The sequence below is a fragment of the Bos mutus genome, chromosome X, assembly GCF_027580195.1.
Source record: "Bos mutus isolate GX-2022 chromosome X, NWIPB_WYAK_1.1, whole genome shotgun sequence".
Taxonomy (NCBI): domain Eukaryota; kingdom Metazoa; phylum Chordata; class Mammalia; order Artiodactyla; family Bovidae; genus Bos; species Bos mutus.
This window is the reverse complement of record NC_091646.1, coordinates 37,676,800-37,820,978: the sequence shown is the minus strand read 5'-3', so window position 1 is coordinate 37,820,978 and position 144,179 is coordinate 37,676,800. Positions and strand designations below refer to the sequence as shown.

Sequence of the window (144,179 nt, the reverse complement as noted above, 5' to 3'; positions counted from 1 at the left end):
ATACATGACAACTGGAAAAACCATAGCCTTGACTAGATGGACATTAGTTGACAAAGTAATGTCTTTACTTCCTTTAGGATTGACTGGTTTGATCTCCTTACAGTCCAAAGGACTCACAAAAATCCTCTCCAGTACCACAGTTCAAAATCATCAATTCTTCAGTGCTCAACCTTCTTTATGGTTCAGTGCTCACATCTGCATACTTAGTCACTCAGTCATGTCCAACTCTTTGTGACCCCATGCACTGTAGCACACCAGGCTCCTCTGTCCATGGGGATTCTCCAGGCAACAATACTGGAGTAGATTGCCATGCCCTCCTCCAAGGGATCACCCCAACCTGGGACTGAACACAGGTCTTCCACATTTCAGACGGATTCTTCACTGTCTGAGGCACAAGGGAAGCCCATGAATACCGCAGTGGGTAACATAGCCCTTCTCCAGGAGATCTTTCCAACACAGGAATTGAACCAGGGTCCTACATTGCATGCAGATTCTTTACCAGCTGAACTGCCGGGGAAGCCCAAAAATGTGTTAGTCACTCAGTCATGTCCAAGTCTTTGCAACCCCATGGACTGTAGTCTGTCAGGCTCCTCTGTTCATGGAATTCTCCAGGCAAGAATACTGGAGTGGGATGCCATTTCCTTCTCCAGGGGATTTTCCTGACCCAGGGACTGAACACTGGTCTCCTTCATTGGAGGAAATTCTTTACCATCTGAGCCATCAGGGAAGCCCAAGGAGTCTGTACATGACTCCTGGAAAAATGTTAGCTTTAACTAAACAGACCTTTGATGCTCACACAATTATTATTTTACATAATCACTTAAATTATTTTAAACCAATTTAAAAAATTCCAGCCCCAAACATTTGCCTTCTAAATGAAACTGCATTAAATTAATAAATTAATTTTGTCAGAATAATTTCATAGTATTTCTTTCTTTTCTAAAAAACATGACACTTTTTGACTTTTTCTGATATGATTTTATGTTCTTCAATTTAATGTTTTGGTAATAGTTTTATCAAGATATGATTCACATATAACACAACTTACCCATTCAAGTGTATGATTTAATGACTTTTAGTATATTCACAGAGGTGTGCAACAATCATCACAATCAATTTTAGAATATTTTCATTATCCCTCAAAGAACATTATAAACTTGAACTATCTTCCTGCAATCGTCCCCACTTACCCTAGCCTAAGGGAACCATTAATACTCTCTGTCTCTATGGATTTGCCGATTGTGGATTCAGTATAAATGGAATAATGTGCAGACTTTTGTGGCTGACTTCATCCCCTTAATATAATGTTTTTAAGTAAGGTTCATATGAGTTGTAGCATGTAGAAGTATTTTATTGATTTTTATTGTTGAATATTTCATTTATGGACATCAGTTCACTTCAGTCTCTGAGTCATGTCCGATTTTTTGCAACCCTATGGACTTCAGCACACCAGGCTTCCCTGTCCATCACCAACTCCCAGAGCTTGCTCATACTCATGTCCATCATGTCGGTGATGCCATCCAATCATCTCATCCTCTGTCATCCTCTTCTCATCCTGCCTTTAATCTTTCCCAGCATCAGGATCTATTCGAATGAGTCAGTTCTTAACATCAGGTGGTGAAAATATTGGAGCTTCAGCTTCAGCATCAATCCTTCCAATGAATATTCAGGACTGATTTCCTTTAGGATTGACTGGTTTGATCTCCTTGCAGTCCAAGGAACTATCAAGAGTCTTCTCCAACACCACAGTTCAAAAGCATCAATTCTTCAGTGCTCAGCCTTCTTTATAGTCCAAATCTCACATCCATACATGACTACTGGGAAAACGATAGTTTTGACTAGATGGACCTTTGTTGGCAAAGTAATGTTTCTGCTTTTTAATGTGCTGTCTAGGTTTGTCATAGCTTTTCTTCCAAGGAGCAAGTGTCTTTTAATTTCATGACTGAAATCAGCATCTGCAGTGATTTTGGAGCCCAAGAAAATAAAGTCTGTCACTCTTTCCATTGTTTCCCCATCTATTTGCCATGAAGTGATGGGACCAGATGCCATGATTTTTGTTTTTTTGAATGGTGAGTTTTAAGCCAGCTTTTTCACTCTCCTCTTTGACTTTCTAGGGGTTACCTAATAGCTCAGTTGGTAAAGAATCCACCTGCAATGAGGGAGATCCTGGTTCAATTGCTGGGTCAGGAAGATTCCTTGGAGAAGGCTACCCACTCCAGTATCCTTGGGCTTCCCTTATGGCTCAGACAAAGAATCTGCCTGTAATGCTGGAGACCTGGGATCGAGTCCTGGGTTGGGAAGATTCCCTGGAGAAGAGAAAGGCTACCCATTCCAGTATTCTGGTCTGGAGAATTACATTGACTGTTTAGTTCATGGGGTCTCAAAGATTCAAACACAACTGAGCGATTTTCACTCCTTTGTAAATGAAATGCTCACTCCTTTTACTTTCATTAAGAGGTTCTTTAGTTCCTATTCACTTTCTACCATAAGGGTGGTGCCATCTGCATATCTGAGGTTATTGATATTTCTCCCTGCAATCTTGATTCCAGCTTGTGCTTCACCCAGTCCAGCATTTCACATGATGTGTTCTGCATAAAATTTAAATAATTAGAGTGACAATATACAGCCTTGACGTACTTCTTTCCCAGTTTGGAACATTTGATTATCCATTCATTAGTTGATAGATTTTGGGGTTGTTTTCATTTTTTGGCTATTATTAATATCATGAACAAAGATCATGACATCCAGTCCCATCACTTCATGGGAAATAGATGGGGAAACAGTGGAAACACGTCAGACTTTATTTTTCTGAGCTCCAGAATCACTGCAGATGGTGACTGCAGCCATGAAATTAAAAGACGCTTACTCCTTGGAAGGAAAGTTATGACCAACCTAGACAGCATATTCAAAAGGAGAGACATTACTTTGCCAACAAAGGTCTGTCTAGTCAAGGCTATGGTTTTTTCCTGTGGCCATGTATGGATGTGAGAGAGTTGGACTGTGAAGAAGGCTGAGTGCTGAAGAATTGATGCTTTTGAACTGTGGTGTTGGAGAAGACTCTTGAGAGTCCCTTGGACTGCAAGGAGATCCAACCAGTCCATTCTGAAGGAGATCAGCCCTGGGATTTCTTTGGAGGGAATGATGCTGAAACTCCAGTACTTTGGCCAACTCGTGTGAAGAGCTGACTCATTGGAAAAGACTCTGATGCTGGGAGGGATTGGGGGCAGGAGGAGAAGGGGACAACATAGGATAAGATGGCTGGATGGCATCACCAACTGGATGGACGTGAGTTTGAGTGAACTCCGGGAGTTGGTGATGGATAGGGAGGCCTGGCGTGCTACGATTCATGGGGTCACAAAGAGTCGGACACGACTGAGTGACGGAACTGAACTGAACTGAAGTGGCTCAGTGGTAAAGAATTCACCTGCCAAGCAGGAGATACGAGTTAGATCCCTGAGGTGGGAAGATCCCCTGGAGAAGGAAAGAGCAACCCACTCCCATATTCTTGCCTGGGAAATCCATGAACAGAGGATTCCGGCAGGCTGCAGTCCATGTGGTCGCAAAGAGTTAGATACAATTTGGCAAATAAACAGCAACAACAACATGGTTGTTATAGATTTCCCATAACTACGGTAACTTCATTTAACAAAATGACCCAGTAAGAACATCTGATCACTGCATCATTGAACTTTATACACCATTGTTCTGCATATTTATCTGTAATAATCATCTCATTGTAGCTTATTCAGGAGAGGGGCATATGGAAAAGCTTTAGTGAACGGATTTCTAATCCCATTTCTCTTAAGGGAGTTTCTTCATTATTGGTTGCTGACTATTCTTACTCTCATTGTTATTATCCTTTTTAATAAACAAATTATCCTAGTTTTAGCTAACGTGGGACCCTTCAAATTGACTTTTGTGGGTTTTTTTTTTATCATGATCTTAATAGTTTTTTTTTTTTTTTACAGCTTACTAGCTTTCAGACATGACAAGATATTCTAAACTTATTCTGTACATTTCTTAATTTATATTGGAATTGGCTATTTCTCTAAGAATTCCTTCTTTTAGTATAACATGGTATTTATAGACCACTCTGGATCCTAGAAATGCTCTTTGAAACTGGGTTGGCTGTTAGTCTTATTTTATTATCTAACACCTTTATACAGAATAAAATAAAAGCTCTAGAAAATGATGAACTTTATCTTGTCTCTAACTTTAATGACAATGTTTCTAAAATTGTAGCATTAAGGATAAAGGCTTCTGCATATTTATAATAGGTTACTTTAATCAGATTAATGAAGTTTTCTTATTTACATACATTGGTAGATAACCTTTCACAGGTTAGGTGAAGTCACTATGTTCTAAAAAAAGTTTCTTGAACAAAAATGTTTATTGAAATTTAATTGAATGTTTACATCTATTATAATCATATAGGTTCTTCTGAAATCACTGTATATGATATACTGGATTAACATATTTTCTGGACTAAAAAGTCTTTGCTTTTTGGAAATAAACTTTAGCTGGTCATGATAAATGTGCATTTTAATGTGATGGAAATTCTTTTGTATTTTTGTGGATTTTTCTTTTTCCCTCTCTGGTAATCCCACCGTTTGGGTTGCTATCTCACATTAGTTCCCTCAGATTGTCTTAAGGGCATTCAGGCCGTGTCGTTACACTAAGGACTGATGATGCAGGCCCCACTCACTGGTGGCAAATGCAAGCATCTGGGCTACTTCTCCGATGGCATTTGCAGTTTGGCGTGTATTCTGTGTGTGTGTGTGTGTTTCCCTCCCAGTTATATTGCCCTCTGAGATTTCAAAACTCCCTACAGACCCTCCTGTGAGAGGGTTTCCTACTATTTGAAAACTTCTCCTTCATGACTCCCTTCCCAGAACGGGTCTCCATCCCTAACTCTTTTGTCTCTTTTTTCTTGTCTTTTATATTTTGTCCTACCTCCTACATCCTTTTGAAGAGAATGGGCTGCCTTTCTTGGTGCATGGTCATCTCCACCAGTGTTCAGAAGTTATTTTGTGGAAGTTGCACAGCATTCAAATGATCTTCTGATGAATTTGTGGGGGACAAAGTGGTCTCCCTGTCCTATTCCTTTGCCATCTTAGGACTGACCCTTTTTTGGGATTTTTATATTTACATTCATAATTGATATTGGTCTCTAGTTGTCCTTCTTGTATTGTTATATTTCCTCCTGAATAAATTAGGGATATGTTTTTCTACCCTATGAAAAAGTTTACATTACTTTTTGGGTTAATTATTGGGATTTTTTTTTTTTTTTGTCTGATAAAAAATAATCTGGAATTTTTTGTGTGCTCTTTCAATTACTGATTAAATTTCACTGATTTTCTGTTTAATTTTTGGCAAATTTTACTAATTCATAATTTGAGGTATTTATCTCATCTAGTTTCAAATATGGAGAAGGCAATGGCACCCCACTCCAGTACTCTTGCCTGGAAAATCCCATGGACGGAGGAGCCTGGAAGGATGCAGTCCATGAAGTCACTAAGAGTCAGACACGACTGAGCAACTTCACTTTCACTTTTCACTTTCATGCATTGGAGAAGGAAATGGCAACCCACTCCAGTGTTCTTGCCTGGAGAATCCCAGGGATGCGGGAGCCTGGTGGGCTGCCATCTATGGGGTCGCACAGAGTCGGACACGACTGGAGCAACTTAGCAGCAGCAGCAGCAGTTTCAAATATACCCACTCCACTGTTCTTGCCTGGAGAATCCCAAGGACGGCGGAGCCTGGTGGGCTGCCATCTATGGGGTCGTACAGAGTCAGACACGACTGAAGAAACTTAGCAGCAGCAGCACTTTCAAATATTGGATAAATTTGTTCATAGTACTCTTTCATGAAATTTTAATATCTGTATTATCTCGCTAATTACATTCCTATTTTGTCCTCTATTTATATATGCATATTTTTTAGTATTTATATTTATGTCTCTTCAAAGAATAAAGTTTTGCTTTCTTTATTTTTAATTATTTGCTTTTGTATTTATAATTTTACATTTCTTTTATATTTAGGATTATTTTCCATCTTTATGACTCTAAGTTAAGTGTTTTAGTGATGCATTTTCAAAAATTCCTGAAGAAATTAATTTGTCTATAAACTGAATTGTAAATAACAATTTAGCTACATCCCATAGATGTTTTATAATGCTCATTAGCATTCAGATCTAAATATTGTGTAATTTCTAGTTTTAATATAATTTCCTCTTTAAATCATGATTTATTGAGGACATTTTAAAGTTTCTGAATATTTTCATTTTTTAATTATTTTTTAAATTTTATTTTATTTTTAAACTTTACATAATTGTATTAGTTTTGCCAAATATCAAAATGAATCCATCACAGTTATATATGTGCTCCCATCCTGAACCCTCCTCCCTCCTCCCCTCCCCATACCATCCCTCTGGGTCGTCCCAGTGCACTAGCCCCAAGCATCCAGTATTGTGCATTGAACCTGGACTGGCATCTCGTTTCATACATGATATTTTACATGTTTCAATGCCATTCTCCCAAATCTTCCCACCCTCTCCCTCTCCCACAGAGTCCATAAGACTGTTCCATACATCAGTGTCTCTTGTGCTGTCTCATACACAGGGTTATTGTTATCATCTTTCTAAATTCCATATATATGCATTAGTATACTGTATTGGTGCTTTTCCTTCTGGCTTACTTCACTCTGTATAATAGGCTCCAGTTTCATCCACCTCATTAGAACTGATTCAAATGAATTCTTTTTAATGGCTGAGTAATACTCCATTGTGTATATGTACCACAGCTTTCTTATCCATTCATCTGCTGATGGACATCTAGGTTGCTTCCATGTCCTGGCTATTATAAACAGTGCTGCGATGAACATTGGGGTACACGTGTCTCTTTCCCTTCTGGTTTCCTCAGTGTGTATGCCCAGCAGTGGGATTGCTGGATCATAAGGCAGTTCTATTTCCAGTTTTTTAAGGAATCTCCACACTATTCTCCATAGTGGTGAATATTTTCAGTTATATTTGTATTGTGATATTTTATTTATTTGTATTTTGCTCTAAGGATGTTATTTGTATTATGTAAGTTTTGTGACTTTTGTACTTCCTTTTGATCATTATGTGTTTATTTTTTATTCATATTCCCTGCATACTGTTCTTGCAGTATTTATATATTCTGTATTTGGAATTCAAGTTTTATTCTCTCTCTCTCTATATATATATATATGTATAGGTATATATACATATATATATATATATACACTCTTCAAGCTAAGCTTCAGAAGTACATGAAATAAGAACTTCCAGATATACAATTTGAATTTAGAAAAAGCAGAGGAATCAGAGATCAAATTAATTGCCAAATTCGTTGGACCATAGAGAAAGCAAAGGAATTCCAGAAAAATATCTACTTATTCTTCATTGAATCCCATGGATGGAGGAGCCTGGTGGGCTGCAGTCCATGGGGTCGCTAAGAGTCAGACACGACTGAGCGACTTCACTTTCACTTTTCACTTTCATGCACTGGAGAAGGAAATGGCAACCCACTCTGGTGTTCTTGCCTGGAGAATTCCAGGGACGGGGGAGCCTGGTGGGCTGCCGTCTATGGGGTCGCAGAGTTGGACACTACTGAAGTGACTTAGCACTTAGCACATTCTTCATTGACTATACTAAAGCCTTTAACTGTGTGGATCACAACAAACTTCAAAAAATTCCTAAAGAGATGAGAATACCAGACCACATTACCTGTCTCCTGAGAAACCCATATGTGAATCAAGAAGCAGCAGTTAGAACTGGACATGGAACAATGAACTGGTTCCAAATTGGGAAAGGAGTATGACAAGGCTGTATATTATCACCCTGCTTATTTAACTTCTGTTCAGAATACATCATGGTAAAGGCTGAACTGGATGAATCACAAGATGGAATCAAGACTGCTGGGAGAAATATCAACAACCTCAGATGTGCAGATGATACCACTCTAATGGCAGAAAGTGAAGAAGAGCTAAAGAGCCACTTGATGAAGGTGAAAGAGCTGCTTTAAAAATCAACATTCAAAAAAAATCATAACATACAATCACATCACTTCATGGCAAACAGATGGGGGAAAAGTGAAAATAGTGCCACATTTTGTTTTCTTGGGTTCCAAAATCACTGTGGACGGTGGCTACAGACATGAAAATAAAAGATACTTTCTCCTTGGAAGAAAAGCTGTGACAAACCCAGAAAGCATATGAAAAAGCAGAGACATCACTTTTCCAACAAAGGTCCACATTGTTAAAGGTATGGATTTTCTGGTAGTCATATACAGATGTGAGAGATAGGCCATAAAGAAGGCTGAGAACTAAAGAACTGAGACTTTTGGATTCTGGTGCTATAGAAAATTTTTGAGAGTCCCTTGGCCAGTAAGGAGATCAAACCAGTCAATCCTAAAGGAAATCAACCCTGAATACTCATTGTAAGGACTAATGCTGAAGTCGGAGCTTCAATACTTTGGCCACCTGATGCAAAGAGCCAAATCCTTGGAAAAAACCTTGAGGCTGAAAAAGACTGAAGGCAAAAGGAGAAATGTAATGGACATGAATCTGAACAAAGTCCGAGAGAGAGTGAAAGACAGGAGAGCCTGGTGTGCTGAAGTCCATGGGGTCGCAAAGAGTTGAACACTACTTAGAGACTGAACAACAAAATACACATGCACATATATATGTATATAAAAATGTATGTACATATATATTCATATATGTGTGTATGATGTGCATGAGGCTTCCTCGGTGACCCAGTGGTATACATTCCGCCTTCAATGCAGGAGACACAGGAGACTTGGGGTCGATCCCTGGGTTAAGAATATCCCCTGGAGGAGGGCATGGCAATCCACTCCAGTATTCTTGCTAGAAAAACCCCATGGCCAGAGGATACTGGCAGGCTATGGTCCATGGGATTGCAAAGTTTGACATAAATGAAAGGACTGAGCATGCAGAGAAACATGATGTGTATGTATATGTATGTTTTAGATCAAGCTTAAGTTTTTTGTTCCAATGTTTCATATCTGTACTAATTTTGAAAGTTTTTGTTTCAACTATCATATTAAAAAATTTCCAGGTAGGAATAATATTTCTGTACCTAAAGAAAATAATACTAAAGGAGATTTACTTACTTAAGAAAAGTTCTTCAAAGATCAGGAAAGAAATAGGTAATTGGTGAATATGATATACACTTAAATTTTTTTTTGTCTAAAGCTTATACTAAGAATAATTGCAGTATCAATCATTATTCTTATAACTGTTATCATAATCATTGACATGATTACCATCATGATTATTGATATATTTTATTGAGTTTTATTATGGTAGACATTGTACTGGAAACTTTATATACACTATTGATTCCACATGAAAGCCGTCTGAAAAAGCTACTAAGACAGCTGCCATTTGTAGATCAGGAAACTACACGTAATGGGCTGTATGCCATGCCATGCTAAGTTACTTCAGTTACGTCCAGCTCTTTGTGACCCTATGGACTGTAGCCCAGCAGGCTCCTCTGTCCATGGGATTCCCTAGGCAAGAATACTGGAGTGGGTTGCTGTGCCTTCCTCCATGGTATCTTCTCAACCCAGGGACTGAACCCACATCTCTTACATCTCCTACATTGGCAGGCAGGGTCTTTACCACTAGCGCCACCTGGGAAGCTCCAATGGGCTAGGTAACATATTCTAAATCAAATAACTTAATGTACCAGAGCTGGTATTGTGAGCAACTCTGTCTGATTTTAAAGTCTTTGCTATTTGCTTCTATTCTCTACTAAGTGAAGTGAAGTCCCTCAGTCATGTCTGACTCTTTGCGACCCCATAGACTGTAGCCTACCAGGTTCCTCCATCCATGGGATTTTCCAGGCAAGAATACTGGAGTGAGTTGCCCTTTCCTTTTCCAGGAGATATTCCCAACCCAGGGATTGAACCTGGGTCTCCCGTATGGTAGGCAGACACTTTATCATCTTAGCTACTGGAGAAGTCCTCTATTCTCTATAATGTAATGCATAACAAACTTGGGTTTCCACATTTCCCCACAAAGATCATCTATCCATTTATAGCTATAGTGCTTTGTCTGTATTTATTACTGTCTTTTCCAGCCACAGATACCTTTCCTTTCTTCTATCCCAATACCTGAGTCTGATTCACACAAACCAGGGTAAACTGTTCAAGTTATGCTTTCCTTGTATGACTGGACACAGAGGTAAAACTGCAGAGACTGCAGTTTTTCAAGTTCCATCACTCTGCCTATCTAGAAGTTTCCTTCAGGCCACAGGCACCTCATTGTTGTTGTTCAGTCCCTCAGTAATGTTCAACCCTTTGCAATCCCATAGACTGCAGCATGCCAGATTTCCCTGTCATTCATTATCTCCAGAGATTGCTCAAACTCATGTCCATTGACTCAGTGATGTCATGCAACCATCTCATCCTCTGTTGTCCCCTTCTCCTCCTTCCCTCAGTCTTTCTTAGCATCAGGGTCTTTTCCAATGAGTCAACTCTTTGCATCAGGGGGGCAAAGTGTTGGAATTTCAGCTTCAGTATCAGTCCTTCCAATGAATATTCAGGGTTGATTTCCTTTAGGACTGATTGATTTTATCTCCTTGCTGTCCAAGGGACTCTCCAGAGTGTTCCCCACCACCATGGTTTGAAAGCATCAATTCTTTGGCATTCAACCTTATTTATTGTCCAAGTCTCATATTCATACATGACTACTGGAAAAAAAAAAATCTTTGACTATATGGACCTTTGTTGGCAAGTCATATCTCTGCTTTTTAATATTCTGTCTGGATTTTTCATAGTTTTTCTTCCAAGGAGCAAGCATCTTTTAATTTCATGTCTGCAGTCACTGTACAGAGTGATCTTGGAACCCAAGAAAATAAAGTCTTTCACTGTTTCCATTGTTTCCCCATCTACTGGGTTCATATGAAACTGAGGATGATGGCCGAAAGTTACAACATAAGCAGAAAACAAAGTTACAAGTAAAGAGTTTGTTTCAAAGTGTTTATCTGTACTTCTGTAAGTAATCCCAAATAAGAAATTACTTTTCCCCCTTGGGGTAGAAAAATAATTCTTCCACAATCTAGGCAAAAAATAAGATCCCAAAATATATCACTGTGGATAACCCTAAACTTAGAATGGGCCTCATCAAAGCAGGGAGTAAAAAATCTTACCACAAAATATCTGGATCATTAAAGCTCCATACAGTCATCAAAAGAAGACCAAAAGCTGACTGTTTCTCAGATCATGAACTCATTGCAAAATTCAGACATAAATTGAAGAGTGTAGGGAAAACCACTAGGCCGATCACGTATGACCTAAATCAAATCCCTCATGATTATACCTTGGAAGTGACAAATAGATTCAAGAGATTAGATCTTGTATACAAAGTGCCTGAAAACCTATGGATGGATGTTTATAACATTGTACAGGAGGCAGTAATTAAAACTATCCCTAAGGAAAAAAAAATGCAAAAAGGCAAAATGGTTGTCTGAAGATGCCTTACAAACAGCTGAGAAAGGAAGAGAAGTGAATGGAAATGGAGAAAAGAAAAGATATACCCATCGAACTCAGAGTTCCAAAGAAAAGCAAGGAGAGGTAAGAAAGCCTTCCTAAGTGAACATCACAAAGAAATAGAGGAAAAGTATAGAATGGGAAAGAATAGAGATCTCCTCAAGAAAACCAGAGATACCAAGTGAACATTTCATGCAAAGATGGGCACAATAAAGGACAGAAACAGTATGGACCTAACAGAAGCACAATATATTAAGAAGAGATGTCAAGCATACACAGAAGAACTATACAAAAAAGACTTAATGAACCAGATAACCACAATGGTGTGATCAGTGACCTAGAGCCAGACATCCTGGAGTGTGAAGTCAAATGAGCCATAGGAAGCATCACTGAGAACAAAACTAGTGGAGGTGATGGAATTCCAGCTGACCTATTTCAAATCTTAAAAGATGATGCTGTTAAAGTTCTGTACTCAAAGTGCCAGCAAATTTGGAAAGCTCAGAAGTGGCCACAGGACTGGAAAAGTTCAATTTTCATTCCAATGTCAAAGAAGGTCAATGCCAAAGAATGTTCAAACTACATTAAAATTGCATTCATTTCACATACTAGCAAGATAATGCTCAAAGTCCTTCAAGCAAAACTTCAACAGTATGTGAGTCAAGAAATTCCAGATGTACAAGCTGGATTTAGCAAAGGCAGAGGAACCAGAGATCAAATTACCAATACCCATTTCCTCATAGAGAAAGCAAGAAAATTCCAGAAAAATATCTTCTGCTACATTGAATACACTAATGAGTTTGACTGTGTGGATCACAACAAACTGTTGAAAACTTTTCAAGATATGGGAGTGCCAGACCTCCTTAACTGTCTCCTGTGAAACTTTCAGAATCAGACATGGAACGACGGACTGGTTTCACATTGGGAAAGGACTACTTCAAGGCTGTATATTGTCACCCTGCTTATTTAACATATAAGCAGAGTACATCATGTGAAATTCCAGGCTGGATGAAGCACAAGCTGGAATAAAGATTACCAGAAGAAATATCAATAACCTCAGATATGCAGATGATAGCACCCTTGTGGCAGAAAGACAAGAGGAACTAAAGAGTCTCTTGACGAAGGTAAAAGAAGAGTGAAATAGCTGGCTTAAAACTCAACATTGAAAAAACTAAGATCATGGTATCCTGTCCCATCACTTCACAGCAAATAGACGGGGAAACAACGGGAACACTGACAGACTTTATTCTCTTGGGCTCAAAAATCATTGTGGACTGTGAGTGAAGCCATGAAATTAAAGGAAGCTTCTTCCTTGGAAGAAAAGCTATGACAAACCTAGACAGCATATTAAAAAGCAGAGACGTTACTTTGCTGACAAAAGTCCATCTAGTCAAAGCTATGGTTTTTCTAGTAGTCATGTATGGATGTGAGAGTTGGACCATAAAGAAGGCTGAGTGCCAAAGAATCGATGCTTTCAAACCATGGTGTTAGAGACGACTCTTGAGAGAGTCTCCTCACTCTTGGACTGTGAGGCGATCTAACCAATCAGTCCTAAAGGAAATCAGTCCTGAATATTCATTGGAAGGACTGAAGCTGAAGCTCCAGTACTTTGGCTACCTGATGCAAAGAACTGACTCATTAGAAAAGACCCAAATACTGGGAAAGATTGAAGGCCAGAGGAGAAGGGGACGACAGAATATGAGATGGCTGGATGGCATTACTGAATCAATGGGCATGCATTTGAGCAAACTTGGGGAGATTGTGAAGGACAGGGAAACCTTGTGTGCTGCAGTACATGGGGTTGCAAAGAGTTGGACATGACTAAGCAACTGAATGATGACAACAAATAAGCTTTGTGTGAGGATTTTTCACACTGGATTTGACTTGTATGTGATTTCTTGAGTTTAAGAACCTACTTACCCATTAACATTGTATGTGTTTTACCCATCACTATTATTCTTAAACAAATAAGACCTCTGACCTTTGACAATATGTTTTAGATTACTAAACTTTTTGACATGTTACCAATTAAAGAAAATTTGTATGGCAATAAAAATCAAAGCCCAATATTTAGAGGAAAAATATGGAATTTCAAGCATTAGCCTCCCTATAATTATTGATCTTTTTCTTGACCTTTGAATTATATCATTCAAAGGCATCACTTACAAAGTTTCCTGGAAAGACCATCCCCTCAAAATAGACCATAGCATCTTAGGTTGCCTTTAAATTTGGATGGTAATGGTAACCCTGTATGCAAGACAGCAAAAGAGACACAGATGTATAAAACAGTCTTTTTGACTCCTTGGGAGATGTATAGCACAGTCTTTTGGACTCCGTGGGAGAGGGCAAGGGTGGGATGATTTGGGAGAATGGCATTGAAACATGTATAATATCATATGTGAAATGAATAGCTAGTCCAGGTTCGATGCATGATACAGGATGCTCAGGGCTGGTGCACTGGGATGACCCAGAGGGATGGTATGGGGAGGGTGGTGGGAGGGGGGTTCAGGATGGGGAACACGTGTACACCTGTGGCAGATTCATGTCAATGTCAGGCAAAACCAATACAATATTGTAAAGTAATTAGCCTCCAATTAAAATAAATAAATATATTAAAAATAAATACATAAAATTTTTCTTTCTGTACTTTGCTTATGGGCTCCCCAGGTGGCTCAGAAAATTAAGAATCTGCCTGCAGTGTAGAATCCACAGGAGGCATGGATTTGATCCCTCCGTCAGGAAGACCCTCTAGGGAAGGGAATGGTTACCCACTCCAGTATTCTGGCCTAGAGAATCCCATGGACAGAGGAGGCTGGTTCATCACGTCACACAGAGTCAGATACGACTATAGTGACTAACACCACACCAAGGACCTTGTGTATAGTGCTTCATATTTGATCACATTTGATTTGCCTTCCACTATCAGATCCACACACAATCTCTCTCTTCTAGGAACTGTAACAAAGTAATAAACAGAAACATCAATTATATCGAATCAGGAGCTGAAAAGGGGGAGGATAGTAGAGCCCAACAGGAAGAAGAAAGACTCCTCTTCTTTCCTGACAACTCAACCAGTGAAGAACCATGGACATCTGTCTACTATAACTCTCTCTCAACTTCCTTTACCCTTTATAAGTTCTTTTTTTTTTTTTAAGCAAAATTCGTCGGAGTATAGTTGATTTATAAATTTGTGTTAGTTTCAGATGTACAACAAAGTGTATCAGTTATAGGTATATGTATGTATCTATTCTTTTTGAGATTCTTATCCCATATAGGTTATTACTGAATACTGAGTAAAGTTCTCTCTGTGCTATACAGTGGGCCCTTGTTGATTATCTATTTTATATATCATAGTGTGTATATATTTATCTCAATGTCCTAATTTATTACTTCCCCACATGTTTACCCTTTGATAACCTTACATTTGACTTCAAGATCTATGAGTCTTTATTTTTTTTACTAGATTTCACATATAAATGATATTATATGATATTTGTCTTTATCTGACTTACTTCACTTAGTATGATAATCTCTAGATCCATCGATGTTTCTGAAAATGGCATTATTTCATTCTTTTTTATGGTTGAGTAGTAATATTCCATTGCCTACATCTTCTGTACCTATTTCTTTGTCAATGGACCTTTAGGTTGATAACCATTTATAGTTCTCCTCCCCTGGCTGTATGGGGACATGCACATGGCTCACCATGCTTACAGACGCTGAAATGCAATTCTTAGCTAATCCCAAATAAACTTATTTTTGTTGGGGAAATATATGGCAGTCTATTAGTTTTAGGTCAGCGGAACAGAATAGCTCTGTTTCAGGATTAATGGGTGAATATGTATTATAGGTATTCACTATTGATGAGCCTATATTATTACTGTTTGCTCATTAAGGTGCAGAAAACTGTTGAGGAGACTGGGAATTTTAGATACAGTCTAAATTAGTGGGTACAGTCTTGGGTATTGAAATTAGATCCAGATTAAAAGTGCAAGCATATCTCAGAGATATTGTATGTTCAGTTCCAAACTACTACTATAAAAGAAATATTGCAATAACATGAGTCCTACTTTTTTTTTTTTAACTTTTCAGTACACACAAGATAAATGTTTACATTATACTGTAATCTAACTGTGCAGTAATATTATGTCTAAAAAAACAATGTACGGACAATAACTAAAAAATAATTTGTAGCTAAAATATGTTAATAATCACCGAGCCTTTAGCAAACCATAATCTTTTTGCCTGTGAAGCATCTTGTCTCAGTGTTGATGGTTGTTGACTGAATAGGGAGGTGATTGCTGAGGTTGGGGTGGCTGTGGCAATTTCTTAAATTAAAACAACATTGACGTTTTCTGCCCTGATCAACAATTTCCTTTTGCAAATGATTTATCCATTTGTGAAATGCAATGCTGTTTGGTAAAATTTTACATATAGTAGAACTTCTTTCAAAATCAGAGTCAATCCTCTCCAACCCTGCCACTACTTTCAACTAGGCTTATGTGATATTCTAAATCCTTTGTTGTCATTTCAACAATCTTCATGACAACTTCAGTAGTAGATCCCATTTCCAGAAACAACTTTTTTTGCTCCATAAGAAGTAATTCCTCATCCATTAAAGTTTAATATATACAAGAAATAAGAAAGTTTGAAATATTGTGAACATTACCAAAATATGGCACATATCATGAAATGAGAAAATACTGTTGAAAAAAATGATGCCAATAGATTTGCTAGATGGAGGGTTGCTATCAACCTTCAATTTGTAAACAAACAAACAAACAAACAAAAACAACAACAACAACAAAAAACAGCATCTTTGAAGTGCAATAAAGGAAGGTACAAGAAAATGATGTATGTCTGTATATCACTTGTCCTTAGAGGTATGATGCTTAACAAATCTTTTAACACACAATTTCATAGGAGGGTTAAATAAAATAATGTATATAAAGTGCTGGGTGAATAGTTGCTGCTGCTGCTAAGTCGCTTCATTCGTATCTGACTCTGTGCGACCCCATAGACGGCAGCCCACCAGGCTCCCCTGTCCCTGGGATTCTCCAGGCAAGAACACTGGAGTGGATTGCCATTGCCTTCTCCGGGGTGAATAATTAGGACTCAGTAAATGTTAATCAAACTAAAACAAAACAACCCCAATGGAAACTTGAGAATGTACCTAAATTTCATAGTCCTGTTGGGTCATTAATCATTTGAACTTTACTTTCCATAGCTAAAAGTGTATTCATGAACTATTGAAACTTTATAAAACGAAGACTTTGACTACCACAACTCAGACCCTAAAGCAAAATTCCCTTAATTTTATGTATTTGAATTTTTCATATAAATTGACTGTGTCAGAATTCTGCTAATGTTTAAGCCACATGCTAGCCTTCTTGGTTCAGGTTTAGATTCTTGATCATTCATTTGATAACAATTTATCTAATATATACTCTGCATCATGACTGCATCATTTGTGGCTAACATAAAATATTGTTAATGCTCTCAAGATAGGCACAGGTTTAGTAGAGGAAGATATGTAAACAGCTAATGATGGGAACACATCATGGGGATGGGGAACACATGTATACCTGTGGTGGATTCATTTTGATATTTGGCAAAACTAATACAATTATGTAAAGTTTAAAAATAAAATAAAAATAATTTAAAAAAAAAAGACATAAGGAGAAGAGTACCAACTTGACCTCTTACCTGCAGTGAGACATAGCAGGGCCATAAAGTGTTTTGTCACTATAAACTGTGTGATTATGAGCCTTACTTTTCTATTCTGTAAATTGGGGAAATAAAACTTTCATTTCAATATTTATTTTGAGGACTTGTTCTTTCACCCAACAAGTATTTATTAAATCTTTTTTCTGCCAGGCAGTGTGGTAGGTGGTAGGCAATATAAATAATGTACCTGATACATGGCAGACTGTGATTAAACACAACGATACAAGTGATAATAGTCAGCTAACAATAATAAGTGATAATTCATTGAATATATTCTATGTGATACGTATTATATATTTTTTCCTTTTTAATTAATTCATTTATTTAAATTGGAGGCTAATTACCTTACAATATTGTAGTTGTTTCTGCCATAAATTGACATGAATCAGCCACAGATGTACATGTGCTCTCCATCCTGAACCCCACTCCCATCTCCCTCCCCACGCCATCCCTCTGGGTTGTCCCAGAGCACTAGCTCTGCGTGACCTACTTCATGCACTGAACTTGCACTGGTCATCTATTTTACATATGGTAGCATACATGTTTCAATGTTATTCTCTCAAATTGTCCCACCCTCGCCTTGTCCCACATAGTCTAAAAGTCTGTTCTTTACATCTGTGTCTCTTTTGCTGTCTTGCATGTAGGGTCATTGTTACCATCTTTATAAATTCCATATATATGTGTTAGTATGTTGTATTGGTGTTTCTCTTTCTGGCTTATTTCACTCTTTATAATAGGCTCCAGTTTCATCCACCTCATTAGAACTGACTCAAATGTAGTCTTTTTTTATAGCTGAGTAATATCCCATGTGTATATGTACCTCAACTTCCTTATCCATTCATCTGCTGATGGACATATAGGTTGCTTCCATGTCCTAGCTGTTGTACACAGTGCTGCAATGAACATTGGGGTACATGCATGTCTTCAGGTGCAGTCCTTACCCTAAGGACCAGTGATGCAGTCCACGCCTCCCTGCCCAGCCCCCACTCACTGGTAGTGGATGTGAGACTCTGGGCCACTTCTCTGTAGTTGCGGTTAGTGGTGTCTTTTTTTTCTTTTTTTCCCCTCTCCAGATTTTGTTGCCCTCTGAGACTCTAAAATTCCCCACAGATATACCTGTGAGAGTTTCCTACTGTGTGGAGACTTCTCCTCCTTCATGACTCCCTCCCCAGGATGGGTCTCCTGCTCTAAATCTTTTGTCTCAGTTTTTGTCTTTTATATTTTGTCCTACCTCTTTTTGAAGAGACCAGGCTGCTTGGCAGCCTGGTGTTCTCCACCAGCGTTCAGATGTTATGTGGAAGTTGCTCAACATTCAAATGATCTTTTGATGAATTGTGAGGGAGAAAGTATTCCTCTGCCATCTTGGGACTGCCCTCCCATTTTTTAATAATGAAAATGATCAATGGAGAAATCTAAATATATTTATACTGCTACTGTAGCACTTACTTTATTATTTGGAAATGTTTCCCACAACACCCAATATCAATAGCAATGTTATTTCTCATTTTTTGAAGATTCTTATATAAGTGACAGCATATGATAATTGTTTTTCTCTGACTTTCTTCACTTAATGTTATAATCTCCAGTTCCCGCCATGTTGCTCCAAATGGCATTATTTCATTTTGTAAATTGCTGAGTATTTCAAGTGTACAACAAAGTAATTCAGTTATATAAGTACATTTCTTTCCTTTATAGATTATTACATGACATTGAGTTTAGTTCCCTATGCTATGCAGTAGGATTTTGCTGCTTATCATTTTATATATAGTAGTTGTATCTTGGAGTAGGAAATGGCAACCCACTCCAGTATTCTTGCCTGGAGAATCTCATGGACAGAGAAGCCTGGCAGGCTATAGCCCATGATTGCAAAGTCAGACATGACTGAGATAACTTATCACAGAACAGCACAGCTTGTATCTGCTGCTGCTGCTGCTGCTGCTAACTTGCATCAGTCATGTCTGACTCTGTGCAACCCCATAGATGGCAGCCCACCAGGCTCCACTGTCCCTGGGATTCTCCAGGACACTGAAGTGGGTTGCCATTTCCTTCTCCAATGCATGAAAGTGAAAATTGAAAGTGAAGTCAATTAGTCTTGTCCAACTCTTAGCAACCCCATGGACTGCAACCTACCAGGCTCCTCCATCCATCGGATTTTCCAGGCAAGAGTACTGGAGTGGATTGCCATTGCCTTCTCCACACCTTGTACCTACTAATCCCAAATTCCTAATTTATCCCTTCCCCCAATCTTTCCCCCTCTGATAACCATAAGTTTGTTTTCTATGTCTGTGAGTCTGTTTCTGTTTTTAAGTAAGTTCATTTATAATATATTTTTTATTTTACATATAAGTGATAAGTCTGTCTCTGTCTGACTTACTTCCCTTAGTATGATAATTTATAGGTCTAATACTTTGCTTCAGATGACATTATTTCTTTCTTTTTCAATGGCTGAGTAATATTCCATTGTATATACACATCACATTTTATTTATCTATTCATCTGTCACAGACATTTAGATTGTTTCCATGTCTTGGCTATTGTAAATATTGTTGCTATGAGTATTGGGGTGCACATATTTTTTCAACTTATAGTTTTCTCCACGAATATGCCCAGAGTGGGATTGCTGTATCATATGGCAACACTATTTTTATTTTTTTAAGGAACCTCCATACTGTTCTCCACAGTGGCTATTCTCAAAATATTCAGCTCATTCCCTTTCTCCACACAAAATATTTTTACGACAGTCTCAGGAAGGGCAATAATAACAAAAAACCTTATCTAGTGACTCTAAATCCAAGATCTCTGAATTGAGCACACAGTATCTGTATTAGGTATAGATGTGACTCTTCCTTATGCGAAGAAAATTAAAATATAGAGAAAAAGTATCTGCTTCCCATGCTTACTCAATTTATGGTGATTGAAAAGATAATACCAATAAACATTTTCATTAGGAGAAGGGATGGATGGGAAACATACACACGATGATTGTTAAAGCTTCCACCTAGAAGTGGATATATATATAACAACAACTTTGAGAAAATGCCATTTTAAGGAGACCCTGAAAGTAAGGGAGTCTGAAATAGGTAACATATAACTTTAATGATTTCTATATACCATGTACAAGAATATCTGAGACCACATCAAAATAAAGAAAAAAAAGTCTCCATGACTGATTTTTTACCTATTCCCTGAAATGCACACCTCACTTGTCAGACCTCTAGTACATCGAAACTTATAATCAGACCACAAGGAAAGATGACAAGTTAACTTCATAAGGCCAATTGCAGGTGACTTTTGCACAACATTTTTATATCTTATATTAGAGTTAGTATACACAAAAGACAAGGAGTTGTGATAATTAGAACAAAATGAATGTCAAGCTTAGAGCATATCATAAATTTATTTTTCATGTTTAGAAGATATTCATATTTTTCTCTTTTGATTTAATATATTTTATTTAGATTTCAGAATTTTCAAACTTTATAAAACATAACACTGTGCATAAAATGACCTCAGATCCTTGTTATGTATGCAGCTATTGGGTCTTACTCCTTATTAGTGCTGTGGTGGGTCGTAGGGATATACACTTTTAATAACCATTCCTGATTATTCTGAAATGAGTGTTCTATGCAAATCCCATTTATAAATGAATGAAATAGAGTAACTAGCTTCAAAGTCATCCAAGAAATTTTGAATTATTTTGTAGGGAAAATCTATATTAATAATAAAACTTATATTCAATACACAAAATAACTTATAGAACATGGCATGGCTAAATCAGTTATTAGTAAAGTTAATTCCTTACTAAAAAATACATCATGTTTTAAATCTGATATATTAGCTGCTGAATTAAATATATCACCTTCTGTATCAGATATACCATGTATTAAAGTATATATTCTGCTAAATTATATATTCTGCTTGAATCTGATAAATCACCCCTTGAAACATAAATTAACCTTCAAAGTTAGATACATATGGATGATGTGAGGAAGGAGGTGGGAGGGGTGTTCAGGATGGGGAACACGTGTACACCCGTGGAGGATTCGTGTTGATGTATGGCAAAGCCAATACAATATTGTAAAGTAAAATAAACAAATAAATACGTAAAAATCATTCTTAAAAAAAATTAGATACGTAACTTGCTGAGTCTAATATATAGTGCACTAAATCAAAGTTACCACCCATTAATTAATGAGTATTGATATACATCTATTCTCAAGTTACATACATATTTAAAGGACTAGTGCATACCCTACATCATTCTTATCTCAGATTTTCTTGAGGAAATTCCTAGAGATTTTATTTTGTTTTAATGCTTTAAGAGTTTGAACAGTTTTCTTCTACTTAGTATATTTAAGGCCACCAGTTATGTAAAGAAAGAGGAGGTATATCTCTACATGAATTATGGAAATATATATTTTTAGCTAAGAAATCTAAACAAATACAATATTTAGGAAGTTATATTTACTGTTGCTACTTCTGTGTTATGAAATGACCATATCTAAAGTGTAGAAAGTGAGCAGAAATGGTACCTATCAAATGACGCCTATTTAAACTAGTGATATTTTAGTAGTTTATAAAGATCATCTAGGGAGGGTTGTTAATGGTTTGAAACAGATAGAATAAGAATTACTATTTGATCAATATATTTGAATATGTGGGTATTTTTGTTGTGTTGAAAATCATATAAGAAATTAACCCTGAATACTCATTGGAAGGACGGATGCTGAAACTGAAGCTCCAATACTTTGGCCACCTGATGTGAACAGCTGACTGATTGGAAAAGACCCTGATACTGGGAAAGATTGAAGGCAGAAGGAGAAGAGGGTGACAGAGGATGACATGGTTGGATGGCATCACTGATTCAATGGACATGAACTTGGGCAAACTCCAGGAGATGGTGAGGGACAGAGAAGCCTGGCATGCTGCAGTCCATGGCATCACAAATCAGATATGGCTTGGCGACTGAGCAACAATGATTGTAAATTCAGATTTACTCCATTTGACTAGAATATAATCTATACACTATATCTACTGGCATCTGTATATCATGCTTAATAGTCTTCCAACTATATAGACTACCTAGGCCTAGCATAAATCTCAGTAGAATCCTATATTCTTGTGTGATTTTTGGTAGTGTATAAGAATGAGTTAGTATATTTAAATAAAATGATTATATCAAATATTTTCTGAAACATGTCACCTGCTGATAATTATTACATTATCATCAATATTTAATTATTTGCTTTTTGAACTATTTTAAAACATTTTTTATGTCAAAAATCTAGGGTTATCTTATTTTTTGAAATTTAGAGTTGACTTTGAAACATTTTTTTAAACAGGAAACATGAAAAAATGTATGATGAAAAGGATTTTTAAAGTGAGTAAATGATTTCACCATAGTATATTCCCTTTTCATTTGTACCATAAATTATTTTTCTAGAAATATTAAAAATACAAATAAATCACTTTAGTATTAAATCATAAAAAATCTCATGACTCAAAGATTACCATTGTCATTACTCAAATATCTCCTATTAAAATACATACACTGAAAATGTTCCTGAAGCCATTTTAGCAAGCATCACAATCTGAGGTTAATTTGAAGCATTAAAGCTTTGCATGTTTATACTTAGTAGCTTAGCTGCTTCTCATGGATTTTTGTGAGTTAAGATAGGAGAGTCTGGTGTTATCTCTTCCATTTTGTAGAAGAAAAAAAGATAGAGATGCATTTTCATGTATTAAATTGGAAATATCTTCAGTAAGTTTGATCTGTTAAAAAATCCTCATATATGATTTGCATTTAAAAAGTTAAAAATAAATCATTCCTATTTTTTAAAGACAAACACTTTTATTACTTTATCATGTTTTATGCCCTTTAAAAGATATTCCACTTAGTTTATTTCTCTATAAGTGTGCCAATAATGAATTTGCCTTCATTATCTCATGAATTAATTTCATAGTTCAACTGTAATTTTACCATAACTTAATCTCATTTTCTAGAAATTTTCTTCAAACTTATGGATTCATTGAAATCCTTATATTCCTTGAGAAATGTAGTATGGTATCCATATCATGAATTTGTTGTTGTTCAGTTACTAAATTGTGTCTGACTCTTTGTGACCCCATGAACTGCAGCATGCCAGGCTTTCCTGTCCTTTACTATCTCTGGCAGTTTGCTCAAATTCATGTCCATTGAGTCAATGATTCTACCTAACCATCTCATCCTCTACCGCCCTCTTCTCCTCCTGCCTTCAACCTTTCCCAGCATCAAGGTCTTTTCCAATGAATCAGCTTTTTGCATAAGGTAGGCAAAGTGTTGGAGATTAAGCTTTAGCATCAGTCATTCCAATGAATATTCAGGGTTGATTTCCTTTAGTATTGACTGGTTCGCTCTCCTTGCAGTCCAAGAGACACTCAAGAGTCTTCTCCAACACCACAGTTCAAAAGCACCAATTTTCTGGTGTTCAGTATTCTTTATGGTCCAACTCTCATATCTGTACATGACTACTGGAAAAAACATAGCTTTAACTATTCGCAACTCTGTCAGCAAAGTGATGTCTCTGATTTATAACGTGGTGCCTAAGTTTGTCATAGCTTTTCGTTCAAGGAGCAAGTATCTTTTAATTTTATGGTTGCAGTCATCATCTACAGTGATTTGGAGCCCAAGAAAATAAAATGTCACTTTTACACTTCTTTTCCTTCTATTTGTCATGAAGTGATGGAACCAGATGCCATGATCTTAAATTTTTGAATGTAGAGTTTTAAACAAGCTTTTTCACTCTCATCTTTCACCCTTATCAAGCGGCTCTTTAGTTCCTCTTCACTTTCTACCATTAGAATGGTATCATTTGCATATCTGAGGTTGTTGATATTTCTCCTGACAGTCTTGATTCAGAGCTTGTGATTCATCGAGCCTGGCATTTTGCATAATGCACTCTGCATACAAATTAAATAGGCAGAGTGACAATGTGAAAAATTGTTTTACTCATTTCCCAGTTTTGAAGTAGTCCATTTTTCCTCGTTCAGAATCTAACTGCTGCTTCTTAACCTGTATACAGGTGAAAAGACAGCCTTCAGAATGGGAGAAAATAATAGTAAATGAAACAACTGACAAACAACTGATCTCAATAATATACAAGCAACTCCTACAGCTCAATTCCAGAAAAATAAATGACCCAATCAAAAAATGGGTCAAAGAACTAAATAGATATTTCTCCAAAGAAGACATACAGGTGGCTACCAAACACATGAAAAGATGCTCAACATCATTCATTATCAGAGAAATGCAAATCAAAACCACTATGAGGTACCATTTCATGCCAGTCAGAATGGCTGCAATCCAAAAGTCTACAAGCAATAAATGCTGGAGCGGGTGTGGAGAAAAGGCAACCCTCTTACACTGTTGGTGGGAATGCAAACTAGTACAGCCACTATGGGGAACAGTGTGGAGATTCCTTAAAAAACTGGAAATAGAACTGCCTTATGACCCAGCAATCCCAAAGCTGGGCATACGCACTGAAGAAACCAGAATTGAAAGAGACACGTGTACCCCAATGTTCATTGCAGCACTGTTTATAGTAGCCAGGACATGGAAGCAACCTAGATGTCCATCAGTAGATGAATGGATAAGAAAGCAGTGGTACAAATACAGAATGGAGTATTACTCAGCCATTAAAAAGAATACATTTGAATCAGTTCTAATGAGGTGGATGAAACTGGAGCCTATTATACAGAGTGAAGTAAGCCAGAAAGAAAATTACCAATGCAGTCAGATCAAATCAGATCAGTCACTAAGTCGTGTCCGACTCTTTGTGACCCCATGAATCGTAGCACGCCAGGCTTCCCTGTCCATCATTAACTCCCAGAGTTCACTCAGATTCACATCCATCGAGACAGTGATGCCTTCCAGCCATCTCATCCTCTGTCGTTCCCTTCTCCTCCTGCTCCCAATCCCTCCCAGCATCAGAGTCTTTTCCAATGAGTCAACTCTTCGCATGAGGTGGCCAAAGTACTGGAGTTTCAGCTTTAGCATCATTCCTTCCAAAGAAATCCCAGGGATGATCTCCTTCAGAATGGACTGGTTGGATCTCCTTGCAGTCCAAGGGACTCTCAAGAGTCTTCTCCAACACCACAGTTCAAAAGCATCAATTCTTCTGCGCTCAGCCTTCTTCACAGTCCAACTCTCACATCCCTACATGACCACAGGAAAAACCATAGCCTTGACTAGACGAACCTTTGCTGGCAAAGTGACGTCTCTGCTTTTCAATATGCTATCTAGGTTGGTCATAACCTTCGTTCCAAGGAGTAATAGTCTTTTAATTTCATGGCTGCAGTCACCATCTGTAGTGATTTTGGAGCCCAGAAAAATGAAGTCTGACACTGTTTCCATTGTTTTCCTATCTATTTGCCATGAAGTGATGGGACCGGATGCCATGATCTTCATTTTCTGAATGTTGAACTTTAAGCCAACTTTTGCACTCTCCACTTTCACTTTCATCAAGAGGCTTTTGAGTTCCTCTTCACTTTCTGCCATAAGGGTGGTGTCATATGCATATCTGAGGTTATTGATATTTCTCCTGGCAATCTTGATTCCAGCTTGTGTTTCCTCCAGTCAAGGGTTTCTCATGATGTACTCTGCATATAAGTTAAATAAACAGGGTGACAATATACAGCCTTGACGAACTCCTTTTCCTATTTGGAAACAGTCTGTTGTTCCATGTCCAGTTCTAACTGTTGCTTCCTGACCTGCATACAAATTTCTCAAGAGGCAGATCAAGTGGTCTGGTATTCCCGTCTCTCTCATAATTTTCCACAGTTTATTGTGATCCACACAGTCAAAGGCTTTGGCATAGTCAATAAAGCAGAAATAGATGTTTTTCTGAAACTCTCTTGCCTTTTCTATGATCCACTGGATGTTGGCAATTTGATCTCTGGTTCCTCTGTCTTTTCTAAAACCACCTTGAACATCAGGAAGTTTATGGTTCACATATTGCTGGAGCCTGGCTTGGAGAATTTTGAGCATTACTTTACTAGCATGTGAGATGAGTGCAATTGTGTGGTAGTTTGAGCATTCTTTGGCATTGCCTTTCTTTGAGATTGGAATGAAAACTGACCTTTTCCAGTCCTGTGGCCACTGCTGAGTTTTCCAAATTTGCTGGCATATTGAGTGCAGCACTTTCACAGCATCATCTTTCAGGATTTGGAATAGCTGAACTGGAATTCCATCACCTCCACTAGCTTTGTTCATAGTGATGCTTTCTAAGGCCACTTGACTTCACATTCCAGGATGTCTGGCTCTAGGTCAGTGATCACACCATTGTGATTATCTGGGTCGTGAAGATCTTTTTTGTACAGTTCTTCTGTGTATTCTTTCCATCTCTTCTTAATATCTTCTGCTTCTGTTAGGTCCATACCATTTCTGTCCTTTATCAAGCTCATCTTTGCATGAAATGTTCCTTTGGTATCTCTGATTTTCTTGAAGATATCCCTAGTTTTTCCCATTCTGTTGTTTTCCTCTATTTCTTTGCATTGATCGCTGAAGAAGGCTTCCTTATCTCTTCTTGCTATTCTTTGGATCTCTGCATTCAGATGTTTATATCTTTCCTTTTCTCCTTTGCTTTTCGCTTCTCTTCTTTTCACAGCTATTTGTAAGGCCTCCCCAGACAGCCATTTTGCTTTTTTGCATTTCTTTTCTATGGGAATGATCTTGATCCCTGTCTCCTGTACAATGTCACGAACCTCATTCCATAGTTCATCACACACTCTATCCATCAGATCTAGGCCCTTAAATCTATTTCTCACTTCCACTGTATAATCATAAGGGATTTGATTTAGGTCATACCTGAATGGTCTAGTGGTTTTCTCTACTTTCTTCAATTTAAGTCTGAATTTGGCAATAAGGAGTTCATGGTCTGAGCCACAGTCAGCTCCTAGTCTTGTGTTTGCTGACTGTATACAGCTTCTCCATCTTTGGCTTCAACGAATATAATCAATCTGATTTTAGTATTGACCATCTGGTGATGTCCATGTATAGAGTCTTCACTTGTGTTGTTGGAAGAGGGTGTTTGTTATGACCAGTGCATTTTCTTGGCAAAACTCTATTAGTCTTTGCCCTGCTTCATTCCGTATTCCAAGGCCAAATTTGCCTGTTACTCCAGATGTTTCTTGACTTCCTAGTTTTGCATTCCAGTCCCCTATAATGAAAAGGACATCTTTTTTGGGTGTTAGTTCTAAAAGGTCTTGTAGGTCTGCATTCAACAGTTCAACTTCAGCTTCTTCAGCGTTACTGGTTGTGGCATAGACTTGGATTACTGTGATATTGAATGGTTTGCCTTGGAAATGAACAGAGAGCATTCTGTCGTTTTTGAGATTGCATCCAAGTACTGCATTTCGGACTCTTTTGTTGACCATGATGGCCACTCCATTTCTTCTGAGGGATTCCTGCCCACAGTAGTAGATATAATGGTCATCTGAGTTAAATTCACCCATTCCAGTCCATTTCAGTTCGCTGATTCCTAGAATGTCGACATTCACTCTTGCCATCTCTTGTTTGACCACTTCCAATTTGCCTTGATTCATGGACCTGACATTCCAGGTTCCTATGCAATATTGCTCTTTACAGCATCGGACCTTGCTTCTATCACCAGTCACATCCACAGCTGGATATTGTTTTTGCTTTGGCTCCATCCCTTCATTCTTTCTGGAGTTCTTTCTCCACTGATCTCCAGTAGCATATTGGGCACCTACTGACCTGGGGAGTTTCTCTTTCAGTATCCTATCATTTCGCCTTTTCATACTGTTCATGGGGTTCTCAAGGCAAGAATGCTGAAGTGGTTTGCCATTCCCTTCTCCAGTGGGCCACATTCTGTCAAATCTCTCCACCATGACCCGCCCGTCTTGGGTTGCCCCACGGGCATAGCGCATATATATGGAATTTAGAAAGATGGCAACAATAACCCTTTATATGAGACAGCAAAAGAGACATTGACATATAGAACAGTCTTTTGGACTCTTTGGGAGAAGGGGAGGGGGTGATTTGGGAGAATGGCATTGAAACATGTATAATATCGTATATGAAATGAGTCGCCAGTCCAGGTTTGATGCATGATACTGGATGCTTGGGGCTGGTGCACTGGCATGACCCAGAGGGATGGTATGGGGAGGGAGGAGGGAGGAGGGTTCAGGATGGAGAACACGTATATACCTGTGGCGGATTCATGTTGATATATGGCAAAACCAATACAATATTGTAAAGTTAAAAAAAAAAAAAAAAAAAAAAGAAAAAAAAAAAACTTACCTGTGTGAGTTGATAACTAAAAAAAGTAACTGTAGAAAATATTATAAGTTGGTCTAAACAGTATTGTTTGTTGCTCTAGCATTCCTATGAGCCTCAAGTTTAGAATTTATACAAAAATTCAATATTTTATCAACTTTCATAGCCTTTTCAGAAATAACTCAAAGAATTCTTTCAGCCATTTGTTGAAATGCCGTGGGTCCATATCAAAGTTTTTTCTAATACCAATTTCTTGTTTTCCTCTTTTATCATTTTGACTTTAATTAGATTGTCATTTTTAATTATCTTCTCTAAACCAAACACCAAAATATACATATTTTCTTTGGTTGTAATTATGCATATTTTGATGCCTTCCCATGCTTGTCCGAAATTTGTTCTAAGAACCCATGCTTATCTTTTAAAACATATTCAGCGAAAATTGTGTGTGGAATTTACCTCTCTAAATAACCTTTGGTTTTAGAAGTTTTAACTTTCTTATTAAAAAAATGTAAGGCCTAGGTCTTAATGTTTTGGTTAACATTTTATCACCAGTTCCTACCACTCTCATGTAAAAATTACTACTGGATTCAGTGAGTCTGTCATTTGGGTTTCTTAGCTAATGAACACAAGTACTTTCAATTAAAATAGAAGTGTTTATTACTTGTAATGAGTATGGAGACAGGGAGGTAGCTCTCAAAGTACTGTTTCCCTGAACAGCAAGATCAGGGAAGTTTTAAGCTAAAGATGTGTGCATCTTCCAGGTAAAGGTGGAGATCTAGATGTGCTTACTCCATGTGACAGTATGCTCAAATATACATTGTATGTTCAAAAATAGCAGCAATCCTCACCCTGAGGGCAAAGATTTAACCTTAAATGAGGCAAAGATTACTCTAGGTTAACAAAATCCAGGCACCTAGTTGAATGAAGTAACAGGGTCAGCAAAGGTCAGCATCACCATTTCTTGGGCTCCATTTAAAAGTAAGATGATTGAGTGCTCAAGGGAGTTTATATCCTGCAAAACAGTTCAAGAAGTACTTCAAGTGCTTCAGGGTAATTTTTACTTTTTTTTTTTTTCCAATGGTTTGGATTTTATTTTTAAATAATTCTGGAATATAAAACATCCTTCAGAAAGCTGTTTGTCCGACATGATCTTACCTTCTTTTTAATTTTTTGTAATAAATTTATTTATTTTAATTGGAGGCTAATTACTTTACAGTATTGTATTGGTTTTGCCATACATCAACGTGAATCCACCACGGGTGCACATGTGTTCCCCATCCTGAAACCTCCTCCCACTTCCCTCCTTGTATCATCCCTCTGAGTTATCCCAGTGCACCAGCCCCAAGTATCCTGTATCATGCATTGAACCTGGATTGGCAATTCATTTCATATATGACATTATACATGTTTAAATGCCCTTCTCCCAAATCATCCCACCCTCTCCGTCTCCCACCAAGTCCAAAAGACTGTTCTGTACATCTGTGTCTCTTTTGCTTTGTCACATACAGGGTTACTGTTACTATCTTTCTAAATTCCATATATATGTGTTAGTATACTGTATTGGTGTTTTTCTTTCTGGCTTAATTCACTGTGTATAATAGGCTCCAGTTTCATCCACCTCATTAGAATGGATTAAAATGTATTCTTTTTAATGGCTGAGTAATACTGCATTCTGTATATGTATCATGGCTTTCTTATACATTCATCTGCTGATGGACATCTAGGTTGCTTCCATGTCCTGGCTACTATAAACAGTGCTACAATGAACATTGGGCTACACATGTCTCTTTCAATTCTGGTTTCCTCGGTGTGTATGCCCAGCATTGGGATTGCTGGGTCATAAGGCAGTTCTATTTCCAGTTTTTTAAGGAATCTCCACACTGTTCCCCATAGTGGCTGTACTAGTTTGCATTCCCACCAACAGTGTAAGAGGGTTCCCTTTTCTCCACACCCTCTCCAGCATTTATTGCTTGTAGACTTTTGGATCACAGCCATTCTGACTAGCGTGAAATGGTACCTCACTGTGGTTTTGATTTGCATTTTTCCGATAATGAGTGATGTTGAGCATCTTTTCATGTGTTTGCTAGCCATTTGCATGTCTTTTTTGGAGAAATGCCTGTTTAGTTCTTTGGCCCATTTTTTGATTGGGTCATTTATTTTTCTGGAGTTGAGCTGTAGGAGTTGCTTGTATATTATTGAGATCAGTTGTTTGTCAGTTGCTTCATTTGCTATTATTTTCTCCCATTCTGAAGGCTGTCTTTTCACCTTGCTTGTAGTTTCCTTTGTTGTGCAGAAGCTTTTAATTTTAATTAGGTCCTATTTTCTTATTTTTGCCTTTATTTCCAGTATTCTGGGAGGTGGGTCATAGAGGGTCCTGCTGTGATTTATGTCAGAGACTGTTTTGCCTATGTTCTCCTTTAGGAGTTTTATATTTTCTGGTCTTGTGTTTAGATCTTTAAACCATTTTGAGTTTATTTTTGCATATGGTGTTAGAAAGTGTTCTAGTTTCATTCTTTTACAAGTGGTTGACCAGTTTTCCCAGCACCACTTGTTAAAGAGATTGTCTTTTCTCCATTGTATAGTCTTGCCTCCTTTGTCAAAGACAAGGTGTCAGTAGGTGCGAGGATTTATCTCTTGCCTTTCTATTTTGTGCCATTGATCTATATTTCTGTCTTTGTGCCAGTACCATACTGTTTTGATGACGGTGTCTTTGTAGTAGAGCCTGAAGTCAGGCAGGTTGATTCCTCCAGTTCCGTTCTTCTTTCTCAAGATTGCTTTGGTTGTTCAAGGTTTTTTGTATTTCCATACAAATTGTGAAATTATTTGTTCTAGCTCTGTGAAAAATACTGTTGGTAGCTTGATAAGAATTGCATTGAATCTATAGATTGCTTTGGGTAGTATTCTCATTTTCACTATATTGCTTCTACCAATCCATGAACATGGTATATTTCTCCATCTATTAGTGTCCACTTTGATTTCTTTCAGCAGTGTAGTTGTCTATATGTAGGTCTTTAGTTTCTTTAGGTATATATATTCCTAAGTATTTTATTCTTTCCGTTGCAATGGTGAATGGAATTGTTTCCTTAATTTCTCTTTCTATTTTCTCATCATTAGTGTATGGGAATGCAAGGGATTTCTGTGTGTTGATTTTATATTCTGCAACTTTACTATATTCATTGATTAGTTCTAGCAATTTTCTGGTGGAGTCTTTAGGGTTTTCTATGTAGAAGATCATGTCATCTGCAAACAGTGAGAGTTTTCATTCTTCTTTTCCAATTTGGATTCCTTTTATTTGTTTTTCTTCTCTGATTCTGTGTCCAAAACTTCCAAAACTATGTTGAATAGTAATGGTGAAAGTGGGCACCTAAAAGAAAGCAGGAGTAGCAATACTCATATCCGATAAAATAAACTTTAAAACAAATGCTGTGAAAAGAGACAAAGATGGACACTACATAATGATTAAAGGATAAATACAAGAAGAATATATAACAATTATAAATATATATGCACCCAACATAGGAACACTGCAATATGTAAGGGAAATGGTAACAAGTATGAAAGGGGAAATTAACAATAACACAATAATAATGGGAGACTTTTATACCCTACTCACACCTATGGATAGATCAACTAAGCAAATAATTAACAAGGAAACACAAACTGTAAATGATACAATAGACCAGTTAGACCTAATTGATATCTATAAGACATTTCACCACAAAACAATCAATTTCACCTTTTTCTCAAGTGCACACGGAACTTTCTCCAGGATAGATCACATCCTGGGCCATAAATCTAGCCTTGGTAAATTCAAAAAAAATTGAAATCATCCCACGCATCTTTTCTGACCACAATGTATTAAATTAGATGTCAATTACAGGAGAAAAACTATTAAAAATTCCAACATATGAAGGCTGAAAAACATGCTGCTGAATAACCAATAAATCACAGAAGAAATCAAAAAAGAAATCAAAATATGCATAGAAATGAATGAAAATGAAAACACAACAACCCAAAACCTGTGGGACACTGTAAAAGCAGTGCTAAGGGGAAGGCTCATAGCAATACAGGCATACCTCAAGAAACAAGAGAAAAGTCAAGTTAATAACCAAACTCTACACCTAAAGCAACTAGAAAAGGAAGAAATGAAGAACCCCAGGGTTAGTAGAAGGAAAGAAATCGTAAAAATTAGGGCACAAATAAATGCAAAAGAAACAAAAGAGACCATAGCAAAAATCAACAAACCAAAAGCTGGTTCTTTGAAAGGTTAAATAAAATTGACAAACCATTAGCCAGACTCATCAAGAAACAAAGGGAGAAAAATCAATTCAATAAAATTAGAAATTAAAATGGAGAGATCACAACAGACAACACAGAAATACAAAGGATCATAAGAGACTACTATCAGCAGTTATATGCCAATAAAATGGACAACTTGGAAGAAATGGACAAATTCTTAGAAAAGTACAACTTTCAAAAACTGAGCCAGGAAGAAATAGAAAATCTTAACAGACCCATCACAAGCACAGAAATCAAAACTGTAATCAGATATCTTCCAACTAATAAAAGCCCAGGACAAGATAGCTTCACAGCTGAATTCTACCAAAAATTTAGAGAAGAGCTAACACCTATCCTACTCAAACTCTTCCAGAAAATTGCAGAGGAAGGTAAACTTCCAAACTCATTCTATGAGGCCACCATCACCCTAATACCAAAACCCGACAAAGATGCCACAATAAAAAAGGAAACTACAGGCCAATATCAGTGATGAACATAGATGCAAAAATCCTTAACAAAATTCTAGCAATCAGAATCCAACAACACATTAAAAAGATCATACACCATGACCAAGTGGGCTTTATTCCAGGGATGCAAGTGTTCTTCAATATCCACAAATCAATCAATGTAATATATCACATCAACAAATTGAAAAATAAAAGCCATATGATTATCTCAATAGATGCAGAGAAAGCCTTTGACAAAATTCAACATCCATTTATGATAAAAACTCTCCAGAAAGCAGGAATAGAAGAACATACCTCAATATATTAAAAGCTATAAGGCAATGGCACCCCACTCCCGTACTCTTGCCTGGAAAATCCTATGGATGGAGGAGTCTGGCTGGCTAAAGTCCATGGGGTCGCTAAGAGTCGCGCATGACTGAGCGACTTCACTTTCACTTTTCACTTTCATGCATTGGAGAAGGAAATGGCAACCCACTCCAGTGTTCTTGCCTGGAGAATCCCATGGACGGCAGAGCCTGGTGGGCTGCTATCTATGGGGTCGCACAGAGTTGGACACGACTGAAGCGACTTAGCAGCAGCAGCAGCAGCAGCATATATGACAAACCCACAGCAAACATTATCCTCAATGGTGAAAAATTGAAAGCATTTCCCCTAAAGTCAGGAACAAGTCAAGGGTGCCCACTTTCACCACTACTATTCAACATAGTTTAGATTTTTACCTTTGAAACAGAACTGGGAGACTTCATGATGAATCATTGTCTTTGCTATGGCTACTCCTCGTGCCTGATGACAATTGTTAGTTCCTGTATTCTTTGTTCTTTTTAAAATAATTAACCACTGAAACTTGTTCTATATGAAGACGTAGGAGGCCATAGTTCACCTATCCTTCAATTATCAGTAAAGAAAGCACAAAGGGGTTCTGAAATTCATGCTCCAATTCTCAACTAATGTTTGTCTCATGTGTGTTACAGTTTTTCTTATTGCCTGGTATTCTACTTCTAAAGATATGACATACTCTGGATTAACCTCACTCCTTCATTATTACTGTCTCACTAACAATCTTATATTCTAGGCATTCACAGTTATTTGCAGTTTTTGCTCTCACAAAAGCTCTTTTATACTCTTCCACTGTTGAAAGTATTGTTTTCTACTTTCCTTCCCTCCTCATGAAATTCCTAGTCATCCCCCAAACCTGTATTCTAACTTTGCATCCTCCATAAAGCTCCCTTTGACCAGGCCCCAGCTACCGAGTCAAAGTTGGAGTGTATCTTATTGTGATGTTCTCATATTTCATAGCACTAATCAATTCACATACTTGGGGCTGGTGCACTGGGATGACCCAGAGAAATGGTACTGAGAGAAATGGGAGGGAGGTGGGAGGGGGGTTCAAGATGGGGAACACGTGTACACCCATGGCAGATTCATGTTGATGTATGGCAAAACCAATACAATATTGTAAAGTAATTAGCCTCCAATTAAAATAAATAAATTTATATTAAAAAATAAAATAAATAAATATTAATGATGTCTAAGACTTACTGCTAATGCACCAGGCACTACTCTAAAAAACTTATACATACTAATTCATTGATCTTCCTAAATCCACAGTGAACTAGATACTTTCTTTTTGCTTAATTCTTTTTTACATAAAGAAGCTGTAGCATAGACAGTTTAAGTAACTTTTCCAGGATAAGAGAACTGGTTAGTGCCAGAACTCCAATTGGACCCAAAGAGCCTGCAGTCAGAGTCTATGTTTTTGATAACTTTCCTACACTGCTATACTTGTCTATCTTCCCTTCTAAAATATAAGGGTAAGAGTTTTGTCATTTTTATCACCAACACATTATTGATATTAGTACATAGCAGACCACCAACAATGTTTTATAAATTAATCAATAACTAGATGAATATTTGTGAGGTTAAGACCATATCTGTCTTGAATATTATGATATTATTATAAGAAGAAATTCATGTATGCTGAAAATAAGATAAAAGTTGATGTTTTCTATGAGAGTCATAGACAGGTCTCTGTTGCTTCTGATATGAACATTATAAAATTTTTTACAGACAATGTTTTTAATCTTATGAGAGCAGAACTTAAAATTATAATGTTTCTTAATATATCACCAATAAACATTAAAGCCAATATATCAGCAGAAAAACCTCAAGAACTTTGTAAAAATACTTAGATTCCTAAGTCATAACATTGAATTTGGCAATGATTTATTGGCTATGACACCAAGAGCTTAGGCAACAAAAGTAAAAATAGATAAACTGATGTCCAGCAAAATAAAAAAAAAAAGTTTTTCCACATTCTTTTATCAACAGAATGGAAAGACAACCCACAAAATGGGGAAAATATATGCAAATCATATTTTGATAAGATGTTTATATCCAGAGTATATAAGGAACAAGATGGAAGAGGAGTAGGTGGAGCACATCTTTCTCCGTGGATACATCAAGAATACACCTTCAGACATAGAAGTGCTTGCAGAACACCAGCTGGGAGCAGGCAGGAGAATCAGACAATCTTTGCCACAATCATACGTACCCAGGACAGGAACGCAGGTTCCCTAGAAGGTGCAGTGACTGGGAGCTGGAGTATAGGGATTGTGGAGCAATCCCAGGGTTAGGGCTGCCATTGACTGCTGGGAGAGAGACCAAGGGGATGTGAGGGAGGAGACTGTGGTGGGAAATGCCTGTGAAGGAAAGCCACGCAGCCATGGACGTAAAATGATACTGCTGAGTGCTGAGTCATGCATAGGGAGTGGAGCCATCACTGTTGCCTCTCTCCAGACATGCCAGCATCAGCAGCTGAACAACAGAGAGGCTGGCCCATCAAATGCCTGATGTATGGAACAACAAAGTAGAATCCCATCCGGGGTGACCCTTTAAATGCCTGAACAGCAGAGAAGGACCCGAGACAAGGGAGCCCTCTAAGTGTCAGAATGCGCAGAGCTACAGAAAAAGACTAGTCAAAGAGGCCTTCTGATTACCAGCTGCCAGAGGCTTAAAAAAAAACACTCTGATAGGGCCATAACTCCTGCGGCTGGGACAGTCCATGTCCCTGCACACTTGGTGCCACCAGGATCCCTGAGACCCAAGCAACTGCACCACCTTCATGCTCAACACTCACTGGATCAGAGCTGCCACAGGCAAAAAAAAAAAGTCTTGCATCTATGCACGCAGGGTCACTTCAGTCATGTCCAACTCTTTGTTGTCCTATGAACTGTGGCCTGCCAAGCTTTTCTGTGAGGGATGTGGGGGGGGACGTTCTCTAGGCAAGAATACTGGAATGTGTTGCCATACCCTTCTAGAGCACTGTATTTCCTACTGCCCTAGCTGCAAACTCCCATTGAGTACCTGGTGCTGCCAGAGCCCCTCCAAACCAAGCAGCTTTACCACCTTCACACTTGGGACTCACTGGGGCAGACTCAAGTTCTCCAGGGCAGCCTCAGAAGAAAACTCCAGTGGACAACCCACATCCAGAAGTGGAGATAAAACCACAATAGAAACCCAGGGGCAGTGTGCCTAAGGAAGGGGATGTAAAACCTTCCCAGAGCTGTACAAGCTGCAGATGAAAACCACATGATCAGCTAGGCAGACTGTGTCTATGGAATATATAAAAGAACATTGAGAGCTCCCACAAAAGAAAACGCACTCTGACAGCTATGGACAATGTAGGTAAGAACACACAGGATTAGGACCAGATTAGTCACAGCAGGTACAGATACCAGCGTAGTGTTGGAGGTCATCCTAGGGAGGGGAAGGGGACTGTGACTCCCAGTGAGAGAAAGGATGCTGACAGCAGACTCAAGAGAAACAGTTATTATTTACATATTTTCACTCTTCTGTAGTTTCTTTTGGACTTTTTTGTTTGTTTTGTTTCTTCTCCCCCGCCCCCACCATTGAAGTTGTCAATTTTATTAGCACTATGAAATGTACTTAAGCTTTTGAGATGTTTTTTCAATCACACTTTTTATTTCTGTTATAAACTTCTGCCTCTACCTTGGCCTTTTGCAGTTCTGTGGAGCTTTCATTTATTTTTTCTTTTTTAATTTTAATTTTTAAGCTTATTATTATTTTCTACATTTAATCCTTTGGTTGTTTTTTCTACTGGTCTTTTCCCCTTGCAGTTTATCTTTAATATATATAAATCTTCTTTATCTACTTCGATTTAACTTTGCATTTCTATTATTTCTTTCTTTTCTTTTTCTCACCATATTTGTTAGTTTCGTTTTTGTTGCTTGATTTCCCAATTGATGCCTTGCTTTAGCTTTGTTTTCCAGTTTGTGCATTAGTTAGTATTGTTCTTAACTGGTGGATAACATTTCTGTTTTTTTTTTTTTTTTTTTTCTTTCTGGGTCAATCTATTGTACTTTATTTTTGTTGGATTTTGCTTTTGTTTATGGGTGTGTATGTATGTGTGTATATTCCATGATTATAATTACAATTTGCCTAATTTTGTAATTGCCATTTTTTAATCCAATTTAATGCCATAAATCCATTTAATCCCATTTAATGTCTTCTCTGGGCACCAGAGAAGGCAATGGCATCCCACTCCAGTACTCTTGCCTGGAAAATCCCATGGATGGAAGAGCCTGGTAGGCTGCAGTCCATGGGGTTGCTAAGAGTCGGACGTGACTGAGCAACTTCACTTTCACTTTAATGCCATAAAAACACCTGTGGAATCTCCGTTTAGGGCCAAAGATCAAACCCTGAGCCTTTGGAATGGGAGAACTGACTCCAAGACCATAAGACTACCAAGCAACTCATAACTCTAGGGAGTATCAATAGTGAGAACTCCCACAAAGGCAACCACTTGTATACAAAACACAGCATCACCCAACTACTAGTAGCAACCTGTGCGGGACGCCTCATCCAAACAAAAAATGAGACAAAACTACAAACCCAGTCATCAGCAGACAGGATTACCACCTCACTCAGCTCTGCCCATCAAAGGGAAAAAAAAAAAATTGCACCTCCTCCTACCAGAATGCAAGCACAAGTCACACCTTACATGAAGCTAACACAAACCACTTGACCAAACGTCAATTAGTTCAATTCAGTCACTCGGTTGTATCCCACTCTTTGTGATCCCATGGATTGCAGCATGCCAGGCTTTCCTGTCCATCACCAACTCCTGGAGCTTGCTCAAAGTAATGTCCATCTGACCATCTCATCCTCTGTCATCCACTTCTCATCCTGCCTTCAATCTTTCCAAGCATCAAGTCTTTTCCAATGTGTCAGTCCTTTGCATCAGGTGGTCAAAATACTGGAGCTTCAGCATCGGTCCTTCAAATTAATATTCAGGACTGATTTCATTTAAGGTTGACTGGTTTGATCTCCTTGCAGTCCAAGGGACTCTACAGAGTCTTCTCTAACACCACAGTTCAAAAGCATTAATTCTTCTGTGCTCAGCTTTCTTTATAGTCCACCACTCACATCCATACATGACTACCTGAAAAAACCATAGCTTTGGCTAGACAGACCTTTATCAGCAAAATAATGTCCATTTTTAATATGCTGTCTAGGTTGGTCATAGCTTTTATTTCAAGGAACAAGCATCTTTTAATTTCATGACTGCAGTCATTAAATGCAGTTATTTTGGAGCCCAAGAAAGCAAAGTCTCTCAATGTTTCTCGATCTATTTGCCATTAAGTGGTGGGACAGAATACCATGATCTTAGTAATTTGAATGTTGAGTTTTAAGGTATCTTTTTCACTGTCCTCTTTCACTTTCATCAAGAGGCTCTTCTTCTTAGCTTTCTGCCATAAGGGTCTTGTCATCTGCATATCTTAGGTTGTTGATATTTCTCCTGGCAATCTTTATTTCAGCTTGTGCTTCATGCAGCCTGGCATTTCGCATGATGTACTCTGCATATAACTTAAATAAGCAGGGTGACAATATACAGCCTTGATATACTCCTTTCCCAATTTAGAAACAGTCTGTAGTTCTACGTCCAGTTCTAACTATTGGTTCTTGACCTGCATACAGATTTTTCAGAGGGCAGGTAAGGTGTTCTGGTATTCCCATCCCTTAAGTAATTTTTGCGGTTTGTTGTGATCCACATAGTCAAAGGCTTTAGAGTAGTCAGTGAAGCAGAAGAATATGCTTCTTCTGGAATTCTATTACTTTTTCTGAGATCCAACGGATGTTGGAAATTTGATCTCTAGTTCCTCCTCCTTTTCTAAATCCAGCCTGAACATTTTAGGAAGTCTGGCTTGGAGAATTTTGAGCATCACTTTGCTAGTGTGTGAGATGAGTTTAATTGTACAGTAGTTTAAACATTCTTTGGCATTGCCCTTCCTTGGGATTTCAATGAAAACTGACCTTTTTAAGTCCCGTGACTACCGCTGAGTTTTCCAGATTTGCTGGCATACTGTGTGCAGAACTTTAACAGCACCATCTTTTAGGATTTGAAATAACTTAGCTGGAATTCTATCACCTCCACTAGCTTTTTTTTTTTTTTTTTTTAAAGTGATGCTTCCTAAGTCTCACTTGACTTCACATTCCAGGATGTCTGACTCCAGGTAAGTGATCACACCATCGTGGTTATCTGGGTCATGAAGATCTAGTTTGTATAGTTTTTCTGTGTATTCTTGTCACCTCGTCTTAATATCTTCTGCTTCTGCTAGGCCCATACAATTTCTGTCCTTTATTAAGCCCATCTTTGCATGAAATGTTCCCTTGGTATCTCTAATTTTCTTGAAGAGATCTCTAGTCTTTCCCATTCTACTATTTTCCTCTATTTCTTTGCATTGATAACTGAGGAAAGCTTTCTTATCTCTCCTTGCTATTCTTTGGAACTCTGCATTCAAATGGCTATATCTTTCCCCTTCTCCTTTGCCTTTAGTTTTTATTCTTCTCTCAGCTATTTGAAAGGCCTTCTCAGACAACCATTTTTCCTTTTTGCATTTCTTTTTCTTGGGGATAGTCTTGACCACTGCCTCCTGTACAATGTCATGAACCTCTGTCCATAGTTCTTCAGGCACTCTGTCTATCAGATATAATCCCTTGAATCTATTTGTCACATCCACTGTATAATCTTAAGGCATGTGATTTAGATTATAGCTGAATGGTCTAGTGCTTTTACCTACATTCTTCAATTTAAGTCAGAATTTGACAATAACATTCCAACCTTACAATCCACCCTTACAAGGGCAGAAACCAAGAGAAAGAAAAATTCAACTTTAAAGTCGAGGAAAAGGAGGCCTCAAACACAATGTTTTAAAAAAAATAATTAAAAGACTGAGAAATACTACATAAATTAATAAATAATCTAGAAACACAAAAGTGCAAATAAATAAAGAGGAAATAGGCAAACTACCTGAAAAATAATTCAGAATAGTGATAGTAAAGTTGACCACAAACCTTAAGAATATAATGGAGAAAATGCAAGAATCGATTAACAAAGACCTAGAAGAATTGAAAAATAAACATAAAAAGACAAGAAACACAATTACTGAAATTAAGAATATTCTAGAACCAATCCATAGCAGAATATCTGAAGCTGAAAAACGAATCAGTGAGCTGGAAGATAAAATGGTGGAAATAACTGCTGAAGAGCAGAATAAAGTAAAAAGAATGAAAAGAACTGAAGATTGTCTCAGAGACCTCTGGGAGAATATTCAACACAACAACATTAGAATTCTAAGGGTCCAAAAAGAAGAAAAGAAAAATAAAGGTATGATAAAATTTTTGAAGAGATTATAGTTGAAAATTTCTACAACATGGAAACGGAAATGGTCAATCAAGTCCAAGAGGTGCAAAGAATCCCATACAGGATAAACCCAGGGATAAAAATGCCAAGTAGCATACTAGTCAAACTAACAAAGATTAAACACAAAGAAAGAATATTAAAAGGAGCAAGGGAAAGCAACAAATAACATAAAAGGGAAACCTCATACATTTAACAGCTGATCTTTCAGAAGAAACTCTGCAGGCCAGAAGAGAATGGCAGAATATATTTAAAGTACTGAAAGGGAAAAATCTACAATAAAAATTACTTTACCTGGCATGGATCTCATTCAAAATTTATGGCCAAATCAAAACCTTTACAGACAAGCAAAGTTAAGAGAATTTAGTATCACCAAATCATCTTTATAATAAATGTCAAAGGGACTTATATAGTCAGGAAATGCAAGAGAAGGAAAGATCTACAAAAACAAACCACAAACAATTATGAAAATAGCAATAGGAACATATATATGAATAATTACTTTAAATGTAGATGGATTAACTGCTCCAATCAAATAACACAGACTGGCTAAATTGATTAAAAAAAACTATATATATGCTGTCTACAAGAAACCCACTTCAGACTTAAAGACACATATAGACTGAAAGTGAGAGGATGGATAAATGGATTCCATGCAAATTGAAATAAAAAGAAACCTGGAGTAGCAATTCTCATATTAGACAAAATAGACCTTAAAGAATATTACAATAAATAAGGAAGAACACTACATCATGATCAAGGGGTCAATCCAAGAGGAAAACATAACAATTGTAAATATCTATGCATCCACCATAGAAGCAACTCAATACATAAGACAAACAGTAACAGACATAAAAGGAGAAATTGACAGTAATACCATAATATCAGGAGATTTTAACACCCACTTACACCAATGGACAGATTATCAAAACAGAAAGTTAATAAGGAAACCCATCTTAAATGATACATTAGACGAGATGGATACAATTCATATCTTCAGGACATTCCATCCAAATGCAGATGGATACACCTTCTTCTCAAGTTCACATGGAAGTTATTAAAGGATAAACCACATCTAGGGTCACAAATTTAAGAAAATTTAAGAAATTTTTAAAAATGAAATCATACCAAGCATCATTTCTGACCACAACTCTATGAACTAGATATCAATTACAAGAAAAAAATAAAAATAAAAATCACAAACACATAGAGATTAAACAATACCTTTCTAAATAATGAATGGGTCACTGAGGAAATCAAAAGGGAAATAAAAAAAATTCCTAAAAACAAATGACAATGAAAACACAACAACTTAAAACCTATGGGATGCAGCAAAAACAGTTTTAAGAGGGAAGTTTATAGCAATATAATTCTACCTCAAGAAACAAGAAAAAACATCGACTAGACAACCTAACTTTACACCTAAATCGACTAGAAAAAAAAAGAACCAGAAAACTAAAAATTAGCAGAAGGAAAGAAATCATAAATATCAGAGCAGAAATAAATGAAAAAGAAATGAAAGAAACAATAGTAAAGATTAAGAAAACTAAAAGCTAGTACTTTGAGAGCATAAACAAAATTGACAAAACTTTAGCCAGACTCATCAAGAAAAAAAGAGAGAAGAATCAAATGAACAGAATTAGGAATGAAAAAGGAGAGGTTACAACAGACAGTGAAGAAATGCAAAGGATTATAAGAGACTTTTATGAGAAACTATATGTTAATAAAATGGATAAAACAGAAGAAAAGGAGAGGTTCTAAGAAAAGTTCAATCTTCCAAGAGTAAGCCAGGAAGAAATCAAAATTAAGAACAACCCAATTACAAGCACTAAAATTGAAATTGTGATTAAAAAAAAAAAAGTCTCCCATAAAACAAAAGCCCAGGACCAGATGGCTTCACAGGTGAATTCTATCAACCATTTACAGAAGAGCTAGTACTTATCCTACAAGTCTTTCAAAAAATTGCAGAGGAAGGAACACTCCTAAACTTATTCTATTAGGCTACCATCACCCTGATACCAAAATCAGACCAAAACAACACACAAAAAGAAACCCTCAGTCCAATATCACTGATGAACATAGATGCAAAAATCCTTAACAGATTTCTAGCAAACAGAATTCAACAACACATTAAAGAGCTTATGCACCATTTTCAACTTTGTTTTATTCCAGGGATGCAAGGATTCTTCAATATACACAAATCAATCAATGTGATACACCATATTAACAAATTGAAAGATAAAAATCATATGATAATCTCAACAGATGCAGAAAAAGCCCTTGACAAAATTCAGCACCCATTTATGATTAAAACTCTTAAAAAATACGTGTAGAAGAAATTTTCAAAAAAATGAAAGCAAGCATGAGAATAGATATCTGTGCAACAATATTCATGACATTAGTATTCACAATAGTCAAAATGTAGAAACAGCCTAAGTGACCATTAACAAATGAATAGATGAACTAAATCTGGTATATACATGCAAAGGAATATTTTTTGACCTCAAAAATGAATGGAATTATGATATATGCTACAACATGGATGAAGATTGAAGCTTATGTTATGCTAAGTGACATAAATAAAATGCAAAGGTTAAATATTGTTTGATTCAAATTATATGGGATATTTAGAATATTCAAATACATAGAAACAGGAAATAGAATGGTGGTTACCAAGAGCCAGGTAGAGGTGAAAAGGTGAGGATTTTTATGGGTACAGAGTATAAATTTGTGAGTGATGAAAATTTCTGGAGATAGAAGATGGTCGTGACTGTAGAACAATGTAAATGGTCTTATTGCCACTGAACTGAATACCTAAAAATGATTAAAGTGGTAAATTTTATGTTATTAAAGAAATATAGTGATAACATAAATGTGTAGATATACCCTTTTGTCCAGTCGAAATGGTCCAGTGATAAAATTTGAGAACTATTAAAACTGTCTGCTGGATAGATGGAACTTAGTAACTATTCATCCACTTATTTAATATTTCTTGATTAACTTGGTACCAAAGAAGATGCAAAAAGTAACATTGAACATGCTATACTTAAACTCATGGCCATTGTTTTATGTCAGGTCATAAACTTGAAGCTTATTATGATCCAAGATCTAATTAAATTCTACAGGATAACATTTTTTTTACATGTCAGCAGAAAAGATACATTTTATTGGATAATCCTGAGAGTGGCTTACAAATTCACTGATAGAACTGTTCTGAATATCCAGACTTCATATTAAGTTGAAGTATAAGTGTTTTAATTGAAAGTAAAAACAAATACAGATTTGTGTAGACAGAACTACTTTCTTCTTTGGGGGCAAATTTGTAATAACCATCTTTTTTCAGTTCAGTTCTGTTTAGTTCAGTTCAGTCACTCAGTCGTGTCTGACCCTTTGCGACCCCATGAATCACAGCACGCCAGGCCTTCCTGCCCATCACCAACTCCAGGAGTTTACCCAAACTCATGTCTATCGAGTCAGTGATGCCATCCAGCCATCTCATTCTCTGTGGTCCCCTTCTCCTCCTGCCTCCAATCCCTCCCAGCATCAGGGTCTTTTCCAATGAGTCAACTCTTTGCATGAGGTGGCCAAAGTATTGGAGTTTCAGCTTCAGCATCAGTCCTTCCAATGAACACTCAGGACTGATCTCCTTTAGAATGGACTGGTTGGATATCCTTGCAGTCCAAGGGACTCTCAAGAGTCTTCTCCAACACCACAGTTCAAAAGCATCAATTCTTCGGCGCTCAGCCTTCTTCACAGTCCAACTCTCACATCCATACATGAGCACTGGAAAAACTCGACTAGACGGACCTTTGTTGGCAAAATAATGTCTCTGCTTTTGAATATGCTATCTAGGTTGGTCATAACTTTCCTTCCAAGGAGTGTCTTTTGATTTCATGGCTGCAATCACCATCTGCAGTGGTTTTGGAGCCCTCAAAAATAAAGTCAGCCACTGTGTCCACTGTTACCCCATCTATTTCCCATGAAGTGATGGGACCAGATGCCATGATCTCAGTTTTCTGAATGTTGAGCTTTAAGCCAACTTTTTTCACTCTCCTCTTTCACTTTCATCAAGAGGCTTTTTAGTTCCTCTTCACTTTCTGCCATAAGGGTGGTGTCATCTGCATATCTGAGGTTATTGATATTTCTCCCAGCAATCATGATTCCAGCTTGTGCTTCATCCAGTCCAGCATTTCTCATGATGTAGGCTGCATATAAGTTAAATAAGCAAGGTGACAATATACAGCCTTGATGTACTCCTTTTCCTATTTGGAACCAGTCTTTTGTTCCATGTCCAGTTCTAACTGTTGCTTCCTGACCTGCATATAGGTTTCTCAAGAGGCAGGTCAAGTGGTCTGGTATTCTCATCTCTTTCAGAATTTTCCACAGTTTATTGTGATCCACATAGTCAAAGACTTCTTCAGATATTATGTAGAAGAAATGGTAATATCTTTGAGCTTTCCTCTTACCTCTCACCTCCATGTGGCCAATAATCTTGGAAATGTTAAAGTCCTAAGCCACAATAATAATAATGATCAGAGTTTATTTTTCTTCATCATCACACACATAAAAAATAACTGAAAATTTTATATTTTTATTGCAATTTATGAAGATATGAATTAGTGATTTGTTTAGTCTGTAATTAAATATGGAACTTGAAGTCCTAGGTTATTTTGTTGAATTGATGTAGCTCTCATGAAATCTTTCTGATAATGTGCAGAGACATTTCGTCCTTCATTTCTCCCTCCTGGGGCATATATTTCTATCCCCAAATATTTTCTCTCTTTTTTTATCTTTATCTTTTGCTCTATCTCATTCTGAGGGAATTTTATTTTTTTTTTTAAGTCTGAAGTCACCTACCAGCATTCAGAAGGTGTTCTGTAGGAGATGTTCCACATGCAGATGTATTTTTGATGTATATATAGGGAGGCTCTCCCCATCTTACTCCTCAGCTATCTTGAAAGTCCCCTGCATAAATTAGATTTATTGGTTTGATTTTCATCCTTTGTTTGCAACTCTGAGACTTAGGACTCAGAGTTGGCTCCAGCTTTATGATTCACCAACCCTTCCTGTGGAAGAATTCTTTCCCAGAAGTGTCCTGGGACCCATAAGCTGAGGTTTGATGGGGAAGTGTACCAATTTTTATTTACTTCTGATTTCTGAATGATAGCATTAGGTCTTTTCTTCAAAAATTATTATGTACAGTATGCTTAAAACTGAAGCATATTTATACCAAGATACATTATCTAATTACATTGGAAATGTCAAGTAAATGTAAAAAATTAACTTTCCCACTTGTCCAAATCAGTTATATGCAAACAGATTTGAGTAATACAATTTATCCAGCACGTCTAGAGTATAGTATATTTCTTTTTCGTCTCAGAGTCTCAATATCTAGCAAGTTCAGAACTAAAATACCTGCTTCATCCTTACCAATGGCATGAGAAAAATGTTTAAGGATCTATATGTCCTACAGTTATCAGATTTGTAAGTTAGTTCATTTTTTTTTTAATCCATGTTACTAGATGGGTTTCATAGATGTTTCAGTGGTTCACATTGGAGCCCTAAGCAGATGTTTTCCTATACTTTATTACCTTAAAATGTGCAAATATAAAAATCATCCTAGATAAGTACTAAAAGCTACTATGAATAAAGCTTCCAATGACATTCAAATATGTGTGGTAGTATTTTTATTGTAACTTAGACAAAAATTGAAATGAGTTTTCCATCCATCTATATTTGTCTGCTTGACAAAAACAATAAAGCAATTTTTGAAGCAATTTTTCAAGCTGGAAATATTAAACATAAAACTATATACTTAAAATTTTATAAAGTGTTTATATTGACCCATTTGGGGGGAAAAAAAAGAAATAAAGCCAAATGTATCATTCAGTTCAGTTCAGTTCAGTCACTCAGTCGTGTCCAACTCTTTGCAACCCCATAAATTGCAGCATGCCAAGCCTCTCTGTCCATCACCAGCTCCCGGAGTTCACTCAGACTCACGTCCATCAAGTCAGTGATGCCATCCAGCCATCTCATCCTCTGTCATCCCCTTCTCCTCCTGCCCCCAATCCCTCCCAGCATCAAAGTCTTTTCCAATGAGTCAACTCTTCACATGAGGTGGCCAAAGTACTGGAGTTTCAGCTTTAGCACCATTCCTTCCAAAGAAATCCCAGGGCTGATCTCCTTCAGAATGGACTGGTTGGACCTCCTTGCAGTCCAGGGGACTCTCAAGAGTCTTCTCCAACACCACAGTTCAAAAGCTTCAATTATTTGGCACTCAGCCTTCTTCACAGTCAAACTCTCACATCCATACATGACCACAGGAAAAACCATAGCCTTGACTAGACGAACATTTGTTGGCAAAGTAATGTCTCTGCTTTTGAATATGCTATCTAGGTTGGTCATAACTTTCCTTCCAAGGAGTAAGCGTCTTTTAATTTCATGGCTGCAGTTTGTAAAGCTGAAAGTAAGACCATGGAAATGAAAGATTATTGACATGAACAGAATTAGCAAATTTTATTCTTTTAGATTATTTATAAGTAAATATAGATAATCTGTAAAAATATTCTGAGCGATTTTGCATGCAGGTTATTGCCAATGCAGGTGGGAATTTTGCTGAGTTCTACATACTTTACATATTTGATGATTTCCCAAGTTTGTTAGCAAAATAAATGGACTGATTATATTAACACGATGAAGCATTTCAATTGTAAATTTTATAACATCTTGCTCTAACTAGCAAATTGACAGAAATAAAGAAGACATTGATATTGGAAAGGGATGCATCCTATGACATTTACTCATCTTCCTGTGAGTACCATTATCATTTATAATATCCTTTTAAAGAGATTTCTTAAATTTTTCTTCATGGCTAACTGCCCTTAACTAATGGGGCCGAGTTTTGTTATGAGAAATACAGGAGTGGATGTTATACCTGTGAGAGCATGGTAATATAGACACACAATAAAAATTATAACAAGTTCCACAATAGTCTTGTAGATTAATTTTATGAATATGAATTGAAAATCTTCCGAATGCTAAAAACCCATTGATCCAAATTAAATTGTTGCTTCATAGAAATGCATACATCACACACACTATTCTTGCTCCTCTAGGTGCATCATACTTTGGATAAGTAGTGGTTTGGCTAGAAGATGGAGTTTTTCTGAAATCCAGTATGATTATGGACTCTGAAGTAATTATTTTCCCTGATATTTCTCAATTTTTGCTACCTTTTTTCATAATTTTGTGTAATACTTGCCTTTGCTATGACTGAAAATATCCTAGTGTTCCTATCACTGAATGTATTCCTCTTCATCTCTCCTGCCCACATTGTCATTGTGATTGCATGACACATGCAGTCTTGTCTCACTATTGATTTAATGATAGTTCATCACCATTTCTCCTATACCTTTTTCACTACTACCACAGAGATTATTCAAGTTGGAATTGTCCCTCAGAGATTAGCATTTTTAATGTTCTCTCAAAAGTGAACACATCTTTTTAGCTTTACAAACGTAAGAGGACTTTAAGACTTTAACAAGACAGCTTGGAATGGGACTTTAGCTAGTGATTCTGAAACTGATTCTGATTCAACTAGACTGTAGGCCACACTTTGAGGAACATTTGAATAAACTGTCTTTGAAGAGTAATATATCATTTAGCATAAGTTCCTTCTTTACTGTTTTCTCAGTGACTCAGGGTTGGTTACAAAACTCCTGGCTCTTTTCTACATCCTGGGGGATTTCCTTCCTACTAAAATTATCCACTTTATAATTTGACAATACTATATGTCTCCTGTATTTATGTAAAATAGTTTTATAAGTATCCAATTCAGTCCTACAAACTCTTTACCTTTTAAGGACTGGAAGATATGCTGTATTGGCCTTGTGGAAACCAGTACTGTAAACTCTGGTTCCTGTTCAAAGTTCTTTATGCTGAGTAACAGATTCATTTTTAACATTAACACAGTGTGAAGCTTATGAACTTAAAGGACAAAACTACATCCACATAAACTGTAAAACTCAGTAGTCAAAAAAAAAAAAAAAAAAAACAACCTAGGCAGAGGGAATAGAGATAAAAAGCAATAGGCCCTTAAAAATGTTTACCTCTGATCAGCATTTCCATTCACATTACAGGTTATTATAAAAGTATCTTTATTTTATATATGACCGCTCTACAAAATTACTACTTCTTTTTGTTTATTTCAGTGAACTGTTATTTACGTGGACCAATAATATTTACTTTTTGGTGTCGTCAACATTACCTTTCATCTTCCTTCTGAATCTAACTTCCCTATTCCTGATGTATATCTGTCAGTAAGTCATTAACTAAAGGTCTATGAGCAGCAAACTTTCAGTTATTGTTTAGGTAGTCTTAGAATTCTAACTTAAACTTATTTTTCTTGTTCAGTTAAGTTGAGTTCAGCTGCTCAGTCATGTCCGACTCTTTCTGACCCCATGGACTGCAGCACGTAGGCTTGCCTGTCCATCGACAATGCCCAAAGCTTATTCAAACTCATGTAGATCAAGTCAGTGATGCCATCCAACCATCTCATCCTCTGTCATCCCTTTCTCCTCCTGCCTTCAATCTTTCCCAGCATCAGGGTCTTTTCAAATCAGTTAGTTCTTCACATCAGGTGGCCGAAGTATTGGAGCTTTAGCATCAGTCCTCCCAATGAATATTCAGGACTGATTTCATTTCGGATTGACTGGTTTGATCTCCTTGCAGTTTGATCTCCTTGCAAGGGACTCTCAAGAGTCTTCAACACCACAGTTCAACAGAATCAGTCCTTCAGTGCTCAGTTTTCTCAATAGTCCAACTCTAACATCCATACACAACTACTGGAAAACCCAGAGCTTTTACTGGATGGACTTTTGTTGGCAAAGTAATGTTTCTGCTTTTTAATATGCTGTCTAGGTCGATCATGGCTTTTCTTCCAAGGAGCAAGCATCTTAATTTCATGGTCGCAGTCACTGTCTGCAGTGATCTTGGAGCCCAAGAAAATAAAGTCTGTCACTGTTTCCATTGTTTCCCAATCTATTTTCCAAGAAGTGATGGATCAAATGCCATGAACTTAGTTTTTTGAATATTGAGTTTTAAGCCAACATTTTCACTCTCCTCTTTCACTTTCATTAAGATGATCTTTAGCTCTTCTTTGCTTTCTGCCATAAGGCTAGTGCCATCTGTGTATCTGAAGTTACTGATATTTCTCCCGGCAATCTTGATTCCAGCTTGTGCTTCATCCAGCCCGACATTTTGCATGTTGTACTCTGCATATAAGCTAAATAAGTAGGGTGACCATATACAGCCTTGATGTAGTCCTTTCCCAAATTGTAACCAGTCTGTTGTTCCATGTCCGGTTCTAACTGTTGCTTTTGACCTGCACACAGATTTCTCAGGAGGCAGGTCAGGTGGTCTGATATTCCCATCTCTTGAAGAATTTTCCAGCTTGTTGTGATCTACACAGTCAAAAGCTTTGGTGTAGCCAATAAAGCAGAAGTAGATGTTTTTCTGGAACTCTCTTGCTTTTTCTATGATCCAATGGGTGTTGGCAATTTGATCTCTAGTTCCTCTACCTTTGCTAAATCCAGCTTGAACATCTGGAAGTTCACAGTTCACATACTATTGAAGCCTGGCTTGGAGAATTTTGAGCATCACTTTGCTAGCATGTGAGATGAGTTCAACTGTGTGGTAGTCTGAACTTTCTTAAGCATTGCCTTTCTTTGGAATTGCAATGAACACTGACCTTTCCCAGTCCTGTGGCCACCTCTGAGTTTTCTAAATTTCCTGGTATATTGAGTGCAACACTTTAAGAGCATCATCTTTTAGGGTTTGAAATAGATCAACTGGAATTTCTTCACCTCCTCCAGCTTTGTCCATAGTGATTTTTCTTCGTGATATAATTTTATTTTTGTGTAGACTCTAGTGCTGCAGCTGAAAAGTTTCTTCTCACTTAGTTTTTCCTGTGTGGACAATCTGTCTTTTTTTTTTTTTTAATTTTATTTTACTTTTAAACTTTACATAATTGTATTAGTTTTGCCAAATATCTAAGGTTTAATGACATAACAGCTGAGAACTTTTAAAGATTTGATGATGGACATAAAACTTGTGAACACAATGGTGTAAAATTTCTTAGCAGGAGAAAAAAAATAAAAATCATATCATGTGATGCATCTATGATTTCCTTTAATCTCTGATGTTCTATAGTTTCACTGTTGCATCACATGATATGGTTTTTATTTTTTTCTCCTGCTAAGAAAATTTACACCTTTGTGTTCACAAGTTTTATGTCCATCATCAAATCTTTAAAAGTTCTCAGCTGTTATGTCTTTAAACCTTAGTCATTCTCTCTTTCTTAAGCTATTATACAAGTATCAGACCTACTTATTATACTGTCTTTTATTAACTGGTCTTTTAATTTCTCTGTCTTACATTATGGATATTTTTTTTTCAAAGTTGCCTTTCTTTTTGTGAATTTATCTTTAGCTGTGGCTAATATGTTAACTAAATTGCCATTATTTTTTTTTCCATTTCACAACTTTATTTTTTAAGTAATGTATGACTTTAATCCCCATTTTTGTTTTATTTATATTTTATTTACATATAGTAAAATTCATTTTTAGGTCTATAGTTATATGCTTTTAAAAATCCTTAGAGTCATGTAATCAGTACCACAATCAAAGTATGCAGCAGTTCCTTCCCTTGAAACAAGTTTCTTTTGCTGTTACTTTGTAATCAAACACTGCCTTCTCCCACCCCTAGCCCATGGTAACCTCTAACTTGTTCTCTCTCTAGTGTTGCCTTACCCTGAATACATACAAATGAAACCAAACCATAGGTAGCTATGACTTTCTGTTTTGCTTTGCTTTTTATTCAAGTATAGTTACTTTACATTGTTATGTTAATATCTGCTGTACCTTTATAGATAGCTTTTTGAGACTAGTTTTCTTCTTTTTGCCAAGGCTTTTGAGATTTATCTATATTGTTCTGTGAATCAATAATTCACAATTGTCGTACATCGAGTTGCATCTAATTTCTGATAGCTATGTGATAAAGCTGATACCAAGGGAATATATCATGCAAAGATGGGCACAATACAGGACAGAAATGGCAAGGACCTAACAGAAGCATTGGAGATTAATTGGAAGTGGCAAGAATACACAGAAGAACTATACAAAAAATGATGTTAATGACTCACGACCCGGATAAACACAATGGTGTGATCACTCACCCAGAGCCAGACATCCTGGAATGTGAAATCAAGAGGGCCTCAGGAAGCATCACTACAAACAAAGCTAGTGGAGGTGACGAAATTTCAGTTGAGCTATTTCAAATTCTGAAAGCCGATGCTGTGCAAGTGCTGTACTGAATATGCCAGCAAATCTAGAAAACTCAGCAGTGGCCACAGGACTGGAAAAGGTCAGTTCTCATTCCAATCCCCAAAAAAGGAGATGCCAAAAAAATGCTCAAACTACCGCACAAGTGCACTCATTTCATATGCTAGTAAAGTAATGCTTAAAATTCTCCAAGCCGGGCTTCAGCCATACATGAACTGTGAACTTCCAGATGTTCAAGCTGGTTTTAGAAAAGGCAGAGGAACCAGACATCAAATTGCCAACATCCATTGGATCAGCAAAAAAGCAAGAGAGTTCCAGAAAAACATCTGTTTCTGCTTTATTGACTATGCCAAAGCCTTTGACTGTGTGGATCACAATAAACTGTGGAAAATTCTGAAAGAGATGGGAATACAAGACCATCTGACCTGCCTCTTGGGAAATGTGTATGCAGGTCAGGAAGCAAAAGTTAGAACTGGACATGGAACAACAGACTGGCTTCAAATAGGAAAAGTAGTACATCAAGGCTGTATATTGACACCTTACTTATTTAACTTATACGCAGAGTACATGATGAGAAACGTTGGGCTGGAAGAAAACACAAGCTGGAATCAAGATTGGCAGGAGAAATATCAATAACCTCAGATATGCAAATGACACCCCACCCTTATGGTAGAAAGCTAAGAACTAAAGAGCCTCTTGATGAAAGTGAAAGTGGAGAGTGAAAAAGTTGGCTTAAAGCTCAACATTCAGAAAATTAAGAGCATGGCATCCAGTCCCATCACTTCATGGGAAATAGATGGGAAAACAGTGGAAGCAGTGGCTGACTTTATTTTTCTGGGCTCCAAAATCACTGCAGATGGTGACTGCAGCCATGAAATTAAAAGACGCTTACTCCTTGGAAGGAAAGTTATGACCAACCTAGACAGCATATTCAAAAGGAGAGACATTACTTTGCCAACAAAGGTCTGTCTAGTCAAGGCTATGGTTTTTCCAGTGGTCATGTATGGATGTGAAAGTTGGACTATAAAGAAAGCTGAGCGTCAAAAGAATTGATGCTTGTGAACTGTGGTGTTGGAGAAGCCTCTTGAGAGTCCCTTGGACTGTAAGGAGATCCAGTCAGTCCATCCTAATGGAGATCAATCTTGGGTGTTCATTGGTAGGACTGATGTTGAAGCTGAAACTCCAATACTTTGGCCACCTGATGTGAAGAGCTGACTCATTTGAAAGACCCTGTTGCTGCTAAAGATTGAGGGCAGGAGAAGAAGGGAACGACAGAGGATGAGATGGTTGGATGGCATCGCCGACTCAATGGACATGGGTTTGGGTAGACTCTGGCAGTTGGTGATGGACAGGGAGGCCTGGCATCCTGCACTTCATGGGGTCGCAAAGAGCGACTGAACTGAACTGACTAAAGGAATCAGATAACCATGATGGCATGGTCAGTCACCTAGAATTAGACATCCTGACCTATGAAATCAAGTGGATCTTAGGAAGCATTATTGTGAACAAAGCTAATGGATGTAATGGAATTCCAGCTGAGCTATTTCAAATCCTAAAATGTAATGCTATTAAAATGTTTCACTCAATATGCCAGCAAACTTAGAAAACTCAATGGCTACCACAGAACTAGAAAAGGTTAGTTTTTGTTCTAATCTCAAAGAAAAGGGATCTCAGAGAATGCTCAAACTACTGAACTATTGCATTTATCTCACAGGCTAGCAAGGTAATACTCAAAATCCTTAAAGCTAGGCTTCAGAAGTATGAGAAATGAAAACTTCCAGATGTTCAATCTAGATTTAGAAAGGGAAGAGGAAACAGAGATCAAATTACCAACATTCCTTGGATCACGGAAAAAGCAAGAAAATTCCAGAAAAACATATACCTCTGCTACATTGACTACACTAAAGCCTCTGACTGTGTGGATCACAATAAACTGTGAAAAATCCTTCAAGAGATGGTGATACCAGGTCACTTTACCTGCCTCCTAAGAAATCTGTATGCAGGTCAAGAAGCAACAGTTAGAACCAGGTATGGAACAATGGATTTGTTCAAAAATGAAAAATAAGTATGTCAAAGCTATAGGCTGCATATTGTCACCCTGCTTATTTAACTTATATGCAGAGTACATCATGTGAAATGCCAGGATCAATGAATCAGAAGCTGGAATTGAGATTGTGGGGAGAAATGTCAGTAACCTCAGATATGAAGATGACAACACCCTAATGGCAGAAATCAAAGAGGAAGTAAAGAGCCTCTTGATGAAACTGAATGAAGAGAGTGAAAAAGCTGGCTTGAAACTCAGCATTCAAAACTATGATCATGGCATCTGGTCTCATCACTTCTTATCAAATAGATGGGGATAAAATGGAAACACTGGTAAATTTTGTCTTCTTAGGCTCCAGAATTTCTGTGGACAGTTTCTTCAACCAGGAAATTAAAAGATACTTGCTCCTTGGAAGAAAAGCTATGACAAAACTAGACAGCATATTAAAAAGCAGAGACATCACCTTGCCAACAAAGTTCTGTATAGTCAAAGCTATAGTTTTCCAGTAGTCATGTACCCATGTGAGAGAGCTGGACTGTAAAGAAGGCTGAGGACCAAATAATTAATGGTTTCAAACTAGTGCTGTAGAAGACTTTTGACAGTCCCATGCAAAGCAAGGAGACCAAACCAGTCAATCCTAAAGGAAATGAACTCTGAATATACATTGGAAAGACTGATGCTGAAGCCGAAGCTCTGATACTTTGGCCATCTAATGCAAAAAGCCTACACATTGGAAAAGACTCTGATGCTGGGAAAAACTGAGGGCAGGAGGAAAGGGGGTGATAGAGAATCAGATTGTTGGATGGCATCATCGACTCAATGGACATGAGTTTGAGCAAACTCCAGGAAATGGTGAAGGACAGGGAAGCCTGGTGTGCTGCAGTCCATGGGGTTGCAGAGTCAGACACAACTTAGCAACTGAACAACAACAAGCATGCTAGAAAAGCCATTGCATCACTTTCTTGTGTGAATATATTTTTACTTCCCTTGTGTAAATTCCCAAAGAGTCAGATTCTGGGGGCATAATGTCTATCTTTATCAAAAACGGCCAAACTATTTTCTGGAATGGCTGTTACTTTGCTTTCCAACCAGAAATATATGAGAGTTACAATTTCTTTCTGTCTTTGTGGCATTGTCAGCAGTAGGTGCTGCCAGATCTTTTTTTTTTTTTTTCATTCCATTAGCTGTGCAGTTGTACCTCATTTGGTTTTAATTTGACTTTCCTTAGTGAGCTACTTTTAAGGACCTGTTTCTTATTGTAATACCTGATATATACAAACAAACAAGCTTAACAAGGGTATTTTATAAAATACTCAATTAGGGGTAGAAAACATTCTCAGTATCAATGTACCTTCCTGTGATTTTTTGTTTATCTGTGTTTTCCTTTTTTACAAATAAATTTGCTCTCCTAAATTTGGTGCATATCAATGCCTTCATTTTGTAGAACTTTTTAAGTAATTGATCACTGTCTTTAAAAAAATATTTAACATAATTCAATGTATTATTTGCTTGTGCTTTTTTGTATTACTGTTTTTATTTTTAATTTTGGTAAAACATATAACATTAAAATTACCATCTAAATCATTATTTAAATGCACAACTCAATACTTCTGAATACTTTTACATTGTTGTGCAACCATCACCACTATCCATCTCCAGAACTCTAATCATCTTGCAAAACTGAAACTCTGTACACATTAAACACTATTTTGCACAGTCTCCACTCCCTATGTCCTGGTGACAACTTTTATACTTTGTGTCTATAAATATGACTACTTTATGTACCTAATATAAATATAATCCCCTTCATGGACCACAACCTTGTCATGATGAAGGGAAGTGTGTAACTCAATGAAGTTATGAGCCATGCTGTGCAGGACCACTCAAGACAGACAGGTCAGAGTGAAGAGTTCTGACAAAATGTGGTACACTGGAGGAGAAAATGGCAACACATTTCAGTATTCTTGCCTGGAGAACTCCATGAAGTGGCTGGGCCAAAGAGGAAACGACATTAAGTTGTGGATGCGTCTGGTGTAAAAATGAAGTCTGATGCTGTATAGAACAGTATTGCACAGGAACTTGTAACGTTAAGTCCAAGAATCAAGGTGAATTGGATGTGGTCAAGCAGGAGACAGCAATATTGAACTGAGATATCTTAGAAATCAGTGAACTAAAATGGATGGGACCACACAAATTTAATTCAGATGACCATTGTATCTAGTACTATGGGCAAGAATCCCTTAGAACAAGTGGAGTAGACTGCATAGTCAGCAAAAATTCAAAATGTAGTACTTGTGTGCAACCTCAAAAATAACAAAATGAACTTGCTTTGTTTCCAAGGCAAACTATTCAGTATTACAGCTGTCCAAGTCTATGCCCCAAGCACTACTCATGAAGAAACTGAAGTTGACTGGTTCTATAAAGACCTACAAAACCTTCTAGAACTAACACCAAAATAGAAAGAAAAAAAAAAAGTCCTTTTCATCATAGGGGATTGGAATGCAAATGTAGGAAGTCAAGAGATACCTGGAGCAACAGGCAAGTTTGGCCTTGGAGTACAAAGACTCACAGAGTTTTGTCAAGAGAACACCCTTGTCATACCAAACACCTTTTTCCAGCAACCAAAGAGAGGGTTAAATTGAAGAAGGTCAGGAAAACCACTAGGCCATTCAGATATGACCTAAATCAAATGCTTTATGATTATACAGTGGATGTGACAAATAGATTCAAAGGATTATATCTGGTAGACAGAGAGCCTGAAGAACTATGGACAAAGGTCTGTAACATTGTATAGGAGGAAGTGAACAAAATCATCCCAAAGAATAAGAAATGCAAGAAGGCAAAATGATTGTCTGAGGAGCCTTTACAAATAGCTGAAGAAAGAAGGGAAGTGAAAAACAAGGGAGAAAAGAAAAGACATAACCAACAGAATGTAGAGCTCCAGAGAATAGCAAGGAGAGATAAAAAGGCCTTCTTATATGAACAGCACAAAGAAATAGATAAGAAGGCCTTCTCATATGAACAGTGCAAAGAAATAGAGGAAAACAATAGAATGGGAAAGACGAGAGATCTCTTAAAGAAAACTGGAGATATCAAGGGAATGTTTCATGCAAGGATGTGCATAATAAAGGACCTAAATGGTTAGGATGCAGAAGAGATTAAGAAGAGGTAGAAAGAATACACAGACACACACACAAACACAGAAGTCGCTCAGTCGTGTCCGACTCTTTGGGACCCCATGTACTGTAGCCCACCAGGCTCCTCGGTCCATGGGATTTTCCAGGCATGAATACTGGAGTGGGTTGCCATTTCCTTCTCCACAGAATACACAGAAGAAGTATATATATTAAAAAAAACTATTAAAAAAAGGTGTTAAATAAACATGATGATGTTAATAACTAGAGACAGATGTCTTGATGATGTGGTCACTAAGAACAATGAGACAGATGTCTTCCAGCTGAGCTATTTAAAATCCTAAAAGTTGGGCACTATTCAGCAAATTTGGAAAAACATTGGCCACAGGACAAGAGTTTACAATGCAAAGATGGGCAATGCCAAAGAATGTTCCAAATTCCAGCTGCTAGGCATGAAACTGAGAGTCTTAGCTGTACAATTTAAAAATCGAGCTACAACATCCTAGATCATGGAAAAGGAAAAGTTGTACAACCTGATCACAAAATTTAGAAAAGGCTTAAAGAGATGAGAAGACCAGTGTTCCACTTTTATGCACTAGATCATGTCAGCAAATTTGGAAAACTCAGCATTGTGGCCATCAGGACAAGAAAAGTTTGCTTTCATTTCAATAACAAAGATGGGCAATGCCAAAGAATGTTCCAACTACAGGAAAGCCTGGTTTGCTGCAAGACTCTACCCCTTCCCCATTATCCTCTATGCATAACTTAAGGTATAAAAACTACTTTGAAAAAATAATGCATGGGCCTTGTTCACCAAACTTGGTCTCACCATGTCGTTCTTTCTTCTTACCTTCTGGCTGAATTCTTCAGCCTCTTTTCTCCACTGAATTTCTCACTGAGCTATCCTCAGTCAACTCTTCGCATGAGGTGGCCAAAGTACTGGAGTTTCAGCTTCAGCATCATTCCTTCCAAGGAAATCCCAGGGTTGATCTCCTTCAGAATGGACTGGTTGGATCTCCCTTGCAAAGACAGGCAATTGTTTGTTTGTTTTTGTTTCCTGATCTCAGGGGGAAAAAAAAAAAAATGTCTTTCACTGTTCAGTACGGTATTAAATGTGAATTTTTCATATACATTCTTTTATTGTGTTGTTGAGGTAAGTCCTTCTATTTACAGCCACTGAGTGCTTTATAGTGACAAAGTGTTGAAATTTGTCAAAGGCTATTTCTTACATCAAATGAGATGATTACGTTTTTTTCTTTTCCTTTCATTTTGTTAATCTGGTTTATTCCATTGTTTATTTTCTATGTTGAATCATCCTTGCATAACCAGAATAAATCCTACTTGGTAATAATGTACAATCATTTTGATGTACTGTTGATTTTTTTTTCTAGTACTTTTAAAATTTGTATCAATATTCAAGAGAAATGATGGTCAATGGTTTCTTTCCTTGAGATGTCTTTATTTGATTTTATTATCATTAAGGTAATATTGGTCTCATAGAATGAGGTTGAAAAGGTTCCCTTCTCATCAATTTTTGGAAGAGTTTTGAAGAAATTTTATTAATTCCTTTAATATTTGGTAGAATTCACCAGTAAGCCATCTGGCCCTGTGTTTTACTTTTCTTGGAGGTCTGTTTTTGTTTGTTTGTTTGTTTTTTGTTTGTTTGTTTTTTGTTTTTTACTTCTATATCCTTGATAGTTATAGATCTATACAGAAGAAATTTGTTCGTGATTCAGTCTTGGTCCGTTGTGCATTTCTAGAAATTTGTGCATTTCACCTAGCTTATCCATTTTGTCATTGTAAAGTTGTTCATATTGTTGTCTTAGAATTCTTTTTATTTCTATAAAAGCAGTTGAAATATCCTTTCATTTCTGATTTTAGTAATTTAAGACTTTTCTCTCTCTAAGTTAATAGAGCTAACATTTGTTAATTTTGTTGACTTTTGGAAGAATCAACTCTTGGCTTTGGGTTTTGTTTCATTTTTCTATTCTAATTTTCATTAATCTCTGCTCAAATCTTTATTATTTCCTTCTGTTAAATTTAGGTTTACTCTTTCTTCTTTTTTTCACTCTGTTAAGGTTTAAAATTACTTGAGATATTTCTTCTTTTTTTGATATAAGTATTTACCTGTGGTGTTCTTTTGCTGAATCTCTTAAGCTTTAATCCATTGTGTTTTCATTCATTTGTCTCAAGATATTTTCTAACGTTCTGGTGATATTTTTCTTAGGCCTTTTTGGCTTCCCTGGTGGCTCAGATGGTAAACAATTCACCTGCAATTAAGGAGACTCTGGGTCGGGAAGATCCCGTGAAGTAGGAAATGGCTACCCACTCCAGTATTCTTGCTTGGAGAATTTTGTGGACAGAAGAACCTGGAGGAGTATAGTCCATGGTGTCACAAACAGTCAGACGTGACTGGGCAACTAAGCACATTAGCTCAATGATTATTTATGAGTGTGGTGCTTGACTTCCACATATTTGTGGATTTTCCCATTTTCCTTCAACTATTGATTTCTAATTTCATTCCTTCATGATCAGAAAAATATCTTCTATGATTTCAGTGTTTTAAAATTTGTTGAGACTTATTTTGTCCACTAACATGCTGTCTATTTTGAAGAATGTTCCATGAGCTCTTGAGAAAAATACGCATTTTGCTTATGTTACTAAATATATCCAATTGGTGTCAATCAGTTCAGTCGCTCAGTAGTATCTGATTCTTGGTGACCCCATGAACTGCAGCATGCTAGGCTTTGCTGTCCATCACCAACACCTGGAGCTTGCTCAAACTCATGCCCATTGAGGCGATGATGCCATCCAATCATATCATCCTCTGTCATCCCCTTCTCTTCCTGCCTTTGATCTTTCCCAACATCAGGGTCTTTTCAAACGAGTCAGTTCTTCACATCAGGTAGTCATAGTATTGGACCTTCAGCTTCAGTATCAGTCCTTCCAATGAATACTCAGGGCTGATTTTCTTTAGGATAGACTGGTTTGATCTTCTTGAGTTCCAAGGGACTCTCAAGACTCTTATCCAACACCACAGTTCAAAAATATCAATTTTCTGTGCTCACCTTTCTTTATAGTCCTACTCTCACATGCATACATGACTACTGGAAAAACCACAGCTTTGACTACATAGACCTTTGTCAGCAAAGTAATGTCTCTGCTTTTTAATATGCTGTCTAGGTTAGTCATAGCTTTTCTTCCAAGGAGCAAGCATCTTTTAATTTCATGACTTCAGTCACCATCTGCAGTGATTTAGGAGCTCAGAAAAATAAACTCTTTCACTGTTTCCATTGTTTCCCCATCTATTTACCATGAAGTGCTGGGACTGGATGCCATGATCTTTGTTTTTTGAAAGCTGAGTTTTAAGCCAGCTTTTTCACTCTCCTCTTCCACTTTCATCAAGAGGCTTTTTAGTTCCTCTTTGCATTTTGCCATAAGGGTGATATCATCTTCATATCTGACATTGTTATTTCTCCAAGCAATCTTGATTGCAGCTTGTGCTTCATCCAGCCTGGCATTTCTCATGATGTACTCTGCATATAAGTTAAATAAGTAGGGTGAACATATACAGTCTTGATGTACGCCTTTCCCAATTTGGAAGTGGTCTGCTGTTCCATGTCTGGTTTTAACTGTTGCTTCTTGACCTGCACACAGATTTCTCAGGAGGCAGATAAGGTGGTCTGGTGTTCCCATAACTTTAAGAATTTTTCACAGTTTGTTGTGATCCACAGAGTCAAAGCCTTTAGTGTAGTCAATGAAAAGGAAGTACATGTGTTTTTTTTTTTTTTTTTCTGAAATTCTCTTACTTGTTCTATAATCCAACGGATATTGGCAGTTTAATCTCTGGTTTCTCTGTCTTTTCTAAACCCAGCTTGAACATCTTGGACTTCTCAGTTCATGTACTGTTTAAGTCTCGCATGGAAAATTTTGAACATTGCTTTGCTAGTGGGTGAGATGAGCGCAATTGTGTGGTAGTTTGAGCATTCTTTGGCAATGCCTTGCTTTTGTATTGGAATGAAAACTGATGCCATTTGATGTAGGATTGTTCAAATCCCCTATTTCTTTATTCATATGATGTCTGGTATATTCATATATCCTAACTGAATGTAGAATATTGAAGTCTTCTAGTATTATTGCAGTGCTATTTATTTCTCTCTTCAAAACCATCAATATTTGGCTTCATGTATTCCGGTGCTCTGTTGTTTGGTTCATACACACTTTAATCTACATATCTTCTTAGTGAATTGACCCTTTAATTTTTATATAATGTCCTTCATAAAGTTTACTTTATGTTATATAACAATAATCACTCCTCTTCTCTTTTGTTTACTCTTGACATGGAATATCTTCCTTTACTTCCATTGTCAACAAAAGTGTTGCATTGTATATATTTTTAATTATAAAACAATTACTGATAGAGAAAGATTTACTTTGTTAATTGTTTTCTATATTTCTTATAGAGGTTTTTTTTTTTTTTTAAAATTTATTTATTTATTTTAATTGGAGGCTAATTACTTTACAATATTGTAGTGGTTTTGCAATACATTGCTATGATTCAGCCATGGGTATACATGTGTTTCCTATCCTGAATCCCTTCCCATCTCCCTCCCTATGCCATCCCTCAGGGTCATCCCAGTGCACCAGCCCTGAGCACCCTGTCTCACTCATCGAACCTGGACTGGTGATCTGTTTCACATTTGATAATATACATGTTTCAATGCTATTCTCTCAAATCATCCCACCCTCGCCTTCTCCCACAGAGTCCAAAAGTCTGTTCTTTACATCTGTGTCTCTTTTGCTGCCTAGCATATACAGTGTTTTGCCTACGTTTTTCTCTAGGACCTTTACAGTTTCTGGTCTTACATTTAGATCTTTAATCCATTTTGAATTTATTTTTGTGTATTGTTTTAGAAAGTGTTCTAGTTTAATTCTTTTACAAATGGTTGACCACTTGTTAAAGAGATTGTCTTTTCTCCACTGTATATTCTTGTTTTCTTTGTCAAAGATAAGGTGTCCATAGGTGTGTGGATTTATCTCTGGGTTTTATATATTGTTCCATTGATCTATATTTCTGTCTTTGTGCCAGTACTATACTCTCTTAATGACTGTAGTTTTGTAGCATAGTCTGAAGTCAGGCAGGTTGATTCTTCGAGTTGCATTCTTCTTTCTCAACATTGCTTTGGTTATTTGAGGTTTTTTGTATTTCCATACAAATTGTGAAATTATTTGTTCTAGTTCTCAGAAAAATACCATTGGTAGCTTGATAGGGATTGCATTGAATCTATAGATTGCTTTGGGTAGTATACTCATTTTCACTATATTGATTCTTCCAATCCATAAATATGGTACATTTCTCCATCTATTTGTGTCATCTTTGATTTCTGTCATCAGTGTTTTGTAGTTTTATATATATAGCTCTTTTGTTTCTTTAGGTAGATTTATTCCTAAGTGTTATATTCTTTTCATTGCAATGGTGATTGGAATTGTTTCCTTAATACCTCTTTCCATTTTCTCATTGTTAGTGTATAGGAATGCAAGGGATTTCTGTATGTTAATTTCATATTCTGAAACTTTACTATATTCATTGATTAGTTCTAGTAATTTTCTGGTGGTGTCTTTAAGGTTTTCTATGTAGAGTATCATGTCATCTGCAAACAGTGACAGTTTTCTTTCTTTCTTTTTTTTCTATTCTGGATTCCCTTTATTTCTTTTCCTTCTCTGACTGCTGTGGCTAAAACTTCCAAAACTATGTTGAATAGTAGTGGTAGTAGTGGTGAGAGTGAGCACCCTTGTGTTGTTCCTGACTTTAGGGGAAATGCTTTCAATTTTTCACCATTGAGGATAATGTTTGCTGTGGGTTTGTCATATATAGCTTTTATTATGTTGAGGTACATTCCCTCTATGTCTTCTTTCTGGAGGGTTTTTATCATAAATGAATGTTGAACTTTGTCAGAGGCTTTCTCTGCATCTATTGAGATAATCATATGATTTTTATCTTTCAATTTGTTAATGTGGTGTATCACATTGATTGATGTACAAATATTGAAGAATCTTTGCATCCCTGGGATAAAGCCCACTTGGTCATGATGTATGATCTTTTTAATATGTTGGATTCTGCTTGTTAGAATTTTGTTAAGGATTTTTAAATCTATGTTTATCAGTGATATTGGCCTGTAGTTTTATTTTTTGTGGCATCTTTGTCTGCTTTTGGTATTAGAGTCATGTTAGCCTCATAGAATGAGTTTGGCAGTTTACCTTCCTCGTCAATTTTTTGAAAGAGTTTGAGTAGGATAGGTGTTAGCTCTTCTCTCAATTTTTAGAAGACTTCTGATGAGAGTTATGATTTCTGTGCTTGTGATGGGTCTATTAAAAGTTTCTATTTCTTCCTGGTTTAGTTTTGGAAGGTTATACATTTCTAAGAATTTGTCCATTTCTTCCAAGTTGTCCATTTTATTGGCATATAGTTGCTGATAGTAGTCTCTTATGATCCTTTGTATTTCTTTTTTTTTTTTTTAATTTTTATTATTTTTTCTAATTTTATTTTATTTTTAAACTTTACATAATTGTATTAGTTTTGCCAAATATCAAAATGAATCCGCCACAGGATCCTTTGTATTTCTGTGTTGTCTGTTGTGATTTCTCCATTTTCATTTCTAATTTTGTTGATTTGATTCTTCTCCCTTTTTTGTTGATAAGTCTGGGTTATTCTTTGTCTACTTTATTTATCTTCTCTTAGAACCAGCTTTTAGCTTTATTGATTTTTGCTATGGTCTACTTTGTTCCTTTTTCATTTCTTTCTGCCCTACGTTTTATGTTATCTTGTCTTCTACTAACCCTGGGATTCTTCATTTCTTTATTTTTTTTCCCCTAGCTTCTTTAGGTGTAGAGTTAGGTTATTTATTTGATTTTTCCCTTGTTTCCTGAGGTAAGTGTGTATTCCTATGAACCTTTCCCTTAGCATTGCTTTTACTGAATCCCATAGGGTTTGGGTTGTTGTGTTTTCATTTTCATTCATTTCTATGCATATTTTGATTTCTTCTGTGATTTGTTGGTTATTCAGAAGTGTGTTATTTAGCCTCCATGTGTTTGTATTTTTAATAGCTCTTTTCCTCTAGTTGACATCTAATCCTACTGCATTGTGATCAGAAAAGAGACTTGAAATGTTTTCAATGTTTTTGAATTTACCAAGGCTAGATTTATGGCCCAGGATGTGATCTATCCTGGAGAAGGTTCTGTGTGCACTTGAGAAAAAAGGTGAATTTCATTGTTTTGGGGTGAAATGTCCTATAGATATCAATTAGGTCTAACCAGTCCATTATATCATTTAAAGTTTGTGTTTCCTTGCTAATTTTCTGCTTAGTTGATCTAGCCATAGATGTGAGTGGAGTATTAAAGTCTCCCACTATTATTGTGTTGTTAATTTCCCCTTTCACACTTGTTAGCATTTGCCTTACATATTGTGGTGCTCCTATGTTGGGTGCATATATACTTATAATTGTTATATCTTCTTCTTGCATTGATCCTTTGATCATTATGTAGTGCCCTTTGTCTCTTTTCAGGGCCTTTATTTCAAAGTCTATTTTGTTTGATATGAGTAATGCTACTCCTGCTTTCTTTTAGTCTCCATTTGCATGAAATATCTTTTTTCAGCCCTTGACTTTCAGTCTGTACATGTCCCTAGTATTGAGGTGGGTCTGTTTTAGATAGTATATGCAGGGGTCTTGTTTTTGTATCCATTCATCCAGTCTTCGTCTTTTGCTTAGGGCGTTTAACCGATTTACATTTAGGGTAATTATTGATATGTATGATCACGTTGCCATTTACTTTGTTGTTTTGGGTTCGAGTTTATGCAATCTTTCTGTGTTTCCTGTCTAGAGAAGATCCTTTAGCATTTGTTGAAGAGCTGGTTTGGCAGTGCTGAATTCTTTCAACATGTGCTTTTCTGTTAAGCTTTTGATTTCTCCTTCATATATGAATAAGATCCTTGCTGGGTACAGCAATCTGGGTTATAGGCTTTTCTCTTGAATCACTTTAAGCATGTCCTGGCATTCCCTCCTGGCCTGAAGAGCTTCTATTGAAAGATCAGCTGTTATCCTTATGGTTATCCCCTTATGTGTTATTTGTTGTTCATCCCTTGCTGTTTTTAATATTTGTTCTTTGTGTTTGATATTTGTTAATTTGATTAATATGTGTCTTGGGGTGTTTTGCCTTGGCTTTATCCTGTTTAGCACTGTCTGGGTTTCTTAGACTTGGGTGACTATTTCCTTCCCCATTTTAGGGAAGTTTTCAATTATTATCTCCTCAAGTATTTTTTCATGGTCTTTCTTTTTGTCTTCTTCTTCTGGGACTCTTATGATTAGAATATTGGGGCATTTAACACTGTCCCAGTGATCTCTCAGTTTGTCCTCATTTCTTTTATTTTTTTCTTTTTTCCTCTCTGCTTAATTTATTTCCACCATTATATCTTCCACCTCATTTATCCTATCTTCTGCATCAGTTATTCTACTGTTGCTTCCCTCCAGACTGCTTTTTATTTCAGTATTGTATTATTCTTTATTGATTGACTCCTTTTTATTTCTTATAGGTCCTTGTTAAAATTTCTTGCTTCTTCTCAATCCTTGTCTCCAGACTATTTATCTGTAACTCCATTTTGTTTTAAAGGTTTTGGATCATTTTTACTATCACTATCCTGAATTCTTTTTCAAGTAGGCTCCCTATCTCTTCCTCTTTTGTTTGGTTTGGTGGGCATTTATCATATTCCTTTACCTTCTGAATATTTCTCTGCCTTCTCATCTTGTTTAGATTGCTGTGTTTGTGTTGGCCTTTCTGTAGGCTGGAAGTTTGTGTTCCTGTTTATTGTGGAGGTTCCTCCCAGTGGGTGTGGTTGGACCAGTGACTTGTCGAGGTTTCCTGGTTAGGGAAGCCTGCCTCGGTGTGCTGGTGGGTGGGGCTTCAGCTCTTCTCTCTGGAGTGCAATGAAATGTCCAGTAGTGTGTTTTGAGGTGTCTATGTGTTTTGTTTTTCTTTTTGCTGCCTTGATTTTAATGTATTGTTGGATAATTAGCTTGGTATGTCTTGCTCTGAAACTTGCTGGCTTTTGGGTGGAATTTAGTTTCACTGTAGGTATGGAGGCTTTTGGATGAGATCTTGTCGATTAATATTCCTTGGAGTCAAGAGTTTTCTGGTGTTCTAAAGTTTTGTAGTTAAGCCTACTGCCTCTGGCTTTCAGTGTTATTCTTATAGTAGCCTCAAGACTTCTCCATCTATACAACACTGATGATAAAACACCTAGGTTAATGGTGAAAAGATTCTGAACAGTGAGGGAAACACAGAGAGGTTCACAGAGTTACATGGAGAAGAGAAGAGGGAGGAGGGAAACAGAGGTGACCAGGAGGAGAAGAGGGGGAACCAAAAGGGGAGAGAGCAATCTAGCCAGTAATCAATTCTCTATGTGCTCTTGACAGCCTGGAACACTCAGAGAGGTTCACAGAGTTACATAGAGAAGAGAAAGGGAGGAAGGAGATAGAGGTGACCAGGAGGAGTTCAGTTCAATTCAGTTCAGTTCAGTTGCTCAGTCGTGTCTGACTCTTTGTGACCCCCATGAACCGCAATACGCCAGGCCTCCCTGTCCATCACCAACTCCTGGAGTTCACTCAAACTCAAGTCCATTGAGTCGGTGATGCCATCCAGCCATCTCAAACTCTGTCATCCCCTTCTCCTCCTGCCCCCAATCCCTCCCACCATCAGCGTCTTTTCCAATGAGTCAACTCTTTGCATGAGGTGGCCCAAGTACTGGAGTTTCAGCTTTAGTATCATTCCTTCCAAAGAACACCCAGGGCTGATCTCCTTTAGAATGGATTGGTTGGATCTCCTTGCAGTCCAAGGGACTCTGAAGACTGTTCTCCAACACCACAGTTCAACAACATCAATTCTTCGGTGCTTAGCTTTCTTCACAGTGCAACTCTCACATCAATATATGACTACTGGAAAACCAATAGCCTTGACAAAATGGACCATTGTTGGCAAAGTAATGTCTCTGCTTTTGAATATGTTATCTAGGTTGGTCATAACTTTCCTTCCAAGGAGTAAGCGTCTTTTAATTTCATGGCTGCAATCACCATCTGCAGTGATTTTGGAGCCCGAAAAAATAGTCTGACACTGTTTCCCCATCTATTTCCCATGAAGTCATGGGACCAAATGCCATGATCTTAGTTTTCTGAATGTTGAGCTTTAAGCCAACATTTTCACTTTCCTCTTTCACTTTCATCAAGAGGCTTTTGAGTTCCTCTTCACTTTCTGCCATAAAGGTGGTGTCATCTGCATATCTGAGGTTATTGATATTTCTCCTGGCAATCTTGATTCCAGCTTGTGCTTCTTCCAGCCCAGCGTTTCTCATTATGTATTCTGCATATAAGTTAAATAAGCAAGCTGACAATATACATTCTTGACATACTCCTTTTCCTATTTGGAACCAGTCTGTTGTTCCATGTCCAGTTCTAACTGTTGCTTCCTGACCTGCATATAGGTTTCTCAAGAGGCAGGTCAAGTGGTCTGGTATTCCCATCTCTTTCAGAATTTTCCTCAGTTTATTGTGATCCACACAGTCAAAGGCTTTGGCAGAGGTGGCGTCAAAAGGAGAAAGACAGTTCTAGCCAGAAATCAATTCCCAAAGTGCTCTCCACACCCCAGAACACCCAAAGAGATTCACAGATTTGGATAGAGAAGATAAGGGGGAGGGAGGATATAGACGTGACCTGAGGTAATAAATCGAGAGTCAAAAGGGGAGAGAGCAATCAAGCCAATAATCATACTCCTAAGTAAAAATAAGTAATGAAGATTGGATTATTAAAGGTACAGAATTGATAACAAATACCAAAAGCAGAAATTACAAATCTAGAGTAGAATGTAGACTCTCAAAAATTAAAAAAAACAAATATTAATATTAAAAAGCAAAACAAAATCACAAAAATTATAAAAAATGTATATATATGAAATTTGCTTTAAAAATAAGTTTTTTTTTTTTTTTTGCAAAGTAATAGTAGGTTACAAAATGAAATTGAAAGCAGTAATACATAACTTAAAAATTAAAAAATGATAATAGTAAAATATATTTAGGAATTTCTCTGGAGCTGTTGAGGGCATTGTAGGGTCAGTTTCAGATAGTTCCTTGCTACAGCTTATACTTCGTCTCAAGGTCTATAGGCCCCTTCCAATGTAGTCAGTCTAACTCAGGGGTTTTAATCTGTGGCACCTGTCACTTCCAAAGTGGTTTCTTCTTGTTTATTTTGGTTTCCTCTTTTTGAAAGTCTCTTCAGTGTCTAAATTTCTGCCTCATACAAGAGGGTGAAGTTGGTCACTTATTTAGTTTCACATGCTCAGTTGTGCTGGGGGAAGGGAGGAAAAATGCAAACAAATATCACTGGCGTGTGTGGGGAGTGCTTGCAGTGTCTGGGACACACTGGGTTTGCCCCTGTTCATGCGTGTGTGCTTTCCCACTCTACACTGGTCAGACTCCAGGCTGCTCTGCAGGGAAACTGTCTAAAGTAGGCCCTGGGTTTTGTGCACTTCCCAGGTCTAAGCCACTCAGGTTCAGAATCTCGGGTACTCCACAGAGGAACAGACTCAGTTTGGTCTCTGTTTTGTGCCCTTCCCAGGTCCGAGCAGCTTAGACAACTAGGTGCCTGGCACGCGCACTCTCCCAGGTGGGTGGTGTGTCTTATCACCTCCCCGATCCCAGCCCCTAAGTTTCCTGGGTGCACAGCATGTGTCTCCTCTGGAAAGCTGATCTCTGACTGACCCTCATGGATGTCAACCGTCCAGGAACCCTGGAAGACTTGGTATGCAAATGGGAGCATGCTTACAGTTTGGTGGAGGATGCTCTCTCTGGTGCAGAGATTGCCCCTCACCCTCCGGCTCTGGCTTTCACCCCCCTGCCTCTCTGCCTCCAGCAGGAGGAAGTGCCAGTCCACAGCTGGCTAACTCTCCTCTGGTATTCGCTCAGTCCTTTGTTCTGTGAGCAGGCCCAGCAATGCCTTAGGTTAGAGCTTTTTGTGGGAAAGTTCTCTCTCTCTCTCTTTTTTTCTCTCTCTGGCTATCCCACAGTTTGGGTTGCTATCTCACGTTAGCTCCCTCAGACTGTCCTTAGGGTATTCAGGCCTGGTCCTTACCCTAAGCATGCAGCCCGCGCCTCCCTGTTCAGCCCCTGCTGGCTGCTGGTGAACATCAGCGTCTGGGCTACTTCTCCACTGTGAGTTACAGTTAGGCATGTAATCTGCTTTTTGTTGTTGTTGTTTTGTTTTTTTTTTGTTTTTTTTTTTTTCCTCCTGCTTATGTTGCCCTCTGAGATTCCAAAACTACACACAGACCTGCTGGTGAGAGGGTTTCCTGGTGTTTTGAAACTTCTCCTCCTTCACAACTCCCTCCCTGGGATGAGTCTCCATCCTTAACTCTTTCGTCTCACTTTCTATCTTTTATATTTTGTCCTACCTCCTTTTGAAGGGAATGGGCTGCCTTTCTGGGGGCCTGGCGTCCTCTGCCAGCATTCAGAAGTTGTTCTGTGAAATTTGCTCAGCGTTGAAATGATCTTTTGATGAACTTGTGGGGGAGAACATGATCTCTTCGTTCCTTTCCTCCACCATCTTAGGACAGCAACCCCCCCCCCCCCCCCCGCCCCACAATAGAGTTTTTGTCTATCATTTTCTTCCTTAGTCTCTTATTTTGTGTTTAGTTGTTGTTGGTTTGTTTTTTTTTTTTTTTTTAAATTGTGGAGCATTTGATTCTCTTCTTTTTTTCCTTTTGTGTATATTTATGTATATATTCTTTTTGTGATTACAATGAGGACTATATAAAACATCCTAAAATTAAAACAGTTCAATCTATTTTATTTATTATTTTTTTAGTTCAATCTATTTTAAACTGGCATTAACTTCAATTGCTAATAAAATTTCTGCTCTTTTTAAATTGTTTCCCTTTTTGTTATTGATTCACAAAATATATCTTTTAATATTTCATACCCATTAACATAGATCTTATTCTATGTTATTAGAATAATAATAATCTATATTAAATCTCTCATATGTGGGAAAAAAAATTTGTTGCTTTCAAGATTCTGCCTTTATCTTTGTCTTTGGACTGATTGTGTGTCTTGGTGTGGTTTTCTTTGAGTTTTTCTCCTGCTTAGAGTTTGTTGAGTTTCTTGTATTTGTATATCCATATTTTCCCTCAAACTTTGAACATTTTTGACCAATATGCTTTCAAATAAACTCTCTGCCCCTTTCCTTGTCTTTTTCTGGAACTCCCATAATGTACATAATATTCTGTGTGATAGTTTTCCATAAGTCTCTTAAACTGTTCACTCTTCGTCATTGCTTTTTTTAATATTTCAAACTCAATAATTCCATATGGGTTGTCTTCAAGTATACTATTGGGTTGGTCAAAAGGTTCATTCAGTATTTTCTGTAAGATGTTATGAATTATTTCTTCTGCTTGTTCAAGTCTGCTGTTGAAATCGTCCAGTGAGGTTTTTTCAATTTTTTTTTTTTTTTATGTTTAGAATTTGTTTTGTTCTTTCTTTTCAGCTGTATCTCTTTGTTGATATTCACACTTTGTTCATGTTTCATTTTGCTGATTTGCTTTAGGTTTCTGTCAAAGTTCTCCTTTCCTTTTGAGCATATTTAAGAAACATTGTTTTAAATATTCATCAAATTCAAGGCCTGTCTTTCTTATCATTGATTTCTGGAAATTAGTTTCCTGAAATGAACTCAGATTTTCTATTTCTTTGTATCCTTTGTCATCTTTTATTTCAAACTGGGCTTTTGAAGTAATAACCACCTCTCCCAATAAAGGAGCATCTTCAGCAATCACCCCTGCATGAATGTTCAAGGTGTCCTCTGGACTTTTCTTGAGATAGGTATCCCTAGGCCTGTGAATATACCCTGTTGCTTAAGTCCCCATTTACACACATGGTTTCTAAAGTCATCATTTCCCATATGAGACATCTTTGTTTTTTTCTGTGGTTCATAGATGTTCTATGTATTCCTCTCCCTCTACTCTGTCCCTAGATGCCTAAAGGTTCTATAGTCCTCCTGCAGGCCTCATGCATCAGTCTTCCCATCACTATATTTTTGTGGCCTCCAACCTGATATTTAAACTATGTCACTGTTTCCATAAATGCTCCATATCAGGTGAAACAGAAACCAGTCCTTTGGGCAGCTCCAAGACAAACCAGATATTTGCAAAGAAGCTCCATTCTATTTTTCTTTAGTCCTGAGGGAGGAAGCAAGAACTGGAGGACTTGTTACCAACCAGACTGCACTATGTCAAGAATGGTATGGTGCATGGGCAAGCACAAATGTCACACAATTTCCTTATTGTAGTTTTTTTTGGGAAGAGGAGGGATTTCTTGGTTGGTGCAACTCCTTAACTGGTTTCTGGAGTTCCCACAAAGCTACTCTGGTCTGTATATTGTTGATTGCTTGGTGTATCCACAGGACAGTGAACATGGGGATCTTCCTAGCTCCACTATCTTGCTGATATCGCTTACTTGCACTCATTCTTGTGTTATTAAAAAATGGCAAAATAATTGAATTTTTCTTCTGTGTTTTTCTTTTTAAATTAAAAATAATGTCTCTAAAACTCTCCAGTAGTTTTTGGTTGTAGTTATATTTTATTAATTATTACTATTAGCTAATATTTTACAGGGTAAACATATCAACACACATGTATTCATCAAACTATTACAAAATGTATGTTAGTCCATGTTCTTACTACTTCAAACTTTCCTGCTATCCTATCAAGGAAATGTTTCCTAGTTTAGTTTTTTGTATTATGAATACTTTATAATAGAATTCTAGGGTAAAATATAATGTCAATATTCAGCTTTAGAAGATAATGGCCAATTATTTTTCAATGTAAATTTGCTCATTTAAATTCCTACCAACAGATTATGTGAGTTTGCATGGATCCACATCTTTGTTAGCATTTCTTTAATGCTTGTCAAATAATGGGTGTAAAATGGGGTCACATTGCAATTGTAATACAAATCTTTTGGTTAACAATTAAATTGAACACCTTTTCCAGATTTCATTTGATTTCTTGATATTAACTCAGCTTGATCATGTTGTTTCACTGTAAGTATACATCATTGATTTTTTTTCAAAAATAAATATCTTCTCATTAATATCATGACTTGACCTTGCAAATCAGATTTCTGTATAAAAAATGTTAACTGGTAACCATTCTTTAATATCATAAATATTATAGTGCATTACAAATCTATTTCAAAGCATAAATTTAGTGAAATACTTATTAAAGAAATTAAAATCTGTCATGTTAAGATGTAAAATGCCTTAAATAGCACTTGCTTTTTACCAAATAAGTAATGTTTTTTAAAAGCAGCAGTTGCTTTGTTTGTAATAACATGGTACCTCTTATTGCTTAAAACACACTCTGACATTCCTCCAACTATATTTAGATTTATCATTTGACATTCTCTAATGTATGATTCTTTTTAATATATGTTGTAATTGAGAGATGTTAAACTGTAAATTTTTATATATGCATTATGAAAAATGTATTATATAGCTCCATGTATTCTATGTGTCCAAAAATATATAGTATTAGAAAAGAAAAAAATTCTATCCATTCTGTTAGAGAATGGTAACCAGGAAGAAATCTTTCAGGCTACTACTTTAGTATTTTTGAAATCTTTTTTCAGATTCTTATAGGAATACTATATAATAGTATTTCACTTGTAGTTGATCTCTCTTTTCGGTATGACTGCTTTTAAGGTCTTGTATTTATCTTTGCACTTTTATAATATATAATCACTACAATAATTTTAAGTGAGTTATAGTTATTTTTCATTATAAGTTACTTCTCATTTCTAAAGATATATTCATTTATTTAACAAACACTTATTAACATTAGCTGCATACCTAATCCTTGCCAGGTAGAGTTCTACATTCCGATGATACAGTGATAACCAAAACAGATAAAAACACACTACTCTTATGGAGTTTTACTTCTTCCTGTATTTGATCATTTCTAGAAAAATTTTAGTGGTGCTATTTTCAAAAACGGACCGTCATCCATTCTCTCAGAACTGCTTTTTTGAGTCTCTGATTAAAAATATTTTAAACCTTTTCATTTTTTCACATGTATTATCTTCTTTTTAATATTTTATCATTTTTTGACTCTCTGTATTTTATTAAGATCTATCTTACAAGATATTCAGTTCAGTTCAGTTCAGTCTCAGTCGTGTCCGACTCTTTGTGACCCCATGGACTGCAGCACGCCAGTCTTCCCTGTCCATCACCAACTCCCAGAGTTTACCCAAACTCATGTCCATTGAGTCAGTGTTGCCATCCAACCATCTCATCCTCTTTCATCTGCTTCTCCCCCTGCCTTCAATCTTTCATGAATATACTATTCAACTAATCTACTTTTAACAGCTCCTTTCAGTTTGATACTTTTATTTTAAATGTTTATTATTTTATTGAAATAAAATTTGCATACTATAATGCATAGCTCTTAATTTTGTATTTGTATAAACTTTGGCAATTGAATTCATCTTTGTAATCCTCTCCCAAGTTAAACTGCAGAAAATTCCCATGTCTCACTCATAACATTCCTTTAAATTCTTTTTTAGTTACCATAGATCCCTGAAAGCATCACAGTAGATTCGTCTTATCTGTTGTTGTACTTTGTATAAATAGTTGGGGAAAGTAGATTGAAGGGGTGAATATTCTGTGAGTGTAGTTTAAGTGTAAATAATTTGTGACTGGAAAGCAGAATATGGTAATTAAAAATGTCCACAGACACTTTTTCACTCCTTCCATCATGAGATGAAACCTTCTCTACCTCAATATAGTCCAGCCCTGCAACTTACTTGGCTAATACAGTGCAACAGAAAAGAAATTGCATGTTTTCAGAGACAAATGATAGAGTTGCATTGGCTTTCTGATGTATTAAAGGGAATGGGAAGGAATGTGCTGCTGCTGCTGCTAAGTCGCTTCAGTCGTGTCCGACTCTGTGAGACCCCATAGATGGCAGCCCACCAGGATCCCCCATCCCTGGGATTCTCCAGGCAAGAACACTGGAGTAGGTTACCATTTCCTTCTCCAGTGCATGAAAGTGAAAAGTGAAAGTGAAGTTGCTCAGTCGTGCCCAACTCAGTGACCCCATGGGACTGCAGCCCACCAGGCTCCTCCGTCCATGGAATTTTCCAAGCAAGAGTACTGGAGTGGGGTGCCATTGTGGGAAGGAATGTAGTGGCCATTTATTTGCATATATACACCTTCACCCAGTTATTTCATCAAACATTAATCTATGTGTTGCCATCAAGGTATTTTTCAGAGATGATTCGAACTATAATCTACCCAGAGTTTAAATTAATCAAAAGGGAGACTACCATGGCTAGAATTGACTAAATAAGTTAAAACTCATTTAAAAATGGTTATATGCCTCCTGTGTGAGGGAGATTCCAGACCTGAGTGTGCAATTGCTCTCTTTCCCTTAGGCTTTCCTTTCTGACTGCCACCTGTGGACAGAAAGCTCCATACAATGCCAATGGACTTTCATCCTTAGCACTATTGTCCCCTCTGGAGGACCTGTCCAATGGAATCTGGACTCAAAGTAGGAGATAGATGGACCCTTGTGCCAGATAGCTGGAGTTTGTCAAGTGGAGTAAAACTGAAGCTTTGTCCTTAGCCAGACAAGAACAATATCCCATTACTTTCTCCACTGATATGGACGGAATAAACTGGCATTGGGGAATCTGTTGCAGCAAAAATAGACATGAGGTTTTTCTTAAGTAGAAATAAGTCTTTCCTTTTCTGATAAACAAGGAAGATAAGGAAACAATGAACAGGCTAGGGAAACAACATAGACAGGCCTGAAATAGTTCAGAAATCTTGATTACTCTTTAGCTGTTACATCTAAAAAACACCTGTAGCTAGACTTGTCCTCCACAAAGCTAAACAAAGCTATTTACTTTATGACTCCATATGAATTATACTCTGCACCTGGTATTCTCCTCCCCCTACTCGCCCTTGTAGCATTCTGCATTTCAAAAAGATCAGGGGCTGATAACCTCAGAAACACCAGACCTTGTTGTTGAGCCACCTGATGGTATCTTTGGCAGTAAATTTGCAGAAGCAAAGAAAAATGTTAAGACCTTCATTAGTCTGAGTCTTATCATCTAATCTAGACCACCAGCCCCTGGATATAAAACCTCTCCCTGTTCCCCAGAGAAAGGGGCACAGTTCTTAAGGTTCTAGCCTGCTGTGTTTCCTCTTTGCCTGGCAAAAACCAAAGCTACTCTTTCTTGTTCCTTCAAAATTCTGTCTCTGTATTTCTTTTTAGTATCTGCGCACAAAGAGCCAATATTTTAGAATCAGATTTGCTTAGCCAATCTCCACAATTGCATGAGATTCCTTGTAACAAATAAATAAAGATGTATATATGATTTCTTACTAGTTCTCCTTCTCTTGTTGAAACCTGGCTGATACAGTATTTAGGCAGCAATAGATAGCTAATATGGGGCTTCCCAACTGGTGCTAGTGGTAAAGAACTCTCCTGCCAATGCAGGAGACATTAAGAGACACAGGTTTGATCCCTGGGTTGGGAAGATCCCCTGGATGAGGGCATACCAACACACTCCACTATTCTTGCTTGGAGAATCCCATGAACAGAGGAGCCTTGTGGGCTACAGTCCATAAAGTCACAAAGAGTCAGACATGACTGAAGCAACTTAGCACAGCACAGCACAGCAGATAGCTAATATGGGTTTTTGTTTTTGTAGTGGGGTGCTGCTGTAATAAGTACTTAAAAATGTGAGAATAGTTTTGAACCCAGGGATAGGTGGAAGACCTTTTAAGAACATAATAAAGTCTAAATCACCCTAAACAGACCGGTAGAAATGTGGATTTGGAGGACACTGCTGGTAAGGGCTCAGAAGAAGGATAGGAAAATATTATTGGAAAATAGAGGAAGGGGAAGTCATTGTTTTATAGCTGCAGAGAGCTTAGCAGAATTGACACTTGGAATTATGTAGAAAGTACTTTCAAGTGATAAATATTTAGCTATTGACTAAAAAAAAAAGAAAGTTATGTTTTATTCAGGACCCTTACTGAGAAATAGAGTTCAGAAGACAGCCTCTCAAATAGCTTTGAGGAAGTGTTCCAAAGACGTAATGGAGGAGCCAGGATATATAGGAGTTTTTGCTGGGAAAAAAAAAAAAGTAGTTGAACATCAAAATATTGTTGCTAATCACAAAAAATACAGACATCTCAAGTTAAGGATATTAGTGATTTTCTATGTATGGGAAGATGCAGGAGTCTGGGCTCATTGAAATCATTCCTTGATATGTCGTTTAACTTACCTAGGGCCAGTATCTTGTTTTTCTCCAAACTGAATTCCCCTCAGGGTGCTGCAGTAACTGATGGCAGGCAGCATTGTTTACATGAATGGCATGCAACATTTTAGGGGTTTGTTGTCCACATAGTTAAGAAGATTTTCAAACAAACTGTTCAAGGCACAGCATGGTTTTTCTTGTAACTTATAGTAAAATGCAAAAGAAAGAGAAAATTGAGGGAAGAAGTGTTAGATCAAAAAGAAGCAGGATCTGATGATTTTGGAAACAACCTATGGGAATGTCAAAAGACAATAAATTAAGAGATTTACTGTAAGGAAAATGTGCTCCAGAGAAAAGGCTGAGGGTGACTACCTTCCTGAAGCCCCAGAAAGATCAAATATCAAAGTATTTAGTCACATAAAAGGGTCTTTAAAAAGATTAAGAGTGTGCCTCACAGATCCTTTAAATTGTATCAGAGGACCACTTGGAAGTTTAAAGTCATTCTCTCTCATCCATCTTAGCTGGAGCCAGAATTACAGAAGGGATTATCCTGAAAAGAGCAGTGAGTTTGTCCTTTGTGTAAAGGAATGAATCCCTCTGAAATGCATAGTATGCTCACAAAGTTCTTAAGAAATTAATATAGTAGAAACACTGCCAGCTTAGAATAAAAGAGACAGACACAATTAAAAATAAAAAGTATCTCTTAGACCCCGAAAATTCTACTGGCAGAAAGCAGTCTGAGCTGCAAATAAATGCTACTTTACATGAAAAAGGAAGGATGAATCAGAAGCAGAAATAAAACTCCTGCAAGGACAGAGCCAAGAGGCAGGCAGAATTACCCCAAGTCCTTGAAACTGACCAAGGGATTTTGGCTGGAGTTTGCCTGTCTGGATTACATAACTGCCTTGAAGCAGTAACTGTTTTCAGCTTCTATTCCTCCTCATTTATTTTTATTTTTTTATTTTTTTTATTCCCCCTCATTTAAACTGAGATGTCTATTGCTGTTATCTTATGCTTTTCCCATCATTGTATATTGGGTGTTGTATTAGTCTTCCCGACCCAGTGATTGAACCCTCATCTCTTATGTTTCCTGCTTTGGCACGCAAGTTCTTTACCAATAACGCCAGCTGGGAAGCCCATTGTATTAGTCAGGATTCTCCAAATATAAAACAGAACCAGTACAATGTGGTATTCAATATATACATATATATAATATATATTATATTATATACAGTATTTGAACATTCTTTAACAAGGCCTTTCTTTGGGATTGAACTGAAAACTGACATTTTCCAGTCCATGTGGCCACTGATGAGTTTTCCAGATTTGCTGGCATATTGAGTGCAGTACTTTCACAGCATTATATTTTAGGATTTGAAGTAGCTCAACTGGAATATCATCACCTCCACTAGCTATGTTTGTAGTCATGCTTCCTAAGGCCCACTTGACTTTGCATTCCAGAATATCTGGCTATAGGTGAGTGATCACACCATCATGGTTATCTAGGTCATGAAGATCCTTTTTGTTTACTTCTTCTGTGTATTCTTCCCACCTCTTCTTAATATCTCCTGCTTCTGTTAGCTCCATAATATTTCTGTCCTTTATTATGCTCATCTTTGCATGAAATGTTTCCTTAATCTCTAATTTTCTTGAAGAGATCTCTAACTTTCCCATGCAAATGTTTTCCTCTGTTTCTCTGCATTGATAGTTGAGGAAGGCTCTCTTATCTCTTCTTGATATTCTTTGGAACTCTGCATTAAAATGGGCATATCTTTCCTCTTTGCCTTTGCTTTAGTGTCTCTTCTTTTCTCAGCTATTTCTAAGCTCTCTTCAGACAACAATTTTGCCGTTGTGCATTTCTTTTTCTTGTGGATGGTCTTGATTGCTGCCTCCTGTAAATTGGCACCCTGTCTATCAGATCTAATCCCTTGAATCTATCTATCACTTCCACTGTATAATCATAAGGGATTTTCTTCGATTTAATTCTAAATTTAAGGTTAGCTTTCATTCCAATCCCAAAGGAAAAAAAAAAAAAGTCAAAGAATGTTCAAACAATAGCAAAATTGCACTCATCTCACATGCTAGCAAAGTAATGCTCAAAATTATCCAAGTCAGGCTTCAACAGTATGTGAACCATGAACTTCCAGATGTTCAAGCTGGATTTAGAAAAGGCAGAGGAACCAGAGATCAAATTGTCAGCATCTGTTGGATCATTGAGAAAGCAAGAGAGTTCCAGAAAAACAGCTACTTCTGCTTTATTGACTATGCCAAAGCCTTTGACTGTGTAGATCACAACAAACTGTGGAAAATTCTTAAAAAATTGAGAATACCAGACCATCTTACCTGCCTCTTGAGAAATCTGTATGCAGGTCAAGATGGAACAGTTAGAACTGGACATGGAACAACAGACTGTTTCCAAATCAGGGAGGGAGTACGCCAAGGCTGTATATTGCACCCTGTTTATTTAACTTATATGCAGAGTACATCATGAGAAACGCTGGACTGGATGAAGTGCAAGCTGAAATCAAAATTGCCGGGGGAAATATCAGATGACACCAGAAAGTGAAAAACTAAAGAGCCTCTTGATGAAAGTGAAACAGGAGGGTAAAAAAGTTGGCTTAATACTCAACATTCAGAAAACTAGGATCATGGCATCCTGTTCCATCACTTTATGGCAAATAGATGGAGAAACAGTGGAAACAGTGACAGACTTTACTTTTGGGGGCTCCAATATTACTGCAGATGGTAACTGCTACCATGAAATTAATAAAACACTTGCTCCTTGGAAGAAAAACTATGACCAACCTAGACAGCATATTAAACAGCAGAGGCATTATTTTACCAACAAAAGCCCATCTATTCAAAGCTATGGCTTTTCCAGTAGTCATGTGTGGATGTAAAGAAAGCTGAGTGCTGAAGAACTGATGCTTTTGAACTGTGGTGTTGGAGAAGACTCTTGAGAGTCCCTTGGACTGCAAGGAGATCCAACCAGTCCATCCTAAAGGAAATCAGTCCTGAATATTCATTGAAAGGACTGATGCTGAAGCTTAAGTTCCAATACTCTGGCCACCTCATGCAAAGAATTAACTCATTTGAAAAGACCCTGATGCTGGGAAAGATTGAAGGCAGGAGGAAAAGGCGATGACAGAGGATAAGATGGTTGGTTTGCATCACTGATGCAATGGACATGTGTTTGAGTAGACTCTGGGTGTTAGTGATGGACAGGGAGGCCTGGCGTGTTTCAGTCAATGGAGTCACAAGGAGTCTGCCACAACTGACTGACTGAACCGCTGACTAACTGACTGATTATATATATATATATATATATATATATATATATATATATATATTTGTATTTTATATATAAACATATTTTAATATCATATATATTTTAGTATATATATTAGTATTTATATATATTTTAGTTGATATATATTTGCTTTATGTGTGTGTGTGTATATATATATATATATATATATCCATGGTGGTTAAGATAGTAAAGAATATGACTACAGTGTGGGAGACCTAGGTTTGATCCCTGGGTTGGTAAGATCCTGAAGAAGGAAATGGCTACCCACTCCAGTATTCTTGCCTGGGGAATCCCATCAACAGAGGCAGACTACAGTCCATGGGGTCACAAAGAGTCTGACATGACTGAGCCGCTAAGAATAGCACACAGCATATATATATATATATATATATATATGGCATATCAATGCCTCTATCTATATGAATATATATATATATATATATATATATTAGTTCAGTTAAGGTCACACACACAATTAACCATCACAGGTGTATGTGGACCATTGAAAATTTCGTATGGACTTTGGTGGGAATGTAAAATATTCAGTCATTTGGGGAAAGACTGTGGTAATTTCTTTAAAGCTACACATGTACCTAGGCAACTCACTCCAGTAATCTTGCCTGGAAAATCCCATGGATGGAGGAGCCTGGTAGGCTGCAGTCCATGGGGTCATGAAGAGTCAGACACTTACTGAGTGACTTAACTTTCACTTTTCACTTTTATGCATTGGAGAAGGAAATGGCAACCCACTCCAGTGTTCTTGACTGGAGAATCCCAGGGATGGTGGAGCCTGGTGGGCTGCCGTCTGTGGGGTCGCACAGAGTCAGACATGACTGAAGCGACTTAGCAGCAGCAGCAGCAGCAGGCATTTAAGTAAAAGAAAAAGAGACGCATTTACACAATGGCCTGCACATGAATGTTTATAGTAGTTTTATTCACTGTAGTGAAAAACAAAAGGAAATAATTTTGATATGTTCTGCTATGATCTATATGTGACCTCTATTCTCAAATTCATATATTGAAATCCTAGTGCCGAAAGTGATGAAATTAGGACATGAGACACTTTGAAAGTGCACAGGTCAGGAATATAGAGCCCTTTGAATGGGATTAATTCTCATATAAGTGATCCTATGGGCTTTACCATTAGCACATGTGGTGCTATCAGTAAAGAACTCATCTGCCAATGCAGGAGACATAAGAGACATGGGTTTGATCCCTGGGTCTGGAAGATTCCCTGGAGGAGGGCATGGCAATCCACACCCATATTCTTGCCTGGAGAATCCCATGGACAGAGGAGCCTGGCGGGCTACAGTCCATGAGGTCACAAAGAGTCAGACACAACTGAAGCAAATTAGCATGCACACACACAAGAGATCCCACACAACTCTCTAGCTGCTTCCACTATATGAGATCACACTAATAATATGGCAGTCTGCAAACTGAAAGAGGAGCTTCACCAGAACTTGACCATGCTATCACCATAATATTAGATCTCCAGCCTCCAGAATAGTGAAAAATAAATATCTAAACACCTAGCCTGTGTTATTTGGTTATAGCAGCCTGAACAGATTAATATATGTGGTTAAGAGTGAAACAAAGTATGATATATCTACAAATAGAAAAAAAAAAACTCAGTAATAAAATAAATGACCAATTGTTAAGCAAAATAACATGAATTAATGTCAAAAGTACTTTGCCAACAAAGGTCCATCTAGTCAAGGCTATGGTTTTTCCAGTGGTCGTGTATGGATGTGAGAGTTGGACTGTGAAGAAAGCTAAGCACTGAAGAATTGATGCTTTTGAACTGTGGTGTTGGAGAAGACTCTTGAGAGTCCCTGGGACTGCAAGGAGATCCAACCAGTCCATTCTAAAGGAGATCAGTCCTGGGTGTTCATTGGAAGCACTGATGCTAAAGCTGAAACTCCAAAACTTTGGCCACCTCATGTGAAGAGTTGACTCACTGGAAAAGACCCTCATGCTGGGAGGGATTGGGGGCAGGCGGAGAAAGGCATGACAGAGGATGAGATGGTTGGATGGCATCACCGACTCGATGGACATGAGTTTGAGTAAACTCCGGGAGTTGGTGATGGACAGGGAGGCCTTGTGTGCTGCAATTCATGGGGTCACAAAGAGTCGGACATGACTGAGCGACTGAACTGAACTGAACTGAATGTCAAAAGTGTTATGCAAAGTGAAAGAAGCCACACAAAAATAACTACATAACATATAGCTTCACTTATTGGTCATTCTGGAAAAGGTCACACTGAAATAGAGCAGGATCCTATGGTCCTTGCCTCTCATGTCCTTCACTTGCCTTTTGTCTGTGGAAAAGCTTTAGCCAAAGAATGAGTTTAATCAGAGAACTGAGAAAAATATATAAACAAAGGAAAACAATCAAAGGAGACCAAGTAATAATAATGTAGTCACTTATAGTCAAGAACATTTAGTTCTTGTCAAGAACTATAGATAATATTGTAAGCCATATCTTGGGATCTGTCCTTTAGATATTGAAACCCCCCTCTAGGTGGAAGAAGTTAACTACATGATGACCAGACTGTAGCCATGACATAAGCTGGCCACAATTCTGAGAACTGGCCTCAATAAAATGGGAATAAAACAACTATGGAACTGAAGATTAATTGTACTTAAAGCAGTTAACATGAGGCTGGTCAGATTGCCAATGACCAATTTCAAGATTATTGTCAGAGCTGACTATACTCTTTCTACATATAGCCCCCTCCCTCAGGCTATAAAAGCTCTTGTCCACTGATAGTCAATGGGAAGAGCCAACTTCTGGATGAGTCCCTCCCACCTCTAGTGGCTGGCATTCAAAATAAAGCAAGTTTCCTTTCCAACAACCTGGCCTCTTTATTGTTTTTTGTGTGGTGAGCAGTTGGACCCCACTTTCTGTTACACTATTATACATTAGTCTGTCTTAGTTAAGTGAAAAAAGAGACTCCCTGGCTTTGAAGTAGAGGAGTAGTTTGGTCCATAGCAATATAGGACTGATATTCAGATAAACATAGACTTAGTTCAGTTTTTTTTTTTTTTTTAAGTTTTCTGCATTTATCCAGCTATTTAATCTTTCTCTTCTTTTTCTTTCCTTCATGCCCATCTGGAATTCCATCTGGTGTCTTCAGCTTGAAAAACTTCTTTTAGCATTTCTTATAGGGTATGAAGATCTCCTGGAGAAGGAAATGGCAACCCACTCCAGTATCTTTGCCTGGAAAATCTCAGGAGCCTGGTGAGCTGCAGTCCATGGGGTCGCAAAGAGTCGAGCACGACTGAGGGACTCTTACTTACTTACTATAGGGTATGTAGCTCAGTTGGTAAAGAATCTGCCTGCGGTGCAGGAGACCCGGGTTCGATCCCTGGGTTGGGAAGATCTCCTGGAGAAGGAAATGGCAACCCACTCCATTATCCTTGCCTGGAAAATCTCATGGACAGAGGAGTCTGGTGGGCTGTAGTCCATGGGGTCACAGAGAGTCGGGCACGACTGAGCAACTAACACTTATTTACTTACTTATATCTACTGGAGACAAATTGTTTTATATTTCATCTGTCTCAAAATGTCTTTATCTTCTTTCATTAAAAAATAACTACTGAATTATAATTTTATACAATAAAATGGATCTATTTAATTTTATAGTTTAATTATTTTAACATATGTATACAGCCATGCATATAACGCCTTAAGCAAGGTATAATACTTTTTCATCATGCCAAAATTTTCCACATACCCCTTTCCATTAAATCTCTGCTTCACATCCCAGGAAGCAGGCAACACTAATTTACTTTCTATGAATAGATTACAATCATCTTTCCTAGAGTTTTATATAAGTGATATCTTAGAGCATATTCTCTTTTGTGCTTGGTAAATAGTGATTCTAAAGGTCATACATGTTATTGTGTATGTCAGAAGTCTTTAATTTGTATTACTGAGTAGTGTTCCTTTGTGTGGATATACCACAATTTATCTACTCTCTTGTTGATGGATATTTGGGTAGTTTTCTGTTTTTCCCTATTAGGATTAAAACTACTATTAACAGTCATGAGCAAGTTTACTGTGGATTTATGTTTCATACATCTTGGATAAGTACCTAAGAATTGAATTGCTAAGTCATAGGTAAATGTATGTTTAGACTAAGAGATGAATGGATGAATTTCCAAAATAGTTGCACTATATTTTATTATCATAAACATTATCATGAGAGACTCAGTTGCTCCATATACTTGTTATCAGATGCTTTTTTCTAGTATTTTTTATTTCAACTTTTCTAGTGTGTACTAGGGTCATGTCATTTTAGTTTTATGTTTCCCTGATGACTAATAATGCTAACCACTGTGGAAGGCAGAATAATGATATCCCAAAAATATCCACATCCTAATCCCTGGAATTTATGCTACCTTACATGGCAAAGGGGATGGAACAGGTGTGATTATCGATTAAGGACCTTGATATGAGATTATTTTGGATTAGTTAGGTGAGTCCAATTTAATTGCTGAGTCCTTAAAATTGTAGAATCTTTCCCAGCTGAGGTCAGGGTTAGAGGGAGATATGAAGGCTGTTGACTTTGAAGATGTAGAAGTGGGCTATGCATCAATTAATGTGGGAGTCTTTAAATGCTGAAAAAATGGGTGGGGGAGTCTTTCCTAGAGTCTCTAGAAAGGAGTGCAGCCCTGTGTATACATATTAATTTCAGCCCAAGGAGACCCATGTCAGCTTCTAAACCTACAAATTTGTAAGATAATAAATATGTTGCTTTAAACCACTAAATTTCTGGTCATTTCATATAGCAGTAATAGAAAACTAATGCAAACATGTTTTACTGTGCTTATTTGCTATCCATAGATCTTTGATTAGGTGTCTATTCAAATATTTTATTCAAATACTAGATTGTTTGAATTTTTATAATTGAATTGTGTAATTACTAGACACAAGTTATTTGTCAAACATATGGCATTTGTTTCCTGTTGGTGAATAAATTATCACACACTTAAATTTATAAAAATTTATTACCTCACAATGTTCACAGGACAGGAGTCTGTGGATGGTTTAACTGGGTCTTCTTTCAGGCTATAATTAAGGTGCTGAATGGAACTGTGATTTCCATCAGAGTGTTGGTTGTTGGAAGAATTTATTTCCTGACTGAGGTTCCTATTTCCTTGCTAGCTATCTTCCAGGGACCACTTTCTGTGCTTATAAAATATTCATTGTTCTTTGTTATGTAGCTTCCCTATTAGGCAGTTTAAAACATATACATTTTATTTCTTTCAGGTAAGTAAGAGCAGGTCTACTGTTGCTTTTTGTTTCTTTTAAAGATTTAACCAACTTATTATATCTGACCAACCCAGGATAGCCTTCCTTTGGTTTAACTCAGAATGAATTAATCAGTAACTTACCTATGGAAATGATACCCATTGATATATATTTGTTTATCCTACACATAAAGGAAGTTGATTATACAAGGGAGTACAGCAGGGGATGAGAATGAAAGGGGCAGCATTTCAGAACATTGCCAATCACAAGGATGTATTGCAAAGACTTCCTCTCAATCGATGATTTCTTTTTCCATTTTAAAATGCCGTCATTCAAGGAGTAGACTTTTTAAAACATTATTGAGGTATAATTGACATATTATATTAATTTAAAATATAAAATGTGACTCAATATTTGTATATATTGTTAAATGACTACCACAATCAGTTCAGTTCAGTCAGTCAGTTGTGCCCTACTCTTTGCAATCCCATGAACTTCAGCACACCAGGCTTTCCTGTCCATCACCAACTCCTGGAGCTTGCTCAAACTCATGTCCATCGAGACAGTGATGCTATCCAACCATCTCATCTTCTGTCATCCCCTTCTCCTCCTACCTTCAATCTTTCCTAACATCAGGGTCTTTTCCAATGAGTTGGTTCTTTGCAGCAGGTGGCCAACATATTGGAGTTCAGCATCAGTACTTCTTATGAATATTTAGGACTAATTTCCTTTAGGATGGATTGGTTTGATCTCCTTGCAGTCCAACTCTCAAGAGTCTTCTCCAACACCACAGTTCAAAAGTGTCAACCCCTCGGTGCTCAGCTTTCTTTATAGTTCAACTCTCACATCCATACTTGACTACTGCAAAAACCGTAGCTTTGACTAGATGGACATTTGTCAGCAAAGTAATGTCTCTGCTTTTTAATATGCTATCTAGGTTGGTCATAACTCTTCTTCCAAGGAGCAAACATCTTTTAATTCCATGGCTGCAGTCACCATCTGCAGTGACCATCTGCAGTGATTTTAGAATCAAAGAAAATAAAGTCTGTCACCATTTCCATCATTGCACTATTTGCCATAAAGTGATGGGACCGGATGCCATGATCTTAGTTTTTGATTGTTGAGTTTTTTTTTTTTTTTTTATTCTTCCAATTTTATTTTATTTTTAAACTTTACATAATTGTATTAGTTTTGCCAAATATCAAAATGAATCCGCCACAGGTATACATGTGTTCCCCATCCCGAACCCTCCTCCCTCCTCTCTCCCCATACCATCCCTCTGGGCCGTCCCAGTGCACCAGCCCCAAGCATCCAGCATCATGCATCGAACCTGGACTGGCAACTCGTTTCCCTACATGATATTTTACATGTTTCATTGCCATTCTCCCAAATCTTCCCACCCTCTCCCTCTCCCACAGAGTCCATAAGACTGTTCTATACATCAGTGTCTCTTTTGCTATCTCGTACATCGGGTTATTGTTACCATCTTTCTAAATTCCATATATGTGCGTTAGTATACTGTATTTATGTTTTTCCTTCTGGCTTACTTCACTCTGTATAATAGGCTCCAGTTTCATCCACCTCATTAGAACTGATTCAAATGTATTCTTTTTAATGGCTGAGTAATACTCCATTGTGTATATGTACCACAGCTTTCTTATCCATTCATCTGCTGATGGACATCTAGGTTGCTTCCATGTCTTGGCTATTATAAACAGTGCTGCGATGAACATTGGGGTACACGTGTCTTTTCCCTTCTGGTTTCCTCAGTGTGTATGCCCAGCAGTGGGGTTGCTGGATCATAAGGCAGTTCTATTTCCAGTTTTTAAGGAATCTCCACACTGTTCCCCATAGTGGCTGTACTAGTTTGCATTCCACCAACAGTGTAAGAGGGTTCCCTTTTCTCCACACCCTCTCCAGCATTTATTATTTGTAGACTTTTGGATTGCAGCCATTCTGACTGGTGTGAAATGGTACCTCATAGTGGTTTTGATTTGCATTTCTCTGATAATGAGTGATGTTGAGCATCTTTTCATATGTTTGTTAGCCATCTGTATGTCTTTTTGGAGAAATGTCTATTTAGTTCTTTGGCCCATTTTTTGATTGGGTCGTTTATTTTTCTGGAGTTGAGCTGTAGGAGTTGCTTGTATATTTTTGAGATTAGTTGTTTGTCGGTTGCTTCATTTGCTATTATTTTCTCCCATTCTGAAGGCTGTCTTTTCACCTTGCTAATAGTTTCCTTTGATGTGCAGAAGCTTTTAAGGTTAATTAGGTCCCATTTGTTTATTTTTGCTTTTATTTCCAATATTCTGGGAGGTGGGTCATAGAGGATCCTGCTGTGATGTATGTCGGAGAGTGTTTTGCCTATGTTCTCCTCTAGGAGTTTTATAGTTTCTGGTCTTACGTTTAGATCTTTAATCCATTTTGAGTTTATTTTTGTGTATGGTGTTAGAAAGTGGTCCAGTTTCATTCTTTTACAAGTGGTTGACCAGATTTCCCAGCACCACTTGTTAAAGAGATTGTCTTTAATCCATTGTATATTCTTGCCTCCTTTGTCAAAGATAAGGTGTCCATATGTGCGTGGATTTATCTCTGGGCTTTCTATTTTATTCCATTGATCAATATTTCTGTCTTTGTGCCAGTACCATACTGTCTTGATAACTGTGGCTTTGTAGTAGAGCCTGAAGTCAGGTAGGTTGATTCCTCCAGTTCCATTTTTCTTTCTCAAGATCGCTTTGGCTATTCGAGGTTTTTGTATTTCCATACAAATTGTGAAATTATTTGTTCTAGCTCTGTGAAGAATACTGTTGGTAGCTTGATAGGGATTGCGTTGAATCTATAAATTGCTTTGGGTAGTATACTCATTTTCACTATATTGATTCTTCCAATCCATGAACATGGTATATTTCTCCATCTATTAGTGTCCTCTTTGATTTCTTTCACCAGTGTTTTATAGTTTTTTCTATATATAGGTCTTTAGTTTCTTTAGGTAGATATATTCCTAAGTATTTTATTCTTTCCGTTGCAATGGTGAATGGAATTGTTTCCTTAATTTCTCTTTCTGTTTTCTCATTATTAGTGTATAGGAATGCCAGGATTTCTCTGTGTTGATTTTATATCCTGCAACTTTACTGTAGTCATTGATTATTTCTAGTAATTTTCTGGTGGACTCTTTAGGGTTTTCTATGTAGAGGATCATGTCATCTGCAAATAGTGAGAGTTTTACTTCTTCTTTTCCAATTTGGATTCCTTTTATTTCTTTTTCTGCTCTGATTGCTGTGGCCAAAACTTCCAAAACTATGTTGAATAGTAATGGTGAAAGTGGGCACCCTTGTCTTGTTCCTGACTTTAGAGGAAATGCTTTCAATTTTTCACCATTGAGGATAATGTTTGCTGTGGGTTTGTCATATATAGCTTTTATTATGTTGAGGTATGTTCCTTCTATTCCTGCTTTCTGGAGAGTTTTTATCATAAATGGATGTTGAATTTTGTCAAAGGCTTTCTCTGCATCTATTGAGATAATCATATGGTTTTTATTTTTCAATTTGTTAATGTGGTGTATTACATTGATTGATTTGCGGATATTGAAGAATCCTTGCATCCCTGGGATAAAGCCCACTTGATCATGGTGTATGATCTTTTAATGTGTTGTTGGATTCTGATTGCTAGAATTTTGTTAAGGATTTTTGCATCTATGTTCATCAGTGATATTGGCCTGTAGTTTTTTTTTTTGTGGGATCTTTGTCAGGTTTTGGTATTAGGGTGATGGTGGCCTCATAGAATGAGTTTGGAAGTTTACCTTCCTCTGCAATTTTCTGGAAGAGTTTGAGCAGGATAGGTGTTAGCTCTTCTCTAAATTTTTGGTAGAATTCAGCAGTGAAGCCGTCTGGACCGGGGGCTTTTGTTTGCTGGAAGATTTTTGATTACAGTTTCAATTTCCATGCTTATGATGGGTCTGTTAAGATTTTCTATTTCTTCCTGGTCCAGTTTTGGAAAGTTGTACTTTTCTAAGAATTTGTCCATTTCTTCCACGTTGTCCATTTTATTGGCATATAATTGTTGATAGTAGTCTCTTATGATCCTTTGTATTTCTGTGTTGTCTGTTGTGATCTCTCCATTTTCGTTTCTAATTTTGTTGATTTGATTTTTCTCCCTTTGTTTCTTGATGAGTCTGGCTAATGGTTTGTCAATTTTATTTATCCTTTCAAAGAACCAGCTTTTGGTTTTGTTGATTTTTGCTATGGTCTCTTTTGTTTCTTTTGCATTTATTTCTGCTCTAATTTTTAAGATTTCTTTCCTTCTACTAACCCTGGGGTTCTTCATTTCTTCCTTTTCTAGTTGCTTTAGGTGTAGAGTTAGGTTATTTATTTGACTTTTTTTCTTGTTTCTTGAGGTGTGCCTGTATTGCTATGAACTTTCCCTTAGGACTGCTTTTACCGTGTCCCACAGGTTTTGGGTTGTTGTGTTTTCATTTTCATTCGTTTCTATGCAAATTTTGATTTCTTTTTGATTTCTTCTGTGATTTGTTGGTTATTCAGCATCGTGTTGTTCAGCCTCCATATGTTGGAATTTTTAATAGTTTTTCTCCTGTAATTGAGATCTAATCTTACTGCATTGTGGTCAGAAAAATGCTTGGAATGATTTCTATTTTTTTGAATTTACCAAGGCTAGCTTTATGGCCCAGGATGTGATCTATCCTGGAGAAGGTTCCATGTGCGCTTGAGAAAAAGGTGAAATTCATTGTTTTGGGATGAAATGACCTATAGATATCAATTAGGTCTAACTGGTCTATTGTATCGTTTAAAGTTTGTGTTTCCTTGTTAATTTTCTGTTTAGTTGATCTATCCATAGGTGTAAGTGGGGTATTAAAGTCTCCCACTATTATTGTGTTATTGTTAATTTCTCCTTTCATACTTGTTAGCATTTGTCTTACGTACTGTGGTGCTCCCATGTTGGGTGCATATATATTTATAATTGTTATATCTTCTTCTTGGATTGATCCTTTGATCATTATGTAGTGACCTTCTTTGTCTCTTTTCACAGCCTTTGTTTTAAAGTCTATTTTATCTGATATGAGTATTGCTACTCCTGCTTTCTTTTGGTCCCTATTTGCATGGAAAATCTTTTTCCAGCCCTTCACTTTCAGTCTGTATGTGTCCCCTGTTTTGAGGTGGGTCTCTTGTAGACAACATATGTAGGGGTCTTGTTTTTGTATCCATTCAGCCAGTCTTTGTCTTTTGGTTGGGGCATTCAACCCATTTACATTTAAGGTAATTACTGATAAGTATGATCCCGTTGCCATTTACTTTATTGTTTTGGGTTTGAATTTATACACCGTTTTTGTGTTTCCTGTCTAGAGAATATCCTTTAGTATTTGTTGGAGAGCTGGTTTGGTGGTGCAGAATTCTCTCAGCTTTTGCTTGTCTGAAAGCTTTTGATTTCTCCTTCATACTTGAATGAGATCCTTGCTGGGTACAATAATCTGGGCTGTAGGTTATTTTCTTTCATCATTTTAAGTATGTCTTGCCATTCCCTCCTGGCTTGAAGAGTTTCTATTGAAAGATCAGCTGTTATCCTTATGGGAATTCCCTTGTGTGTTATTTGTTGTTTTTCCCTTGCTGCTTTTAATATTTGTTCTTTGTGTTTGATCTTTGTTAATTTGATTAATATGTGTCTTGGGGTGTTTCTCCTTGGGTTTATCCTGTTTGGGACTCTCTGGGTTTCTTGGACTTGGGTGATTATTTCTTCCCCATTTTAGGAAGTTTTCCACTATTATCTCCTCAAGTATTTTCTCATGGTCTTTCTTTTGTCTTCTTCTTCTGGAACCCTATGATTCGAATGTTGTAGCGTTTAATATTGTCCTGGAGGTCTCTGAGATTGTCCTCATTTCTTTTAATTCGTTTTTCTTTTTATCCTCTCTGATTCATTTATTTCTACCATTCTATCTTCTAATTCACTAATCCTGTCTTCTGCCTCTGTTATTCTACTATATTTGTTGCCTCCAGAGTGTTTTTAATTTCACTTATTGCATTATTCATTATATATTGACTCTTTTTTATTTCTTCTAGGTCCTTGTTAAACCTTTCTTGCATCTTCTCAATCCTTGTCTCCAGGCTATTTATCTGTGATTCCATTTTAGTTTCAAGATTTTGGATCAATTTCACTATCATTATTCGGAATTCTTTATCAGGTAGATTCCCTATCTCTTCCTCTTTTGTTTGGTTTGGTGGGCATTTATCCTGTTCCTTTATCTGCTGAGTATTCCTCTGTCTCTTCATCTTGTTTAAATTGCTGAGTTTGGGGTGTCCTTTCTGTATTCTGGGAGTTTGTGGAGTTCTCTTTATTATGGTGTTTCCTCACTGTGTGTGGGTTTGTACAGGTGGCTTGTCAAGGTTTCCTGGTTAGGAAGCTTGTGTCGGTGTTTTGGTGGGTGGAGCTGTATTTCTTCTCTCTGGAGTGCAATGAAATGTCCAGTAATGAGTTATGAGATGTCTATAGTTTTGGGGTGACTTTGGGCAGCCTGTATCTTGAAGCTCAGGGCTGTGTTCCTTTGTTGCTGGAGAATTTGCTTGGTATGTCTTGCCCTGAACTTATTGGCCCTTGTGTGGTGCTTGGTTTCAGTGTCGGTATGGAGGCATTTGATGAGCTCCTGTCAATGAATGTTCCTTGAGTCAGGAGTTCCTGGAGTCAGGGTTTGGACTTAAGTCTCCTGCTTCCGATTATCGGTCTTATTTTACAGTAGTTTCAAAACTTCTCCTTCTATACAGCACCATTGATAAAACATCTACATTAAAGATGATAAGTTTCTCTACAGTGAGGGTCACTCAGAGAGGTTCACAGGGTTACATGGAGAAGAGAAGAGGGAGGAGGGAGTTAGAGGTGACCCAAATGAGATGAGGTGAATCAATAGTGGAGAGAGTGGGCTAGCCAGTAGTCACTTCCTTATGTGCACTCCACAACTGGACCACTCAGAGATGTTCACGGGGTTATACAGAGAAGAGAAGAAGGAGGAAGGTAACAGAGGTGGCCAGAAGGATAAAAGGGGGAATGAAAAGGAGGGAGACAGATCCAGCCAGTAATCAGTTCCTAAGTGTTCTCCACCATCTGGAACACACAGAAATTCACAGAGTTGGGTAGAGTAGAGAGGGGTTAGGAGGAGACACAGGCGACCTGGTGGAGAAAAAGGAGGGTCCAAAGGGAGAGAGAGCAGTCAAGCCAGTAATCTCACCCCTAGTGAAAAATGGGTCCTGAAGATTGGGTCCTTAAAGGTACAAAATTGGTAACAAATACATAAAAGCAAAAAGCAAAAATCTAGAGTAGAGTTTGGAATTTCAAAATACGATGTTAAAGAAAAGAAGAAGGAAAAGAAAGAGAGAAAGAACGAACAAACAAAAACAAACAAGGTCACGAAAATTATAAAGAAAGTACAGGTACAAAATTGATAACTAATACCAGAAAGTTTAAAATTAAAAATCTAGAGTAGAGTTTGGAATTTCAAAAATACGATGTTAAAAGAAGGAAAAGAAAGAGAGAAAAAACGAACAAACAAAAACAAACAAGGTCGTGAAAATTATAAAGAAAGTACAGGTACAAAATTGATAACTAATACCAGAAAGCAAAAATTAAAAATCTAGAGTAGAGTTTGGAATTTCAAAAATACAATGTAAAAAAAAAAAAAAAAAAAATAAAGAGAGAAAACAAACAAACAAATACAAACAATGTCACAAAAATTATAAAGAAAATACAGGTACAAAATCGATATCAAATACCAAAAAGCATAAATTAAAAATCTAGAGTAAAGTTTGGAATTTCAGATATACAATGTTATATAAAAGAAGAAGAGAAAGAAAGAGAGAAGAAGAAAAAAAAAAAAAAAAAAAAAAAAAAAGTCACAGAAATTATATAAAAAAACTATAGGTACAAAATTGATAACATATACCAAAAAGCGAAAATTAAAAATCTAGAGTAGAGTTTGGAATTTCAAAAATACAATGTTAAAGAAAAGAAGAAAAAAAACAAAAACAAAAACAAACAAACAAAAAAAAAACAAGGTCAAAAAATTATAAAATATATATATGTGAAGTTTGCTGAAGAAGAAAAAATAGGGTTTTTTTTTTTTTGCAAAGTAATAGGTTATAAAAGTGAAAATTAAAGGAACAATAGAGGACTTAAAATTTTTTTTTTTTTAGTTAAAAAAAAAAAAAAAGAAAGAATGATCGTAAAAATAATAAAAATATATCTAGGACTTTTTTTTTTTTTTTTTTGTGGGTGTTGTGGGTTCAGTTCATTTTGGCTAGTTCCTTGGTCAGATTTATATTTCTCAAGATCTATAGCCCCTTCCTATGTAGTCCGTAGTAACCACAGGGTTTTGATCTATTGCCTGTAGCTTCCAAGGCGTTTCCCTCTGTTATGTCTTCTTCTGTTTGCTAGTCTCTTCAGTATCTGGTTTTCGCCCTGACTCAAAGGGCATGGTGGAGGACATTTTTTTTTTTTTTTTTTTTTTTTTTAGGCTTACTTGTTCAGTCGCGCTGTGGGGATGGAGGGAGGGATGCTGCAAACAAATAACACTGGCGTGGGCTCGCAGTGCCTCAGCCACCCTGGGTCTGCCCCGCCACGGGCGCGTGTAGCCTCCCCTGTCCACACTGCTCGGACTCTAGGTTGTTCTGCCGGGAACAATCCGAGGCTGGCCCTGGGCTGCATGCACCTCCCAGGTCCAAGCCGCTCAGGTTCAGGCACTGGGTAGTCCTCAGAGGCGCAGACTCAGTTGGGCCTGCGTTTTGTGCTCTTCCCAGGTCCGAGCGCCAATTTGCTCTTCCCAGGCAAGCGCCAATGCTGCGACTTATCGCCTCCCCGCCACTCGGTTATCTGGATGTAAAACCGGGCGCACCTTCTCAGGCAGATGTTGACCGCCCAGACCCCAAGAAGTTTTAGTTAGCAAAGAAGCCTGCTTACAATTTTATAGATAATGTCTCTCTGGGGCTGCGATTGCCCCCTTCCGGCTCTGGCTGCCTGTCACCGGAGGGGGAAGGTCTGCAGCCGGCTATCTCTGTTCAGTCCTTTGTTCTGTGTGCGGGCCTGGTGGTCTTAGGTTAGGGCTGGCTTTTCGCGTGGTAGGTATCCCACAGTCTGGTTTGCTAGCCCAAATTATTTCGCTCAGATAGCGCTCAGGGTATTCAGGCCAGATTCTTACTCTCAGCGATGCAGCCCACGCCGCGCCTCCCTGCCCAGCCCCGGTTTGCTAATGGCGGATGCAGGCGTCTGCGCTGCTTCTCTGCTGGGGGAGTTACCGTAGGGCTCGCAATCTGCGAGTTTTAAATTGTTTATTTATTTTTTCTCCCTGTTATGTTGCCCTCTGTGCTTCCAAAGCTCGGCACAGATTCGGCAGTGAGAAGGTTTCCTGATGTTTGGAAACTTCTCTCTTTTTAAGATTCCCTTCCCGGGACGGAACTCCGTCCCTCCCTCTTTTGTCTCTTTTTGTTTGTTTGTTTTTAATATTTTTTCCTACCTCCTTTCGAAGAGTTGGGTTGCTTTTCTGGGTGCCTGATGTCCTCTGCCGGCATTCAGAAGTTGTTTTGTGGAATTTACTCGACGTTTAAATGTTCTTTTGATGAATTTGTGGGGGAGAAAGTGTTCTCCCCGTCCTACTCCTCCGCCATCTTCAAGATCTGATTGTTGAGTTTTAAGCCAGCATTTTCACTCTCCTCTTTCATGGTTCAACTTGTAAATAATCCACCTGCGATGAGGGAGACCTGGGTTCGATCCCTGGGTTGGGAATATTCCCTGGAGAAGGGAAAGGCTAACCATGCCAATATTCTAGCCTAGAGAATTCCATGTACTGTATAGTTCATGGGGTCATAAAGAGTCAGACACGACTGAGCAACTTTCACTATTAACTTTAGTCACCATGATGTACATTGCATTTCTATGATTTCTTTATTTTATAACTGAAAGTTTAAAACATTTGACTCCATTCACACAATTCTCCCAGCCCTCAGCCCTGCTGCCACACAATCTATTCTCTGTATATAAGAACATTTTTAAAGAAATTATCAGAGTTTACATGCAACTGAGGACGTGATGTATGCCTTTATCAGCCTAACATTTAACTTAACATAATGCCCTCAAAGTCCATTTACATTGTTGTGATGTCCTTCTTTCAATGGCTAAATAATATTCCATTGTCTCTGTGTGTGTGTGTGTGTACACCATATTTTTATATTCATTCATCTTTAATTGATATAAATTTTTCCATACCCTGGCTATTAGAAATAATGTAGCAATAAACATTGGGGTATTATAACTTTTTGATAGTGTTTATTTTTTTTTAATACCGAGAAATAAAATTGCTGGATCACATGGAAGCTACATTTTTAATTTTTGAGGAACTTCTATACTGGTTTCCCATAACTGCTTTGTTTTATTCCTACCCACAGTGCACAAGTTTTCCCTTTTCTCCACACCTTTGCCAATACTTATTGTCACTTATGTTTTTTTCAGTGTCTATAGTTAATTTTATTTTAATATAATTTAAGTACATATCATTTAGAAAATAACAAGAAAAATGTATGTACTAGAGTTGATGCCATTACATTTGGACAAAGCTGGCAAGTTCCTGCTACTAGCATAGCTCAGAAGGCAACACTAAGGTGACCTAATATATTGGAATAAATGTTGTGGCTTTTGGCCCACAGTTTGATAGCTCTCAGGGTTAACCTGAAGTTGTCAGTGTTTGGCACTAGATGTAAAATTTCATTGGTTACTCTGCAATCATTAAGACTTCTTATACATATCTAAATTTTTAAGCAGACTGTCATATTTTAAGTCCAAGTCTTCTGGAATAGTCTGAAGTGCTAATCTTGCAAACAAAATATCAGTCTCTATCCCATCAAACAGTTTGATAACTGGTACAAATGCCTCTTCAACAGCTCTTAAATCTTTTATTTCTCCCTGTAATTTCAACTTAACATAGAATGAGGAGAAAAAGTCACTTTGATCAACATGTGTTGGTGTAACACACAATGCATCAATATTGGTGTCTTTTCTATGTACTCCTGTTCTGTAAGATCCAGATATAAACATTTTCCCACCAACATGTTCAATTACAGATTGTGGAAGATTCTTGCTTTTACTGATTTCTCTTATCCACTCTTACCAGGTTAACTTTCCCAAAATAAAAATCCTGCACTGAAGTTCCTCTTATTCTTCAAAAATCTGAAAAGTCTTCAGAATCTCTACTAGTTTCTGTGTAAGTAGGCAGTCAGTCTCCTTGGGGGCTGCTAATCTGAAGGGATTAGAAACTGGGAAGGCCATTGACTCCTGCACTGGCACCCAGTCATACCCTGTCCCCCTAGTCTGCTACTGCAGCCATACTCTGGGCATGACCCACTGAGGCGGGAAGGAAGGGTGTGGGCTGAGTCAGCCCCGTGTCCAACCTCACTCTAACTCAGGACTAAAGTATTTTATTTTAAAATAAAAGTGTTGATTTCAAAATTTGCTAATTGCCTTTTTACTAGAGGCACTATAATGTATCATTCAATCCAGAACACTTAAAAATTATATATAACTCAAACAAACACACACACATATTTAATATAGGCATCTTAAGTGCATAGGTTGTGAATATTTACATATATCTAGGTGCATCTAAGTAACTGACACACAAAAGAAGGTTCAGTTCAGTTCACTTCAGTTGCTCAGTTGTGTCCGATTCTTTGTGACCCCATGAACTGCAGCACACCAGGCCTCCCTGTCCATCACCAACTCCCGGAGTTTACACAAACTCGTGTCCATTGAGTCGGTAATGCCATCCAACCATCTCATTCTCTGTCATCCCCTTTTCCTCCCTCCATCAATCGTTCCCAGCATCAGGGTCTTTTCAAAGAGGCAGCTCTTCGCGTCAAGTGGACAAAGTATTGGAGTTTCAGCTTCAACATCAATCCTTCCAATGAACACCCAGGACTGATCTCCTTTAGGATGGACTGGTTGGACCTCCTTGAAGTCCAAGGGACTCTCAAGAGTCTTCTCCAGCACCACAGTTCAAAAGCATCAAAGCTCACCTAATTGTGCTGAGACAGAAGGCATAATCAGGACTGACTGTTTCCCTGTAAATTATTAGTGCTAGATTGTATCACATCAGGAAACACATTTCTTCTTGTACCATGCCTGGTGATGTTAAGATTGAATACCTGATGTTCATGGATTGGAAGAATCAATATAGTGAAAATGAGTATACTACCCAAAGCAATCTATAGATTCAATGCAATCCCTATCAAGCTATCAACGGTATTTTTCAGAAAATTAGAACAAATAATTTCACAATTTGTATGGAAATACAAAAAACCTTGAATAGCCAAAGCAATCTTGAGAAAGAAGAATGGAACTGGAGGAATTAACCTGCCTGACTTCAGGCTATACTACATAGCAACTGTAATCAAGCCAGTATAGTACTGGCACGAAGAGAAACATAGATCAATGAAACAAAATAGAAAGCCCAGAGATAAATCCACGCACCTAAGGACACCTTATCTTTGACAAAGGAGTCAAGAATATATAATGGAAAAAAGACAATCTCTTTAACAAGTAGTGCTGGGAAAACTGGTTAACCACTTGTAAAAGAATTAAACTAGAACACTTTCTAACACCATACACAAAAATAAACTCAAAATGGATTAAAGACCTACATGTAAGACCAGAAACTATAAAACTCCTAGAGGAAAACATAAGCAAAACACTCTCTGACATAAACCACAGCAGGATCCTCTATGAGCCACCTCCTAGAGTAATGGCAATAAAAGCAATAAACAAATGGGACCTAATTAAACTTAAAAGCTTTTGCACAACAAAGGAAACTATAAGCAAGGTGAAAATACAGCCTTCAGAATGGAAGAAAATAATATCAAACAAAGCAACTGACAAAGAATTAATCTCAAAAATATACAAGCAACTCCTGCAGCTCAATTCCAGAAAAATAAACCACCCAATCAAAAAATAGGCCAAAGAACTAAACAGACATTTCTCCAAAGAAGACATACAAATGGCTCACAAACACACGAAAAGATGCTCAACATCACTCATTATCAGAGAAATGAAAATCAAAACCACAATGAGGTACCATTTCACGCCAGTCAGAATGGCTGCTATCAAAAAGTCTACAAATGATAAATGCTGGAGAGGGTATGGAGAAAAAGAAACCCTCTTACACTGTTGGTGGGAATGCAAATTAGTACAGCCACTATGGAGAACAGTGTGGAGATTCCTTAAAAAATTGGAAATAGAACTGCCATACGACCCAGCAATCCCACTGCTGGGCATACACACTGAGGAAACCAGAATTGAAAGAGACACATGTACTCCAATGTTCATAGGAGCACTGTTTCCAATAGTCAGGACATGGAAGCAACTTAGATGTTCATCAGCAGACAAATGGATCAGAAATCTGTGATACATATACACAATGGAATATTACTCAGCTATTAAAAATAGTGCATTTGAATCATTTCTAATGAGGTGGATGAAACTTGAGCCTATTATACAGAGTGAAGTACTTTGGAAAGAAAAACACCAATACAGTATATTAACACATATATATGGAATTTAGAAAGATAATAATGATGACCCTATATGCAAGACAACAAAAGAGACACATATGTAAAGAACAGACTGTTGGACTCTGTGGGAGTAGGCGAGGGTGGGATGATTTGAGAAAATAGCATTGAAACATGTATATTATCATATGTGAAACAGATCACCAGTCCAGGTTTTATGCATGAGGCAAGGTGCTCAGGGCTGGTGCACTGGGATGACCCTTATGGATGGGATGGGGAGGGAGGTGGGAGGGAGGGTCAGGATGGGAAACACATGTACACCCATGGCTGATTCATGTGAATGTATGGAAAAACCACCACAATATTACAAAGTAATTAGCCTCCAATTAAAATAAAAAATTAAAAAAAAATTGAATTCCTGGTTAAGGTGTACATGACCAAATTTCAACTTTTGTCTATAAATGCCTTCTTGTCCAATGTATCAATTTACTTGAGGCACTTTCAAGCAAATTAATTCCATTCAATGAATTAGTATTTTCAAAATGTCCCCATTTCCTTTCTCCTCTGCTCCTTTAGAGCTGGGCATCTTTGGAGAGACAGTCACTTCTGCTTCTGTTTTCCCTCAGTTCACAGGCTTTCTTTTTTCATGTAGTCTTGTAAGTAGGCTGTGCATCCTGGAAGCAGGAAGCAGGAAGAGAGTGGAGTGGCCCAGAGTTCTGCTGTCTAAAGTCACCATGGAGTTTATTATAGTCACTTCTCTATCATTAATTATAAACATAGCTGTACTCTTTTACAGGTATTATGATTTCACTGCAGTTTTTTTTTTTTTTTTGGTAATACTGTTTTTCTGTGTACACACTCAGTGCAGAGCATATTGTCCTCCAGATATGGGAGTTGAAAATCACCAGCCAGTATTAGGAAAAGTGCCCTCCATTTTCCAGGCACCCAGGCCTGCCCAGTGTGAAACTGTAAACAAACTCAGCCTTCTGTGTTAGCAGGGAGACTTTCCCCATGGCCCACATACCACCAGACCTCACAAGTCTCTTGTGATTGTACTGACTACGTCTTCAGGGCCCTGGCTGTCATTCTGCTCTAGGCAGCAAACACAGCCTCTGGGTCAGGGGCAGAAGTTGACACAACTCCCTCAAGAGGCAGAGGAGCTCCCTCAAGGGCAGGTGGCCCCTCTGCAGGAAGAGCAGCCCCTTCAGAAGACATCATTCTCTCAACAGAGCATTCCAGTGGTATTTCCCCCTTTTCTATCTTTATTCTTTTCGATAGGAACAGGATCCTGGCATCCTGAGCTCTGGCAGGAATATTTTTTGATGAGGATAGGCTTATTCACAGGGTCGTTTATATCCATCTAGTTTCCAGCCTTTGATGCTCAGTTTTAACTGCTGGCACCAAGCACAATTGACATCCCTATAGACCAGGTTGACAGGCTGCAGGACAGAAGGTAGAGGGGAGATGGGGATTGGAGTTGGTGTCTTTGGAAATTGTGATGTATCCCTGGATTTCAAGCTGTGCTATTTTTTATCTCTTTTTCTTTTGGTCCCCTGTGCAGAATTTTTTGCTATCTCTGCTTCACCAGAAGTTCCCTCCCCCTCTTCAGCTTCTACTTCTACTCCTATATTCTCCAGACTTCTCTGTGGTGCTGTCCTCGTTTGTGCTCTCCATGCTCAGAAAAGTCAAGGCTGATAAAATTAAGACTCTCCTTACTTAGAAATCTCTGTTATCTTTTTGATAATACCCATTCTAACATGTGTGAGGAAGTATCTCGCTGTTTTTTTTTTTTTTATTATTCCAGTTTTACTGAAATATAATTGACATACAGCACTGTATAAGTTTAAGGTGCATGGCATAATGATTTGATATATATATCATGGAATGATCACCACAATAAGTTTAATGAATAGCCATCATCTTATATAGATACAAAATTAAAGAAATAGAAAAAAACATTTCCTTGTGATGAGTATTCTTAGGATTTACAGGCATAACAACTTTCATATAAAATACACAGCAGTGTTAATTCTATTTATCATGTTGCACATTATATCCTCAGTACTTATTTGTCTTATAAGAGGAAGTTTGTTCCTTTTTACTGCCTTCATGCAGTCCCCATTCTTCCCAGATCCTGCCTCTGGTAATCACAAATCTGAACTCTTTTTCTATGAGTTTGTTTGATTGGTTGTTTATTTTTGAATTATAACTAACCAAAACACTTTGTTACTTTGTGCTACACAACATAGTGATTTGATATTTCTATACATTTTGTTCTTTCAGTTGTGTTGTACTTCTTTCAGGATCTTAGTCCCCTGGTCAGGGATTGAATCTGGGCCCTCAGGAATGAAAACATGTAGTCCTAACCACTTGACAACTAGAGAAGTCCCTTCCATACCTTTCTAAATGATCACCTTAGTAAGTCTAGTTATGATCTGTCACCATATAAAGTTATCATATACTTTTTGACTATATTCTCCCACACTGTACATTTCATAACTGTGACATTTATTTTGCAACAGGAAGTTTGTCTCTCTGAATGTTTCTCACCTATTTATTTCTTTTTCCTACTTTTCTTTCTTTCAACTACATATATGCTCTCTATCAATAATTCTGTTTCTGTTTTGTTTGTTTCTTTGTTCTTAGATTCCACATATAAGTGAAATCATATAGTATTTTTCTTTCTGTCTAACTTATTTCAATTATCAAAATATCCTCTGGGTCCATCTATGTGGTTGCAAATGCAAAATTTCATTCTTAATGGCTGAGTAATGTGTGTGTGTGTGTGTGTGTGCACACGTGCGTATCACATCTTTATTCATTTATCTGCTGATTGATACTTGGGTTGTTTTCACATCTTGGCTATTTTTAATATTGTTGTGATGAACATAGGGGTGCATATATATTTTCAAATAAATGTTTTCGTTTTCTTTGCATAAATAACCAGGAGTAGAGTTTCAGGATCATATGTTGGTTTTAGTTTTTTGAGGAAACTCCATATTGTTTTCCTTCATGGTGACAGCAATTTACATTTCTACCAATAGTGCACGAGTGTACTCTTTTCTTCTCATCTTTGCCAACACTCATCATTTGTCTTGTTAATAATAGCCATTCTTACAGGTGTAAATCTTTTGTGTTTCCATACAAATTTCAGAATTGCTCTAGTTCAGTGAAAAATGCCATTGGTATTCTGATATGAATTGCATTGAATCTGAATATTGCCTTGAATCATATGGTCATATTATTTCTTCCAATCCATCAACACAGTATATATTTCCATCTCTTTGTATCCTCTTCAATTTCCTTCATCAATGTCATAGTTTTCTGAGTACAGGTTTTAATTCCTTAGACATATAATTAGCTATTTTATACTTTTTGAGACATAAGAGACATGGGTTTAATCCCTGGGTCGGGAAGATATCCTGGAGAAGGAAAATGGCAACCCACTCCATTATTATTGCCTTGAAAAAAACATGGACAGAGGAGTCTGGTGTGCTACAGTCCATGGGGTCACAAAGAGTGGGACACGACTGAAGTGACTTAGCACACACACATTTTATACTTTTGATGCTATTGTAAATGAGATTGTTTTCATAATCTTGCTTTCTGGCAGTTTGTTGTTAGCATATAGAAATGCAAAGTTTCTGGATATTAATTTTGTATGCTATAACTTTACTGAATTTATTATGAGTTTAGAGTTTTTTGGTGACATCTTTAGTGTAGTATAACATCCTTATAGTATCAGTTATACTACAGTATACTATGAGTCATTTATATTATAGTATTGTATGCTGCTGCTGCTGCTGTGTCACTTCAATCATGTTCGACTCTGTGCGACCCAATAGGTGGCAGCCCACCAGGCTCCCCCGTCACTGGGATTCTCCAGGCAAGAACACTGGAGTGGGTTGCCATTTCCTTCTCCAATGCATGAAAGTGAAAAGTGAAAGTGAAGTCACTCAGTCGTGTCCGACTCTTAGTGACCCCATGGACTGCAGCCTACTAGGTTTCTCTCTCCATGGGATTCTCCAGGCAAGAATACTGGAGTGGGTTGCCATTTCCTTCTCCAGGGGAGCTTCCCAACCCAGGGATCAAACCTGGGTCTCCTGCATTGCAGGCAGACGCTTAACCTCTGAGCCACCAGGGAAGGCCTAATAGTATAGATAATGTTATGTTATCTGCAAAAGTGAGAGTTTTCTTTCTTTCTAATTTGGATTAGTTTTATTTCTTTTTCTTGTCTGACTGCTGTAGTCAGGATATCAAATACTATGTTGAATAAAAATGGCAAATATAGGCATCTTTATTTTAGTCCTGTTCTTAAAGGAAATGATTTCAACTTTTCACCATTAAATATGTTGTTAATGGTAAGCTTGTCTTCAGTTCAGTTCAGTTCAATTCAGTTGCTCAGTCATATTCAACTCTTTGTGACCCCATGGACTGCAGCACGCCAGGCCTCCCTATTCATCACCAACTCCCACAGTTTACTCAAACTCATGTCCATTGAGTCAGTGATGCCATCCAACCATCTCATTCTCTGTTGTCCCCTTCTCCTCCCACCTTCAATCTTTCCCAACATCAGGGTCTTTTCAAATGAGTCAAATGAGCTTTTCTTACATGGCCTTTTTAATATTTATGTTGTTGTTGCTGTTCATTTGCTAAGTCATGTTCAATTCTTGTGACCCCATGGGATGCAGCATTCCAGGCTCCCCTGTCCTTCACTATGTCCTGGAGTTTGCTCAGATTCACATCTATTGAGTCAGTGATGCTGTCTAACCATTTCATCCTCTCTTGCCCCCTTCTCTTTTGGCCTTCAATCTTTCCCAGTATTGAGATTTTTTCCAATGAGTCGACTCCTTGTAAGAGGTGGCCAAAGTATTAGAGCCTCAGCTTCAGCATCCATCCTTACAATGAATATTCAGGGCTAATAGCCATTAGGATTGACTAGTTTTATCTCCTTGCTATCAAGGGACTCTCAAGAGTCTTCTCCAGCACCAAAATTCAAAAGCATCAATTCTTTGGTGCTTGGTGTTTTTTGTTGTCCAACTTTCACATCCATCTATGACTACTGGAAAAACTATAGCTTTCACTATATGGACCTTTGTCAGCAAAATGATGTCTCTGCTTTTTAATAGGCTGTCTAGGTTTGCTACAGCTTTCATTCCAAGGAACAAATTTTTTTATTTTTTATTTCATGGCTGCAGTTGCTATCTGCAGTGATTTTGGAGCCTAAGAAAATCAAGTGTTACTGCTTCCTTTATCCCCCCTTCTCTTTACAATGAAATAATGGTGTCAAATGCTATGATCTCGCTTTTTTCAATGTTAAGTTTCAAGCAAGATTTTTCACTCTCCTTCACCCTCATCAAGAGGCTTTTTAGTTCCTCTTCACTTGCTGCCATTAGACTGATATCATCTGCGTATCTGAGGTTGTTGATATTTCTTCTAGCAATCTTGATTCCAACTTGTGGTTCCTCCAGCCTGGCATCTCACATAATATACTCTGCATAGAGGTTAAATAAGCAAAGTGATAATATACAGCCTTGTCATACTCATTTTCTAATTTTGAACCAGTCAGTTGTTCCATGACAGGTTCTAACAGTTGCTTCTTGATTCGCATAAACGTTTCTCTGGAGACAGGTAAGGTGGCCTGGTACTCCCATCTCTTGACGAATTTTCCACAGTTTATTGTCATCCACACAGTCAAAGACTTTAGCTTAGATAATGAAGCCGAAGTAGATGTTGTTTCTCTGGAACTCCCTTGCTTTCTCTATGATCCAACGAGTGTTGGCAATTTGATCTCAGGTTCCTCTGCATTTTTAAAATCCATTGTGTACATCTGCTGGTTCTCAGTCCATACAATGCTGAAGCCTAGCTTGAAGAATCTTGTGCATATCTTAACATGAGGAGTGTGTGCAATTATACAGTAGCTAGAATGTTATTTGTCATTACCCTTCATTGGGACTAGAATGAAAATTGACATTTTCCAATCCTGTGGCCACTCCTGAGTTTTCTAAATTTTCTGACATATTGAGTGCTGCATTTAACAGCATCATATTTTAGGATTTTTAACTAGCTCAGCTGGAATTCCATCACCTCTACTAGCTTTGTTCATAGAAATGCTTCCTTAGATCCACTTTACTTCACATTCCAGGATACCTGGCTCTAGGTGAGTGACCCACACATAGATAGTGGATCTAGAGTGACCCAATATCATGGGTATCTGGGTAACTAAGACCTTTTTTGTGTAGTTCTTCTGTGTATTCATGCCACCACTTCTTAATTTCTTCTATTTCTATTCATTCTATACCATTTCTGTCCTTTATGATGGCCAACCTTGCATAAAATATTCCCTTGGTATATCCAGTTTTCTTGAAGAGATCTCTAGTCTTTCCCACTCTATCGCTTTCCTGTATTTATTTTCATTGTTCATTTAAGAAGGCCTTCTTATCTCTTCTTGCTATTCTCTGGAACTCTGCAGTCAGTTGGGTATATCTTTTCCTTTCTCCCTTGTCTTTTACTTCTCTTCTTTTCTCGGTTATTTGTAAAGCCTCCTCAGACAACCACTTTGCCTTCTTATGAGCTCCTTATTGCAAAAATCAAGCTTAAACTGAAGAAACTAGGGAAAAGCAGTAGGCCATTTAGGTATGACCTAAATAAAATCCCTTATGATTATATTGAGGTATTATTTGTCTATACCCTTTTTGTTGAGACTATTTATCAGAAATGGTGTTGAATTTTTCAAAACTTTCTGAATTTATTGAGGTAATCATAAGATTTTTTAATTAATTAATTTTATTATACCAACTAATTAATTAAATAATATATGGCTTCATTGCTGCATGGGCTTTTCTCTAGTTGCAATGAGTGGTGGCTACTCTCTAGTTCCTATGAGAGGGTTGCTTATTGAGGTGGCTTATCCTGTTGTGGAGCATGGGCTCTAGAGCTCATGGGCTTCAGTAGTTGTGGCACACAAGCTTAGATTCTTTGTGGCATGTGGGATCTTCCTGGATCAAGGATTAAACCTGTGTTTTCTGTATTGGCAGGAAGATTCTATACTACTGAGCCACCAGGGAAGCCCAATGATAAGATTTTTATGTTTCAATTTCTAATGTGATATTATCACATTGGTTGATTTAAGATCTCTGAAATCATGGAACATGACCCTTTGAATGTATTGTTGAGTTTACTTTCCTAATATTTTTTGAGGATTTTTGCATATATGTTCATCAGTGAAAGTGAATTGTGATTTTCTTTCTTTCTTTCTTTCTTTTAATGGGATCTTTGGCTTTGGTATCAGGGTGATGGTGGCCTCAATGATTTTGTAAGCACTCCATCCTTTGCAGTTTTTTTGGAACAGTTTGTAAAGAATGCATGTTAACTCTTCTCTAAATGTTTGGTAGAATTCACATATGAAGCCATCTGGTCCTTGACTTTTGCTTATTGGGAGTTTTAAAATCACTGATGTAATTCATTACTGGTAATTGATTTATTCATATTTTTTACTTTTTCCCTGGTTCAGTACTAGAAGACTATATACTTCTAGGAATTTGTTCATTTCCTCTATATTGTTCATTTTATGAGCCTATAACTATTCATAGTAATCTTTTTTGACCCTCTGTATTTCCATGGTGTCAGTTGTAACTTTTCCAATTTTTATTTCTGATTCTTTTGACATGGGCCATCTCTTTTTTTCAATGATTAGTCTGACTAAAGGTTGACCAATTTTGTTGATCTTTAAAAAAACAAACAGCTTTTAGTTTTATTTGTCTTTTCCATTGTTTTTAGCTTCTATTTTGTTTCTGATTTAATATTTATAATTTTGTTCTTTCTACTAAACTTTGGTTTTGTTGTTCTTCTTTTCCTAATTCCTTTAGGGATACCTCATTGTTCTTTTGACTTGTATTTTCCTGATAATTAGTGATGTTGAACTCCTTTTCATGTACCTGTTAGCAATGTGCATGTCTTCTTTGGAAAAGTGTCTATTCAGATCCTTTCTTCATTTGTTTAAATTTGACTTTTTGCTTTATTGTTATTAAGTTATATGTATTGTTGAACTGTGGTGTTGGAGAAGACTCTTGAGAGTCCCTTGGACTGCAATAAGATCCAACCAGTCCATCCTAAAGGAGATCAGTCCTGGGTGTTCATCGGAGGGACTGGTGTTGAAGCTGAAACTCCAGTACTTTGGCCATCTGGTGCGGAGAGCTGACTCATTGGAAAAGATCCTGATGATGGAAAAGATTGAGGGCAGGAGGAGAGGGGGATGATAGAGGATGAGATGGTTGGATGACATTACCAACACAATGGACATGGGTTTGTGTGGACTCCAGGAGTTGGTGATGGACAAGGAGGCCTGGCGTGCTGTGGTTCATGGGGTCACAAATTGTTGGACATGACTGAGCGACTGAACTGAACTGTATGTATTACTCATTTATCTTATATACTAATTTCTTATAGACATAGAATTTGAAAATATTTTCTCCCATTCAAGTGACTGGCTTTTAATTCTGCTGATGATTTATTTTGCTCTACAGAAGCTTATAATTTGATGTAGTTCTCTTTGTATATCTTGGCTTTTGTTGCCTTTTCTCTTGGTTTCAGATCAAAAAAAAATTGTCAATATCAATGCCAAGAAACCTACTGCCTAAGCTATTTTCTAAGAATTTTAAGGCTTAAGGGGTATCATTCAAGTATTAAATTCATTTCAGTTAATTTTTGTGTATACTGTTGACAATGGTTCAGTTATATTCTTTTGCATGTGACTGTCTGGTTTTCCCAACACCATGTGTCAAAGAGACTATCCATTCTACATTGTAGTTTCTTGCTTCCTTGTCATAAATTAATTGACGTATTTGTATTGGTTTACCTATGGCTTCTATATTCTGTACCGTATTTCTATATATCTATTTTTAATGCCAATATACCTTTTGGTTAACATAATTGTGTAATATAGTTTTTAAGTTTAATTCTTATTTTTTAATCAGTGGAAATTTGTTTTATATTGCATTGGTTTCTGCTGTACTACAACATGAGTCAGTGATATATATATATATATATATATATATATCTCCACCCTCTTTAGGCATTCTCCCCTCCCCCTATCCCACTCCTCTAGGTCATAGGCTTCCTTTGTTATATAGCAACTTCCCACTGACAATCTATTTTACATGATACTGCATATATGTCAATGCTACTTTTTCTCAATCTGTCCCACCCTCACCTTCCCTTGCTGAGTCCACAGATCCATCCTTTACTGTATTCATCAGTACAGTTTTTCTAGATTCCATATGTACATGTATGTTAATCAGTCAGTCATGTCCACCTCTTTGCAATCCCATGGACTGTAGCCAGGCTCCTCTGTCCATGGATTCTCATATGTATGCTTTAATATATGATACTTGGTTTTGTTCTTTATGGCTTGTTTCATTCTATATAAGAGGCTCTAGATTCATCCAATTCACTACAACTGACTCCAATTTGTGTCTTTTTATGGGTGAGTAATATTCCATTGTATGTATGTACCACATCTTCTTTATCTATTTATCTGATGGTGGATATCTAGGTTGCTTCCAGGCCCTGGCTATTGTAAATATTGCTGTAATGAAAATTGCAGTATATGTGACTTTTAGAATTGTGATTTTCTCAGAGTATATATCCAGTAGTGGGATTCCTGGGCCATATGGTAGATTTAAGGAGCTTCCCTGGTGGCTCAAATGTGAAGAATGTGCCTGCAATACAGGAGACTTGGGTTCCATCCCTGGGTCAGAAAGATCCTCTAGAGAAGAGAATGGCTACTCAATCCAGTATTCTTGCATGGAGAAATCTGTGGACAAAGGAGCCTGATTGGATACAGTTCATGGGGATGCAAAGAGTTGGACACAACTAAACAACTAACACTTTAACTTTTATTCAAGGTAGATGTATTTATTTATTTATTTTCTTTAAGGACTCTCCATATTGTTTTCCCTAATGGCTGTATCAATTTACATTCCCACAAGCAGTGCAGAACGGTTCCCTTTTTTCCACATCCTCTCCAGCATTTATACTGTTTGAAGACTTTTTAATGATGACCGTTTTGACTGGTGTGAGGTGACACTTCATCGTTCTTTTGATTTGCATTTCTCTAATAATAGGGGCTTCCCTGGTGGCTCAGAGGTTAAAGCGTCTGCCTGCAATGCAGGAGACCCGGGTTTGATCCCTGGGTCGGGAAGATACCCTGGAGAAGGAAATGGCAACCCACTCCAAGATTCTTGCCTGGAGAATCCCATGGAAGGAGGAGCCTGGTAGGCTACAGTCCACGGGGTTGCAAAGAGTCGGAAATGACTGAGCTACTTCACTTTCACTTTCTCTAATAATAAGTGTTGTTGAGCATTGTTTTATTTGTTTATTGCCCATCTGTATGTCTTCTTTGGAAAAATATCTGTTTAGATCTGACCTCCCCCCTCCCCGCCCTCCTTTTTTTTTTTTTTGATTGGGCTGTTTGTTTTTCTGATATTGAGCTGTATGAACTGCTTATAGGGATTCACTTGTGGCTCAGTGGTAAAGAAGCTGCCTGCTAATGCAGGAGACATGGGTTTAATCCATGGGTAAGGAAAATCCCTTAAAGAATGAAACGGCAACCCATTTCAATATTCTTGACTGGAAATCCCATGGACAAAGGATCCTGGTGGTCTACAGTCCATGAGGTCACAAAAGTTGGACATGACTTAGCAACTAAACAACAATGAGCTGCTTTTATATTTTGAAGATTAATCATTTGTTAGTTGCTTCATTCACAATTATGTTCTCCCATTCTGAGGGTTGTCTTTTCATTTTGTTTAGTTTCCTTTATTGTGCAAAAGCTTTTAAGTTTTATTAGGTCTCATTTGTTTATTTTTGTTTTTATGTCCATTAATCTAGGAGGTAAATCAGAGAGAATATTGCTGTCATTTTGTCAAAGAGTGTACTGTCTGTGTTTTTCTCTAAGAGCTTTGTGGGTTATGGCCTTACATTAAATCATTAATCCATTTTGACTTTATTTTTGTGTATGATGTTAGGAAGTGTTCTAATTTAATTCTTTTACATGTCACTGTTTAATTTTCCAAGCACCACTTATTGAAGAGGCTGTTTTTTCTACATTGTATATTCTTGTTCTCTTTGTCAAAAATAAGGTGCCCATATGTGCATAGGTTTATCTCTGGGCTTTCTGTCTTATTCCATTGGTCTATATGTCTGTTTTTGTACCAGTCCCATACTGTCTTGATGACTGTAGCTTTGTAATATAGTCTGAAGTCAGGGAGGTTGATCTCTTCAACTTCATTTTTCTTTCTCAAGATTGCTTTAGCTACTCACGGTCTTTTTTGTTTCCATACAAATTGTGAAAAATTTTGAAAATTGTCATTGGTAGTTTGATAAGGATCACATTGAATCTGTAGATTACTTTGGACAGTATAGTCATTTTCACAATATTGATTCTTCCAATCCAAGAACATGGCATATTTCTCCATCTGTGTCATCTTTGATTTCTTTCATCAGAGTCTATAGTTTCCTACATACAAGTTCTTTTGCAGTTTTATATAAATTTTAGAATCTTTTCCTATTTCTGTGAAAAATGCCACTAAAATTTTGATAGAGATTGCACTGAATCTGCAGATTACTTTGGATATTATGGGCATTTTAATAACATTAATTCTTCCAATCCTTGAGCATAGATTATAATTTCATTTATTTTTCTCTTCTTTAATTACTTTCATCAATGACATATAATTTGAGTATATAGGTTTTTCACCTCCTTAGTTGAATGTATGCCTTGGTATTTTATTCCTTTTTATGTAATCGTAAATGGAATTGTTTTCTTAATTTCTTTTCTCAGAATTTGCATTTAGTATACAGAATCACAGCAGATTTACTTATACTGATCTTGTACCCTACAACTGTACTGAATTCATTGAATAGTTCTAATAATTTTTTGTTGGCATCTTTAAAAGGTTCTCTCTATGTAATATCATGACATCTCCAAATAATGACAGTTTTAGTTCTTCCTGTGCAATATGGATGCATTCTGTCTCTTTTTCTTGCCTAGTTGCTCAGCTAAGACTTCAAGTTTTATGTTAAATAAAAGTGGTAATAGTATACCACTGACACAGTAGTAAGAATAAGTTTCATACTAGATTTTTAAGTGATTAATCAAGTACTTTTACCATATGTTTACTTTTACCAGTGAGATTTACATTTTCATGTTTTCTTGTTACTAATCATTGCCTTTTTTTCGATTTAAAGAAGTTTGTTTAACATACCATGCAAGCCAGTTTAGTGGTAATGAATTCCTTTAGCTTTTGCTTGTCTGGAAAACTTTTTATATCACCTTCAATTCTAAACAATAACTTTGCTGGGTAGACTATTCTTGATTGGAAATTATTTTCTTGCTGCACTTTGACTATATTGTGCTATCACTTTCTGGCCTGCAAATTTTCTCCTGAAAAATCTGCTCATTTTCTTAAGAGGGTTCCCCTTTGCTTAAGAAGTTGTTTTATTATTGCTGTTTTAAAAATTCTTTCCTTCTCTTTAACTTTTGATATTTTAATTATAATGTGTCTTTGTGTGAGTCTTTGGAGTTTATTTTTTTAGGACTTCCTGGATATGTATGTCTGTTTCCTTCTCTAGATTAGGAAAGTTTTCAGCTATTATTTTTTCAAACAGGTTTTCTGCTCCTTTATTTCTCTTTTCTCTTTATGAGACACCTATAATGTGACTGCTTGATCTTGCATATAACTCCCTTAAGCTATCTTCACTTCTCTTCTTTCTTTTTCTGATTTTACTGGTCTAATATTGTAAATTCATCTGCCCTGTCTTCAAGTTCACTATTCCTTTCCTCTGCTTCATCTAGTCAGCTACTAAACCCTTCTAGTGTATTTTCAGCTTAGTTCATCATAGCCATGTGATCAAGGCAATATCCGCTAAACAGGAATTTCAAAAAGTAAGGCACCCAATTGTGGCACCAGACACGTATAAGACTCTCCTTGAGAAATCTGGTGCTCTGAAGCATGGCAGATGGGAGTGTAAAAGAATGTCCATTCTCCAAAGTCTCAGAAAAGTCTACAGTCTTCAACGTCTACAGTCACCCTTTGGATGTATGTGTATTTAGAACCCTGTATTTCAGGCTGTAGCCATGATGATAGACTAATAGGCCTCTTTTACAGAAATACTGAACTCCTAGGTCTGCTGTGTCTTGTTGTGCCCTGGTTAGCTGTTTAAGAACTCTTTCTCCATTTGTTACAGTGCTGCAGGAGCTGTAAGCATAAGCCCCACTTACTACCAGATTCAGGTAATGTAGAAATGTCCCCTGGTAGCAACAAAAAAAGTCAAGACATCAAAGAAAGTTTTAAGCTTCATTTTTGGATGATAGCATAGAACTGGAATGAGGCAGAAGAAAAACACAAAAAATGTGTCTATTAGACTCTAATCCCTGAGAGCACCTCCCTAAGCCTGTATAAGTTTGCCAAACCAAAAGCCTCTATCTCAGGCCAGAGTTCTGTGAAAATCAAATAAGCTTCTTTTCTAAAAGACTGGAGTTGTGTTTACGTCTGCTACCTGAAGTACCCTGGGAGTGGTAGTCTGCCAAGAACTATATTTCCTATTGTTATAGTTCCATTGAACCCAGAAACAAAAGCCCTTCTTGGCCTCTAGAACCAGGTGATCAAAAAGCACCCCTTGGGTGGTAGCCACAAAAACCAGGTCACCATATATAAAAATCAGGGCGCCAAATATATGTAGGAGATTGCCTCTGGCAGGTACTGGCACTTTGAGTTGTGGCAGAGGGGAAGCATGAAGAAGGCTATTTTCCATGCCTTTCCCTACTCCTTTTGCCTTCTGCCTGACCCTGGTCCTTCACTGTGTGGTTCCTCTTCTTGAGCGCTATGAGTAACAAACTGTCTTTTCAATGAAAGTTGCCTCCTGATCTATCAACCTCACCTTACCCAAAAAATAATGAGGTACATTTAAAAAGAATATATTATACATTTGTCAAAACTCATATATACAACATAGAGTGAACTCTAATGGAGAAACTGTACATAATTATACTGTATCAATATTAGTTCATCAATTGTAACAAGTGTATTAATGTAATATGACATGTAAATAATAGAGGAAATCATGTATGATGGGGTGGTTAAGGAAGTAAATGGGTACTCTTGACTTCCTGCTCAATTTTTAGGTAAGCATAAACTCTGAAAATGAAATACATTATTTTTTTTTGAAAATGAACTTATTTTAGGATTTTTTAAAATTTTATTTTATTTTTAAACTTTACAATATTGTATTAGTTTTGCCAAATATCGAAATGAATCTGCCACAGGTGTACCCGCGTTCCCCATCCTGAACCCTCCTCCCTCCTCCCTCACCTACCCTCCCTCTGGGTCCTCCCAGTGTACCAGGCCCAAGCATCCAGTACCGTGTATCGAACCTGGACGGGCGACTCGTTTCATACATGATAATATACATGTTTCAGTGCTATTCTCCCAAATCTCCCCACCCTCTCCCTCTCCCACAGAGTCCATAAGACTGATCTATACATCAGTGTCTCTTTTGAAGTCTCGTACACAGGGTTATTGTTATCATCTTTCTAAATTCCATATATATGCGTTAGTATACTGTATTGGTGTTTTTCTTTCTGGCTTACTTCACTCTGTATAATAGGTTCCAGTTTCATCCATCTCATTAGAACTGATTCAAATGTATTCTTTTTAATGGCTGAGTAATACTCCATTGTGTATATGTACCACAACTTTCTTATCCATTCATCTGCTGATGGGCATCTAGGTTGCTTCCATGTCCTGGCTATTATAAACAGTGCTGCAAACAAGTGGTGCTGGGAAAACTGGTCAACCACTTGTAAAAGAATGAAACTAGAACACTTTCTAACACCATACACAAAAATAAACTCAAAATGGCCTAAAGATCTAAACGTAAGACCAGAAACGATAAAACTCCTAGAGGAGAACATAGGCAAAACACTCTCTGACATACATCACGGCGGGATCCTCTATGACCCACCTCCCAGAATATTGGAAATAAAAGCAAAAGTAAACAAATGGGACCTAATTAAACTTAAAAGCTTCTGCACATCAAAGGAAACTATTAGCAAGGTGAAAAGGCAGCCTTCAGAATGGGAGAAAATAATAGCAAATGAAGCAACGGACAAACAACTAATCTCAAAAATATACAAGCAACTCCTACAGCTCAACTCCAGAAAAATAAATGACCCAATCAAAAAATGGGCCAAAGAACTAAATAGACATTTCTCCAAAGAAGACATACAGATGGCTAACAAACACATGAAAAGATGCTCAACATCACTCATTATCAGAGAAATGCAAATCAAAACCACTATGAGGTACCATTTCACGCCAGTCAGAATGGCTGTGATCCAAAAGTCTACAAGCAATAAGTGCTGGAGAGGGTGTGGAGAAAAGGGAACCCTCTTACACTGTTGGTGGGAATGCAAACTAGTACAGCCACTATGGAGAACAGTGTGGAGATTCCTTAAAAAACTGGAAATAGAACTGCCTTATGATCCAGCAATCCCACTGCTGGGCATACACACTGAGGAAACCAGAAGGGAAAGAGACAGGTGTACCCCAATGTTCATCGCAGGATTTTTTATTTTGTTTTATTGAAATATGTGTCCATCCTTAAGTCAGTACCACATCACTGTGATTACCACAGATTTATAGTGTGTCTTAAAACTGCTTATTCTAAACCTTCCAAATTTGTGATTTTTTTTCAAAATTGATTTTGTTCTTCTTATATTTTGAATTTTCATATAAATTTTTAATTCATCTTGCTAATTAAAACATTTTCTGAGACTTTGACTGGAATTGCATTAGATGTATCATTCAATATGCAGATGACTGTTATTATTAGAAAGATTACATCTTCATATCTATGAACATGGTACACCTCCCCATATATGTAGATTCTTCAACTTCTTGGAGTTTATCTAGGTTTCTTTATTTCCTTAGCAATCTGTTAGGTCAAAAAAATAAAACCTTAACTTTGTAACTAACCTGGATTATTCTCATTGTTTCCTGGGACATATTACTTTTTAACATTCTAATAGTAAAAGAAGTAGAAGAATCCACTGACTTTTCAGCCAGTTCAGTTGTTAAGTCCTGTCTGACTCTTTGTGACCACACAGACTGCAGCATGCCAGGCCTCCCTGTCCATTGTCAACTCCCAGAGTTTACTCAAACACATGTCCATTGAGTCGATGATGCCATCCAACCATCTCATCCTCTCTCGTCCCCTTTTTCTCCTACCTTCAATCATTCCTAGCATCAGGGTTTTTCCAATGAGTCAGTTCTTCACATCAGTTTGTCAAAATATTGGAGTTTCAGCTTCAGCACCATTCCTTCCAATGAACAACCAGGACTGACCTCCTTTAGAATGGACTGGTTGGATCTCCTTACAGTCCAAGGGACTCTCAAGAGTCTTCTCCAACATGACAGTTCAAAAGCATCAATTCTTCACCTTTCAGTTTTCTTTCTCAGCATTCTCTCACATACATACATGACTACTGGAAAAACCATAGCTTTGAATAGACAGACTTTTGTTGGCAAAGTAATGTCTCTGCTTTTTAATATGCTATCTGCTACTGCTACTGCTAAGTCACTTCAGTTGTGTCCGACTCTGTGTGATCCCATAGATGGCAGCCCACCAGGCTCCCCCGTCCCTGGGATTCTCCAGGCAAGAACACTGGAGTGGGTTGCCATTTCCTTCTCCAAATATGCTATCTAGGTTGGTCATAACTTTTCTTCCAAGGAGTAAGCATCTTTTAATTTCATGGCTGCAGTCACCAGCAGTAGTGATTTTGAAGCCCCCCAAAATAAAATGTCATTTTTTCCAATTATTTCCCCATCTTTTTGTCATAAAGTGATGGGACTGGATGCCATGATCGTAGTTTTCTGAATGTTTAGTTTTAAGCCAACATTTTCACTCTCTGTTTTCACTTTCACCAAGAGGAAATTTAATTCTTCTTCACTTTCTGCCATAGGGTGATGTCATCTGCATATGTGAGGTTATTGATATTTCTCCTGGCAATCTTGATTCCAGTTTGTGCTTCATCCAGCCCAGCTTTTTTTATGATGTACTCTGCATAAAAGTTGAATAAGCAGGGTAATAAAATACAGCCTTGAAGTACACCTTTCCCTATTTGGAACCAGTCTGTTGTTCCATGTCCAGTTTTACCTGTTATTTCCTGACCAGCATACACATTTCACAAGAGGCATGTAAGGTGGTCTGCTAACCCTATCTTTTTAAGAATTTTCCAGATTTTTTTGTGGTCCACACAGTCAAAGGCTTGGGCATAGTCAATAAGGCAGAAGTACATGTTTTTATGGAACTCTCTTGTATTTTCCAATGATCCAACGGATGTTGCAATTTGATCTCTGGTTCCTCTGCCTTTTCTAAATCAAGCTTTAACATCTGGAAATTCTCAGGTCATGTACTGTTGAAGCCTGCCTTGGAGATTTTTGATCATTAGTTTACTACCATGTGAGATGAGTGCAATTGTGCTGTAGTTTGAACATTTTTTGGCATTGCCTTTCTTTGGGATTGGAATGAAAACTGATCTTTTCCAGTCCTGTGGCGAGTGCAGAATTTTCCAAAATTGCTGGCATATTTAGTGCAGCACTTTCACAGCATCATCTTTTAGTATTTGAAATAGCTCACCTGGAATTTCATCACATCCACTAGCTTCGTTTGTAGTCATGCTTCTGAGGGCCCACTTGACTGTACATTCCAGAATGTCTGGCTCTAGGTTTCTGGTCACACCATCATGATTATCTTGGTCGTGAAGATCTTTTTTGTATAGTTCTTCTGTGTATTCTTGCTGCCTCTTCTTAATATCCTCTACTTCTGTCAGGTCCATACCATATCTGTCCTGTATTGTACCCATATTTGCATGAAATGTTCCCTTGGTAGACAGAAGAGATCTCTAGACTTTCACATTCTATTTTTTTCCCTCTATTTCTTTGCACTGATCAGTGAGGAAGCCTTTCTTATCTCTTCTTGCTCTTCTTTAGAACTCTGCATTCAAATGGGTATCTTTCCTTTTCTCCTTTGCCTTTCGCTTCTCTTCTATTCACAAATGTTTGTAAGGTCTCCTCAGACAACCATTTTGCCTTTTTTCTTTTATTTTCATGGGTATGGTCTGGATCCCTGTCGCCTGTACAATGTCATGAACCTCCATCCACAGTTCTTTAGGCACTCTGTCTAACAGGTTTAATCCCTTGATTCTATTTGTCATTTCCACTGTATAACCATAAGGGTTTTGATTTAGGTCATACCTGAATGGTCTAGTGGTTTTCCCTACTTTCTTCAATTTAAGTCTGAATTTGGCAATAAGGAGTTCATGGTCTGTTCCACAGTCATCTCCCAATCTTGATTTTGCTGACTGTATAAAACTTCCCTATCTTTGGCTGCAAAGAATATAATCAATCTGATTTCTGTATTGACCACCTGGTGATGTTCATGTGTAGAGTCTTCTCTTGTGTTGTTGGAACTGAGTTTTAAATTTCAACAAATAAAAATAGTTGCCTGTATTTGTACATACAAATTTCCAAAAGATTTATTTGCTTTTTTTTTTTAAAAAAAAAAAGTAGATTATTTTGGATTGCCCTATATTGCTTATTCATATTCTAGAATCCCTATATTACTTTGTTTCAATTCATTTGATTTGCTTAGTCATGTCTGAATCTTTGTGAACCCATGGACTGAACTATGCCAGGCCTCCCTGTCCGTCATCAACTTCTAAAGATTGCTCAAACTCATGTTCCACATGTCAGTGTTGCCATCCAACCATCTCTTCCTCTGTCATCCCTTCTCCCCTTGCCTTCAAACTTTCCCAGCATCAAGATCTTTTCCAAGGAGTCAGGTCTTCACATTAGGTGGTTAAAGTATTAGAGCTTCAGCTTCAGCATCAGTCCTTCCAATGAATATTAAGGACTGATTTCCTTTATGATTGATAGGTTTGATTTCCTTGCAGTCCAAGGGACTCCCAAGAATCTTCTCCAGAACAAAAATTCATTCAAAAGCATCAATTCATCAGTGCTCACCTTTCTTTATAGTTCAATTCTCACTTGCATACCTGACTACTGGAAAAACCATAGCTTTGATAGGATGGACCATTTTGCCTGCCTTATTACCAAATTCAGACTTAACTGAAGAAAGTAGGGAAAACCACTAGACCATTCAGGTATGACCTAAATCAAATCCCTTACGATTACACAATGGAAGTGACAAATAGGTTCAAGGGATTAGATCTGACAGAGTGCCTGAAGAACTATGGGTGGAGATTCATGACATTGTACACGAGGCTGGGATCAAGATTTTCCCCTACTAAAAGAAATGTAAAAAGGCAAAATGGCTGTCTGAGGAGGCCTTCTAAATAGCTGAGAAAAGAAGAGAAGCTAAAGGCAAAGGAGAAATGGAAAGCTATACCCATTTGAATGCAGAGTTCCAATGAAGAGCAAGGAGAAAGAAGAAAGCCTTGCTCAGTGATCAATGTGAAGGAAACAGGAAAACAATATAATGGGAAAGACTAAAGTTTGTTTCAGGAAAATCAGTGGTGTCAAGGGAACATTTCATGCACAAATCGACACAATAAAGGACAGAAATGGCATGGACCTAACATAAGCAGAAGACTTTAAGAAGAAGTGGCATGAATACATAGAAGAGCTATATAAAAATGATGTTCATGATCCAGATAACCATGCTTGTGTGATCACTTACATAGAACCTGACATCCTGTAATGTGAAGACAAGTGGGCCTTAAAAAGCATCACTACAAACAAAGCTAGTGGAGATGATGGAAATCCAGTTGAGCTATTTCAAGTCCTTAAAGATGATGCTGCACACAATATGTAAGCAAATCTGGAAAACACAGCAGTGGCCAAAAAACTGGAAAAGGTCAGTCTTCATTCCAATCCCAAAGAAAGGCAGTGCTAAAGAATGTTCAAACTACTGCACAGTTGCACTAATCTCACATGTCAGCAAAGTAATGCTCAAAATTCTCCAAGCCAGTCTTCAACAATATGTCAACTGTGAACCTCCAGGTGTTCAGCTGGATTTAGAAAAAGCAGAGGAACTGGAGATGACTGCCAACATCTTTTGGATCATCAAAAAAACAAGGGAGTTCCAGAAAAACATCTATTTCTGCTTGATTGACTATGCAAAAGCCTTTGACTGTGTGGATCAGAACAAAAGAAGTGAATACCAGACCACCTGATCTGCCTCCTGAGAAATTTGTGTGCTGGTCAAGAAGAAACAGTTCTAACTGGACATGGAACAACACCCTGGTTCAAAACTTGGAAAGGATTACAACAAGGCTGTATAGTTGCACCCTGCTTTCTTAACTAATATGCAGAATGCATGATATGAAATGCCCAGCTGGGTGAAGCACAAGCTGGAATCATGGTTGCCAGGAGAAATAAAATAACCTCAGATATGCAGGCAATAACACCTTTATGGAAGAAAGCAAAGAAGAACTGAAGAGCCTCTTGATGAAAGCAAAAGAAGAGAGTGGAAAAGTTGGTTTAAAACTCAACATCCAGAAAACTAAGATCATGGTATCTGGTCCCACCACTTCATGGCAAATAGATGGGGAAACAGTGAAAACAGTGAAAGACTTTATTTTGGGGGGGCTCCAAAATCACTGCATATGGTGACTGCAGCCATGAAATTAAAAGACACTTGCTCCTTGGAAGAAAAGTTATGACCAACTTAGACAGCATATTAAAACGCAGAGACATTCCTTTGCCAACAAATGTCCATCTAGTCACGGCTCCAGTTTTTCCAGTAGTCATGTATGAATTTGAGAGTTGGACCATAAACAAAGCTGAGAACTAAATAATTAATCCTTTTGAACTGTGGTGTTGGAGAAGACTCTAGAGAGTTCCTTGGACTGAAAGGAGATCCAAACAGTCCTGAATATTCATTGGAAGGATTAATGCTAAAGGTGAAACTCCAATACGTTGGCCACCTGGTGTAAAGAACTGAGTCATTCGAAAAAAATCCTGATTCTGGGAAAGATTGAAGGCAGCAGGAGCTGGGGACAACAGAGGGCAAGGTGGTTGGATGGCATCATTGACTCAATGGACAAGAGTTTGAATAAGCTCTGGGATTTGGTGATGGACAGGGAAGCTTGGCATGATGCAGTCCATGGGGATGCAAAGAATCAGACACCAACTAAGCAACCAAAGTGAATTGAACCTTTGTCAGAAAATAATGTCTCTGCTTTTTAATATGCTGTCTAGGTTGGTTATAACTTTTTTTCCAAGGAACAAGTGTCTTTTAATTTCATGACTGAAGTCACCATCTACAGTGATTTTGGAGCCCAATAAAATAAACTCTGTCACTGTTTCCCTATCTATTTTCCATTAAGTTATGGGACTGGATGCCATGATCTTCTTCTTCTTCTTTTTTTTTTTTTTCTTTTTTTGAATGTTATATTTTGAGCCACCATTTTCACTCCCCACTTTCTCTTTCACCATAGGCTCTTCAGTTCCTCTTCACTTTTTGCTGTAAAAGTGTCATTTGCATATTTGAGGTTATGGATATTTCTCCCAGCAATCTTGATTCCAGTTTGTGCTTCATCCAGCCCAGCATTTCTCATGATGTACTCTGCATATAAGTTAAATAAGCAGGTACACAAAATACAGCTTTTATGTACCCCTTTTCTGCTTTGGAACCAGTCTGTTTCTCTATGTCTGGTTCTAACTGCTTCTTCTTTACCTGAATACAGATTTATCAGGAGACAGGTAAGGTGGTCTGGTATTCCCATCTATTGAAGAATTTTTCACAGTGTTTTTGTGATCCACACAGTCAAAGGCTTTTTCATAGTCAGTCAAGCAGAAGTTGTTGTTTTTCTGGAACTCTCTTGCTTTTTCTATGATCCAATGGTTGTTGGCAATTTGTTCTCCTATTCCTCTGCCTTTTGTAAATCCAAATCAAACATCTGGAAGTTCTCAGTTCACGTTCTGTTGAAGTCTAGTTTGCATAATTTTGAGCATTCCTTTACTACCATATGAAATGAGTGCAATTGTGCAGTAATTCAAAAATTCTTTATCATTGCCTTTCTTTGGGATTGGAATGAAAACTGACATTTTCCAGTCATGTGGCCACTGCTGAGTTTTCCAAATTTGCTGGCATATTGAGTGCAACTCTTTAATATCTTCATCTTTTAGGATTTGAAATAGCTCAACTGGATTTCCGTCACCTCTACTAGCTTTGTTTGTATTGATGCTTCCTAAGGACCATTCGACTTCACATTCCAGGATATTGACTTCAGGTGTTGATCACACCATTGTGGTTTTCTGGGTCTTTAAGATCTTTTTTGCATAGTTCTGTGTATTCTTGCCACCTCTTAATATCTTCTGTTCCTGTTAGGTCCATACCATTTCTGTTCTTTATTGTGCCCATGTTTTCATTAAATGATCCTTTGGTATCTCTTGTTTCTCTAGTATTTCCTCTATTTCTTTGCATTGATCACTGAGGAAGGTTTTCTTATCTCTTCTTGCTATTCTTTGGAACTCTGCATTGAGATTGGTATATCTTTCCTTTTCTCCTTTGTCTTTCACTTATCTTTTCTCAGCTATTTGTAAGGCCTCCTTTGACAACTATTTTGTCTTTTTCCATTTCTTTGTCTTGGGGATAATCTTGATCTCTGCCTCGTGTACAGTGTCACAAATCTCTGTGCATAGTTCTTCAGTCACTCCGTCTTCAGATCTAATCCCTTGAATCTGTTTGTCACTTCCACTGTATAATCATAATGGATTTGATTTAGGTCATACCTAAATGGTCTAGTGGTTTTCCTACTTTCTTCAATTTAAGTTTCTATTTGACAATAATAAGTTCATGTTCTGAGCCAGCCAGCTCCTGCTCTTGTTTTGTCTGACTATATATAAAGCTTCTATTTTGTTTAATGCATACTAAATAATTTGTAATCTCTTTATGGTAATTCCAGTAGATGTAAAGTGATATGTAAATTGCTTGCATTAAAAAAAAATTCCTGCTGGATTTCACTCATGTCAATATATTTCCTTCAGTGTTTAATAAACTTTAATATTGAGTTCATATCTCTTTGATCTTTCTCTGTGGTAATATAAAGGCCTATAAAGACATGCTTTGATTTGTGGATTCCTGTGACTGAATTCACGAGACACTAATGGCCTGGAGCCATTTTAAGCTACTTGCAATCTCCGTTATAAAATGTAGTGATCTCAAGTTCATATCCTTCATTTGCTTTTTTTTTTTTTTTTCTCATGTCTTAATCTATAGACTTCAGTGCAAATTTTGGAAGTTGATTTTACTTTTTGTTTTTATGGATACTCACAATTCTCTGTTCTCATTCTATTTAGAGCTTATTTCTTTGTTGTTGGTTGGGGGAGGAGGTGCTGGTGTTTGAAGTTTCTTTTTATCTAGTAGATGAGAAATGCATTAAAATGTGTATTTTATAAAATTTCTGCAATTTCATAATAGAAGACCTTTTGAAGCTATCGATTCTTAGTACTTAATAATACACCCTTCATTATTTCTCCAGAAGGCTTCACAAGGTTTATACCAATAAGACTCTAAGTCTTTTGAAGGTAACCTATTTCAGTCTTGCATGAATTCCTTGAATAGATACATATATTGATAATATTTATACATACAATCATGATGAAGAGCTACTATATGTATGTATATATATATGTGTGTGTGTGTGTGTATGTGTGTGTGTGTGTATGTGTTTGTGTGTGTGCATGAATTTTATTAGATTTTAAGGTGCTATTTTTTACCATCACCATCAACAACTCAAATTAAAAACATTACAGATATCGTTGCTTATAACTTTTCCCCAGTTTATAGCAGCATAAAATGAATGATAAAATGAAAGCAGAGGAGAAATGAAGTAGTTGTATTTTAGTTGCAAATATGCCCAAATTCTTTGGAGAAGTAAAACTTGAGAAATAAATGGAAGTTTAAGGTAACTGGGATAATGGATGGAAAAATGCAATGGTTCTGCCTACATGTTTGTATGTCTCACTGGATGAAATCAAATGCAATTATATTAGTTTGTGTGACTGCATAATTTTGTATCATTAACTCATGTCCATCAAGTCAGTGATGCCATCCACCTATCGCTGTCATCCTTGTCTCCTCCTGTCTTCAATATTTCCCAGCATCAGGGTCTTTTCTCAGGAGTCAGTTCTTTGCATCAGGTGGTCAAAATATTGGAGCTTCATCTTCAGCATCAGTCCTTCCAATGCATATTCAGGACTGATTTCTTTGAGGATTGACTGATTTGACCTCACTGCAGTCCAAGGGACTCTCAAGAGTTTTCTCCAACACTACAGTTCAAAAGCATTAAATCTTTGGTGCTCAGTCTTCATTATGGTCCAACTTTCACATCCATACATGACTACTGGAAAAACCATAGCAATAGTCCACAGTTTCAAAAGTGTCAGGCATGACTTAGCAACTAAACAACAACAAAGCACTTCAAAACCTAATGGCCTAAAACAGCAATCATTTCTTCTCACTCATGCATTTGTGGGTCAAATAGAAATTGACTGTTTTCACCTGAGCCTAACTAGCTTTGGCCATAAGTTGCATCTTCCTTTCACAAGCAGGAGAACCAAAATATCAGGGTGATAGCAAAAATATAAGTCCAACTTTATGAGCACATTTAAAGCCTTTGCGCATGTAGTATCTGCTTGTGTCACATCTTCTAACTCTCTTGCACAATGTAGGTTATATGGCCAAGTCCAAAGTCAATTGACAAGCAAACACACACTAAATGTAGTATGCTGCTGCTGCTACTGCTGCTAAGTCGCTTCAGTCGTGTCCGACTCTGTGTGACCCCATAGACGGCAGCCCATCAGGCTCCCCCGTCCCTGGGATTCTCCAGGCAAAAACCCTGGAGTGGGTTGCCATTTTCTTCTCCAATGCATGAAAGTGAAAAGTGAAAGTGAAGTTGCTCAGTCGTGTCCGACTCTGCGACGCCATGGGCTGTAGCCTACCAGGCTCCTCCGTCGTTGGGATTTTCCAGCCAAGAGTACTGGAGTGGGGTGTCATCGCCTTCTCCGAATGTAGTATGAGGAACTGCAAATTTACACGTTAAAGGAGTATGGATTCAAGATAAATGAACATTAAAGACAATTATTCAATCTACTACAGATAATAATTCACTAGCCATTTTGTGGTCTCTGTTTTTAAGGCCACTTTGAATGATGCAGAAGATTCTTATAGGGGGAAAAATCATTTTTAATTATAAATTGGGACCACACAGTGGAAATCAATGGATAGCAAGCTGAAAAATTTGCATCATATAAGTAATGGTAAACCAGTAAAGATTAATGAGCACTATAAGGGTTTTATGAAAGTGATATTTTATAAAGATTGTCCTGGAAGACATTGACATATCCTGAAGATTGTCAAAGAAGCATTATCAAAATAGAGAGAGATTATGGCATTGAAAACTAGATAAGGATCAGAAACTCTAATCATAAGAAAGCTGGAGTAGATATATTGATATCTGAGAAAGTAGATTACTTGACAATATATATTAAATTAGAGAAAAAGGAATACATCACAATAACAAAAGAGCCAATTCATTGCAATGGATTCTTTACCATCTGAGCCACCAGGGAAGCCCCAATTCATTAGTAAGATATCCTTAATATATATTTAACATTTATATTCAACAAATAACAGTTTTAAACATGCCATGAAATATAATTGAAGTAAATAGAGAAATAGACATAACCCATAATTATATTTGAAGATTCCCACATTCCTCTTTCAGGGACTGATAGAACAAGTAAACTGAAAATCATAAGGATATAGAATACTTGAACAACACTGTCAGCCATTTTAAACTAATTCCCATTGATAGAATAATAAACCAAATAGAAGAAGATATACATTCTTTGCAAGAGCTCATGGATGATTCACTAAGGTGGATCATATCATTTGCTATAAGTAAATATCATTTTAAGGGATTGAAAACATGCAGATTATATCCCCTGACCAAAATGCAACCAAATTAGAAATCACAGCAAAAAATAAGCTCAAAGTATGAATATTTTTAAATTAAGAAACATACTTTCAAATAGCTCATTTATCAAAGATGAAATTACAGGAGAAGTTAGAAAACGTTTTTAATTAAATGATACTGAAAACTATGTATCAAAATGTGCAGGATGCAGCTGGAGAAATAGAGAAAATGCATATCTCTACGTGCTAACATTAGAGATGATATTTATGATATATGGATGATATTAGGGATGATATCTGGAGCAGTCCCAAGATGGCAGAGGAATAGGACTGGGAGACCACTTTCACCCCAACAAATTGATCAAAAGATCATTTGAATATTGAGCAATTTCCACAAAACAACTTCTGAACACTGGTGGAAGACATCAGGCACCCAAAAAGGCAGCCCATACTCTTTGAAACTGGGTAGGACAAATATAAAAAACAAAAACAGAAACAAAAGATTTAGGGACAGAGACCAATCCTGGGGAAGGAGTCATGAAGAAGAAGCTTCTGCACAATAGGAAGCCCTCTCACAGTCGTGTCTGTGGGGAGCTTTGGAATCTCAGAGGGCAACATAACCAAGGGAAAAAATAATCCCACAGAATCCGCTGCTGCTGCTGCTGCTAAGTCACTTCAGTCGTGTCCAACTATTAGCGACCCCATAGACTGCAGCTTACCAGGCTCCTCTGTCCATGGGATTTTCCAGGCAAGAGTACTGGAGTGGGTTGCCATTGCCTTCTTTGCACAGAATCTGCACCTAACTGCAATCACCAGCAGAGAACTGGCTCAGACACTCATGTCTGCAGGCTGCATCTTTGGTCCTTGAGGTAAGGACTGGGCTTGAATGACCTAAGAACAATCTCAGGGAGCTAAGGTGACATACCAACCCGAACTGTGGGATAGCCAGAGAGACAAAGAAAAAAAAAAAAAAAAACCTTTCCCACAAGACTTTAATGCCTCATGGTGACCCTTGGCACGCTCATAGAATAAAAGATTGTAGTGAATACCAAAGGAGAGCAAGCTGGGTGCTGTTTAGAGGCCTGACTCCCCAGAGGCAGAGAGGCAGGTGTGTGGCAGCCAGAACCAAAAGGTAAAATGGCTGCTGCAGTCTCAGCCCCAGAGATCACATCTTCTCCCAAACTGTGAGCAGGCTGCCAGTTGATAACCATGTCTGGGGTCCTGGATAGTTCATATCTGCCAGGGGTGACACAGACTGAGAATAGCTCTGCAGAAGAGACACACAGCACACCTGGGACTGTGTCCTTATGGCACACCCAAGAAACTGAGTGGCTGGTACTAGGGAGGTGCATAAGATGCATGGCCCACCTAGGAAGTGTGCTCATCAAGCACCCAGTCAGATGAGTGCCTTGGACCTGGGAAGGGCACAAAACACACAGCACATCAGGATCTGTGTCCTTGCAGAACACCCAACAACCTGAGTCCTTTAGACGTGGGAAGTGGAGGAAATGTAAGGCCCACTTGGGTCCGTGCCCTTGTAGAGCACCCTGGAACTTGAGCACTGTGGACCCGGCATGTACACACTACATTGGGTGGTGGCAAACCCAGTGTGGTTCATCCACTGTGAGCACTCCCCACACATGCCAGTGGTATTTCTTTTCAGTATCCCTCCCTCTCCACAGCAAAATTGAACAAGTGAGCCTAAATAAGTAGGCACATTTGGCCCCTTTTGTCAGCGCAGAAATTAGACACTGAAGAGACTTGCAAACAGAGAAAGCCTAAATAAAGAAGGGGGAACCACTCTGAAAGTGACAGGTGCAACAGATTAAACCCGTGCAATTAAGTTAATGCTGAGACTATGTATTTGAGAGGCTGTTGTAGCCATGCGTTCCAGGAAACAAACTCAGAAGGACAATGCAGATAGTGGAGTGCAGTTTATTACACTGGCGGGCCCAAGGCAGAATCTCCTTTTAGCCAAGGACCCCAACCGTTTTTGTGAAAACCTTATATATATGCAGGTCATGAAGCAAAAATTAGAACTGGACATGGAACAACAGACTGGTTCCAAAAAGGAAAAGGAGTACATCAAGGCTATATATTGTCACCTGCTTATTTAACTTCTATGCAGAGTACATCATGAGAAACGCTGGCCTGCAAGAAGCACAAGCTGGAATCAAGATTGCCAGGAGAAATATCAATAACCTCAGATATGCAGATGACACCACCCTTATGGCAGAAAGTGAAGAGGAACTCAAAAGCCTCTTGATGAAAGTGAAAGAGGAGAGTGAAAAAGTTGGCTTAAAGCTCAACATTCAGAAAACGAAGATCATGGCATCTGGTCCCATCACTTCATGGGAAATAGATGGGGAAATAGTGGAAATAGTGTCAGATTTTATTTTTTTGGGCTCCAAAATCACTACAGATGGTGACTGCAGCCATGAAATTAAAAGACTATTACTCCTTGGAAGAAAAGTTATGACCAACCTAGATAGCATATTAAAAAGCAGAGACATTACTTTGCCAACAAAGGTCCGTCTAATCAAGGATATGGTTTTTCCAGTGGTCATGTATGGATGTGAGAGTTGGACTGTGAAGAAAGCTGAGCGCCGAAGAATTGATGCTTTTGAACTGTGGTGTTGGAGAAGACTCCTGAGAGTCCCTTGGACTGCAAGGAGATCCAAGCAGTCCATTCTGAAGGAGATCAGCCCTGGGTGTTCTTTGGAAGGAATGATGCTAAAGCTGAAACTCCAGTCCTTTGGCCACCTCATGCGAAGAGTTGACTCATTGGAAAAGATTCTGATGCTGGGAGGGGTTGGAAACAAGAGGAGAAGGGGACGACAGAGGATAAGATGGCTGGATGGCATCACCAACTCGATGGACATGAGTTTGAGCGAACTCCAGGAGTTGGTGATGGACAGGGAGGCCTGGCATGCTGCAATTCATGGGGTCGCAAAGAGTCGGACATGACTGAGCTACTGAACTGAACTGAATGTACAGCATTGTGATTATAATTAACAATACTGCAGTATGTGCTACTAAATTTCTAAGAGATTAGGTTTTAAATTGGGGCTTCCCTGGTGGCTCAGACAGTAAAGAACCTGCCTGCAATGTGGGATACCCAGGTTTGATCCCTGGATCAAGAAGATCCTCTGGAGAAGGGAATGACAAGCCACTCAAGTATCCTTGCCTAGAGAATTCCATGGACAGAGTGGCCTGGCGGGCTACAGTCCAGTTGGTTGCAAAGAGTCAGACATGATTTTAAATGCACTCATCATAAAAAAGAAGTATAATTGTGTGGCATGATAGATTTTTAACTCAAATGAGTCCCCTATCAAATGAGTAGCTAGTGAGTCCATGTGACAGTCTATGAATAAAGGGTCTCAGGATTGTATGCATGCTCCATCTTGCCTCTAGCCCTTGTTGAATGGGAGCAAGATCAAAATTTATAAAAATATAAGGAGATATAATTAAAGGGCCTCATGTACTTGGGCTTCCCACATGGTGCTAGTGGTGGGGAACCTGCCTGCCAGTTCAGGAGACATAAGAGATGCTGGTTTGATCCCTGGGTCAGGAAGATCCCCTGGAGAAGGAAATGACAACCCACTCCAATATTCTTGCCTGGAAAATCCAGCCAAAGTGCCACAAAGAGTCAGACATGACTGAAGCAACTTAGCATATGATGATAATCATATTGCAATATATAAGTGTACAGTCAACTCATTGTACACCTTAATCTTACACAATGTTACATAACAACTTTCTCTTAATTAAAAAAAAAAAACTAATGAGGATCGAGTTACCAGATTTAGCAAATAAAATCCATGATTATCAATTAGAGAATCAAACAATGAAAAATTCTTCCAGTATGGGACATACATTTACTTATATTGTAAGATATATTTATACTGATAGTAATTCATTGCTTAAAAACCTCAAATGTAACTTGGCAACTTGCATTTTAATCTAGAAACACCTGAGTATTAAATTTGTGAGTGTTTCTAAAAGATTAAGCAGTATCAGTGACAAGTTTAAGATGAATAAAAGCCAGGAGAGAAATAGAACAGAAGAAAGGGTAAAGAATGAGTGATGATTTGAAATAAATAAATAAATAAATAAAGGAAAAACAGAGGATGAAGTAAATAAAATTATATATATGTATATGATGGGTATAAAGCATCATTAATTTGACAGAGACCATTATAGGATTCATTCAACATATGTTTAGAAGCTTTAGGATGGCTAATTTTTGACTGGTTCTCTGATATACTTCATGAGACTGAGATATTTGTTATGGAGAATTTTCAAGTTAGAGGCTGAAGATACCAAATTAAATAAATATATACTGTGTTGGCTTCAGTTTACCAATGGAGTAAATATTTTGAATGATCAATATTAGAGATGAAGAAACTGAATAGCTGAGACATGCCCAAGCTCTTATAGTATTTTAGAAAACTAACTAGAGCCTGAGTTTTCTCATTGTCACTTTTTTTAACCCAGACGTTGACGCTTAATGTATGGAGGGGAACAAAACAAAATCAAACAAAGAACAGAAGGACAGAATTTATCTCCATTGTGTAGATGAGGTATAACATGATCCTCGGAGTATAATTTCCAGTGGCAGGATATAAACAGCCTGAGAAAAACCACTGAGCCAGGATAATGACTAACTGATAAACTTTGCCAAAATAGAAATCATGTTTCTATTCAACTGTTTTATCTCCAGAAGTGAGTACATAGCCTTGAACATACTAGGTGTTCAATACATAGTCACAAAAGGAAAACAAGATAATCCTTATTTATGTAGATATTAAAGTTCCCAAAAAATTAACTTGAAATTGTATAATGCTAACAACTAACTCAATAAAGACAGCATAAAAATTCTGAAAGATAAATTAGAATTAAAAATATATGCATATGTATACATTATAAAAGACTCAGGGTCCTCAGAACATGAGGCAGACTTTGCCAATTAAATAGGACTTCTGAAGCTATTTTAAGTAAATGTGTCATTTTGGAAATAAACCTGCTTAAAACATTTTAAAAAATTCAAATGCAAAAGAAGGTGCACAGGATTTTGAGGCATCAGCACATACATTCTTTCTCAATCCTTATCCCTTATTTCATCCATGTGATACATAAGGTTTATCAAAAAAAAAAAATGAGATATATAAATTTATCCAAAATTGGAGAGATGAAGAATGCTTTGCCCAAGGGTGACAGGCACATTTACAATAATGAACTGCTGTTTGAAAATTTAAGTATGTCCTTATTATGTCTGATGCCAAAGAGAGACCTGGAGGAATTCTGAAACCTCATTTGTCTTACTCTGGAGGTAATTCTATTATTGACTTCAAGTCAAGCTTTATGCGGTGTGCTTCAAGTATATTTTAAGGATCACCTGGTCACACAATTTTCTAAGAACAGTGGAGGAAAAAATGGCTATGTGTAACTGAAAACATTATGAATAATAAAATTCAGTTATCCTTAACTCTCTTCCACAGTGAATTTGCCAGTATCTTTTCCTGGTGGATTATTTTTTTGTGAGCATGGGCTGAACAAAGGTTATCTCAAAAAACACTAGTCTTGCTTGGTTAGCACTGAATCATAGCCTACAAACAGATAGAAAAGCTAGTAGTAACAACTGGAAGATTTCTTGCTTACTATTTTCATAATACAGCATTTGCTTTACTTCAGCTTCTGGCCTGAAAAGTTTTCATTATGCAGGAAGTGCCAAGAAAACTTGGAACATTTATTACAGGCCTGTAGCTATGGCAAAAACCTTGAAGAATCTTAAGCAAGAATACAGCAGATGTTGCTTTTACAAAGGTCATAATATTCCATTTATATGAAAAAAAAAATGGTTCCAAAGATCAAATACTGACTGTTTTACTTCACAGATGTATTATGTATATGGCATTGAAGACACAGTTACATCTAGTTAATGAACTCTCTTCCATATTGCACATAGGAGAGGAAAATATCCATTTTTGCGAATAATCTTTGTTGTTAATGTTAATATGGGTCAGGCTAGTCAAGAAATGACCATCAAGAAATTCCACTCCTAACAGACAACTGTGATAATTAATAGAGTGATGTTTCAATACTCGGCAATGCCATTTTTTTAGAAACAGCTTTTCAATATGGCATTTCTTGACAATACTACACTATGGACAAACAATTTCACCAATTATGGCTTCTTCACTGCCACACAAGAAAAGTGAGGAAGAGATTTAGAATGTAGCATTTAAATGCATGTATCTGAGGACTGTCAAATTTCAAATCCTGACCTTACTACTTAACAGCTACATATTAATAAGTTTGGGCCTCTCATTGTCTCAATTCCTCCATTATAATTTGAAATAAAATTAGAATCAATTTCATGGATCCATAGTAAGATCTAAGCGGGATAATGCATGTGAAGTTCTCTGCACTGTGAGGCTCAATTCATGTAAACTTTAGTATTATTTTTAGTAGTAGTGATATTAAGCACCAATGTGCTAAACATCATGCTAGCTATTTTACATTTCTTTTTTAAATTTTATTTTATTTTTAAACTTTACATAATTGTATTAGTTTTGCCAAATATCAAAATGAATCCATACAGATATACACGTGTTCCCATCCTGAACCCTCCTCCTCCCCATACCATCCCTCTGGGTCGTCCCAGTGCTCTAGCCCCAAGCACCCAGTATCGTGCATCGAACCTGGACTGGCATCTCGTTTCATACATGATATTTTACATGTTTCAATGCCATTCTCCCAAATTTCCCCACCCTCTCCCTCTCCCACAGAGTCCATAAGTCTGTTCTATACATCAGTGTCTCTTTTGCTGTCTCGTACACAGGGTTATTGTTACCATCTTTCTAAATTACATATATATGCGTTAGTATACTGTATTGGTGTTTTTCCTTCTGGCTTACTTCACTGTATAATAGGCTCCAGTTTCATCCACCTCATTAGAACTGATTCAAATGTATTCTTTTTAATGGCTGAGTAATACTCCATTGTGTATATGTACCACTGCATTCTTATCCATTCATCTGCTGATGGACATCTAGGTTGCTTCCATGTCCTGGCTACTATAAACAGTGCTGCGATGAACAATGGGGTACACGTGTCTCTTTCCCTTCTGGTTTCCTCAGTGTGTGTGCCCAGCAGTGGGATTGCTGGATCATAAGGCAGTTCTATTTCCAGTTTTTTAAGGAATCTCCACACTGTTCTCCATAGTGGCTGTACTAGATTGCATTCCCACCAACAGTGTAAGAGGGTTCCCTTTTCTCCACACCCTCTCCAGCATTTATTATTTGTAGACTTTTGGATCGCAGCCATTCTGACTGGTGTGAAATGGTACCTCATAGTGGTTTTGATTTGCATTTCTCTGATAATGAGTGATGTTGAGCATCTTTTCATGTGTTTGTTAGCCATCTGTATGTCTTCTTTGGAGAAATGTCTATTTAGTTCTTTGGCCCATTTTTTGATTGGGTCATTTATTTTTCTGGAGTTGAGCTGTAGGAGTTGCTTGTATATTTTTGAGATTAGTTGTTTGCCAGTTGCTTCATTTGCTATTATTTTCTCCCATTCTGAAGGCTGTCTTTTCACCTTGCTAAGAGTTTCCTTTGATGTGCAGAAGCTTTTAAGGTTAATTAGGTCCCATTTGTTTATTCTTGCTTTTATTTCCAATATTCTGGGAGGTGGGTCATAGAGGATCCTGCTGTGATGTATGTCAGAGAGTGTTTTGCCTATGTTCTCCTCTAGGAGTTTTATACTTTCTGGTCTTACGTTGAGATCTGTAATCCATTTTGAGTTTATTTTTGTGTATGGTGTTAGAAAGTGTTCTAGTTTCATTCTTTTACAAGTGGTTGACCAGATTTCCAGCACCACTTGTTAAAGAGATTGTCTTTAATCCATTGTATATTCTTGCCTCCTTTGTCAAAGATAAGGTGTCCATATGTGCGTGGATTTATCTCTGGGCTTTCTATTTTGTTCCATTGATCTATATTTCTGTCTTTGTGCCAGTACCATACTGGCTTGATAACTGTGGCTTTGTAGTAGAGCCTGAAGTCAGGTAGGTTGATTCCTCCAGTTCCATTCTTCTTTCTCAAGATCACTTTGGCTAGTCGAGGTTTTTTGTATTTCCATACAAATTGTGAAATTATTTGTTCTAGCTCTGTGAAGAATACTGTTGGTAGCTTGATAGGGATTGCATTGAACCTATAAATTGCTTTGGGTAGTATACTCATTTTCACTATATTGATTCTTCCAATCCATGAACATGGTATATTTCTCCATCTATTAGTGTCCTCTTTGATTTCTTTCACCAGTGTTTTATAGTTTTCTATACATAGGTCTTTAGTTTCTTTAGGTAGATATATTCCTAAGTATTTTATTCTTTCCGTTGCAATGGTGAATGGAATTGTTTCCTTAATTTGTCTTTCTGTATTCTCATTATTAGTGTATAGGAATGCAAGGGATTTCTGTGTGTTGATTTTATATCCTGCAACTTTACTAAAGTCACTGATTAGCTCTAGTAATTTTCTGGTGGACTCTTTAGGGTTTTCTATGTAGAGGATCATGTCATCTGCAAACAGTGAGAGTTTTACTTCTTCTTTTCCAGTTTGGATTCCTTTTATTTCTTTTTCTGCTCTGATTGCTGTGGCCAAAACTTCCAAAACTATGTTGAATAGTAATGGTGAAAGTGGGCACCCTTGTCTTGTTCCTGACTTTAGAGGAAATGCTTTCAATTTTTCACCATTGAGGATAATGTTTGCTGTGGGTTTGTCATATATAGCTTTTATTATGTTGAGGTATGTTCCTTCTATTCCTGCTTTCTGGAGAGTTTTTATCATAAATGGGTGTGGAATTTTGTCAAAGGCTTTCTCTGCATCTATTGAGAGAATCATATAGTTTTTATTTTTCAATTTGTTAATGTGGTGTATTACATTGATTGATTTGCGGATATTGAAGAATTCTTGCATCCCTGGGATAAATCCCACTTGGTCATGGTGTATGATCTTTTTAATGTGTTTTTGGATTCTGATTGCTAGAATTTTGTTAAGGATTTTTGCATCTATATTCATCAGTGATATTGGCCTGTAGTTTTCTTTTTTTGTGGGATCTTTGTCAGGTTTTGGTATTAGGGTGATGGTGGCCTCATAGAATGAGTTTGGAAGTTTACCTTCCTCTGCAATTTTCTGGAAGAGTTTGAGCAGGATAGGTGTCAGCTCTTCTCTAAATTTTTGGTAGAATTCAGCTGTGAAGCCGTCTGGACCTGGGCTTTTGTTTGCTGGAAAATTTTTGATTACAGTTTCAATTTCTGTGTTTATGATGGGTCTGTTAAGATTTTCTGTTTCTTCCTGGTCCAGTTTTGGAAAGTTGTACTTTTCTAAGAATTTGTCCATTTCTTCCACATTGGCCATTTTATTGGCATATAATTGTTGATAGTAGTCTCTCATGATCCTTTGTATTTCTGTGTTGTCTGTTGTGATCTCCCCATTTTCGTTTCTAATTTTGTTGATTTGCTTTTTCTCCCTTTGTTTCTTGATGAGTCTGGCTAATGGTTTGTCAATTTTATTTATCCTTTCAAAGAACCAGCTTTTGGTTTTGTTGATTTTTGCTACGGTCTCTTTTGTTTCTTTTGCATTTATTTCTGCTCTAATTTTTAAGATTTCTTTCCTTCTACTAACCCTGGGGTTCTTCATTTCTTCCTTTTCTAGTTGCTTTAGGTGTGGAGTTAGGTTATTTATTTGACTTTTTCTTGTTTCTTGAGGTGTGCCTGTATTGCTATGAACTTTCCCCTTAGGACTGCTTTTACCGTGTCCCACAGGTTTTGGGTTGTTGTGTTTTCATTTTCATTCGTTTCTATGCAAATTTTGATTTCTTTTTTGATTTCTTCTGTGATTTGTTGGTTATTCAGCAGTGTGTTGTTCAGCCTCCATATGTTGGAATTTTTAATAGTTTTTCTCCTGTAATTGAGATCTAATCTTACTGCATTGTGGTCAGAAAAGATGCTTGGAATGATTTCTATTTTTTTGAATTTACCAAGGCTAACTTTATGGGCCAGGATGTGATCTATCCTGGAGAAGGTTCCATGTGCACTTGAGAAAAAGGTGAAATTCATTGTTTTGGGATGAAATGTCCTATAGATATGAATTAGTTCTAACTGGTCTATTGTATCATTTAAAGTTTGTGTTTCCTTGTTAATTTTCTGTTTAGTTGATCTATCCATAGGTGTGAGTGGGGTATTAAAGTCTCCCACTATTATTGTGTTAGTGTTAATTTCTCCTTTCATACTTGTTAGCATTTGTCTTCCATACTGCGGTGCTCCTGTGTTGGGTGCATATATATTTATAATTGTTATATCTTCTTCTTGGATTGATCCTTTGATCATTATGTAGTGACCTTCTTTGTCTCTTTTCACAGCCTTTGTTTTAAAGTCTATTTTATCTGATATGAGTATTGCTACTCCTGCTTTCTTTTGGTCCCTATTTGCATGGAAAATCTTTTTCCAGCCCTTCACTTTCAGTCTGTATGTGTCCCCTGTTTTGAGGTGGGTCTCCTGTAGACAACATATGTAGGGGTCTTGTTTTTGTATCCATTCAGCCAGTCTTTGTCTTTTGGTTGGGGCATTCAACCCATTAACATTTAAGGTAATTACTGATAAGTATGATCCTGTTGCCATTTACTTTGTTGTTTTGGGTTTGAGTTTATACACCGTTTTTGTGTTTCCTGTCTAGAGAATATCCTTTAGTATTTGTTGGAGACCTGGTTTGGTGGTGCAGAATTCTCTCAGCTTTTGCTTGTCTGAAAAGCTTTTGATTTCTCCTTCATACTTGAATGAGATCCTTGCTGGGTACAATAATCTGGGCTGTAGGTTATTTTCTTTCATCATTTTTAGTATGTCTTGCCATTCCCTCCTGGCTTGAAGAGTTTCTATTGAAAGGTCAGCTGTTATCCTAATGGGAATTCCCTTGTGTGTTATTTGTTGTTTTACCCTTGCTGCTTTTAATATTTGTTCTTTGTGTTTGATCTTTGTTAATTTGATTAATATGTGTCTTGGGGTGTTTCTCCTTGGGTTTATCCTGTTTGGGACTCTCTGGGTTTCTTGGACTTGGGTGATTATTTCCTTCCCCAGTTTAGGGAAGTTTTCAACTATTATCTCCTCAAGTATTTTCTCATGGTCTTTCTTTTTGTCTTCTTCTGGAACTCCTATGATTCGAATGTTGTAGCGTTTAATATTGTCCTGGAGGTCTCTGAGATTGTCCTCATTTCTTTTAATTCGTTTTTCTTTTATCCTCTCTGCTTCATTTATTTCTACCATTCTATCTTCTAATTCACTAATCCTATCTTCTGCCTCTGTTATTCTACTATTTGTTGCCTCCAGAGTGTTTTTAATTTCATTTATTGCATTATTCATTATATATGGACTCTTTTTTATTTCTTCTAGGTCCTTGTTAAACCTTTCTTGCATCTTCTCAATCCTTGTCTCCACACTTTTTATCTGTGATTCCATTTTTCTTTCAAGATTTCAGGTCATTTTCACTATCATTATTTGGAATTCTTTATCAGGTAGATTCCCTATCTCTTCCTCTTTTGTTTGGTTTGGTGGGCATTTATCCTGTTCCTTTATCTGCTGGGTATTCCTCTGTCTCTTCATCTTGTTTAAATTGCTGAGTTTAGGGTGTCCTTTCTGTATTTTGGCAGTTTGTGGAGTTCTCTTTATTGTGGCTTTTCCTTGCTGTGTGTGGGTTTGTACAGGTGGCTTGTCAAGGTTTCCTGGTTAGGGAAGCTTGTGTCAGTGTTCTGGTGGGTGGAGCTGTATTTCTTCTCTCTGGAGTGCAATGAAATGTCCAGTAATGAGTTATGAGATGTCTATGGTTTTGGGGTGACTTTGGGCAGCCTGTATCTTGAAGCTCAGGGCTGTGTTCCTTTGTAGCTAGAGAATTTGCTTGGTATGTCTTGCCCTGGAACTTGTTGGCCCTTGTGTGGTGCTTGGTTTCAGTGTCGGTATGGAGGCGTTTGATGAGCTCCTGTCAATTAATGTTCCTTGGAGTCAGGAGTTCCCTGGAGTCAGGGTTTGGACTTAAGCCTCCTGCTTCGTTATCGGTCTTATTTTTACAGAAGTTTCAAAACTTCTCCTTCTATACAGCACCATTGATAAAACATCTACGTTAAAGATGAAAAGTTTCTCTACTGTGAGGGTCACTCAGAGAGTTTCACAGGATTACATGGAGGAGAGAAGAGGGAGGAGGGAGTTAGAGGTGACCCAAATGAGATGAGGTGGAATCAATAGTGGAGAGAGTGGGCTAGCCAGTAGTCACTTCCTTACGTGCACTCCACAGCTGGACCACTCAGAGATGTTCATGGAGTTATACAGAGAAGAGAAGAAGGAGGAAGGAGACAGAGGTGGCCAGAAGGATAAAAGGGGGGAATGAAAAGGAGGGAGACAGATCCAACCAGTAATCAGTTCCCTAAGTGTTCTCCACCGTCTGGAACACACAGAAATTCACAGAGTTGGGTAGAGTAGAGAGGGGTTAGGGAGGAGACACAGGCGACCTGGTGGAGAAAAAGGAGAGTCCAAAGGGAGAGAAAGCAGTCAAGCCAGTAATCTCGCTCCCTAGTGAAAAATGGGTCCTGAAGATTGGGTTCTTAAAGGTACAAAATTGGTAACAAATACATAAAAGCAAAAATTAAAAATCTAAAGTAGAGTTTGCAATTTCAAAATTACGATGGTAAAAAAAAGAAGAAGGAAAAGAAAGAGAGAAAAAAAGAACAAAGAAAAACAAACAAGGTCGCAAAAATTATAAAGAAAGTACAGGTACAAAATTGATAACTAATACCAAAAAGCAAAAATTAAAAATCTAGAGTAGAGTTTAAAATTTCAGAAATGCAATATTAAAAAAAAAGGAAAAAGAAGCATAAAGAGAGAAAACAAACAAACAAACAAAAACAAACAATGTTGCAAAAATCATAAAGAAAATACAGGTACATAATTGATATCAAATACCAAAAAGCATAAATTAAAAATCTAGAGTAGAGTTTGGAATTTCAGATATACAATGTTATATAAAAGAAGAAGAGAAAGAAACAGAAAAAAAAAAAAGTCACAGAAATTATAAAAAAAACTATAGGTACAAAATTGGTAACATATACCGAAAAGCTAAAATTGAAAAACTAGAGTAGAGTTTGAAATTTCAAAAATACAATGTTAAAGAAAAAAAGAAAAAAAAAACATGGTCAAAAAATTATAAAATATATATATATGAAGTTTGCTGAAGAAGAAAAAAATAGGGTCTTTTTTTTTTTTTTTTTTGCAAAGTAATAGGTTATAAAAGTGAAAATTAAAGGATCAATAGAGGACTTAAATTTTTTTTTTTTTTTTAATTAAAAAAAAAGAAAGAAAGAATGATCGTAAAAATAGTAAAAATATATCTAGGACTTTTTCTGGTTCTGTTGTGAGTATTGTGGGTTCAGTTCATTTTTGGCTAGTTCCTTGGTCCAACTTATATTTCTCAAGATCTATAGGCCCCTTCCTATGTAGTCCGTGGTAACCACAGGGTTTTCATCTATTGCCTGTAGCTTCCAGGGCGTTTCCCTCTGTTATAGCTTCTTCTGTTTGCTGGTCTCTTCAGTGTCTGGTTTCCGCCCAGACACCAAGGGGACAGTGGAGGAAACTTTTTTTTTTTTTTTTTTTTTTAGGCTCACTTGTTCAGTCGTGCTGTGGGAAGGGAGGGAGGATGCTGCAAACAAATAACACTGGCGTGCACTCGCAGTGCCTCAGCCACACTGGGTCTGCCCCCGCTCACGGCGTGTGTAGCCTCCCTGCCCACGCTTCTCGGGCTCTAGGTTGTTCCGCCGGGATCAATCCGAGGCCGGCCCTGGGTTGCGTGTACCTCCCAGGTCCAAGCCACTCAGGTTCAGGCACTTGGGTGGTCCTCAGAGTCGCAGACTCAGTTGGGCCTGCGTTTTGTGCTCTTCCCAGGTCCGAGCAACTCAGGTGATGAGGTGTTTGGCGAGCGCCACTGCTGCGACTTATCGCCTCCCCGCCTCTCGGTTATCTGGGTGTAAAACCGGCGCACATTCTCAGGCAGATGTTAACCGTCCCGAGCCCCAAGAAGTTTTAGTTAGCAAAGAAGCCTGCTTACAGTTTTATAGGTAATGTCTCTCTGCGGCTGCGATTGCCCCCTTCCGGGTCTGGCTGCCTGTCTCCGGAGGGGGAAGGTCTGCAGCCGGCTATCTCTGTTCAGTCCTTTGTTCTGTGCGCGGGCCTGGCGGTGTCTTAGGTTGGGGCTGGCTTTTCGCGTGGTAGATGTTCCACAGTCTGGTTTGCTAGCCCAAATTATTTCGCTCGGATAGCGCTCAGGGTATTCAGGCCAGATTCTTACTCTAAGCGATGCAGCCCACGCCACGCCTCCCTGCCCAGCTAATGGCGTGTGCAGGCGTCTGCGCTGCTTCTCCGCTGGGGGAGTTACCGTAGGGCTCACAATCTGCGAGTTTTAATTGTTTATTTATTTTTTCTCCCTGTTATGTTGCCCTCTGTGTTTCCAAAGCTCGGCACAGATTCGGCAGTGAGAAGGTTTCCTAGTGTTTGGAAACTTCTCTCTTTTTAAGACTCCCTTCCTGGGATGGAACTCCATCCCTCCCTCTTTTGTCTCTTTTTTTGTCTTTAATATTTTTTCCTACCTCCTTTCGAAGAGTTGGGTTGCTTTTCTGGGTGCCTGATGTCCTCTGCCGGCATTCAGAAGTTGTTTTGTGGAATTTACTCGACGTTTAAATGCTCTTTTGATGAATTTGTGGGGGAGAAAGTGTTCTCCCCGTCCTACTCCTCTGCCATCTTGGCTCCTCCTCTCTTATTTTTATATTATATTGTCAGGACAATATTATTCATTGCTTTGCCAAATAGTTAGTTCCTTTGCTGGCAACCTAAAAAAAATTGACTTTGATTAACATACACACCTAAATAAAGGGTAGGAACTGGGATGATTCCAGTGATCATCATAGCAGGTGTACCATGCTGCTTCTGCTGGGGCAAATCCCACCCAATCATTTTTTTTTTTTTAACTCTTTTATCGTTTTCCCAAGAGAGGCTCCAGTTAGTTACTTTTGGATTTTTAACCATAATTTGCCTAAGGAAAACATGGACACCCATATCAATGTTCTCATGAAGACTAATCACAATGGGGAAAAGGTAATCCTATAAAAGGAAGTCAACATTCTGTTACTTGAAGGAAATAAAGGCTGATGGATAGTCAAAGACAGAAAGTTTCTAGGAATTGTATCCTATAGTTAAAGGAGTTCTTTTTTTTTTTTTTTCACTTCTGTTTCTGTTCAGTTGCTAAGCCCTGTCCAACTCTTTGCAACCCCATGGACTGCAGCACACTGTAGGTTCCTCTGTCTCCCAAAGTTTGCTCAAATTCATGTCCAATGAGCCAGTAATGCAATCTAGTCATCTCATCTACTGCCGCACCCTTGTCTTTTTCCTTCAAGCTTTCCCAGCATCAGAGTCTTTTCGAATGAGTCAGGTCTTTGCATCAGGTGGCCAAAGTATTGGAGCTGCAGCATCTGTCCTTCCAATGAATATTCGCTCTTGATTTCCTTTAGTATTGACTGGTTTGATCTCCTTTCAGTCTGAGGGACTCTCAAGAGTTTTCTCCAGCACAACAATTAGAAAGCATAAATTCTTGAACACTTAGCCTTCTTTATGGTTCAAATCTCACATCTCTACACAACCACTGGAAAAATCTTAGCTTCGACTATATGGACCATTCTTGGCAAAGTGATATCTCTGTTTTCTAAAACACTGTCTGATTTTTATTATAGCTTTCCTTCCAAGGAACAAGTGTCTTTTAATTTTGCTGTTGCCCTCACTGTCAACAGTGATTTTGCAGCCCCCTAAAATAAAATCTGTCACTGCTTCCACTTTTTCCCCTTGTATTTGCCATGAAGTGATAGAATGATAGGCTATGATCTTAGTTTATTGAATGTTGAGTTTCAAGTTAACTTTTTCATTCTCGTCCTTTACTCTCACCAAGTTCTTTCAGATCAGATCAGTCACTCAGTCGTGCCTGACTCTTTGTGACCCCATGAATCGCAGCACGCCAGGCCTCCCTGTCCATCACCAACTCCCGGAGTTCACTCAGACTCACGTCCATCGAGTCAGCAATGCCATCCAGCCATCTCATCTTCTGTTGTCCCCTTCTCATCCTGCCCCCAATCCCTCCCAGCATCAGAGTCTTTTCCAATGAGTCAACTCTTTGCATGAGGTGGCCAAAGTACTGGAGTTTCAGCTTTAGCATCATTCCTTCCAAAGAAATTCCAGGGCTGATCTCCTTCAGAATGGACGGGTTGGATCTCCTTGCAGTCCAAGGGACTCTCAAGAGTCTTCTCCAACACCACAGTTCAAAAGCATCAATTCTTCGCACTCAGCCTTCTTCACAGTCCAACTCTCACATCCATACATGACCACAGGAAAAACCATAGCCTTGACTAGACGGACTTTTGTTGGCAAAGTAATGTCTCTGCTTTTGAATAGGCTATTTAGGCTGGTCATAACTTTCCTTCCAAGGAGTAATAGTCTTTTAATTTCATGGCTGCAATCACCATCTGTAGTGATTTTGGAGCCCAGAAAAATAAAGTCTGACACTGTTTCCACTGTTTCCCCATCTATTTCCCATGAAGTGGTGGGACTGGATGCCATGATCTTCGTTTTCTGAATGTTGAGCTTTAAGCCAACTTTTGCACTCTCCACTTTCACTTTCATCAAGAGGCTTTTGAGTTCCTCTTCACTTTCTGCCATAAGGGTGGTATCATCTGCATATCTGAGGTTACTGATATTTCTCCTGGCAATCTTGATTCCAGTTTGTGTTTCTTCCAGTCCAGCGTTTCTCATGATGTACCCTGCATATAAGTTAAATAAGCAGGGTGACAATATACAGCCTTGACGAACTCCTTTTCCTATTTGGAACCAGTCTGTCTTTCCATGTCCAATTCTAACTGTTGCTTCCTGACCTGCATACAAATTTCTCAAGATGCAGATCAGGTGGTCTGGTATTCCCATCTCTTACAGAATTTTCCACAGAAGTTCTTTAAACCACCATAATATTGTAAAGTAATTAGCCTCCAATTAAAATAAATACATCAAAAACTAAAAAAAGAAGATCTTTAGTTCCTCTTCATTTTCTGCGGTTAGAGTGGTATCATCTGCACATCTAAGGTTGTTGATATGTCTGCTGGCAGTCTTGATTCCAGCTTGTAATTTATCCAGTTCAGCATTTCACATGATGTACTCCACATAGAAGTTAAATAAGCAAGACGATAATATACAGCCTTTTCATACTCTCCTAATATGGAAGCAGTCCATTGCCCCGTGCCCAATTTTAACTGTTGCTTCCTGACCTGCATACAGATTTCTCAGGAGATAGGTAGGGTGATCTGATACTCTAATCTTTGAAGAATTTTCCACAATTTGTTGTGATCCACATAGTCAAATACTTTAGCATAGTCAACAAACAGAAATAGATGTTTTTCTGGAATTCCTTTGCTTTCTCCATGATCCGATGAATGCTCGCAATTTGATCTCTGGTTCCTACTCTGCCTTTTCTAAATCCATTTGGCACACCTGGAAGTTCTCAGTTCACTTACTGCTAAAACCTAGCTCGAAGGATTTTGAGAATATCCTTGCTAGCATATGAAATGAGTCCAGTTGTATGGTAGTTTGAGCATTCTTTGGCATAGCTTTTCTTTGGGATTGGAATGAAAACTGACCATTTCTAGTCCTGTGGCCACTGCTGAGTTTTCCAAATTTGCTGACATATTAAGTGCAACACTTTAATGGCCTCATCTTCTTAGGATTTTAAATAACTCAGCTGGAATTCCACCACCTCCACTAGCTTTGCTTGTAGTAATGCTTCCTAAGGCCCACTTGACTTCACACTCCAAGATGTCTGGCTCAAGGTGAGTGATCACACCATCATGATTATTATCTGGATCATTAAGCCCTTTTTAGTATAGTTCTTCTGTGTACTTTTGCCACCTCTTCTTAATCTCTACTGTATATGTTAGGTCCTTACTCTTTCTGTCCTTTATTGTGCCCATCCTTGCATGAAATGTTCCCTTGATAGCTCCAATTTTCTTGAAGAGATATCTCACCTTTAAGAAGTGGGAAAAGGTGTTGAATAAAGGAAGATGACCCAATAGATGGTGTGGTAGTCCAGGCTAGGCCATAATTCTGGTGATGAGTGAGACTCTGTTGTGACAGTTTTTCTTGGAAATTTAGTTTCTGAAATCCTAATAAATTTCTTTAACATTTGTTCTCAAGAATGAATGCTCTCACAAAGATTTTATAAATTTGCCTTTAGGTTACATAAATAGAGGTGCATTGTTATTAGCTCCTCACAATATCTTAGACCCTATGCAAACAAAAATATTGATAAAACCAATTTTTTATGGAGATTCTAGATGAGATTTCTTAACTTTTAAAACATTAATTTCCCTATCCTTCTCAAATGTAATTTAGTTGTTCCTGTAAGTAATCATGAACCTAACAAAAAAGCTATCAAACTGTCATCAATTTCCTGAAATACCTTCCAAAATCAGTGGAAAATTTATAGTGGAAGTGATAGTAATAGAAATTGTCCAAATATACCGATATCTAATAAAAGTTTCTTAACCTCACTGAAGGTGTGATTAGTTGCTAAGTTGTGTCCGACTCTTTGTGAACTCATGGACTCTAGTCCACCAGGCTTTTCTGTCCATGGGATTCTCAAGGCAAAACTACTGGAGGACATTGTCATTTCCTCTTCCAGGGGATCTTCTCAACCCAAGGGTTGAACTTGTGTCTCTTGCATTGCAGACAGATATTTACCACTTGAGCCACCAGGGAAGACCTTATGAAGGTATCCATTGGCAAATATAAAAATATTACATATAAAGTTATATATGTGGGGAAGCAGAATGTAAAATACTTTTGGGGAAATTGTTTTCAGTTATTGTTTTGTTTTGTAGCAAGTAAAGATCAGTTTATTAAACACTTCTTTTCAGATTTAGTCAATTTTCTTGAAATACTGCCCACTCATTTTGAGAGCAGAGAGAGACTAGGCAACTCAACTATAAAACTTTCATATATTAACCACAGCTTCTGAAGAAACTGGCTTTGAATCTTTTTTTCCCTATTGCTTTTTTTTTTTTC

At 37.5% G+C, this 144,179-nt stretch overlaps 1 pseudogene; it reads right to left on the bottom strand.

Annotated features, from left to right (window-relative positions):
* Positions 1-95,983: 95,983 nt before the first annotated feature.
* LOC102266145 (poly(A) polymerase type 3-like) lies at positions 95,984-96,755 on the bottom strand (annotated as a pseudogene).
* Positions 96,756-144,179: the final 47,424 nt, after the last annotated feature.